Below are 127,132 nucleotides of genomic sequence, written 5' to 3'. Positions count from 1 at the left end.
TAAGCACCGTCGTGGGCACAGAGCAGTTGCCTTCTCTGGAGCTTGATAGAGTGAGTGCAGGAACGAACGGGCAAGCTCTAGAGGTCCCAGGTATTCCCTCCAGGAAATCTTTCCCTTCCCTTCTTTTCCAACCAGTTGGTTAATACATTCATTCATCTTCTGATCTAATAGATGTGTAGGGAGTGCCTGCTGTGTGCTAGGCTCAAGGGACACAATGAAGGAAGCAGATACCTGCCCTCCAGGAAATCCCTTGGCTGCCTTGGGACTCTGTAAGCACAGGGGCTATGCCGTTCCCATGTCAGCTCTGCCACTTATAGCTGTGGGCCTCAGGCAAGCCACTGCATCTCTGGAAGCCTCGGTTTCCTCTTTTGCAAAATGGTTGAGGATCCAGTGAGATAAAATATGTAAGCTGTTCCAACTGTACCTGCCACACCGCAGGTGCTTAGGAGGTGTTAGCTGTCAATGTTCGCTTATGTTCTTTCTCATTCTCCTCCATGTGATGGAAAGATTCAAGAGGCGATTGTTAGAATTCCCCTGGACTTCTAGTCAAAGATATGGATCTAACTTCCTATCGTTATTAACGAATCAAGAACCTACCTACAGGAAGCCAATTAATGGCCATCTTCATGAGACAGGCACTGTGACTTCATGGTCTCTGTATCCCCACTGACATGCAGTGTCACCGTGCCTGACACACCATATGTACTCAGGAAAGAAATTAGAAGGTGAGGTTTCATGCAAGACATGGCTGAGGGGAGAGAGTGTAGCAGACTAAGAGCTCCACCAGGGAGCAGAGTGAAGACAAACAAGGAGACAAGATAAACCCTTTTGAGTCTGGGCCTGGAAATGTATATGTTTCTGTTTATAGGTCAAAATCAAAGATAGGAGGAGGCTTGGCTTTTCTGTAGTTCTCTCCCTAGCTTTACAGCCGATGTGGTGGAGCTGCGGTTATTCTCATCACCAGGGACTGAGGTTCGTGGACTTGTTTCACCAAATGGCCCCGCAGTGTGGCTTCTGGAGAGGGGGGCCTTGTGGACTGCGGTGGGGTCACTAACAGTACAGGCTCTGATCACATGATCAGAGTGCACATGCCCAACAACAGGACATCACGTAACAGACGTCATAGGATGTCCTGAGATCCTAGCATCACTCCTGTGATCCTGTCAAAGACGCAGGAATCATGAAGATATCTAAGACAAATCCAAATAAAGAGATACTCTAACAAACTGGCCTGTGATCTTCAAAGGCGCCCAAGTCATGAAAATCAAAGACAGACCCTGGAAGTGCTCCAGACGGAAGGAGTCTAAGGACACATGACAGCTAAATGCAACACATGATTCTGAACTAGACCTTTTTGCTATAAAGGAAGTTATGGGGATGACTGGCAAAATTTAAATGTGGTCTGAGGTTTCCATGGTAGTGATGTGTCGATGTTAATCTTCTGATTCTGCTGGGTGTCCTGTGGTTACATTGGAAAATATTTTCGTTTGCTGGAAATATTTGCCGGGGGTGGGGTGGGGTGGGTGATAGGGCATCAAGTAGGCAGCTTAGTCTCAAATTATTAAGGGGAAAAAGAAGATTCTCTTTGTACTTAGAATTTTTTTTAAAGATTTTATTTATTTGAGATGGGAGGGAGCACAAGCCAGGGGAGGGGCAGAGGAAGGAGGAGAAGCAAGAAGCAGACTCCCTCCTGAGCGCAGAGCCTGATGTAGGACTCAATCTCAGGACCCTGTGATCATGACTTGAGCCAAAGCAGAGGGTTAACAACTGAACCACCCAGCCGCCCCTAGAATTATTTTTTTTTAAATGAAGTTATTGGAGTAAAACCTCAGGGATCCAAGTCATTTTGCTCCTTCCGTGATGTAGGTAGCTTCACCTCACTGCACCTCAGTTTCTCCACCTGCAAAATGGGGATTATGACAGTAGTTCTCTAAAAGGGAGAGGGGGTGGCTGAGGAATGGATCTACAGATGCCGGCCATAGGGCCATAGTACGACTAGTAAGAGCTTAGTAAATGATTATGGCTGTTTACATTTGAAAGACCCAACCTCACACCTCTGCATGGGAGAGCTCTCAGCCTCAAACATCAGTGGTTTCTCAGGTCTCTGGGTTCAAAGGCTCGGTCTCCTTCTTTGAGCAAGGGGAGAGGCAACCAGAGAGGTAGATGCCTGATTTCATATCTGTACATCACGATCTTCGGCCATTGCCTCCCAAAAACACCTTGCTTTGGGACTGGGGGACACCCAGGCCCGTGTCTAGATTCCCAATGAGGTGCTCAGGCATGTAACACTCCCAGAAGGGTTGCCAGGCAACAAGGCTCCTCAGCAGGAGCCTGATAGGGCCCTGGACACTTGTCACACGAAACAGTGGAGGGGGCCGTGCCACAAGGGGCATGCACAGGCTACCCAGCGGGTTGAAGGTCAGAGCCAGGCCTGAAACCCAGGAGCTCAGATGTCCAGATAGGTGCTCCCTTTGCTGCCCCATGCCTGGGGCACCCACACCATTTCTGCCAACTTACCCGAGCTACTACATAGAGGGTGAGGCCTGTCTGTTCGAGGTTGCAGGCACCAACCCCGTGCACACATCAGCTCTTGGATTCTGCAAACTTCTCCAGGAGTTTATGTTTCCCAAGTCCATGGCCCTCATCACCCCCTTCCACAGCCTATATGCCCTAACGTCCTGTTTCCATACTGCCTTCCAAAGATTGATTGGGCGGGGGGGTGGGGGGGTGGAATCCTTCCTTAGTTACAACTTTAAATAGGTTGGTACCATAGAAACAATCCACCAGTAGCATTTCAGGGCTGATATATTTAAAGTCTCGCACAAGTACCTTTTCTAGGACAGTGACATTATACAGTTGCACATGGGTTATTCTTAGTTCAGATTTTGTCACAAAAATATAGAGTGTGTCCTGAACTGGGGAGGACTGGCAATCCAGATGAGCTGAGATTAGCAAATCTGGTTTCCCTTGAAATGTTTCGTACAGATGGTTGATACCTTACTTATCTCTCAAGATTTGTGAAGACTATTCCGGCACCCAAGGATCCACAGGCCTGGGAGTCATCTGCAGGGTGAGCACACTCATGAGCGCATGGGGGAGGGGAGGAACCTCAGCCTTCATCACTCATTCATTCACTGGTTCCTTCGCTCATTCACAAATATTTCCTTTGCTCCTCTGCATGACCTATCGCAATGTACTATAGTACCTCCAGACTTTGCGGCTTAGGGCAACAGTGAGTGTGATCTCATATGGTCTCTGTGGGCAGGAATTCAAGAGTGGCTTAGCTGCCTGACTCAGGTGCTGCTACAAAACTTGGGATCTCTCTGGGGGTTGTGGTCGAGAGGTCAGCTAGGACTGCGGTTCCCTGTAGGCTCCACCAAAGCTGGCTGATCCACCTCCGAGGCGATTCGCTCAGACAGTGGGGCAGGCTTGTGCTGGCTGTTGGCAGGAGACCTCCGGAACGTGCCATGTGAACCTCTACTTCTGGCTGCCAAGTGTCCTCATGACATATGACTGGAGTTGCCTGAGCATGAGTGACTAAGGGAGAAGCAAGGCAGGGGCACCTGGGTGTCTCAGCCAGTTAAGCATCCGACTCTTGGCTTCAGCTCAGGTCATGATCCCAGGGTCGTGGGATCGAGCTCCGTTTCAGGCTCCTCGCTGTTGGGGGGGTGGCTGTCAGCTTAAGATTCTTTCTCTCCCTCTCCCTCTGCCTCTGCCCGTAGCCTGCTCATGCGCACACACACATTTCTCTCTCTCAAAAAAAAAGAGGAACAAGGTTGAAGCCACAACAAAGGAAGTCACACACTGCTGTGTCCTTAGTATCCTCTCAGTTACATGGCCAGCCCTATTGAGGCCTGTCAGACTTAGCAAGCAAAAAATACAGGATTCCCAGTTAAACTGGAGTTTCACATAACACCAAATAAGTTTTTAGTGTATGTTCCATGAAATATTGTAAAAGACTGAAAAATTACTGTTTTATCTGAAACTCAGATTTAACCATGAAACCTGTATTAACCCAGAACCCTATCCCTGTTCAGTGGAAAAGGACAGCATACAAAAGGGGCTTGAGTCCCTGGAGGTGAGGATTATTGGGGGGCGCTTGGCCACTGGCTCTCCCAGCCTATGACGGGCTAGGCCTGGCCGGGGCGGGGTGCGGGGTGGTAAATGGGGGGCCATGGGGAATAATGGTTCTTGCATTCATATAGTGTATGGACCAGTAAGACCGAATTGAATCCAGTAAGACCAACCTGAATCAAATCACCAGGTACATCAGTGCAAGACCTTGACCATGAGTAAGGGCTTCAAAGGGAAGTTACCAGAGCTTGGGATGGGGATGTTCTTCCCCTCAGACACACCATTTATGTATCTTAGATTAAGCTTTTGCATGTGACTTTGTGTGTGCACATGCAGGGGTGGGGAGCATTTGGAAGGGTCTGCCACTGAAAGGGGACAGAACTCTGAGAACACACATACAGTCACGCCTATGCACAAAATGGTGAAAATGCAACCAGGCCTGTGGTCTGTGGGCTAGTTAAGAGCGCTGCATTATGGTCAGTTTCCTGGTTCTTATAGGACACAACAGTTGGTCCAAGATGTCAGAGCTGGGGGAAGCTGTGTGAAGGATCCACGGGATCCTGGGTTGTACCTTTGCAACCTCATAGGAATCTATCATTATTTTGAAACAAGAAGGCAATACAACAGCCCATTAAAAATACCAACTGTTACCATGGAAACAAGGTCAGATCAGAATAATCCACACTTGTGAATGGGTTTAAGCTGGTGGAGGGCACTTGGTCAGGAGCACTTGGTCAGGAATTAAGAGTGCCCCAGTGGGTGGAGGAATGGGATTCTTTGTTCATTGTCCTCAAAAGTGTTCCCTGAGAAGAGAGAATGAGGACGGGGGTTAAGAGATGTGTTCTTGGTTCTCAGCCCAGATGTGGGGCTTCGGGAGGCCTGGAATAGCTCCCTCCATGGGAAGAACTGTCCCTGCTCCCAAGGCAAAGTGTGGGCAACCAAAAACGCCTGGGTTTCTGGACAACTGAGCCTTTTGGGGATCTAGAATCACGGTGCTTTCAACAGTAAAGGAAAGAGAGGTCTTTAGTCTGTACCTACTGAAGAAAGGGAACATTTGGCTAACGTCGCATTTCCCAGAGAGAAATCTCATAATCTGAGGAATTCCGACATTATTCGACAACCTCACAGGATGCGAGAAACTGGCTTGGATGATGGCCGTGGCCAGCTATGCTGTCCCAAGACGGCCACAACGACCTCCCTCACCCACCTGGACTTCTGCGTTGTGACTTTGCCGCTCCACCTCCAAGAGGGGGAACTTCTCTATTCTCTTGAACGTGGTGGGCAGGTGCCCTAGGCCTAGGACAAAATCAGTGGCAGTGACTCTGGGCCAGGCACATCCCTCAATGGACTGGCTCTTCTGTTGCTTCCAGCCTCCGGCAACACCTGCTCTGGGAGAAGCCAGCCACCACTGAAGAAGTCTGGCTGGCCTCCAACCACCATGCCGTCAGGAAGCCCCAGCTTACCACGTGGACAAGGCCATGCAACAGAGAAATGCAGGAAAGTCTCGTGATGCTCCAACCACCCAGGCCCAGGCAGTAACCACACAGCCAGGAAGTTGGCCTGACTCCAAAATCTATGCTCCAAACCACTAGGAAACTGAAAAGCCTGGCTTTTTTTTTGCCTTTGCCTTCTCAAAGCCTTGAAGCAAGGGACTGTGGATAAAACACTCTAACCCTTAAAGACATAAAACTGCTCTGGGCCCTGCTGGTCCCTCAGCATTTGCAGACCACAGAGCAAACTTAGCAGGCTGGTACCATTCACATCCTGCATGTGCCAAAGCAAACAATGACCCTCTACCAGTTCTTGGGAGAGGATCTCTAAGCCCTTGGGATATCCTGTCTAAAAAGTTTGCATACCAGGGACCCTGGGCCACACCAGGCCTGATGCTCCATGCTAACAATGTGATTTATAGTGGGGCCCGGGATCAGGCCAGATCACTTGACCTCTGCAGGGCCGGAGACAGAGTAATTGAGATCAGTCATACAGGTGCCCCGTGCCTACAACTGATGTCCAATAAATCGCCACACAGCAAGGCTCAGGCAAGCTTTGCTGATGGAATGCTTGTTGCCTGTCGTGACCAGTAGAATTAAGAGTGCCTGTAAGCCTCCACTGGGTGAGGATCCCTGAAGTTTATGCCTAATCTCCCTGTACCAGCCCTGTGCACCTTTTTCTTTTGCAGACTTCAATCTGCATCTTTTCATGGTAATGAACTTGACTGTGAGTCCAGTAGTTTGTCTGGGAGTTCCTCTAGCAAGCAGCCTCAGGGGACCTGACACAGGAACTCAGGGTGCCCTGATGAGCACCCGAGATGGGAACCTTGTTCGTCTGTCATCAATCCACCCAACAAAAATCCAATATGGAGAAAAAATAAATCCGTTCATTCCATAAAGTCAAGCATAGACAAATGAATCTCTGTTCACTTTATTCAAATAATTTTTTTTCTCGGAATCTGAGTAAAACTGAGGAAGAATCAAAGAAAACCTCATATATTAAATTCTTAAATAGATTCTTTGAATTGAAAAGTGAGGGTCAAATAGGAGAGGCACAGGTGTGGGCCTTGTCCCTGCAAACAAAGCCACCAAGGCGGTCCTGCAAATGAAGAAAAATGGCAAATCCATTTCTTTAAAAAAAAGTTCTTGAGGGAAAAGATTAAAAAATACCTAGGTTTCAAAAGCCAGACTACCGCCCAACCTTCCGCTCTCTGCCCCTGAGTGGGTGGGGGGGCTTCCAAAGCTAGAGAGTCTCCAGGGAAGTTTTCAGTGAGGCAGCTTTTGCAAACATACGCAAATACATTCCTCAGTAGCGGTCCTGTTTGGGCGATTAATAGCAAGCAATATGCTTGGATTAGAGGTCCGATTTCCACTCGAATGCCAAGTGTCTGCTCCTCTCAGCAACAATCTGCAGAGATCTGAACAGGGAGACAACTGTGTTAGGCCCAAAGTCAGACAGACGTTTCCTATTATGTGTGACTAGGAACATATGGCCTTTGTGCATATTCACAGAATGGGGTTTTCGGGGCACCCCAGATGGCCAGAGAGAGTTTAAATTTAAAAGCATTCTTGGGGTTCTCACCTGCATCCCAACCTGTATCCATCCCAGCCTGTATCCACCTGACCTCAAACACAGACTCTTTCTACTTATGAAGGGAAAGTGGCGATGATTACATCATAAACACCAGTGGGTTTTTGGAGGGGAGCGAAGGATGGGCATTTGTTTCAGGCCAGCTGACTACCAGGGACAAGCTGAAGTGCCCTGTGTATGGTATCTCATTTAAGGAGTACAGTGGGAAATATATCAGGCTTTTGTCAGCAGGCAGGTTCAAAATTCTGCTAAAGAATCTGCGGAATGAGAACGAGGGGAGATGTCAGGGAGGCTCATGGAGATAGGAGGCTTTCCATAGGAGGCTTCTTGCCTCGGGGATGGGGCAGAACCCTGGGATCTCAGCACCACCCAAGACGGGATCCCCGAAGAAGCAAGGGCCTGAGGCTGGTGCAAAGTGGATTAAAAAAAAAAAGGGAAGGAAGGAAGGCAGGCAGGAAGGAAGGAGGGGGAGGGAGGAAGGAAACTAGAAAATATGCCGATTATTTAAAAATGAGATTGGGAGACTAAAAATAGAGCCCAGGCTGGAAGCTTCTTCATAGTCTAGAGCAAAAGGGAGAACACCCATGCGAGTTGCTCGTAACCTCTCTGTGGGGTCACGGACACAGAGGAAGTTCACTTCCTGGGGCCTTAACTCCATGCCCACATGCACAGTGCAGGCGCATGGCCTCCTGGATTCCCGGGCGCCCACCTGGTCCAGCTCACTTCCTCTCTCGGCTGCCTGTGCAGCCCCCGACCCCATTCCCCTTCTCTGGTGTCACAAACGGAGGCTGGGAGAAGGTCAATTTGAAGTAGGTTCCTAAATCTTTGACTTCCCAAGGTCAGAACGTGTCCTCCTACCACTGCACAAGTTAACGAGTGGATAGACATGCCTTCAAATTGTTCCTCAAAAGCCAACTCTGGAAAAAGATGCCCGGGGAAGGAGGAAATGCTGCCATGTGCTGGCTGTGTGGTCTTGGGCAAGACCGGCCCCCCTCTGGGTTCTAGCTTCCTTCTGTGTCAGCAGCCATCCCAGGGATCCTCCTTGGGGTTAAAGGAGTAACCCAGGAGCACCACTTGGTCCAAAGGCCTGGGGGTTATTCTTAGACCAGACCTGCCTGGAGCTTTTCTTAGGACATTAATTGCTTTGAGCCAACTCGATTCTGTTTATAGAAGCAGGATAAACAGACAACATTCTGTGCCAAAATGTCTAGAACTCCCCCTCCCCATCACATGGGTCCCTGGTGCCCCCTCCCCAAAGTACAAACCTTTTTCTGGTTGGTTCTGCAATGATCCCTGCCCCCACCTGATCCAGAGCTAGGAGACTAAGCTGTGATTCTATAAATAGCTCCCCAGCTTGTTGCCATGGAAACCCCCCTTGGGGCTAGGTCAGCCCACCTTGGTGTCCGGATACTCCTCCCCAGGGAGGCTCTGGAAGGGCAAGCTTTTCAGCAGAGTCCCTCCTGGGCTTAGAAGGCATTGGCAGGGAGGTGGGGGGACAGAAGGGAAGTCTGCAGGCCTACCTGGAAATCATGAGCTTCCTAAGTGGGAGGAGGTGGTGTTCTGGTTCACCTGGAGGAAGACAACACACAGAGGAAGGGGTCACAGCCAGGTTGGGGGGCCAGGATCTCACTGCCCTGAGGCTGAGCCTCAACATCACGGGGGCAGGCACGTACTTGCTCATAGGGTATTTACTGCACACCTACTACCGGCCAGGTGCTGGGGGTGCTGTGAACATGACCAACTTGGTCCTACTCTGCAGCTTCTATGCCAGCGGGAAGGGCCTTTACAAACACATATGCAGATGATGTCCCCTCTACCTCCAGGCAACATAATGGGCTGATAGGAGTGACTTCGGGGTCCAGGAAAGGCCACTATTAGGGGATGATATTTAAGCTGTAGCATAATGAAAAATAAAACATATGCTCTTTGTCCCGCAGTTCCTGGCACACAGCTCCTAAAACCCTAGAAACTCCGGAGTGATAACAAGCAGCTTTTGTATGTTAATGAGATGACAGGTGTCTGGCTTCAGGATGGGCGCTGGTGGCTTAGAAAGACCAAAGCATGACTCTGGGAGGGGACAGGAGCTAGAAAGCAGGTTAATACCAATGATTTAATCAACCATACCTACTTCACGAATGCTCCATAGAAACCCCTACATAATAGCTTCAGAAAACTTCCAGACTGGTGAGCACACAGGAAGTTCCGGAGGGTGGTATGCCCGAAGAGGGCCTGGGAGCTCCACACCCCTTATACCCTGTACCTTGCCCTGTATACCTCTTCACGGCTGCTCCAGGGTCATACCCTTTATAATAAACCACTGATCTAGCAAGTAGTATTTTCCTGAGTCCTGTGAGTTGTTCTAGCAAATTCTCGACGTGGGAGGGAGTCATAGGAACCCCCAAATGTTAGTTGGCTGGGCAGAAGTGTGGGTAACCTGGGATCCCCACAGTGGCTGCCATCCAAGGTGCCGGCATTCTTCTGGAACCGAGCCCTTAACCTGTGGGGTCTGACATGACCTCTGGGGGTCACTGTGCAAACAAATCCAGGTGGTGTCCGGAGAATCAGAACTCAGTTGCTGGGGTCAGGAAACACCCCATAATCCTAGATCTAAAAGATGCAAATGAGAAGCACACAAAGGTCTGGCCAGAAAAACATTCCCAGCAAAGGGAACAGCAAAGATCTGGAATGGGGCGCAGAGGGAGGAGGGTGTGTTTGGTGCCTCAAATGAGGATTCTGTTTCAGCATTCACTGCAATTCTAACGTGTAAGCTGCTCTGTTTGGCTTGCTTACTTTCTTCCATCTCTTGGGTTTCAGGATGATTATTCCAGATGGCTAAAGAGGGGCCCGTGGAATGCACGTGCCGTCATGCATGGAACTGTTGCCTTAAGACTGTTTTCTAATTTTTTGCACTACCATGAAGGAAGCCAGGTGCCCCGTGGAGGACAGAGAGGGAGATGAAGGTAGAAAGCAGGGGCCTGATGCAGCTGGCAGGGCAGCTCTCTGGAGCGTGGCAGTGTTCGAGATGACAGTGCATATGCCTGCCATTCCTCCACATTCATTTGTCCCCAACAGAGCAAGAAACAGTCCCAGGCCAGCCAGAGATCTTGAGTACGCCACATACCGCGAGAGAACGTAAACGGCTCTGACTCTTCTTTACGACAATTTACCCTTCTGGGTCAAGAGTCTTAAAAAGACTTAAAATGCCCTTCCACCCACCAATGCCGGTCCATAATGATGTCTTCTAGTGGAACGGGTCGGCAAAGCCCTCTACCCCATCCCATAGAAGAGAGGCAAAATCAAGATGAAGTACATGTGCCATCATTCAGGACACTGTAGAAACTGGACACGATCTTAGCGCAACAGTAGCTCGTAATGCCTTCTACAGAACACTATGTCACCATCCCAAATGGCAACTGCGAAACCTGAAAGATGGGAAAACATGAGGAACACAAACCCAAGCAGCTCATTTGATAGAACTGCAAGGAATGTCAAGTGTCTATTCAGGTAGGCAAAAAAGGATACTCTGCAAAAATGAAAAGGCATTTCGGGTGGCAACTACTTCTCCCCACCCCCACTTCTGTGTGTGGTTCCTGTTACATCATCTTTTTGGTTAAAGCAGGCAATAAATTAGTGCTGACTAATCCTGGCAACATTTTTTTTCACAGCGGCAAGAAGATATGTTGGGTCTCAGACTCCCAAAAGGGGAGCATGAAGCCATCCCCAAAGAACTAGGATGGGCCCAAAAAGCCAAGGACCCCAGATAACGAGCACTCTAATTATTAAACTGGAGACTGGCACCCTTTCTCTCCCAATTTAAAAAGAAAACAATACACACAAACTAAGACCCCTCATTTAAAGGGGGACTATCATGTCAGTGAAGGGAGCAGTCCTTCTTGACATGATCCCCAGACTGCACACCACGGACATACCAAGGATGTGTGGGAGGCACAGCCAGGGAGGTGGGTGCAGGGATGCAGGGGTATTTCTATGTCTACACTTGTGGGAATACCTACACCACGTGACTCTTATGGTTCTCGATTTTTGGTTGACTGATGAAAATTCTGGGCTGGGTCATGTTTGGGGACTGCCACTTTATATAAAACTGAATTTCAGGCTAGAGACAGAGAGCTTGACAGAAAGCCCCCACCAGTCCCTCCAACTGCTCTCAAGCCAGGAGACAAGGTGATGGAAGGGCCACAAGTAGAAGGGCTGCGATTTGGCTCCAGCTGGATCAGACAGTTGGGAGGGCCTGTGGCCCGACCTACCCTCCCCCCAATCCAACTTTCTAACAAGAAAATGATCAGCCAGATTAGAAAGCAAAGTGTCCAAGCTAGTGCAAGCGAGTGCAACAGTCCAATGAACAGATTTCAGAATTCCCCTTGGGGTTTCTAACCTGAAAATATCCTTTCAGATTGGCTGGTGTTTTATAGTCTCCTTTCAAGACCTAGGAAAGAAAAACGAAGTATTTCTATCATGGAAATGATTAAAAAAAATTTTTTTTAAATAAAATTCACCCTGTCACCTCCACCTTCTCATCCACCCATTTACCACCCACAAATCTATCCATCTACCCACTCACCCATCCCACCTATACATTCATCCTTCCTCCTATCCCACCCACCTCTCCACCCATCCAGCCACCCTCCTGTCCATATACCTATCCACCCACCCATCCACCCACCCATCCACTCTCCTGTCCATCCACCCATCTACCCATTCATCACCTATTCACCCATCCATCCGTGCCTACACACACCCACCCACCCATCCACCCAACCAACAAACATTTACTGACCTCCTCTTATTTCAGGCATTATCCTAAACTCTGGAGGTACAATATTAAGCAAACAATTAAAATTCCTTTTCTCCTAGAGCCTCCATTCTAGAGAGGAAGCCAGAGGATCCACAAGTAATAAGCACAAACAAAACTATATCAAACCATGGGAAGTACCAGGAAAAAAATAAAGGGATGTGTTCAGGAGTGACCAAGGGGCTTATTTTGAGCAGGTGGTCCCAAAGGACCTCTCAGAACAAGTGATCTTTGAGCCAAGCCCTCCAGTGTCAACACTGGAAAACCAGACAAGCCGAGCTCTGAAGGAAAAGCATGCCAGGAAGAGGTCACAGCTAAGGCAAAGAAAATCCTAGACTTTTCCACCATATCTCCATATATAAGCACCACACAGACCAGCACTGTCCAATAGAACGTAATGCGAACGAACTATGTCATTTTAAATGGTCTAGTAGCCACATTTAAAAAAAAAAAAAAAAAGAAAAAACAAAAACGGACCCCCCAAAAGTGAATCAAGTGAAATAATTCCAGTTCTATCTTGTATCTGACCTGAGATATCTAAAATATTCATACTTCAACGTATAATTAATGTAAAAATTATTCAGGAGAAACTTGACATGCTGTCTTTGCTACCAGGAGCTCAAAATCCACTGCGCAGTTTACACTTAACAATGCCTCTCAACGTGGACCAGATATCAGCCGTCACATCCTGTGGCCACAGGAGGTTATTGACTGGTAGCTGCAATGTGCAGTGTAAGTGCAGACAAATTCATTAGTACCGGGGTCCTCCCAGTGTCCGTGTGTCCCGGATGGCCAGATCTATTACAGGATCACCCGGTGTCTACATCGAAGCACGTATGCACGCATGCGCAAAAACACGCACGTGGGTGCACATGCGCAGAAACACACGCACACATGCGCAGAAACACACATGCATGCGCAGAAACACACACGCATATGCATGTGCTGTTTTCAATGCAGGAACTTATTTTTGCAGTAATAGCAAAACTACCATAAAAACAAACAAGTGTCGGGCAGCCGCCTGTGAAGAAACCAGGGACATTTCCCCTTTGAAACAAATTAAAAACAGACTCAGAGAGTAGATCTTGCTCATCAAAATGTTTAAATTTCTATACAATACACAAAGTCAGGCCTTACCGTGGGAGCTTCTGACCCACATCCTGGGACAAGCCAGGGGCTTCCCATCTTTTTATTTATTTACTTTTTTTTAAATGTTTATTTATTTATTTTTTTTTAGAGTGAAAGTGTGTGAGAGCGAGCAGGGGAGGGGGAAAAGCAGAGAGAGAACCTTTAAGGGGACATCCTGCTGAGCAGAGAGCCCAACATGGGCCATGAGATCATGACCTGGGCCAAAATCAAGAGTCAGTGGCTAAACCTACTGAAGCACTCAGGCACCCTGGACCTCTCTGCCTTTTAAGAGACTTCAGAGCAGTTGCTGCTGGGCCCCTAACTAAGAACACAGGGTACAGAGATTCCGTCACTGCGGTCCTCACCCTGGCCCAGCCACTGCAGGTGTGAAGAGCCTGCGGGATGGAGTTCAAGATCACGCCCGGCTGCTGTTTCTTCTTTTTAACCCAGTTAAATGATTTTTTTAAAATTATATAAAGATATATGCAATAAATACAAAAATATTATATGAAATACATCATGTGTACAGAAAAGTGTATGAAATACATTTAAGTAAAGCCTAAAGAATACTCTTAAAAAATAAACACAACAAATAATAAAGATTTAAAACAACTGAATAATAAAACATTGACCACATCCAGGTTGTGAATATTAACACTGTCAACACGGCCTGCACATCTACACTGCATCTCTGAGTATTTCCACAAACACATGTTTGCAAAATCTACAGACGTCAAGGGGGAGAGAAGCGCCCAGACCCACTTCAATCACAAGGGCAGAGCCCCCAAAGCTCCAAGTTAAGAGAGCCCACCTCTGTGGGAGAGGCGTTAAAGCCTTGTTAGCACCAATCAGAGTCTTTCTCCTTGAGTCACTGAAGAATCAAAGGGGAAGTGACAACAATTATGACTTTGTTCCTTGGCTTGTCAACATAAGAATTGTTTACTTTTTTGGACACCTGGGTGGCTCAGTCAGTTAAGCATCTGCCTTCAGCTCAGGTCAGCATCTTTGTGTCTTGGGACCAATCCCTGTGTCAGGCCCCCTCTTAGTGCTGTCTCTCTCTTTTTCTTGCTCTCTTTCTCTCAAATAAATAAATAAAATCTTTAAAAAAAGAAAGAAAGAAAGAAAGAAAGGTTTACTTTCTAAAATCAGCAGTGTGTTTGGAAATGCTGAGTGTAGCCAGAATTAAGACTCTGGATCTTAATGGTGTGAGGGTTAGCAGGGCCTCAGGCCTGGGCCCCATGCTCAAATACTTTCACTAACTCAGTGCCTCTAAGGAAGTCACAACACCGCACCCAAAGGAGACTCGAAGCTGCATGACAGCAACATGTAAATAAGACCATGAACTTGCTAAATGTTCATTTATGCAGGACTAGCTGACTTTTAATGCTTTAAAAACATCTCATCTCAGTCGTTTTCCTTGACCACCTCAACTAAGGAGAGCTTAAAAAGTACTTGAAACTGCCCTGAGCTCACATTTGTCTGAGAAATCAACATTAAAATTTATGGGGGCAATAAAGGGACCAATAGTTAATTCATACTCTGTCTCAACAAAGACCTGATGAGCTTTACAGACACACAGCTAGGGACATAGTGGGAAAAGGGTGAAAAATCACAGAGAAATCAGATGAAATCAGTACACAAATGGACCCACTGTTAGATGCTCTAGTGTGAGACTGGCTACCAACTGGTTTTGAGCTTCCTTGTGGCCCAAGCAAAAATGGAAATACAATACAGTTCCCCATGTCCCACCCCCACTGCAGGCCAAGAGTGCAGTATGCACGCACTCACCCGGTGTGTGTTGTTGACAACGATGGGGTCAGGGTTGCCGTAGTTGGGTGGGTTTGCATAGGGGTCATAGCCAAGCCGAGCCAGCATGGGGGCGATCTGGGCCATGTCCCTTACCACGTCCCCAGGGATGTGGCCGGTCCACTTGGAGAGGGCTTCCAGGTTCACAGGCTTGATGACCTGGTCTGTGGATCGTTCAATCCTGGGGAGAAAGAACAGGCTGGGCGGGGCACAGGGAGACCCTGATGGCACCTTCGGCAGCCAGACAGGCTGGGGGTACTGGGCCCCGGGGCAGCTGTGCCCCCCTCGATGTGAGGCTGTGGGCAAGTCACTTGGCCTCCTCATACCTCCTCTGTACATTGGGAATAAAAGCACGCAGCAAGAAGCCGGAAGACAGTATCAGGCGATGTGCACTTAAAATTCTGTTTCCTGGACTTCATGACTTTTTAAAAATAACATTTTATTTTTGTGGCTAAGAAGGATATTTTGTTCTTGAGAAAGAATTATAAAACATGAATGGTAAGGCTAAGAGTGGCCACGACTCCCAGCATCAGCTCCCTATAGGGACCTCGTCTTACCATTTGGGCAGCCCACCCTCTCAATCCGTTTTCTGTGCTTTATACAGGAGAGTGGCTAAGGACAGACTCTGGGGCCAGACTGCCTGGGTTCAAATGCCAGCTGGACCGACACTGGCTGTGTAGTCTTGGAAAGCTACTTTACCTCTCTGAACCTCCTCTATTAGTCCTTGCTTACAAATGGGAATAATGGCAGAACCCACCTCACTGAGCTGTTCTGGGGAGTAAAGGAGTTCTTCTCAGAGGAGTATGTGGCATATTGTGAGGTCTCAGGAGGTGTTAGCTTTCTCTCTCTCTCTCTCACACACACACACACACACACACATACGGAAATCCTATAGTTCGGTTTACAGGTTTTAAAGCAGAAATCATATGCTGTGCTTTTTGGTTTATGACTCTCACCAATGCCTTGTTCTTTTCTCCAGCTATGTAGTGTCCCTGAATAGCTTATTTTCCCCATGCCCCTAAAGATGGCAACTTTGGTTCCTTTCACCCTCAGCTGCAACAGTGGAACCGCCAACCTGTTGAATGTGCTTCTCCACTCTCCCCTAGGACGAGCTCAACCAGCCATCTGAATCATGAGGATCCTACCGACTACAGGTCAAGGGCCTTGTACGTTGGAGGGAGGGGAACTCCCAGGATCCAGGGTCTGTTTCTAGATGCTTCCTTCAGATAACTTGGGAAGAGCGGGGGGAAAAGAGGCCAGGACCAGGAGGGAGGAGAGCAGGGAGGATGAAGGGTGGGGATGGGTGGGAAGAGTAATAGGTTTGCAGTCTGCAGACTCGGATGGAAATCTCAACTCGGTTCAGTTTGTCAAAGGCCTCAGATATACGCATGGCCTTTCCAGGGCCCCAGATCTCCAGGACTGTGTGAGGCAGAAATAACACAGACACATACATCCCAGAACACAAATGGGAGCAATACTTGATAGGAGTAAAGAAAGCTGGAAAGGACCCATGTGTCCACGAACAGGAGATGTTGACTAAAACACTGTGCTCCGCCAAGTGGAATATTACACAGCTGTCCAAAATGATGTCACGGTAGCAGGTCGGGGGCCATGGGCAAGTGGTCCCAAACACAAAGTGAAAAATGGTTATAGGGAGACATGCTGGGGTTCACTAGGACTCGTGTTCTCAACAGCCCCCGACAAAGGACCAACACATACCACATCAATGTGTGCATGGTGGGACTGTAGACTGTTTTTCCTTTCCCAGGGAAATCATCCCTATTTCCTACAACAAAGATATCTTCCTTCGGTCCTCTGATTCTTTTTGTCATGATAATTTACAAAATCCCAGCTCTAGCATCTCGGGGATGCCTGGGCCTGATCGTGATGGAGACAGAAAGACGGCGCACTCTGATCCTGCATTGCCCACACGCTCTGGGTCTCAGGAGAAGGACGGCTCACCAAAGGAAGAAGGCAGAGAGCAAGAGACAGAGGAGGGAAAGAGGAGAAGTGCCGGAAGCAGACAGCTTGAGAGCACAGGCTCTGGAATCCCCAACAGACCTCAGTTCAAATCCTGGCACCACACTTTGCCAGCCATGTGGCCTTAGGTAACTTCTCTCTGAGACTCAGTTTCTTCACCTGTAAAATGGGGATAGGAGTTCTTATGTCCTCAGGCTGCCTTGGTGATTAAAGAAAATATGTGTTGGGGGCTTAACTGAATGCTTACCACACCTTGGCACTCCCTCCACGGTAACAAGGATGAGAACGATGTATGTGCCAATAAAAGTCATGTCAGTGCTAACGTGATAACAACTACTATGATAGGAATAATAGCACCTAACATGTATTAACCTATTTGATGCTCACAGGTAGCTAGAAGGTTGATAGACTATACTATATACATACTATATATATATATATACTATACCATATATATATATACATATATATATACACGTACATATACACGTTACAGATAAGAAAATGGGGCACAACAGAGAGGCTGAGACACTTGCTCAAGGTCACAGGGCAGGGAACCCAGACAACCCGATTTTGGATTAGTGTTTTTAAGTTAACCTTTGCCCACGATGGCTCACTACAAAGCACATTCAAAGCCTGCTGATTCTCAGAAAAGGGAAGAGCAGATGGTCCCACTTTTGTGTATATTTAGCTGAGGCTCAGAGAGGCACAGTGGCTTGGTCAGGGCCACAGAACTACGAGGAGGGAGGTACAATTCAAGGCTCTGCTCTTAACCACTCCCTTCCCAGACCTCTTCCATGCCCAGAGAGGAGGCTGAGGCTCAGAGAGGCACAGCGACTTGCCCAAGGCCCCACAGCTCAGAGAGACAGCGCTATTCTTCCCAACTGCTGTCTCTGACTTGGGGCCAGGGGGCTAGGTGGAGGGCGAGGGCTCCACTCACTTGGACAGGGACACACCCCCGGGCTTGCCAATGAGGTCCTCATGGTGCAGGACAGCGTCGCTCCAGGCGATGCCCAGGAAGTCCAGGATGATCTTGAGGGAGCGCCTGGGGTGCAACACCAGCTGCTCGTAGTACACGGGCAGGCACTTGTCCTTGCCCACCTCCATGCACTGGGCGTACATCACCTCAATGGCCTTGTTCCACTTAGTGAGGCAGTCACGGTAGCTGCTGAGGTCGAAGCCGGCAATGGTGACCTTGCGGGTAATCATGGAGTGCACGGACGCCCGACCATCCCGCACCATCAGCAGGAACTTGGAGTTGGGGAACAGGCGAGACAGGTACACAGAGGATTTGAGCGTGAAGGGGTCCTTGTTGCACAGCACGCGCGCCGGCTCACCGTGCTTGGCAATCACCTCCAGGATGAAGGCCTGCATGGCGGCGTCTAGCACCTCGTCCGTCACGCCTGCCTCGTCTAGCCGCAGCTTCTCGCGGCCGGACTTGGACCAGGCCTGGCGCATGGCGAGCACACGCGGGATGATACGTGTCTCCTCACCGCAGCGCACCTCGGGGTGGGCGTCCAGCATGGCGCGCATCAGCGTCGTACCGCTGCGGGGCACACCCCCCACGAAGATGAGCGGCATGGCCTTGCCATAGCGGTACTCCACGTGGTCGGCGCCTACCATCACCAGGTCCTCCTGCTCCGGCCGCATGGCGCGCCGGGGGCCTCGTGGACCCCCCAGCACCGCGCGGCACTCCAGCACCTGCTGCCCCACCTGGACTGCCAGCACTAGGGCCAGGGCGCAGCCAGCCGCCAGCAGCGCCCTCCGTACCGACAGGCGCATGCTGGGCCTGGGGTGGCAGGCCTGCTTCAGCGACTGGTCAGCGGGGGGCCGGCGGCGCTCGCATCTGGGGGGAGAGAAAGAGGGACACCTGTGAGCCGCCGGCCCTAACCAACCTATCTCGATTGGCAGGCTTCCCCGGACAGGTGGAGGGGAGTAAGTACTCTCAGATCGACTCTCAGAATGTTTGCATAGTTAACAGTGCTCTGGGACGTCCCAATTCAGCCGCATATCCACTCGGCAAGGGCACGGTTTTTGTGTGTTCTGTTCCTGGCTGTCTCTCCAGAGTCTGGCACCTCGCAGGGGCTCAGGAAGGATTTGGGGGATGTGCCTTGGTTGAAGGAGCAGGGCGAAGCCAGAAGCCCTAGGACATGAGGACCTTAGAAAGAGGAGGAAAGGGGCTCCTGGGAGGCTCAGTCAGTTAGGCATCTGCCTTTGGCTCAGGTCATGATCCCAGGGTCCCGCGATCAAGTACCACATCAGGCTCCTTGCTCAGTGGGGAGCCTGCTTCTCCCTCTCCCTCTTGCTCCCTCTGCTTGTGTTCTCTCTGTCAAATAAATAAAATCAAGAAAAGAACGAAAGAAGGAGGGAGGGAAGGAGGAAGGAGGGAGGGAGGGAGGAAGGAAAGAAAGGGAAAGGAAAGAAAAAAAGGAAGGAAAGAAAGAAAAGAAGGAAAGGGAAAGAGGAAAGAAAAGAAAGAGGAGGAAAGGGGTGCCTAACTGGGGAGCACTTGAGCTGGGGTCCAAGATGCTAGCCCAGGCCGGCCTGCTCCAAGGGACCATAGTGCTATCCAGGAGACGGCTTGGAATATCCTGTCCTATTCTGGGCCTCTTCTGGAATCACTACCCATTCACTCAGAGTAAAATAGTAAATGGGTAATTCATTCGATAAATGGGTACTAAGTATAAAAAGGTGCCAGGCACCGCTTCAGTGCTGGGGACAGGAAAGTGGATAAGACAGCAGGCCATCTGAACTCCAGCAGCTCACCTCCTAGTGGGGGAAGCAGCAGGACATAAGCTAGAGCCACAGGGTAAAAACCAGGCTTATACGGTGAGAGGGATCAAGTAGGGCAAGGAGAAGGGAGGTCAAGGAAGGCCTCCCGGAGGAGGTGGCATTCAAGCTGAGTTCTGGGTGAGAAGGAGTGGGCCATGTGAAGATGCATGGGAGGAGTGCTCCGGCAAAGGGAACAGAGAATACAAAGAGCCTCAGATGGAAGAGGGTGTGGGGTGTTCAAGAACCTCAGGAGGCAGATGGGAGGGAGAGGGAAAAACTGAGGGGGAGGGCACAGAAGCCACACAGGTTCTCAGGGGACAGGGGAAGGAGCTGCACTGAACTCTCAGGGAAGACCCTGAGGAGAGGGCCTGCAGGGGTGAGAGTGGAGGGAGGGAGGTCAGGGACCGGGCTCCTGCTGGGATCCTGGTCCTGGGGAGACTCAGGGATGCAGGGAGGGGGTGACGGATTCTACCTGAGTAGGTGAGGGAAGGCTTCCTGCAGGGGGAGGGCTGGTTTTCAAAGAGCCAGGTGGGGAAGAGAGAGGGGCTTGTTCCTGGCAAAGGGAACAGCCAATGCAAAGGCGGGGGCTGGGAGGGGGTGGGAAGGTGGGGGCAGGGCTGGGGAGCTGCACACAGCCTGGTGAGTGGGTCTGTGGGAAGGGAGCCCAAGCTGGTGTTTCTCAAAGGACACGAGGTTCAGCCGAAACCACTGAAGGACCCGTTATGCAGCTGGACTGGTCCACACCCAAGGGTCTGGGCTGCCCAGGGCCCCCCGGGCCGCAGCAAGTGGGAAATCAACATCTGACGCACAATCTCAGGCCTGGGGTCCGAACAGCTGAGAGGCCTCAGCATTTCCTGGCCATGTGGCTTTGGGAGAGTCACTTCCCCCACGTAACCCACAGCTTCCTGGCTGCAAAGAGGGGTGGGGTGCACTGACCTCAAATCCTGCTGGGAGGGTTCTAGAAGCAACTGACACAGCACAGATTCATCTCAGTCTGGGCTCCCTGGCTTCGGGGAGCATTGAGAAATGGCTGGGGACCCTCTCCCCAGAAAACTGTATCTGTCCTAAGCTGCCAACAATGGTAGGGGTTCCCTGGTGCCCTGAAGTCAGGGTCTGGGATGAGGAAATCTGACTCCAGAGCTATTTTCAGGGCAAAGGCAGGCTGGACAAGACATAAAGCTTCTTGGAAACCCCTCCAAGGACCTATCAACTTTTTCACGTGCTCATGAGACTCGAGACTAGAATTCTGTTTATTTCATGTCGGTGCTTCTGGGGGACAATCACATTTTAGTTTGAATTAGAGCCACCACCCTTTCCACCTGGCACTTGGTGGGGAGCAAGAGAATGGAGCTTTGGGGGAATAGAAGCGATGGGAGGGGCGGTACAGAGACAGGAAGAAAAGGGGTAATTTGGGAAGACTGTTTCCAGAAAGGATAGGTAGTGTGCATGGTCGTGTATGTGTGTGTGTGTGTGTGTGTGTACTCTCTAGCTTATGTTTGGGGTTGGAAGTGGTTTGGATCCCAAACATCAGGGAGAAAGGCCTGGAAGAAAGGACAGGCAAGAAAAGGAAAATGTTACTGACACACCAAATTTGCTTAATGCTGATCATTCATTTGGTTACAGCACTTTATTCCCTTTTTTTTGGGGGGGGGGGGTAGGCTCCACACCCAGTGTGTGGAGCCCAAGGCGGGGCTTGAACTCCGGACCCTGAGATCAAGATCTGAGTTGAGATCAAGACTCAGTGGCTAAACCCACTGAGCCATCCAGGCACCCAAGATTATTAACACTTTAAAACGAGGCGCCCGATTTTTGTGTTTTTACATTTATGAAGCACTTGCTCAACTAAAACTTTTATTATCATGCCTCATGTAAAGGGACCGTCTCTACCACCCATGGGGGTAGGGAAGCCCCACCCTCAGCAGCTCAGAAAGAAGCCACTGGCTCAGGGTCACATGGCTGGAGTGGCAGGCCTGGAGCCACCAGGCTGAGGCTGAGCTGTTCGCCCGTCCTCAGACAGGACACACCCACAGGCCCGTCTTTGCCACCAGAAGAAAACAGCTCAAAGCAGACAGGTCAGCCCTGAGCAGAAAACAGCAAAGAACTGGGGGATCCCTTGAGAAGAAAAAGTAGGGTGACCTTGTAGAGAGATATAGCCAGTGACCCACAGAGCCAAAGGCAGCTTCCTGGCCATCCACAGCCAGGACCCCAACTCTGGAGAGGCCAGACCGGTCCCCACTGGACGCTGTCCAGTGAGGTGTCCCAGCGTCCTGGCAGTGAGCATGGTGGGTGAGAGCCACAGCCGTGGCATCTGACGGCCCTGGGTTCAAATCCTCCCTCTGCCACTTGCCAGCTGGTAACTTACACAAGGGGCTTCACCCCTCTGAGCCTCTGTTCCCCCCTCAAAAAAGCAGGGGGAGCATAATAACCCTCTCTCAGAGAGCTATTATGAGGTTTAGGGAAATCTGGGGCTCAGCCAGCATACCAAGGCCCTGGGCAGATGGGACACAGAGGGTTTGGATTCTGGCCATGCCTGGAATCTGCTCCACAGTCCCCTGTGGGACTCAGCCTTCTTCTACCACCAGGTCTCTCTCTAAGAGACCAAGAGCTGCCGAGGCCTGCCCCCTGCATGCTGTCGGGACCCAGCTTGTTCCAGCACTGTATTTCTACCAGAGAGGACGATGCCAGCTGGGGGAATGTGGCTGCCCAGGAACAGAGCCCGGGGAATTGGAGCAGCTCTTTCTAGGGCAGTGTCTGGAGGTACCCAGAATCTGCGGGAGCCTTCTGGATGCACTTACCTTCCCTGGGCACTCTCATCGCTGGGTCCCAGCCCTTGTGGCCGCTCCGCAAGACTGTCCACTGGCTGACCCCTGCAGAGGTGAAAGAGAGGCTGCATTACGGGTGGGTATTGGGGAGGGGCTGGGTCCCATCAGAGGGGCAGAGGAGGGGGTCAGGATCCCCAGTGGGTATCTGGCGATGATTCTGGAGGGAAGTTTTCTGGGGGATGAGCTGGAGTGCCAGGGGAGGCCATCTGAGCCCAAGATCAGCTGGGGTCTGAACTTGCCTGGTCCTACAGGGAATGAAATGGCATGTTGCTTAGGCAGAGAGGTGTAAGCTGAGAATGTGAGCTAAGGCACTGCCACCTTAGGGAGCCCCTGGGCCTCTGCCAGCCAGGGTTCTTCCTTCCTCTCAGCCCAAGGACTTCAGGAAAAGGGAATGTAAGGATAAGCAACCACTACCACCACTATACCACTAACCACCATCTGGAGCTGCTGGGTATGGTTGAACAGGTTGTACACTGCCCAATTCCAAAAGGGTACCACAAACCTAGCCTAGGATAAATATGGCGCCCTGGCAGTGGGACATTCTCCTGTGGCTGCCACCCAGTAGTGACCAAATGCCTACTATGTGAGTGCCTTGTATCATTTAGTCCCCCTACGAGGAGAGAATGAGGATCCCAGTTTTAAAGAAGAGAAAAAGAGGAAGAGCAACTGACCCAGGGACTGCTGGAACCAGGAGATGCCCAGCTATATCTGTGAGACTCAGATGCCCAGCTCTTTTTTCATTTTTTAAAAGAGTTTAATTGTTTATTTGAGAGAGAGAGAGAGAGAGAGAGAGCATGAGCAAGGAGAGGGGCAAAGAAGAAGGAGAAGCATGCTCCCCTACTGAGCAGGGAGCCAGACACGGGGCTCCATCTAGGACCCCGGGATCATTAACTGAGCTGAAGGCAGGCGCTAAATTGACTAAGCCACCGAGGTGCCTCCAGGCATCCAGCTCTTAACCATTGCACTAAAGGAACCAGGCCACGAGTACAATGGGTTCTGGCAGGAAGCTAGGGTGAAGGTGGAACCAAGTGGGCTCCTGGTGTACATCCCACTGCTGTGTCCTTACCCTTCACAGTGGGGAGGAGTTCTAGCCTGGTTCTCCCCTTCCCCCACATTACAGATGGGATGACTGAGGCCCACAAGGGAAATCACATCACAGCCTCACACGTGGAGTCTGGGGCTTTTGGTCCCTTCGCAGGACATGGGGGTTTCAGAACACAGCTCTGCAGCTGGACGACTCCCTGAATACATAAATCATCGGTCCTCTGGGCCTCAGTTTTCCCGTCTCATAAAATGTGTTGTTTGTTGAAAGCTCTCAACGACCCTTTCATAGTGAGTACCCAGAATCTCCAAAGTATTTGTGTGGTGCTGGTTATCTGCCAGGTGTAAGGCCCTTGCTGCACTTCTGTCCTCGCTCCCTCTTCACTCACTCCTCGCATCGGTCCTTTGGGCCTGTCCTCGAAAAAGCGGGCTGCTGAGTTCTCACAAATGGAGAAGGGGGATGTCCATGTGTAACCACAACGACCAGCACCCCCTGAGCTCCTGGGGCCCAGGTGGCCCACAGCCGAAGCCTGCCTCTTGGAACAAATAAAAACAATTAGGGCCAGGGCACTTGAAGCTCTTCCAGCTAAGAGCGAGATGGCTGGGGCCCAGATGCCCCCGGCTGGTCCTTGAAATGCCACAGTACTCTGTGCGGTGCTTGTGCTCTGGGAAGCCTGCCAGCCACAGGCTGGGTGGTGGGGAGGGCGGGGTGCTGCCACAGCCTCCCAACCACTGGTCAGGCATTTACATTTAAATTCAGCTCCTTGAGTGCCCCCACATTTCAAGAGCCTGGTAGCCCTGTGGGGGCCCGGGCAGGCACCCTGCTGGATAGGGCAGGTCTGGGGCGAGGTGAGCAAACAGTGGCCCTAGTGCCAAATCCAACCTTCACCCTAAGAATGGCTTTTAGCTCAGGTCATGATCACAGAGTCCTGGGATCAAGCCCTGCATCAGGCTCCCTGTTCAGTCAGGGGGGTGGGGGTGTGTGTCTTCTTCTCCCTCTCCCTCTGCTCCTCCCCTCCCTGCTCCCTGCTTGCTTTTTCTCTCTCTTTCTCTCAAATAAATAAATAAATAAAATTTTAAAAAGTCTTACTTTTTTCTAAGGGGAGGAGGAGGGGGAGGATGGGAAGAGGAGGGGACCCGGGAAAAGAAGAGAAGCAGCAACAAAAACCATACCCACTCTGCAAAACCTGAACTACTTAGAATCTGGACATTTTTAGAACAGGTCTGGGGCTCCCGCTCTAGAACATTCCCATCAAGGACAGGAAGTTCTACCAGAGGGCACTGACTTGGAAGACAAATGAGATGCATGGAACCCTCCCTGGTTCTCCAGTTTACAAGTGACGCAGGCCCTCGTGGGGACAGGATACATATAATTATGCCCAAGAGCAAAACTGCCACATCAGCCGAACCAAAGAGCAAACACAAACCACAAAAAGAAAGAAAGACAAGAAGGAAATACCAACAATTCGAAACACCACCAGGAGTGGTGTTTGGCGATAACATGTTTCTCCTCAAGACATACTTTCAGAGTGTTGGCATCTTGTCTTTCTCTAGAATAAAGTAATAGAACTAGTACATTTAGAAATCTATGCCACACAAGGTTGGGGGGAGGGGGCGGGCAGGCTGCTTGGGCTGGCTCTGATCCAGGTTCCACCAGCTACTGGCTGTGTGACCTTAGGCAAGTCACGAAGCCTCTCTGAACCTCAGTTTCTGCATCTGTAAAATGGGGAGAAGAGCAATACCTGAGAGGGCATTTGCAGTGTGGTCAGTGCCAAAGAGGAACTCGCCTTCTAGAGGTGCTGGGAGGTGGAACTAAGTTAGAACATGTTAGACCAGCGCTCCACAAACAGCAAGTGCTGTTTCCCCTTTGCCCTTTCCCTTTCTTGTTTCATGCTGGCCAGAACCTCTTAAGGTGAGGCCCTTTATGGCCATGTGATGGGTGAGGAGACTGAAAGGTGGAGAGCTGAAGTGGTTTGCAGAAGCCACACATCCAGCAGAGAGAAGAGTCAGTTTCCAAAGCTGGCTGTGTCCCCAAGATGCTGTCCTGGGCGTCACGTCACGTGACTCATAAAATGGGGGCAAGCAGGGGAGGCCAGCAGGGACTCTGCTCTCTCTCTCTCTCTCTCTGCACTGGCTCATGACCACTGGAAGGGAAGAACGGGGAGAGGGCTGTTCACGACCCCCTTAGGCCCACGTTCATTCATTCCACGGACGTTTATACCTACTGTGTGAGAGGCACTGACCGGGACGCTAGGACACATCGAGGGTAGCAGACAGAGGGCCCAGCCCTCGTGGAGCTAACACCCTGCTGGGGTAGCAAAAAAACTAGCGTGAGGGATAATGAGGCCTGTGACAAATGCTCAGAAGGAAATGCCCACAGTGGGGCAGGGAGACGGGCCATAACGTGTCACAGAAGGAGGTGACATTAATACTGAGACCACGCCAATCCAATCCCAGGTTCAGGCTCCTGTGAATTTTCAAACTCAGCATGGTTCCTTCAGGCTGAGAGGTGTATCCCCCCCCCCCTTCCCTCCACCCCACACTGGGGAGGGGAGCTGGACCATAGGATGCCAGGGAAGCAGGCAGGTGGCTGCACTTACAGAGTGGCCTTGGAGCATGGCCCAGGGCCCCTGTGGGCAGGCTCAGCCATCAGCCCTGCAAACTCTGTGGGCATCAGCTCCCAAACATTCCATTGCCGTGGCTACGCCCCCACCCCCACAGATGTCAACACCCCGACCCCCTGGGGAGACAGGAGACCAGTGCTCTCTGGGGCCAGGCCCCTGGGGATCAGAGACCTGTGCCCCACTCTGGAGGGACACCAGCCAGAAAAAGAGGTCAAAGGTTAATTCTGGAGCATAAAAGCATTCTCAGTGCTTAAAAAGGGAAGAAGAGAAGGTGGGCTGGCTCTCTACATTCAAGTATGAGCTCTTACTTACTGAGCACTTACTTATTTTTTTAAAGATTTTAGTATTTGAGAGAGAGAAAGAGAATGCAGGCACACAAGCAGGGCATAGGGGCAGGCAGAGGGAGAGGGAGATGGCAGGGAGCCCAAAGTGGGGCTTGATCCCAGGACTCTAGAACTTTTGACTCTAGAACTTTTTTGATCTTTACACTTTTTACCGAAAATGACCTAAACAGAGTCCCCCACATGCAGTCCAGTATCCCCCTAAGAGGCCCAGTTCGGCCCCCTATTAGGCACAAGTTGGGAATGGGAGTGATGAGGCCCAGGGCTCACATCCAGGCTCCCCCACTCAGAGGAGGCTGAGGTCACTGTGGTGTCACTCATGTGACTCTGGACTGGCTCTCTGAGCCCCAGTGTTCCCACCGGACAAATGGGAATAACAACGGGAGGAACTGTGGCCGGAAGACAGGAGTGGCCTGAGGAGGCTGGATCAGCAAGTCTCCTCTGTAAAGGGCCAGCGAGCCAAGGATCTTGGCCACGTGGGTCACACGGTCTGTGAGGCCACCTCTCCATTCACAAAAGCCGCTGTACACGAAAGGAAGGAGGGTGGCCGAGTTCCAATTTACAAAATCGAGCAGCGAGCTCGGTTTGTCCCGCAGGCCTCCGTTGGCCGACCCCCTGGTCTGGTGTGCTGCAATCAGGGCAGCACACGCCCCCACCTGGTGTCGGGGGCTCAGGCTCAGGCAACCCCAGGAAATGCAGATGCAATTGGCCCCAGTGGGAGTTGCTGTGTATTTCGGTTCTGGGCTCCATCCCAGAAGGGCCAGCGGGAGACCTCAGGTGGCCAGCCTCCAGTGGGTGAGAGAAAAATGTACAACTCGGGAAAACAAATAGTTCATTTAAAAAAAGAGAAAAAAGCAGTAGCAGCACAAGCACGCACACAGAATCATCTGGCATCTGGTTCTGTTGCCAAGTAAAGCCTCAGGGAGAGAAATTCCCGTGTGCCCAGTGCTGCTCTGGGCATTCTGTTTCTCACCACCGCCCTGGGGGCAGATACTATGATTAGCCTCTGACAGAGAAGGTAAGGCTCAGAGAGGCAAGGTGTCGAGCTCAAGGTCACACAGATGGTTAACAGCCTGAGCTGGGACCCAGGTCTGACAGAGGCCAGAACCCAAGCTCTTCTTAATCACTTCCCTGAAAGCCTACCCCACCCAGTGCACAGATGGGGAAGCCATTTGTCACGTGGCCGCTCAAGGTAGCCACCAGCTCAGCCCCCACCCTGTGCACCACAACCCCCCCACTCCCAGCATGGCCCATTCAAGGCTTCCTGCTTGGGAACATGGGGGCCCCTGCTTGGTAAACAATGCAACAGGACACACACACACACGTACACATACATGCATGTACATGCACCCATTCAAACCCACAGGGGACCCTGTCTCCATTCCTCTGCCAAGAAGCTGCCAGGGGTGGGAAATGAGCACTGTAGTAGGAGTCCTGGTTCTGCAGATGACCAGTAATGCGGTCCCCGTCAGGGTAAAGGGTGGGGGGACGTATTCCCTAACTTCTCCGTGCCTGCTTCCTCATCTGTGAAATGGGGATACTAACGGAGCTATGAGGGTTAAACAAATAACCTGCCAGTGCTCACAAAAGGCTCTGTGATTGTACCACTGTGAGTCCTCCCCTTTCCTTTGGTTCTCAAACCCCCATGCTGCAGACCCCTGGGTCCCACACCCAAACATTTGATTTGGAAATCAGGTGATGAAGCCCAGGGATCTGCCTTTCACCTCCCACCCCATCGCTAGAGGAAATGCTGCTTAGGGCACTAGAGCTGGTGGTCGAGTTGCCCACTGCCCAGCCAGGTCCCCACACAATGGTGCAGGGCAGCATCAGGGCACAGACCCATGTCTAGCTGGTCTTTGACACCTTTGTGCCACCGAGCCCTTTAACTGTCTGGTGACACTGATGGGCCCCTTCTGCAAAGAGTGCTGTATTTTTTTTCTTTTCTTTTTTTTTTGAGAGCGAGCGAGTATGCATAAGCAGCTGGGGGAGGGGGGAGTAGGGGAGAGAATCTCAAGCAGACTCCATGCCCAGCGTGGAGTATGACACGGGGTTTGATCCCACGACCTGATATCATAACCTGAGCCAAAATCGGGAGTTGGCCACTTAATGGACGGAGCCATCCAGGCACCCCTAGAGTGTTTTGAAGTAGAATAAAATACAGAGGATCAAAAGAACACCAATTATAGTGGAATCTGGCTAAGGACAGCATTACCAAAAAAATGCTCTGATAAAGTAACCTACATACACATTTAATAAAACAATAAACACAATCTAGGGGCAGGCCCCACAGCAAATGTAAGGTGCATGCTATGATAAGAAGAGAAATCTGTAGCCACTGGCAAGCAATGTAAAGATATATGTGGTTTCTGGGGCACCTGGGTAGCTCAGTCACTAAGTGTCTGCCTTGGGCTCAGGTCAGGATCCTGCTCTGCAGGAAGCCTGCCTCTCCCTCTCCCACTCCCCCTGCTTGTGCTCCCTCTCTCACTGTGTCTCTCTCTGTCAAATAAATAAATAAAACCTTAAAAAAAAAAAAAGATATACATGGTTTCTGTTGGTCACCAAGGCCCTGCTGTCTGGATCTGTGACCTACACAGACCAGGAAGAATTGTTAAATCGGAGTCAGGGAAATCTTCCTCCAAACTCCCAGGCCCCTCAGAGGCCATCCAAAGACTAAGCCTCCAGGAGCCAGAGAACCTGTACTCCTGCCTGGGGAGGGGCAGGGTCTCCAGTTCCCGCACATTGCCTCACGACACTGACCAACATAAGAGCAAGAGGGGAAAGCCTGAGGGCAGAACCTAGAGCATGGCTTGGGTCTTTTGGTTTCACATAAAAAATAAAAGGAGGAGACAATATGACTAGTAGGAAGAAACATGACCTCCACCCATGCTGGCAACACACGCCAGCACGTGACCTTGGCTATGAACTCAAGTTCAAAGCAAGTGGAGGACACCAGGGACTGGAGTTGGGGCAACCTTGGCCCCAGACACTGAACACAACCCTGCAGGGAAGGAGAACGAGTTGTGTGTCTCAGTCGTCAGCGGGGCACAGAGCCCCAGGCGGCCACTCAGCCAGCCTCTGTGCCTCAGCTTCCTCATCTGTAAAATGGGTCCAACCATCCTTAGGAGCAAGGCTGCTGTGAGGATTCAAAGAGATGGCGACTTCACCGAAGAGCGAGCAGAGGGCAGGCCCGTCTTTCTCCAAACCACACATCCCGCATGTAAAGTTGAGACACACAGGCTGTGGCCTTTGTGGTCCACCAACCCGGAAGGCAGAGCAGAGAGTAACATTCCGTGACCCAGGACTAGGGGAAGGGGCTTTTAATCTTACATGCTCTGCTCAGGCACCGTGCCACCAGGACATGCTTCTTCCCTCTCCGGGACTCAGTTTCCCTGCCACTGACTTCCAGTGGGTGGCCGAACCCTGAGGTCCCTTTCCCTGCCCCATCCCCAGCTTCAATGGCTAGAACCTTCTTTGAGGCAACCCCTCACAGGGTGCCCCACGGAAGATTTCACTTGACAAGGAACTCAGGGTTAGCATTTTATTTTTTTTAACACTTTATTTGAGATAGGACGAGAGTGAGAGAGCATAAGCACGGGTAGCAGCAGGCAGAGAGAGAAGCAGACTCCCTACCGAGCAGGGAGCCCGATGTGGGGCGTGTTCCCAGGACCCTGGGATCATGAGCTGAGCTGAAGGCAGACGCTTAACTGAGCCACCTAGGTGCCCAGGGTTAAAGAGGACAAGAGAGGTGGTTTCCTTATCTGTAGAATAAGAACAGGCAGTGCCCACCTCCTTCGGCAGCGTAGAGGGAATAAGATAATACCTCCAAAGTGTTATCCACGCCCTGACTCATGCTGAGCCCCCAGTACAGTACACGTGGCCCAGGATACCCCCACGCTCCCGGCTGTCAATGACATGAGCCCTGAAGGCAACCTGGGACGAGGCTTTTCACCTCTCTGAAACTTAAGATGGAAACGGCATTTCAGGCTCATGCGAGGGCCCCCCTGCTTAGGGTGACCAAAGCAGACGGCCAGGTACCGGGTATCCTGATAACTCTTTGAGGACTAGAAGCCATGGATGCTCCAGCCACCTACACACTCAAGTTTTGGAAAATCTGTCCGGTCCAGCCTGTCTGGATTACACCCCACAGAGCTCTGGCAAATTCCCATGACAGCCGAGTGGCTCTCCACACCAGGCAGAGGCACTGTTCCAAGCAGAATACTCCCCAGGGCTGCAGATGGGGCCATGTACACTACCGTGGCTTCTCCTAATTGGTCTTCCTTCCTTCTGTCCTTGGCCAGCACCCAGCTCATGTGTCCGCCTCAAAGAGAACACGGGAGATAAGGCGAGGGGCGGGGTGGCCCAACAGTGGTTAAGGGCAGAGGTGGACGGCCCAGGGGGACCCAGTCCAAGTTTGATTCTGCCAAGGAATAGGCCATGAGACCTGGGGCCAGTTCACAGCAATGGCCTGTGTCATCTGTAGAATGAGCTGAGTAGCCTATCTCGGAGGGTTGCTGGGATGACTGTTGAGGCAATGCTCAGGGCAGGACCCGGCAGGAGGAGGATTCCAGTAAACGCCAGCTATTAAATTATCATCACCTGTAATTAGATATTCTCATTAACCTTTCCATGGTATACACAACAGACCTGGATGCAACCCTATAAAAATTCACTATGCTGTTGCTGCCCGAGTGGCTCAGCTGGCTGAGGGTTTGACCTGATTTCTGCTCAGGTTGTGGTTTTAGGGTTGTGGGATCAAGTCCCGCACTGGGCTCCAAGCTCAGCACAGAGTCTGCTTCTCTCTCGCCCTCTGCCCCTCCCCCCCTTCTCAATCTCTCTCTCTCAAATAAATAAAATCTTAAAAGAAAATTCATTACCCTTCAAGACATCCAAGGTAAGTTAGGTGACAGAAAGGCTGACTGATCCCATGCTGGTAAATATTTATGTTGGAAAAATACTCTAGAAAGATACACCCTAAAATGTTAACTGGAACTTCATGTATTTCTCCTTTTCTTCCCCCTAATTTTCTAGCTCTCCTACAAGGGATATGTTTCAATGGTGTGATACAGGAGAAAAGAGGGGAAAAATGAAATCGGGGTGATTTCTAGGCTTGCTTGCTGCATAACTTGGACACCTTCAGCCCTGGAATACAGAGCCAGTTTTTAAGAAAGCCCAGGGGAAGCCCAGAGAGCACAGTCTGGTCAAGGTCATGGAGCAGGCCAGGCCTGGGCCCAGCTCTCTAGACACCCAGCCTCCTCTCTGAGGGCATCGTTCTGGCTCATTCTCCTAACAAGACTAGGGTAGGTTGGCCTCCTGATTAAAAGTCTGGCTCTAGAGTCAGTCTGAGGATCCCAGCAGAGCCAGAAGCTACGTGACCTTGGGCAAGACACTCTACTGTGGACATGAGTCTCCTCATATGTAAGATGAGAATCAGACTTGCAGCAGCGCCAGATAGTTTCTGTCTGGATTAAATAAAATAATACATGGAAAGCACTTTGTACCTTTCCTGAAAACAGTTGGTGCTCTGGGTCCTATTATTATAGTTATCACTATAATTAGTATTTGCAATTTAGTGATGTCATGGAAAATCCTTTGAAGGGCATGGAATTATAACCCAGCAGGAACAGGAAAGAAATTCAGACTTGGGTACTTGGGAGCCATGGCAGGTATTTGAGCGAGAGAGGTGCAATGTGACTCTGAAGCTGCACAAGGCTGGAAGCCAGTGGCCATCTCCAGGAGCCTTCTTGGCCAGGGTCCTCTGTCACAGGCTCCACATCCTAGGCTGTCCCGCTGGTGCTGTGGGGCAAAAACAGCACAAGCCACGCCCCCATCACTTCCAGTTCTGCCAGCTTCCTGGGCGCCAGCTGGGCTGGTGAACATCAATCGAGCCCCAAGCTGGGGGACGTGAAGCAACCCAGATGGCCTCAGTCCACAGGTGGGATGACCAGGAGGTCCGAACACCTGGCAGGGTCCCCGGGGCGACAGGGAAGAAACAGCACCTACTTCAGGGCCACGAAGACTGGTGCCCTTCTACTTTCCCGTGTGACCTTGGGACAGTCCCCCCTCTCTCAGAGATAATTTGCCCACATGCAAATGGGGTCTTAATGTTTCCATGTGCTTAAGGGCTGCCTGTGGTAGGGAACGTGTGCAACAAAATACAACAATAAAGCAACAGTGGTTTCCTTCGGCTGCACTCCCACGGCCTGCCAGGCACCGTGCTGGGTGCTGCAGGCACATACTTTAACCAAACCCTCACAATCTAGAAGAAGTCCTGTACCCTTCCTAGTTCTAAAATTTACTTAAGTAGTCAAGTCACAGGTATCATCTCCATATTAAAAAACAAAAACAAAAACAGAGAACGCTTAAGTCTCTTTGGAGCCAAGTCTCCAACCACTACTGACGGGTTTGGGGAGGCTGACCGCCCTTCTTTCCAGGGGGTCCCAGTGGAACCCGCATCTGAATGGACACCACACAGGGCCTCTCTCCCACCCTCCCAAACACCCATCCTCCCCTCCTTCCATCCACACGTGGTCATATCCCACCACAGACCGATTTTCCTTGAGGGAAAATTGTCCCAATTGGCAATGTCTGGAGACAGTTTTCGTTGTCACAAGTAATAAGGCTCGTCTCACAAGCAGAGGTGAGGGATGCCGCCAAGCATCCTACGGTGTCCAGGTCAGCCCCCCCACCCCACAGACAATCATCGGACCCCCAAATGTCAGCGTGGCCAAGAAGGGCTCATCTCACGAGCCGAGGTGAGGGATGCCGCCAAGCATCCTACGATGTCCAGTCAGCCCCCCCACCCCCATAAACAATCATTGGACCCCCAAATGTCAGCGTGGCCAACACAAGCTTCTGAAACTTGCTGGGTCACAGAGGTATTTCCACGCCAGCACACTGGTTCGACCATCCAGGAAACACTGCTTGAGCACCTGCTGTGTGCCCCATAGCCCAGCCAGACAGTCTAGCATGGGTCACTTTGGCTAATGACACAGGGAAAGCCCCTGCACTCAGAGTGGGCTCATCCTCACACAAGACCCATATGAATCGGACTGGATCGTCCTCCCTCCTTTTAATTGCTCCAGAGCATCCCCTTCCTCCCCCAGCAGGGATGGCCCATCATGCAGGCTCAAACCCTCCCTGCCGGACATTTAGGCTTTCTTCTTTGCTGCAACCTGCCCTACCACACAGGAAAAGGCCTCCTTGAGCCCACCTTGAGAGGCCCCCTAGGGCTTCCTGGAAACCTGCCAGTCCCTCCTGGAGGTTCCACATCAAATTGCATTTCAACAGGCCGCAGGGATTCCCATGCACCTTAGAACTTGAGCAGCACAGATCTAGGGAGCTATGTATAAAGGGGGTCAGCTGCCTGGCCAGGCATCCTCAGATCACAGCAGAAACTGCCAGAGTGCCCCCAAAAGACCCTCTGGCCAGTGGTCTTTAAGGTCCACCACCCCCGCCCACTGTCTGTACCAACTTCATTTGCCAGACGCTGCTGTTTTGATGAGGCAGATGGATCTTCCCCTTTTCAGCTATGAGGCTGATCAACGTGTCCAGACAACCAGAACCCAGGTCCGGTGACCTGTAAGGCCTCTCCCAGCTCTGCCTTTTTAGAATCTGGCCACGTCCCGGGCATGTTCCCTGCCAGCTTCCTGCCCGCCCACTCTGGCTGTCGGCACATGGCTCAAAGTGGGAAGGCGGAAAGGTTACAGCTCACCTAGCAAGGGAGGGAAAGTTCCTGAGGGAGGGAACAGGCTCCGTGGGCTGGGTATCCGTGAGTGCCCCTGGGGAGGCCGCCCTGTGCCCACTCATGTCCAGACACCTGGGACAGAGGACCAGGCTGGGAGATAGGGCAAACCTGCCCTCATGGAGCACAGGAGGTCATGTTGGGGTACTGGGGTGAGAACAGGGCCCAGGTGGGGAAGGGATGGTTGGGCCCCAGCTTTGACTGACTAGGCACACATCTCAGCCCCATGTTCCTCCCCCGAAAGTGGGCTCATACCACTCACTGCAGAGCTACTGGGAAGAATGGAAGGTAGGGATCGGCCAACAAATAGTAGTGCTATCTGAAGGCCTGTCTCCCATCTCGAGCAGGCACTGTGCTGCTTCCCTCAACTACTCCCTCCTCGCAGCTGCCAGCTGCAGTCAACACTGCCATTCGCCCCACCAGACAGATGAAGACCTGGAGCCCAGCTCCTGTCCCTTGATCCAACACTGAGACATGGTCCTGGGAGTGGTGGCCTGGCCCTGAGAAGGTCTGCATTCCCCATCTGAATCCTGCCCCTGCTGAGCTATGTGGACTTAGGCAAGCCCCTTCACCTCTCTGAGCCTCAGTTTCCGAAGCAGTGCAGCCAGAACATAATCCAGAGATGGGAGATACCCAGTGAACAGGAGGGTGTCATGCCCCCCCCCCCCAGAGCTCCACATGGTCACCCCTCAAAAGACCCAACCCTGAAAGACCAATCATCCACGGGCATCATAGATCTCTCCTATGCCCTAGGTGCGACAAGGGTGAGGCCAGAGAGGGCAGAGCAGAGCGGGCAGCCCCCAGAGAGGGAGAGCCACTTGCTCAAGGTCACACAGCAGGCTAAACAGTGGAGCGCAGGGCAGGGAAGCAGGAAGTGGCGTATCAAACCTGAGAGGGGTGTGGGCTTCAGTCAGGGTGGCAGAGGAGGACCAGGTTGGGGCTGGCAGGTGTCTGGAGTGGAGACCAGCAGAAGGCTGACTTGTGGTGGCCAACATTACTCCTGCAGTCTCTCAGCTATGAGGCCTCTTTGAAGAACCAGTCAGTCCTGGATGTGCCTGCCCCTCCCCGAAGGCTCCTCTCCTCTGGGCCCAGCCTGGTCACCTGCCTGTGCACTATCTGTCTGGGGCATCAGGGCTCCTTTCTGTGGCCACAGGCCAAGACTTTCAGGCTATGCAGTCTCCCCATAGATGGACACATCCCATCTTCTGGAATCTTCTCTCACCATGGTGGCCAGAGGGTATAACTACCATGGAAAGCTGACCACGTCACTTCTCTTCCTAAACCTTTCCATGAGCCCTCAAACTCAGCCTGATATTCCAGCCCTTTCCCAGGGTCCATAACAGTGATGTCCAGATGACATCCAGGGTAAGCCACACGTGGAATTCAATTTTCCAGAAGCCACATTCAAGGGGAAAAAAAAAAAACACATGAAAAAGAAAATGGTGAAATGAAATCTGATTCTAGATTTCGTTTCACCCAACCTACCCAAAATATTACCATTAACCAATGTGAAAATTTAAATAAAGTCAACATCAACTATAAGTATCGTTTAAAATCAATATAAAAATTAAGATTATTGAGACATGCCCCCCTTAGTACTAGGACTCTGAAATCCGGGGTATACATTCCACTTTTCAGTAGGCATATCCGATCTGTATTTAGAGTTCATAAAATTTACAGTTGAAAAAGTACATTTGCATCCCGAAATAGTTCCACACATGCTTAAAAGTTTCCCAAGAACGGAATGAAGTGTCTGTTTTGAGATCTAAATTTAAGTTCAATTGAAATAAAAAATTCAGTTCCTTGGCTATGTTGGCCACACTCTAAGGGTTCAGCAACCGCATGTGGCTTACAGCTCCAGGGGGAGGGCGGGGAGGGGGGAGGACAGACAGGACACACAGACCGATTAAGTCCTTGACTGCCATCCACAGTCCCCACAGTCTGCTCCCGTCCCATTTCTAAGCCTGCCCTCGGGAGTGAAACCCCCAAGCACGCGAGCTCCCATCCGTACATCTCCATGATTCACCAGTGCCCTTCCTCAGCACCTCCAGCTTCCTGCTAGTTCCTACCCAACCCTTCAAAATTCAGCTTCAGGTTCCCCCTCCTGCGATGGCATCTCTGACATCCTCTGGCTGGGGTGACATTCCCAGTCCTTCTGCTCATCGCCACCACTGTCCTTACTGTAACGCCGCAGGGTATTACAACTGTCTGGTTTAAGGCTTCCCAACCTCAGGGCCACAGACATTCGGGCAGCATCCCTCGCCTCTACTCATTAGATAACAGTAGTGCCCCCCTCCCCTGCCAAGAAGCAACAACCAAAAATATCTCCAGGCATCACCAGTGATCCCAGGGGGCACAATCATGCCTGGTTGAGAACTAGGGCCTGGCACACAGAAGACACTCAAGCATGTGCCTGATCACAAGATGTGTACTTAACAATGCTCAACCCCCTGACGCCTGCCTCCTCCAGGAAGCCTTCCATGATGCTCTAGCCCAGTCAGTGCTTCCCCGGGGACTCCCGCAGCCCCCGGGCACTTGCCCCTGGAGCAACATCCTCCAAGGGTAGGCACTGGGTCTTGTTCAGTGCTGTACTTTCAATGAATAACCTGTAGAATGGCATAAGGTAGGTGCTTAATAGATATTTATAGAACTGACCTGAGAAACACAAATGACTTGGGTTGAAAAAGCCCCCATAGGGTGAGTTTTACCTATTTTAGTTCAGGGTTCTTTCATCCCAGCAAAGGTGCCAATAACAGCCAGAGCTCCATTTATGAAGCAAGCTCTGAGCTAAATATAAACACTCTGCAGGGTTTAGTGAGGGAAACTAAGGCTTACACAGGTGAAGGGCTTACGTTGCCTTCAAATCAATGATTTGGAGGCTTGAAAAACCCAGTTCTTCCTCTTACTGACTGCAAGAATTTACAAATGGAAGAAGATATCTGCAATATACAAATAACATGAGGTATTTGTAACCAGAATATATAAAGAGCTCTTTGAAATCTATAAGAATAGGCGACTCAAGAGAAAAATGAGCAAATTTGAAGAGAGACACTTCATACAAAAGATCATCTGAATGTCAATAAGCATATGAAAGAGCACTTACTGTAATGAGTGAGTGCTACTCATTAGATAACAGCAGCACCCACCCCCCAACCCAGTAGCACCTACCAAAAATATCTCCAGGCATCGCCAGTGATCCCAGGGGGCGCAATCACGTCTGGTTGAGAACCAGGGCTTGGCACACAGAAAGCACTCAGGCATGTGCTATGACTGAGCAATTCTACTGCTAAGTACACATCCATCAGAAATGCACCGAACTGGGGCACCTGGGTGGCTCTGTTGGTTAAGCATTCAACTCTTGATCTCAGCTCAGATAATGATCACCAGGGAAATAAATGCAAATTAAAAGTCTACTATAAGACCACCATACATGCGAATAGCTTGGAAAAATATAAAAGATAACACGAGGTGTTACCAAGGACATGATGCAACCACAACCTTCATGCTCAGGGGACAGGGGAACCTGGCAATTTCCTTTGGGAAAATGGCATAACAGAGCCAAAAGCAGAATGTGCACCTTTTCTATGACTGAGCAATTCTACTGTTAAGTACACATCCATCAGAACTAGGGCACCTGGGTGGCTCCGTCGGTTAAGCATCCGACTCTTGATCTCAGCTCAGATCATGATCTCACAGCTGTGAGATCCAGCCCTCCATCAGGCTCAGAGCTCATCACTGCTTACAATTCTCCCTCTCTCTCCCACTGCCCCTCCTGTTGTGTGCTCTTTCTCTCTCTCAAATAAACAAATAAATCTTAAAAAAAAAAAAAAAAAAGAAATGCATCTAACTGTTCACCAAAGAATACCTACCGAAGAGGCCCAGCCCCCAACTAGAAACTAGCCAAATGCCCATTAACAAGAGAATAAATATGTAAACACTAATAAGTTTTATATACGGAACAGCCAGGCAAAAGAACAAGCCAGAACTTCACAGAAGGATCTGGATGAATCTCACAAATTTATGCTGAGCCAAAAAAAATACAAAAGAGAGCATCTGCGTTTTTATGTACATAAGGTACTTTATATGTCTATAAAGTACAAAGACAGGCAAAATTAACTTCTAATAGAGATGTAAAGATCATGGCTACCCTCTGGGGAGGCCTTACTGGAGCGGGTACCAGGCATCTTTTTGGAGCCGGTACAAGGCATGTGCCTTTTTTCTTGATCTGGTACCTTCATGCCTTTTGAAAATTCATCGAGCTGTCCTCTTAGGAGTTATGCACCTTTCTGCACATATGACAGACTTCAACAAAAATAGTCTTCCAGAGCCACACTTGGTCCAACGCTGAGGAATAGTGGTGCCGGCTGGGGCCTCCCACGCACGTACCTTCCCATCAGCTACAGAGGAACACACAAGCCTCCATTCATTCCCTTCATCAACACCGGCCAGCAGGCGCTCTCCCAGGCCCAGGCTTGGTGCCGGGCGCTGGCAACAGAAAGGTCAACAGAGCGCAGGCCTCCAGTCGCGCCACCCAGAGCTCAGTTCCTGGCACACACCTCTGCCCCCAAAGGACTCGCAGTAAAGGAGTAGCCAGGCTGGGCTGGTTTTCATGAGAGGCCAAGGAGGTGATGTCTGCTTGTCTTCCTCTCTCTCTGTGTCCCCCACTGGAGAATGGTTTCAGGCTTTTTCCTTCCTGACACGGGACCAAAACTGATGATGCTGGCACAGGTAGCAGGAGCTTCCTACTGGATTAACACCTCCAGCCCAAAACTCCCTCTGCAACATCAGACTTCGGCAGGCAACAACCATCTCGTCACCTCCAACTGGGCGCTGAGCTGGCAGCTCAAACTTAGTGTATCCAAAGCTCATCTCCTGGCCACCCCCCCCCCCAACCAAATGCATTCTACCCCTACTTGGTGGCAGTATACTCTGCTCAGGCCAGAAGGCTTGAAGGCAGCCAGACTATCCCTTCTCTTTCCCTCCCCAAACCAAACCAGCAGCAAATCCTGCCAACTTCACCTTCAAGGTGCAGCCATGCAACCATTTCTTGGCTCTGTCACCAAAGGCACAGGTAACAAAAGAAAAAAGAAACAGACAAACGAATGTCATGAAAATGAAAATATTTTGTGCCTCAAAAGGCACTATCCACACAGTAAAAAGACAATCGATAAAAACAGGAGAAAATATTTGCAAAGCCCGTATCTTACGAGGGATTAATTAATAACCAGAATATATAAGGAACTTCTAAAACTTAATAACAAACCCCAAACCACCTGATGCAAAAATGGGCAAAGGACTTTAAAGGACGTTCCTCCAAAGAGGATCTACAAATGGCTGACAAGCACATGGAAAGATGGCTCAGTATCACTGACCATCAGGGAAATGCAAATCAAAAGTGCAAAGAGAAGGCATCTTACAGGAACAGTGTGAATATCTCCCCCTCCCACCTAGTCCCCCAGCCTCCACTCTGCAACTCTCCAACAGTACACAGGCTCCCCACTATCCTTAAGATACATTTTTTTTTTTTTTTTTTTAGGAGAGGGAGAGAAAGAAGGTAGGGAGGGGCGAAGGGAGAGGGGGAGAGAGAGAATCTTAAGCAGGCTCCATGCCCAGCACAGAGCCAGAGGCAAGACTAGATCTCACAACCCTGAGATCATGACCAGAACCAATTGGTAAGAGTCCCAAAGAGTGGGACTCTTACCAATTGAGCCACCCAGGCACTTCAGAATGTGTTTCTCCACATGGGCTTGTGGGGGGTCTTGTGATCACCCTCCTGTGCTCCAGACAAATGGAACATCTATCAACCCAATGGATGCCACACACCCCTGATTTTCCTAACCATTTTCTCTGTCTACCTCAGACTCTAGGCGTGGACATGTGCCCTAGGCCTGGAAAATTGCCATTTTCTGTTCCCAGGCCACAGTGTTAGCTTAGGGGGATACATAACTCATTCTAGGTCAATGAAGTCAGCTAGAGACTTCTGCAGGAACTTCTGGGGAGGCTAAGCAGGTAGGGTGTGGGGTTGAAGGTACAGGGACATCTCCAGTTACCACCTGTGGAGCCTAAGAAGCCAATCTAAGATGAAACCAAAAGATGGAGCTGTGGCTCCCTGATATTAGTTGAGCTCCTGGATCCAGCCATGCCTGAAGCCATCCCTACCCCTCAACTTTTTAGTTATGAGCCAATAAATGTATTACTTTGCTTAATTCCATGAGAGCTGGGTTTCTTTGTCAATCAAGAGTCCTATCTAACATGGACCTATATACCCTCTCCCCTACTTTATCTTGGCTTGTTATCACCTCAGCTCAAGCACTACCTTGTCCAGGAAAACTTCCATGAACACCCAGATTAGATTAAACACCTCTTATGTCTCACATCCCCCTCTACCTACCCTTCATCATTCTCCGTAGGAACTGCTATTTGCCCCTTCGTCTCCCACACTTGACTCACCTGACTGTGGAGAGCTTATGGGCTGAGGGAATCTGCCTTCCTTTTACAATTTCTCTCTTTTGTATTCCCACCCTTAACACAGAGCCTGGCATACCCCCAAGCATTCAAATTTTATTCTTCCAGCTCACTTTATTCATTGGTAAGTGTCCTCAGGTATCAGGGAGTGGTAAAAGAATGGGTTTTGCAGGAAGATGGACCTGAGTCTGAATTTTTCCCTATTAGCTTTGGTAATAGCTTAGGTAAGTCGCTTAGCTTCTCTAAGCCTCATTTTCTTATCCGTAAAAGGCAAACAGCAACTAAGTACACATAAAGGCCTCAATACCATAAAGGAGCAGAGTAAATGCTCAATGAATGACGGTGCCTGCCTCCACTTTTCCCTCCAGGGTAGAAATCCTCCCTCTCCCTTTTATTTCTGCCCCGCCACTAGTATGAATATCTGTCAAACTGCCTGCCAAGCATACATTCTCTCATCTTCTGGGATCAGTCCTTGTGACCAGGATGGGGCTGATCCTATGCACAGAACCAGTGACGGAGGGCTGGTTAATACGAGGGTACAGACGTTCATGCACAGGCACAAGACCCCAGGTGGGTGAAGAGGAGTCAATCCGAGGATTTGCAAGAATTACTAGAGAAATGGCTCTTTTGCAGCCAAGAGGATGTATGCCCAGAGGTGTTACTGGGGAGAGCATGCCTGAGAATGAAGCCACAAATGAAGAAAGCCCATCTGAGACATATCCTGATACGCTGGAGTACCTGGATCCAGCTATACCTGAAGGCGGTATGATTCCAGACTTTCCATTTACCTGACCCCCAAAATACAGATAGACAGTAGGCTCTTTGACCTCTGCCTACTTACCACTCCATAGTCTTCTTCTGGGCCCCAGGATGCTTTTTCCTTTCCGAATGTTTCAGTAAGACTAAATAAAACTGATCTCCAAAGCCTTACACGATGATGGTTGAACCCAGCTAAGCACTCGCACTCCTGCCCCAAAGGCATGGAAATGAGTTTTCTACGTGGGAAGCCAACTCTTACAAAAAGGTCAGGTTGTTCCCATGTATTTTTTTGGCTTACAAAAGAGCCAGGTTGTTCCATATATTCTGCTCACAAAGTGTTTGGCTAATTTCCCCCTTCCCCTGCTCCCAGTTGCAGCTTAGGGCAGGGCTTTTTTGATTGCATTACCTTCCACTTCTTTGTTGCGGTGGTTTTGCAATGGCCAATGGCCAAACAGTGAAAAGGCCTGACCAGGAACAAAGCGAGCAATAACCATTTGTGGGAGGTAATGTCCCCAGATAAGAAGGCCTACACCTTTTTTTATGGTTCATCCAAGGAGGGGGAGGGGGTCAGGCACACAATTAGCACACTTTGTTCTGGGGCTGTACCAACCTGGGCTCTAGTTTACTGACACTTCAACCTGCCCCTGTCTCCGTCTCAGACAAACCCACTTTGTTCTGGGGCTGTACCAACCTGGGCTCTAGTTTACTGACACTTCAACCTGCCCCTGTCTCCGTCTCAGACAAACCCAGCCCCGGACCAGAAGAGGTTCCTCCCTCACCTACTCACCAAGCAGGGAGAGGAGCCACGGTTTCAAACTCAAGAGCTATTCAAGAACACTTAACATATCACAACCCATGAGGAAGAAGGGGCGGCTCATCAGCGTTCACTGTCTTCTGGGGGAGAGTTGGAGGGGGGACTCCAGATTCAGAGTGAGGGAGTGAACAGTCTTTCCCTACAGAAAAATGGTTTGGGTCCCAAGGACGCCGGGGACCTTGCTGGAGAGTACTTCTATCTGCAGACTTGCCTGGACATCAGTAGGAAGAGGGTCAGCTCAGGAGACAGTGCCTGAACTTCTCTGAGCCTGTTTCCTCATCTGTGAAATAGGTGAACAACATAATCCCTATTGCTGTGAATTACCGAGCATCTCTATGCCTCCAGCCCCAGAAAACCTTATTATCTATCATCTTCCCGATAACCCAACAGATGGTCACGACTGTGATCTCCGTTTTACGGTGAGGAAGATGGGGCCCAGAGAGGGGAAGTGACTGGCCCAAGGTCTCACAGCTTGGGCACCAGCCAGCTGGCATTCTGACTCCCATGTGTCTGACTCAGAAGGCCCCATTTTCCCACTGTATCAGGGCTCCTCCCGATGCCTGCCTCGCGTCCCTGTGAGTTTTCAGGGATACCACACGCAAAAAGGTAAACATGCGCCTGTTTGCCCAGGATCCGGGAAGTCTTAGGGATTCAGGGATCTGGGAACTGCGTGCCTGGAGGCAGGTGCAGCTGGAGTCCTCACTTTCATCTGGGCTCTCTGTCCCCAGTGCGAGGTGGAGAAGGTCCCTAAAGATCACAGCTTGTCAAAGTGTCTGTAAGTGAGTAATCACCTTTCAGTGAAGCAGCACACACCTGGGCATCTGTGCCCTCCAGAACCTGGGCTTCCACCCACATGTCTGGCTGTGCTCATCACTTCCAGCCCCATTAGGAATCTGCCACACACTGGCAGCCCCAAGAAGTCAGATCTGGAGAAGTTTGTGGATCAGCCCAGGAAAGGGACACTCTAGTAACTGGATAACGGGCAGAATGAAAGGAAAGAGCCAGATCAGGGGAATAAGTAAGTCATGTGACCAAGGAGGTCAGAGGAAGGGGCTGTGGATTCTGGCTGAGGCAGGATGGGAAGCAGAGGGGTGGGGGGTGGTGGCCAGTCAGGAATCTGAGAAGGACGCCCAGCACGGAACATGAGCAGAGGATGGGCAAGGGTGAGGGAGGAGCTTGAGCACAAAGGCCCAGAGGCATCCGAGCGCACTGGGAATCAAGAGTGGCAAAGGAGGGCGCCTGGGTGGCTCAGTGGGTTAAGCCGCTGCCTTCGGCTCAGGTCATGATCTCAGCGTCCTGGGATCGAGTCCCACATCGGGCTCTCTGCTCGGCAGGGAGCCTGCTTCCCTTCCTCTCTCTCTACCTGCCTCTCTGTCTACTTGTGATTTCTCTCTGTCAAATAAATAAATAAAATCTTTAAAAAAAAAAAAAAAGAGTGGCAAAGGATTCACTATGAGCACAACAGTGTCAAGGTTGCGGTGGGGTTATAAAAATAACCATAGCAAGAACAGTAATAACAGCAAAGGTGCAGGTACTGCTAACTTCCTGCCCAGACACCGTTCCAGGTGGGACGGGGGGTGGGAGGGGTGGTTAGGAGCACAATTTGCACGTGTACTAGTGTACTAGTCCAATCGATCCTCACAACTGATCTGTCAGAATGGTGCAGCTATTATCCCATTTCATAGACGAGGAAACTGAGGCACAGAGCAGTTCAAGTCCTGGCCTGAGAGCTCAAAGGTGGCGTGTGGGTGAGCAGGGTTTTGCTCCTACACTGTCTGGTTTTTAGAGTATGCTTAACCTCTACCACAGTGGTTCCCAAAGTGGGTTCCCAGACCAGCACTGGCAGCTCCCCTTCCAGACCTGCTGAATAAGCAGTGGCAGGGCGGGGGGTGTAGATTCTGGGTATGGGGTACAGCACTGCTTTTTACCTGTTCAAGAGGGGAGGGAGGCAGGAGAGGAGGGTGGCGGCCAGATCTTGGGGCCTCAAGAGCCATGAGAAGGGACTCCCCCAACTCCTTTGTAGGCAATACGATGCTAGTGAAGGCTTTTGAGGGTGGGAGCCATCTCTTCTCCTTTTGGGGTTTCCCAGCTAAGGCACAGAAGACCTTGTGATATAATAGTATCCTCGTGACCCAAGATAGAACAGGCAACATCTAACCAGAACACTGAGGCTCCTAAGGCCAAGGCAGCCACTGCCCTTGCCTGAGAGCAAGTGATCTCTGACCCCACTGATCTGATCCCCTATGCTAGTCTGACCAGACTCCCACAGCAGGCGGGTTATAAGGAGCCAGCCTCAAAGCCTAGTGCCCCACCTAGGAGTGGGTGTTCACAGGACACCCACAGAGGGCCACCAGAGTACCTACCAGCTAAAGGCTCTCCCGCACGGCATCCACCTTGGGGAACCCAGGCCTGCTCTGTAACTCCAAATCCATTTTCATGACCCAAGCAAATCACCTCCCCTCGCTGAGCCTCTGTCTCTGAGGCCTCTGTGAAAGGAAGAGGCTGGACTTATTTTCTACTATTGCTAGGATCCCCCAAATTTGCCAACAAATGTGCACTGCTGACGTACTGTGTGCCCCAGTAGAGCCGGGAACATAGCATGGGGCCTGCCCCCCTGAGCAGGGCCAGGGCCAGGGCCCAGGGCCACTGAGACAGAAAGAAAGGTGAAGGCATGACCCACCCTGGCCATGCACCTGCTGTGTGTGGACTCAGGGGGAGTCAGTCCCCAGAGGCAGGGTGGGTGATCAACATCTCCACCTCAGGTGACAGATCCCTGCTGAGCCCCCAAACCAAGTTAAACCCAAAGCTGCACTCAGCCCCCTCACTGCCAACCCAGGCTTTCCTGTTCCACTGCCTCCCCCACAGCTCCGGGTCCTGCCCTCTGGGGGCCCCCACCCCTGTACTAAGGGCCCTAGGGGCGGGGCTGTTGTAGGGAGGCTGCCTCCAGACTTCTCTGGGCCTCCACCTCCCTGCCCAGCATCTGCACACCACCTACTCCCACACTACCCAAGGCCAGGTGATCACGGAGTCCTCGCGATCTGTGTAGGTTCGGTTCTGAAGGTTCTGGGGGCAGGATGTCACTCACAGCCAAAGGAAGTGGGACAGAGAGTTTCTAATGAGATAAAGGAAGAGCGGGGGTGGGGGAGTGGGGAGGTGGGAGGGTGGAGGAGAAGTAGTGCCAGTTGGGGAGGGAGAAGACAAACAGATGGAGAGTGCCAGGCAGAGATAGAGAGAGACAGTGATGGAGGAGACAGAGTTGGAGAGACCTGAGCAGAGGGAGATAGAGATGGGAAGGAGCCCGGGAAAGACAAAAATAGAGACCCAACCAGACGCAGGGAGCAGGAATGAGATGGGGGAGCAGCAACAGCCTGGAACCGGAACCGCAGCCCGTGTCCTTCCCCACCCCGAAGTCAAGGCTCCTGGGGCTTGAGGGAGGAACAGAACCTTAAGAGGAAGGTCACTTGCCAGCCTGGCCCCTGTGAGCCCCACCCCCTGTCACAGGGCTGCCCAGATTCCCACCTGCTGAGGGCCACCTTCCCCATTACTCTCACCTGTTTTGTACTTTTGTTCAGTGGCTTCAATATTACTAGAACATTTTCAAAGGAAACTAGAACCCACTGGCTTAAATGAAAAACATGCCCTAATTAAAAAGAAACTGCAAAAATAAATGCAAAGGAAGTGATCTTTCAGCCTCCTAGCTGGGGGCAGCCACCCAGGGAGCCCAGGGGGAGGTGGGGATGGGGGGAGGAGGAACCTAGCACGGGTGTGCTCCGCCTTAAACAGCAGGAGCTCGAGAGAAGTGCTGGGTTAGCACCCAGCGGTGACTCTCTGGGAGTCAACAGAGGCTAAAGGGAGACCTGGAGAGGAAAACTCTCATTCTCCAGGGGAAACCCAGGTCCTCCAGGGTGGCACTGTGCTGTGACTCAACTCCTGCTGACCCACTCCACCCCCATGGGCACATCAAGCTTCCAGAAGTCTAAGCCATGAATTCTAGCAGAACTGCCAGGCCACGGGGTCACACAGTTCCCAACTTTTGCACCAGCGGTTCCCTCCCCCTGGAACACCTTTCCTGCCCTCTCTACCCAGATAACTCCTACTGGCACAATGTGTACTCCCCTCCGCCCACCTCCAGGAAGCCTTCCCCGACTGTCTCACATCCTTGTACCAGTATCCCCCAAAGCACTTAGCACCTGTACGACCTCTCTGGCCTGCTGTCTTCTCCACAGAAATGCACAGGGTCAGACATTCCTCACATCCTCGCAGGACCCGGCATAGCCCCCTTTGTTGACTAAATGCAAGAACAGACTAAAAAAAGAAGCGAAGGCCCCCGATGCCCATGGAACAGTCGAAATCAAAACAAAACCTTCTCTGAGCTGTGTGGGAAAGTTTCAGGCAGAAGCCCCAAGAGCCAAGTATCCAGCACGCGTTCAAATATTACTATTTTACTATCACCTTACAAAATATTATAACCTAAAGGGACCCAAGAGATAATCAGATCAGGGGTTGGCAGACTTTCTGTAAAGGCCCCAGCAATAAATATTATCAATTTTGTTGGACCTCACAGTCTCTGGCAGAACCATGAAACTCTGCCCTGTAGTGCAGAAGCAGCCCCAGACAGAATGGAAATAAATGAGTGTGGTTGTATTCCAACAAAACTTTATTCACAAAAACAAGCCGTGGGTCAGACTCAGCCCTGGGCGCTGTAGTTTGTCAACTTTCCAGGCAGGCACCTAGGTGAGAGGTGTGGTTGACTTTTTTCTTGTCTGATGCTTCCACTGGAGAGTAAACTCCAGGAAAAATGGGACCTGCACCCCAGCATCTAGTCGAGAAACGTCTACACATTCCTGTTCTACAAGTAGTTCAGTGACCCAGGGCCATTGCCAGGTGCTAGGTCCGCAGATGCCCATGGAGGGCAGTCCTCAGTGATTTCTGTGCAGTGACAGGATGGATGGGTGACTCCTTCGGGCGGCCTCTAGAGCTGGGGCAGATCTGAGTTAAAATTTCTACTGCTGTCACATCAGGCCTGTGTGACCTCAGGGCAAGTGACTCAATGGTCTCTGAGCCTCAGTTTCCAGGAAATGGAGTGGTCAGTCACAAATGGCCCCCTGATCCCTTGCAAGGACAGAGAAAGTATGGGATGGTATTCCTGGAGCCATGCAGCTAGTGTAGATACACTGGGACACAGACACACACTCACCACGGCACAGGGACCTCTGCAGGCCCCAAGTATCTCACTGTGGGTTATGTGGAGACATGAATCAGGTAAAGTGGGGCCCTGGGGCCCAGAGACAGGGGCTTCCCACCCAGGGAACATGGAATGGGGACAAGCTCCCAATTTGTCAAAAGCCTCGAGGCTTCTAGGGGCAGACTAGGTATCAGGAGGCCTCAGACAACCTCCAATGTCCTAGAAAAGCAGAGCTGGAAGGACTCTTGACAAGGGTGGAAACCAGGGGTTAACAATCTTTGTTTTTAAAGCAATGAACTATGTGTTCATGTGACACCCACCCATGGGCAGGCCCATGGTGTTCTCAGAGCCCTGAAAACCTGTACTGGACCAGAGGGCCCTTAGGGCCAGACTGGTCATGCATGCAATGGTGGGGAATGGTGTGGTGGGGATCACAATGATCAGGAGAGCCCAGGACATTTAAGGGGGAGCTTCAGGCCACTCCAGTTTGGCCCAGGCTCCTGAGTTCCCAAAAGAAGTGGGAAATTGGATGATTCTCTAAAAATAATTGAATGGGAGCTAAATAGGAACCGCCTTGTGGGTAAAAGGCATCAGCTGGCAGCTTGTTACAGTCCAACCTGCCCATTTCATAGGTGGGGAAACTGAGTCTCAGAGAGAGAAAGCACCTCACCAATGTCACACAGGAAGCCCAGCTGGGACTCAGCCACCAACCAGCCCATAGCCAGCCCCAACTGCTCAGAAGAATTGGGGGGAATAGGAGGGAGTGGAGGGATCAGGGTTGGGGGGTAGGAATCTGGACTTCACAAGCCAGAACCCTGCTTGTTCTGTCATCCAGGATGGAGTGTAGACAAATGGGCAGGGAAAGGGATAAACGTGCATTAATAATACATAACAATTTGTAACAGTATATGACAATACAGTTAATAATAATCGACACCTTCTAAGTATTTTCTATGTGTTGGGCATTAAGACAGGGTATCCAGGGGGAGTAAGATGGTAATTAGGAGTGTAGGCTCTGGATTCAAATCCTGTCTCTCCCACTTCCTAGCAAGATGCCCTGTGTAAGTGACTTCGTCTCTTGATGTCTCAGCTTGTCCTATTCCTATGGGCACTGGGAGGATCAAATGAGTTCATGTACACAGAGCGCCAAGAACACTGACTTGCGTATGGTGAGCTCCAGGAGTATCAGCTGTAATTATGGCCTTCTAACAGATGGGGAAGCTGAGGCTCCCCAAGGGACATGCGTCACTCAAGGCTCCAGCAGCCTACCTGACCCTGAGCTGTCGTCACATTCTGCCTTGCAACAAGGTAAGCACTTGAGCCCTGTCCGCTCTCGTCCAATCCAGGAGGCTGGTCGTATCTGCACCTCTGTTCTATAGATGGGAAAACTGATGCAGCAGGAAGGCAGCCAGGGAACAAAATGCACACTGGTTGAGCGGAACAACTGGATTCTGATGGAGACGCAAGCCCTTGAGCGTGCACGCTGCCACCAGCCCTGCTTTCTGGCCACAGCAGCCCGGTCAAAAGTCTGGTGGATGCACGAATGCACTTGGCAGACAGACTGGCTGCCCTGTGCTTGCCTCCCACCATCTGCGCACACGGGATGACATGAAGCTCCTCCCCAGGGCAGGTGGGCACTGCCCTCGGCCACCCTTCCCTGCCATTTCTGGGGCTCGGCTCACCTCACAGGCTGTTCTCAATGAATTGCTCCCATGAATCCTCCTCATGCCACAACTCAGGGTGGAAGAGACCAGAGAAGGGCCGTGGGAGGGCGCAGGCATCTCAGAACCTTCTCCAGAGTGGCCCCAGACAAGATGAATGCATAGCTGCGGAGCACAGAGAAGGGGCCTTGCAGATGGCAGGAACAGGTGGCTGGGGGTAGGGGGCGGTGGGCAGGGGGCGGGGGGAGCTGCTGTTACCCAGACAAGTTTCTGCAGGGCCACAGGGCCATGCCCGGGCTCTCAAATTGCTACCATCAGCCACTGCTGACCCACCTCTCTTACTACGAATCCGTTCACAAAGCCACATCGATAACACGGTTAGACAGCCTTACCAATCCCAAGGTGGCACTAGATCCAAGTTCTGACTCAGTCTACACCCATTTCCCCAGCAGGATACACTGAGGCCCAGAGACTCTTGCCTAGTCTCCTGAACCCTTATTCCATTTCGCCAGGCTACCCAGGAATGCTTGGTTTTACAAGGACAAGGAAGGGAAAGTATGCACAAATGAATAAAGGCAGGAGGGGCTGGCGACAGGTGTCAGAGGCCCATCTCAATGACCATCCCAAACAGCAGCTGTCCAGGTAGGATGAGGCTGCTCGACAGGAACCCAGAATGCACAGAGGGATGCAGAGTTCAGTTCCAGAACCAACACACGAGAGGCTTAAGAACATAAAGAGGGGGGCACCTGGGTGGCTCAGTGGGTTAAAGCCTCTGCCTTCGGCTCAGGTCATGATCCCAGGGTTCTGGTATCGAGTCCCGCATCGGGCTCTCTGCTCAGCGGGGAGCCTGCTTCCTCCTCTCTCTCTGCCTGCCTCTCTGCCTACTTGTGATCTCTCTGTCAAATAAATAAATAAAATCTTTAAAAAAAAAGAACATAAAGAGGAATGGGTGACCTTCAAGAAACTTGGTTCTTCAGTGAAAATGCCGTGCTCTGACCTGGGCTCTCCCCCAGGCAACTTCACTCTCACAGAAGGCAAAGAGCATGACATAAGAGGTGGAGTCCTAGGCATGGGGGCGATACCAAGAGAAGGAAGGGGATGTCTGCGTGTCATTCCAAGGGGCACCAATGGACCTGTGTAACTCAGGACTGCAGGTCTCAGGTCTGAGGGCAGACGCAGCAGGGAGGTGGCATCTGTTGAAACAAGCAATGAGTCCCTGAGGCTGCTCAGATGGCCCACCCCACATGGCCACCAGGGGAGGTCACCTTCAGAATGAGCAAAGGTGGCCAGACTGGGGCCCCGGGCAGGACCAGACTCCCTTTTTGCCGCTGAGGGTCTGGCCTCTGCAGCTGGCCTTGGGTGGGAAGGTCTGGGCAGTTCCCACTCTCTTCCCTCCTCCTATGCACAGGCTCCTAACAGGCTCCACCAGGTCCTGGGGCAGGCACTGCAAGTCCCTCGGCACCTCAGTGCCCCCCACCCATCTGCACAGAGCCCAGGAGAATGCCCTCAGCAAGTTTGTCCCTGGTAGTCCCAGAGATGCTCCCACTGACCCGCAGGACACTCCTTATTCTGCTAATGAGGCATTTAACTCGATGCGTATTGGAAAATAATTTATAACGAGCACATCAAAGCCAGTAATTTCAAAGACTATAACTGCTTTGCAGACTACATTTATTTAAGATGATCGGTACCCTCCTCCGCCACTGGTGAGATTATAAAATGGGGTAGCTGCTCTGGGAACCTGGCACTTCTTCAAAAGGTTAAACACAGAATTACCATCCGATCCAGCAATTCCACTCTCAGGGATATACTAGGGAGAACTGAAGACACAGGGGCGCACACAGACTGGTACAAGGATGTTCACAGCGGCAATGTTCGTAACACCCGAAAGACAGAAATAACCCAAATGTCCACCAGCTGAGAACTGCATACCCATGCAATGGAGCATTAATCAACCATTAAAAGGTAAGGAAGCACAACTAATGAAACAAATAGAACACTGTATGTTAACTAAACTGGAATTAAAATTAAGAAAAAAGGAGCACCTGGGTGGCTCAGTGGGTTAAAGCCTCTGCCTTCAGCTCCAGTCATGACCCCAGGGTCCTGGGATCGAGCCCCACATCAGGCTCTCTGCTCGGCAGGGAGCCTGCTTCCTCCTCTTTCTCTGCCTGCCTCTCCACCTACTTGTGATCTCTGTCTGTCAAAACAAATTTAAAAAAAATTAAAATTAAGAAAAAAAAACTTAAAAAATAAAAGGTAATGAAATACTAAGGGGGCCTTGTGTAGCTCAGTCAGTTCGGTGTCTGGCTCTTGGTTTCAGCTCAGGTCAAGATCTCTGGGTCGTGAGATCAAGCCCTCATCTGGCTCCACGTTCAGCAGGGAGTCTGCTTCTCCTCCCCCTGGCCCTGCCCCGACTCATGTTCTCTCTCTCTACTCAAATAAATAAATAAATAAATAATTTTTTTTTTTTTGAGTTAAAAAAAAAAGGAAGAACTGCTACACACAGCCACATGGATGGACCTCAGAATCCTCCTAAGTGAAAGCCACCAGTCACCAAAGGCCACATTGTGCATGACTCTGTTTACAAGAAACGTCCAGCACAGGCAAATTCATAGAGGCAGAAAATACATTAGTGGTTGCCAGGGGCTGGGAAAAGAGGGATTGAGGAGTGATTGTGGATGGGTCCAGGGTTTCTTTTTGGGTGATGAAAATGTTCTAGAATTAGGTAGCAGTGGTGGTTACACAACTCTGTGAATATCCAAAACAAACAAACAAACAAACAAACAAGCAAACAAAAAAAAAACCTACTGAATTGAATGCTTTAGAAGGGTGAATTGTAGGATATATGAATTCTGTCTGTAAAGCTGCTATGAAGAGATTTCATGAGGTTTTAAAAAATAAGGCGATACAGACACATTCACTGAGTACATAATAGAACAATAGGGATTCAGTACAGTAAATGGGTTCATGAATGACTCAAACCCAATTCCACAGTCATGGAAACTGAGGCTGGATGAGGAGGAATGACTCCCACAGACTACATCACTACTAAACCAGAGTGAGTCACCCCGAGATTTGCCAAACTCCAGAAGCCTGGCCTAACCATCAGGCCACCCAGCTGAATGAAAAGAAAAGACATGGGGTATGGAGAGAGACATCTGCAGTCCAGGATGGGAGGTTGATGAGTGAGGGAAAGGGCCAATCACCTCTGTGGGTTTCAAAACAGGAAGTATCCGACAATGCCCTACAGAGTGCCAGAGAAGGCTTCCCCGCACTGCCTGAGTCTTCTGAAGGATGAGTAGGAGTTTGCCAGCTCCCCTCCCCAACAACCATACATGACACATGAGGTCAGGAGGTCTGAAGGTGGGTTTCATCTCTGCCACATCCTACTAGGGCTGTGGGCACATGACCTTTCTGAGCCTCAGTTTCCCTATCTATAAAAGGGGAAGAAGACAAATGATAGGCACAGTGCCTTATAACCACTGCACTCCATTGGATGGTTCCCACCCTTCCTCCCGAGGGGACGGGCATTTGAGTGGGAAAGTCAGACCTGACCTCTGCCCCACATAATAACGAGTCTGCCAAGTCCAGCAAAGCAAGCCTGGGTGATCAAGACCCCCTTCCCTCGCTGCCACTCCCAGCCTCAGCTTTATCAAGCACCTCCCTGCAGCCCACACTAAGACGGGGAGTTTGCCGGGCCTGGGTTTTCTGGCGGAATTTCGCCTCTTCCTACCCAGCGACCCCAAGTTCACCAGGGCTCCCCCTACCCCACGCTCTTGGCGGCCCCCTCCCTAGCCAGAGATTCCGCCCCCCAATGCCTCCACTCTGGACACGCCTCGCAACTGCACGGCGTTGCAAGTTAACTTCCACGCGCCCCCCGCGCGTCCCGGAGCCCTCCCGGGGGTCCCCGCACGCCGCGGAGGGACCGGGGACGCCGACGGCGGTGACACGCCGCCGCCCCCCCACTCCCGACACACACGGGCGCTGAGCGCCGCCCGGGCGCGGGGCCCGAGGCGAGAAGACCGGTCAGGGGGCCGGGACTCTGCCGCACCCCGTGGACAGCGCTCGGGGCGCCCGGCGCCTGCGGATCCTCGAACCGGCCGCGCGCGCGCCACCTCCCGCCCAGCTTCCAGCTCCGGAGCCCCAGCAGCCGCGTCGGGCCCGGGAAGAAGCCGCTCGGGCTGAGGGTTCCCCAGCCCCCGAGGCCAACCTGCAGACGCCCCCCTGCCGACGGCCGCGGCCTGGGCCCCACGCGCCATCCCACAGCCACCTACCGTGCAGAGGCGCTAACAGGCGACCCTGCGCGCGGGGCTACTCCGGGCTGGCCAGCCGCCCCGGTAGGGGAGGGGGAGTCGCCCGCGCGCGGGGGCGGGGCCGCGGCGCCGTGACGTCTATAGGGGGCGTGTCCGGAGCGCGGTCCCGCCCACGGCCCCGCCCCGCCCCCGCGGGCAGCCTCCGGACAGCGCGGAGGGGCGGGACGGCCCAGGAGCTGACCCCGCCCCGGAAGTCCTGTTTTGCGGGTTTATTTACCCCCAGGACGGGCGGCTCACTCCTCTTCCTGTAGGGACAGGTCTGTTTCAGAGAAGTTCTCTTCTGTGTGTAAGCAGCGAAGTGGAAGTTCGTCAAGAAGTGGTGTAAGAGGGGCACCTGGGTGGCTCAGTGGGTTAAGCCTCTGCCTTCGGCTCAGATCATGATCCCAGGGTCCTGGGATCGAGCCCCACATCAGGCTTTCTGCTCTGCAGGTAGCCTGCTTCCTCCTCTCTCTCTGCCTGCCTCTCTGCCTGCTTGTGATCTCTGTCAGATAAATAAAGAAAAAATCTTTAAAAAAAAGAAAAAGAAGTGGTGTAAGAGACTAGACCCTGGACAGAACAGTGCTACTGTGTGTGTAACACAGGAAAAAAGAGAGAGGGGCTATCATACAGATTCATAGACATCGTGGGTTCTGAAGAAGGGGCTGATTTTGCCCTGCTCCTCCAGCCCCACCCCAAGGACAATATCTGAAGACATTTTTGGTTGTCACAGCTGGGGTGCAGGAGTGTACTATTGGTGTCTAGTGGCTAAAGACCTGAGATGCTGCTAAACATCGTGCAGTAACACAGGGCAGCCCCTTCCCCACCCACCCACCCCCCGGGGCTGAAATGTCAGTTGTACTGAGGGTGAGAAACCCAGACATACATGAGTAAAATAAAACTACAGGTTTGGGGGCACCTGGGTGGCTCAGTGGGTTAAGCCTCTGCCTTCCGCTCGGGTCACGATCCTGGGGTCATGGAATCGAGCCCCACATCGGGTTCTCTGCTCGGTGGTGAGCCTGCTTCCTCCTCTCTCTCTCTGCCTGCCTCTCTGCCTACTTGTGGTCTCTCTCTCTGTCAAATAAATAAATAAAATCTATTTTTTAAAAAAACAACTACAGGCTTGTAGGTCTCAAGATATTTAACCTCTCTGTACCTCTCTTTCTTCATCGTACAATGAGTATATAATAGATCTATATGTGCGTTACATGCATATGCATTGAAGGAAGGGGAAGGAAGCGATGCAGGTTTACCTTTCATTGTGAAAAGTTTTTTGTGTGTGTGTTTTTAAATAAATCTGTAACAGTTACAACCATAACAGCAAACACAGACACAAAATGAGACGCATTTATCTAAACATTTCATCTATATTTACATATTTAAACTATAAAGAGCCTGTGTGATAGGTATATTATCATCCCCATCTCACAGATAAGAAAACCAAGGCATACGGATATTAAGTAATTTGCCCCTGGCTAGCCATGCATTCACTCATAGCTCTTCATTAATTCATTCATGGGTCCAGTGAATAGTGCCTCCCATGTAGAAAGTGTTGGGACTGACAATATGAAATCCCCTGTCCCCATGAAACTGGCTGTTACTGAAAAACAAAAACAAAAACAAAAACACACATCATATAGTGTTTGTTGTGCATATAGTAGAGGCTTTGTATGACTAACTGCATAGTAACTCTGCTGGGTTAGAATAACATTCTAGCTAGCATTTCCTGAGCACCTTGTGTCAGGCACTGGGATTTTGCAGGTGACAGGAAGACAAAGGCCCCTGCGTCAAAGGAAGAAACCAGACCCTTCAACAAGCATTCACGATAAAGTGGGCACCTCTAATTGGAGAAGAGGAAATGGGCAGATTTAACGTGAGCCAGGGAGGAAGGGCCAGGAGTGTTCACACTAAGTCCTGAAGCCTCAAAGAGTGTGCCAGTCACAGAGACCAGCAGGTACAAAGGCCCAGCAGGAAGCACCTTTCAAATGCAGACTTGTGAGAAGTACAGTGGACAGGATGTGGGGAGAGGGGGACATAGGAAGTCAGAGGGGTCTGCAGGGGCTGGATGCAGCAGGTGACTGTGGGAAGGAGTTAGGACTTTGTCTTGTAGCAATGGAGAAACAAGGAAGGTATTCCGTTATGGTTAGTTTTGCTTTCCACACAGATCCATAGAGCAGGAGAGCAGGGAAGCTGCTCTGGAGGTTCTTGAAGTACTCCAGAGGAGGTGGCCAACCCAGGGTGGGGCCAGAGGCATGGAGGGAGTGTTCAGGATCCAGAAACATCTGGAAGACAGAGTTAGCAGATCTTGGTTTGGGAGCTAAGGAAAGGGACCGGATGATCAGGTTTCCAGGTTGGACCTTCTCCTATCAGCCCTCTGACTCAACAAGTCTCAAGCTAGCTGTCCCCTCCTTGAGGAAGCCTACGTGCCCCCCAGGAGGTCCCGAGGTGGCCACTGGCCCATACCACCCAGGAATCTGATGTGACTTTGAAAGGAAATGAGGGATCTCATCCTGTCTGCTCCTCCAGTCTGTGAACAGCCAGGTGGGGGCCTTCTCTGTCTTCTCCCCCAACATTTTCCCCCAGCACTCAGGAGGCCATCAGCCAGTATTTGTCAGAAGCAGGAAGAATAAATGTAGCATAAATGTGATTCCAAAACTCCAGCTCTGACGTTGAGGAAGATGATGCTAATGATGATTCAGGGACTTGCTGTGCTTTAAGGTCCTTAATATGTGTTATATTCAAGTTGATCCTTTATTCCTCCCAACAACCTGCTTACTCCCATTCTACAGATGAGGAAACAGAGGCTTCATAGGTTATTTGTCTTGATCACAGGCAACAGCTTGTAAATGTCAGAGCTGAGTTGCCAACTCAGGACAGTGGTGGGAGGAAATGGCCCTGCAGGGGACAGGAAGAAGCTAAAATAGAGAGGCAGGTTGTTTTCTCCAGCTGGAAGGACCTGCACCCCTCCTGGGTGGGTACCCAAGTTTCAGAAAGCACTCTGATATTACATAGCTGATCCAGATGCCTGGCTGTCATGACAACGAGGCTCTAAAGAGATGCTCACCTCTCTAGAAGTTCTTCGGGATACCCTGGCACAACATCCCTTTGCCAAAACTCGATTGCTATGCGTCCCTCAGCGTCTGGCTCTGGTCACCTCTTCTGGATGGCCCTTCGACCCTCACAACTCCCTACCCCAACACACACACACTGCTGACTTGGAATCCGTACCCTGTTGCCCGGAACATGGTGATTTGCCTTCTGTTGCGGTGGACGGGAGAGAACATTCCATAACCAAGGTGCTTTGTCTCCCCAAAGGCTCATGACTCTGAGATTCTTGAGCTGCGATCTGATGTTGGAATGTGATGCCATCCCAGCTGGCATGGCATTTGGAAGCCAGCCTTTAGGGCAAAGCTCCTGCGGGGTCAAAACTAGCAAAGAGAAGCCCCCCAGAAATCTGTGGGCACTGTAGCCATAGGGCCAAGTCTGGCTCCAGGGGTTACCTCCAGCACGGTGCCCATCAGCATGACTGAGAAAGTAAAAAACTCAGAGTTTCAGTCTCAAGATGAAACGTGTGACTTATCTTTAAGCTCTGAAACTCTATTCCTGGTGGTGAGACGCTCACATCTTGTTGGAAGTAGGACCCATGGCAGAAGAAACAGGTCCATAATTCTTATGTCCTTCTCCCTCCTGGCCTTTTTCCATGTTCCGGTCTTGGACTTGCTTGTACTTTGTATTTGCTCTTGTTTTTGATACATGATGTGTTTATTCATAAATTTGTTAATAAAAGTTAGACAGGGGCACCTGGTGACTCAGCGTCTGCCTTTGGCTCAGGTCACAATCCTGGAGTCCTGGGATCGAGTCTTGCACTGGGTTCCCTGTTCAGCGGGGAGTCTGCTTCTCTCTCTCTCTGCTCCCCTCCTTCTCACCCCTTCTCCCCACCCCCCCACTCTCTCTCTCTCTCAAATAAATAAATAAAATCTTTTTTAAAAAGCTAAATAAAAGGGGTGCCTGGGTGGCTCAGTTGGTTAGGTGACTGGCTTCAGCTCAGGTCATGATCCTGGAGTCCCGGGATCTAGTCCTGCATCAGGCTCCCAGCTCCATGGAGAGTCTGCTTCTCCCTCTGACCTTCTCCCTTCTCGTGCTCTCTTTCTCACTCTCTATCTCTCAAATAAATAAATAAAATCTTTTTTAAAAAGCTAAATAAATGTATAGATATGACAACAAATCAAATATAAAATAATTACTTTGTTATTTCTGTCCTAGCTCTTGCTGGTTGGTCTTGCCAAGTGCTTGTCTCATGTTTTAGCACTGCTGACACTCACCTTGTTTGTAAGAAACACCCGTAAGAAAATGAGGGCTTTGACACCTTTCTTTGAGTTAGAGCAATCTGGAAAATCTAGATTCATAATCTGTATTCATAATACACGTAAGTTTTACCACTCACCGATCCAGGGGATTTCTGTTCTGTTCGCCTTTTATGGGAATTACAAGATGGATATCCAGAAGAAAACAAAACACCTGCTATGTCCAAAAGAGTTCTTCCAAGAAGTATGAAATACAAATTCTAAGTGATCAGAAAGCAGTGGTGTTATATTTGAATAGAGAGTGTTTCTCTTTCCCTTTCTCTTTCTCATCAAATCAGGTATCTTGTGGTCCATGAGGCCTTGGAATTGGTTTCATGTGCACCATGTGACTGGAAGGCTTGACTCCACCTTAGCAGAATTTTAAAGCTGTACCAATAGACCTTGGGAATTGAGGATGGGAATCTATGTAGCTTGACTTGGGAGTCAGAGAATCAGGGAAGCTTAGAGATGAATTGCAGAATCTTATAGCATCATGGAATTTGGGAACCATGGAATCCCATGGTTAGACAGAATCTTGGGGCTGGTTGGACATTGGAGCTGCCTTTGTAAAGAACGGAACAAGTCTCAGGGAACAGAAGCCATTTGCCCAACACTTTGTAGCTTCTAACAGTAAGTCAGAGCAAACCCCCGTAGCTTCAGTTTCCTGCCTGGGGATCCCGTCTTCTAGTCCAAGACAGGAGAACCTGTCTTCTAATGTAAGACACTGATCTTATTGGAGGGTGGAGGTGGAGAGAAGGAGGGTGGGAGGGAGAGGAAGCCTGCATGCCCCAGAGTTCAAGACCTTCTGAGTCAGGTGGTGCCTCAACTTTGAAGCTCAGCAAAACCACAGAGTGGGGTGTCATGAGGCCCCACCTTTCTTTCCAGCTTCATCTCCCCCACTTCTGCCCACACAACCACCAAGCTAGTGCTCTCCATTTCAGTAAGCCTGGCCTGGCCTCACCACACACTCTCTCAACCTCTGTGCCTTTCCCATGGCACTCCAGGCCAGCCAGGTACAGCTGTGTAAGTTGGGCACGGCACAAGGGTATTGCATTCACACAGCAGACATATAAATTCTGGCAGATGGCAGTCAAGTGTCTTGAGGAAGAGGCATCTTTTTATCTTTTGTACACAGGTGCCATGTGGGGTAGTAAGTTCCCTGCTGTTTGTTCTGCCTGGAATGTTATCTTTCCTCTTCTCTACCAAGCGAGTTCCTGTCCCATCCCTCAAGGCCCCCTCAAATATACCCTCCTCCATGACAACACCTTCCCTAGCCTTCCTGTGTGGATTAAAGTTTAATAACATCAATCAATAATAAGTGTTGATACAGGAGTCAATATAGCCTGGTACAGATTTCCAGAGAGCAGGCCATGTTCCACTTACAGTGAGACAGATGATTCTCAGTGGAACTTGGACCCAGGATTAAATAACACAGCATCAGATACAAGAAAATAATGCTCTTTTTAATCTTTTTTTATTATATCAGGGTAAAAACTCTGTTTGGAGCAAGCATGTCTTTCATATCTCTCTCCAACACTTGCTAATCACCATTTTATCAAAGAGCACGTGGGGAACAGGCTTAGAGCCTTCCGCAGGTGGTGGTGTCTGTTCGATACTTGGCCTTCTTAAAATTGTATTTACACAGTTGCTTTCTATCTGTGGAGTAGGATGCTGATTTTCCACTTCCTGTAGTGTTACAAAGCTTTATTTACAAATCAATGCCTCTAAGCACAAAACAGGAGGTCTATTAAAAAAAATATATATATACACACACACACATATATATATATATATATATAGAGAGAGAGAGAGAGAGAGAGAGAGAAAAGAGAGAGCAAGAGAGAGAGAGAGAGAGAGTAAATAATACACCAGGTGTTAAGCTGAGGAGGCAAAAAATCATGAGTGTGCGTGAAAGAGTAGAGTTTGAAACCACAGATTTGTTTAAGAGCGTGGGCTCAGCAGCCAGCCTGCCTAGGTTCAAATTTCAACTGGCTGTGTGACCTTGACCAAGTCACTTTCCCTCTCTGAGCCTCAATTTCTTCACCTGTTATATGGGAATGATTATAATACCCGCCACCTAGAGTAGTCCAAAAGGTACACTAAAAGAATGTGTGTAAAGAACTTTGCAGTACTTGCTGTTTTTATTACTAGCATACGTAATTATTAACACTGAGGATGGGGCGCCTGGGTAGCTCAGTCGTTTAAGCAGCTGCCCTCGGCTCAGGTCATGATCTCAGGGTCCTGGGATCGTTCCCTGTGTTGGGCTCCCCATTCAGTGGGAAGCCAGCTTGGAATTCTCTCCCTCTCCTTCTGCCCCTTCCCCTGCATACATGTTCTTACACGCTCTCTCTCTAAACTAAATGGATCAATCTTAAAAGAAAAAGAAAAAAAAAAAAAAAAAAGAACGAGGAAGTCACAAGTCGGCAATGATGGGGGGGGGGGCCCAAAACTCACATCTATGCACAGATCCAAGAGACATTTTGGCTTTAGGAACTTTTATTTGCACGGGAAAGATGGGGAAACTGAGTCTGAGGGAGGGGCAGAGGGCAAGGGAGAAGAGGAAGGTATGGATTTACTTGGGGGGCTCGGCGGCCAGGACCGGGAAGCAGCCCTCACGGTGCCACTGCCTGTCACGCAGGCGCCTCACAGCCTGCATCTGCGGCTGGAAGGCCCCCCACTCGTTCCAGTGCCGGAAGTCGCCGGGCTCCAGGAGGTACTGGTACCCACGGTAGCCGGGATATTGATAGCCGACCCAGCTGGGAGAGAAGCAAGAAGGACAGGGTGGAGACGGCCAGACTACCTGCCAGGGACCCGGACCCCAGCGCGGACGGGTCAGTTTTCCACCAGCAATCCTCTTTCCATCCTTTCTGGGCTCGGGTCACGGGAAGAGGGCGCAGCTCCTCTGTCCTGGCTTTGTCCCTTCCTGGGGCTTCCTACAGACCTCTCTAAAAGACGTTGGTTTCCCCTTCTAGAAAGTGGGAGTGGTCACTAGGGCTAGTTTATTACGGGGCAGAAACGAGAAAATGTACCAGAAGCACTTACAAATTATACGGGGTCTGTGCGTGTGTGCGCAAAGGGTAGGGAGATCAAGGTGCATCTCACTGGTGGGGACCCGGGGTTTACAGAACAGGATGGGAGGGATGAGGATAGGCTTTGGGGATCACTTAGCCATAAGGCAGAGGAGGACCAGGAGCCTCCTTCCAAATAATGGTTTCCTTTGTATGTAAGTGAATTTATAAGTAGTGGTCAGGAACGCACATTCTGGTATCAGCCATACCTCGGTTCAGATCCTAGCTCTGCCTCTTGCTAGCTGTGAGAATCAAAGTGGAGGGCTTATCAGAACTCCAGCTTGCTGTCTGTGAAATGATGCTAATACACCTGTAGCATCGGTTTGTTACAAAGTTTCCCTGCTATTCACTGAGAATGAATTCACATAGTGCTTGGGGGGTAGTTATCATGAATGATTCATTTCTGACTTCTGCCATTGTCTGTGCTGGGAGAGTCTGTCCAGGCCTTTCCCACACACCGCCTCCCCGTCTTTCAAAGTGGGCTTTAAGTTCTAGCCCCCTCAGATAAACCTCTGACCTGCCCTCCACTCCAGCCTGCATATCCAGATCCCAGAAACCTCCCGTCCTCCTCTGACCTGCTGTGTGGACCATCTCTGACCCAGTGTTGCCAGACATAATCTCATGGGGATATGTGGGCCTCCCTGCTGAGCTGAGTGAGCTGCCTGAAGGCAGGAATTGAGCCTTGTTCATTCCTGCCTCCCCCAGTGTCCTGGTACATTGCTGGGCTTACAGGCCATGCTTAGCAAATTTCATGCGGGCTTCAGGGAAGAAGAAAGGCCAAGCAAAAAGCCAGTGCCTGATGCTGTTACAGGAACTCAAGAGTTTGGGTGAGAGACAGAAGCCCTATATTTGACTGCAGGAGACCAGGAGTGTCTGGCACGGTTTATCAGAGGTACAGGACCTCCTCGGGGCATCCAGTCCTCCTCTGTGTTCTCAAAGAAATGAGGTCTCGGGGCTCTGTTTTGAAAGCTTCAAATCTGAAGAGTTTGGACAAAAGACGCTTTTCGATCAGGGAGTCTGATGTGCCCATTGAGCAGATGGGAAATATGAGGCACAGAGACGGGCACAGGGCTCACCCAGGTCTCACAGCACCTCGGTGATTGGTCAGTGCCCCTGCATTCACAATCTCGTCTCTCAGAAATCACTCTGCTCGGGGTGCCTGAATGGCTCAGTGAGTTAAAGCCTTCGGCTCAGGTCATGATCTCAGGGTCCTGGGATCAAGCCCCACATCAGGCTCTCTGTTCCAAAGAGAACCTGCTTCCTCCTCTCTCTCTGCCTGCCTCTCTGCCTACTTGTGATCTCTGTCAAATAAATAAATAAAATATTAAAAAAAAAAAGAAAGAAAGAAAAGAAAAGAAAGAAAAAAAGAAAGAAATCACTCTGCTCATTTCCCCAGAGGCTCTGGATTTCCCTGAGTATGGTCTTTCCTAAACACATATAGACTCATGGACCTGTATCCAGTCTGCCTGTATCACTTTTTTCTCCAACCCCAAACTGGGTCTAGAAGTGTTTATTCTCTCCACCTTCCGTCTTTTTAGAACCAGTTGCCAGGTTTTTTGTTTTTTTTTTTTTCCATTGGCATGTAATTCGTCAAAGTACAAATCCACTCTCCAGAGGAAGAAAGTTCTGTGGGTGGAATCCCAGGCACCAGCCCTGGGAGAATTTGGGAGTAGCCATGTGGCCTTTTCCTATGCACCCGATGTTATATCCTATAAGGAGAACAGCCTTTGAGTCTGTCTGGGCTTGCCGCAGAAGCCAAGGGCCTGGCTGGAGGGGTGCTTACGTTCCACTGGAGACCTTCACGCTGCCCACCCGGTCACAGAAGCCGTAGACCCAGAGACTGGGCACGTCATCCTCCTGGATCTCCATGGTGTTGCCCTTGAAGTTGGCACCTTCAAACAGGCAGATCTTGTGCTCCTGGGAATCCTAGAGAAGAAGAGACTCGGTCAAGCATATGAAGTATGAATGGGGCAAAGAGAAGTAACTTTGAAGGGCCTCGTGGATGTGGAGAGAGAGAGAGCTGAGTCCGCTTGGGTCACCGTGGGACTTGCCCAGGATTGCCACTGTGCAGCCTGGAAGGGCCCTTCTCATCTGGGGAAAGGGGATAGCAGCCTTGATTCTATGGCATTGTCATGAGGATTAAAATCAAAGTAATCCATACATCACCCTTAGCACAATGCCTGGCATACGCCAGGTGCTACCAAACCATTTATGCATTATTGGTATCACTATGGCCAGAGAGGCAGAGACTCAGAGAGGTCAGGATTTTTGATCGATGTCACATAGCCAGTGAGAGGCAGAACCTTTCAGGGAAGCATTTCATTCCTCCCCTCCCTTCTTGCATCCTTCTCCCTTGCGGTCCCTGGGCCACAGTCACAGGTCTTTTCCGGTTCCTCTACACCTTGTTCATCCATGCTTCAGGGACAACGGAACTCACTTTGCAGTGGGGACGCCTTCTAGGCTTCCTGTGGCTGACTCCATTCTCATTCTCCAGGAGCTGGCTTCCCTGAGCACCCCTGGACTGCTTCCACCCCCACCTCCCACCCCCATCTCTCCTTTCCTGCTTTCCCAGCACTTGACATGGCCCCTGTGCAGCATGGGCCACGAACTTTGTGCTTATAGATTGATTTCTGTGATTAAGTTTTCAGCAGCTGACTCCCGGGAGAGCGGGTACTTTGCCTGTCCCATGGAGAGTCATGCACCCAGAGCGTGCAATGGAGCCTCGCAGGAAGAGCTCAACCCACAGTGGTTTGAATGCAAGACTATAAATGGAAGATGGTCAGAGGAGACATCTGTCTAATTTCCCAGGAGCCAGTGCTGGGAAGGAAGGAGTCAGGAAACCCAGCAGGGAGGGAGCTGGAGCTGCCCAGGGAAGAGATAGATAACGGTGGCCTACAGCAGGGCAGTGGCTGGGATGGAGAGGAGAGGCCTGCTCTCAGGCCTGGCTACGCAGAGACTACCTGCTGGACATGAAAAAGATACCAGTGCCTGGGACCCAGCCCCAGACATTCCGACTTAATTGGTCTGGGGTGGGGCCCAGGCGCTGGATTTGTTTTTTCCTAGTAACATATTTTAGGTAAGCGAATATATGTCCAACCGATTATAATTTCAATATGCAACCAATATAGCAACATTAACCAGCTAGTTATATTCTTATTTATTTTTCATTGTGTATTCAAACCCTGGCACATCTAAGTGCACTTCTCTATTCAGACTAGTTATGGTTTAAGCTCTCAACAGTCCCATATGGCTACTGCCTACAGTATTGGACAGTAAAGCTCTGGAGGCTTCTGAAAATGCCCTGACTGGCCTGTCCTCCAAACAAGCTTTGTTGACAGATATTGCCTTTAAACCATTGACTAAGAGATAAAATCTATGAATTCTTTTCTTTTCCTTTTTTTTTTTTTTTTTTTTTTGAGAGAGAGAGAGCATGCACAAGCATCAAGCATGGGGAGGTGGGGGAGGGATCAGAGGGAGAGAGAGAGTCTTAAGCAAACTCCACACCCAGCATGGGAGCCAGATGTGGGGCCAGATGTCACGACTCTGAGATTACGACCTGAGCTGAAATCAACAGTCGGATCTTAACTGACTGAGCTACCCAGTCACCCCAAGATGAATCCATAAATGCTTACAAAGGGTTCATCATAGCCTGATAACTGAGTCCCAAATTCTGAGAAATACATCGGGAATGCTGTGGTTGAACAATCCATTAAGAGAAGTTTGGTAAAGCCAAAACAGCTGGCATCATGGACAGTCATGAATGTTCTTTGTGGAAATTCCTATCATGGGGGCACTTGGGTGGCTCAGTCAGTTAAGCGTCTGCCTTCAGTTTGGGTCGTGATCCCAGAGTCCTGGGATGGTGCCCCGAATCTGGCTTCCTCCTTGGTGGGGAGTCTCCCTCTTCCTCAGTTGCTCCTCCTGGCTTGTTTCTCTCTCTCTCTCTCTCTTTCTCTCTCTCTTTCAAAATGAATAAATAAAATATTTTTTTAAAAAAAGGAAATTCCCGTCATGGAGGCAAAAGTTGGTTATCACTGGAAATCAACCCTAGTGAATGAAGACATAGGGGGCTCATGAGTCGTGATCAGCACAATTCTGAAAAAAAAAAAAACTGAATTTCTTAGGGATAACACCACTGAGCCACTGATCTTGGCTTTGAGTCTTCTTTAAATTATACCATTTAATTCAGTTACATATTATAAAGGAACTCACTCAGTATATTGTCTTAACATCATGAAGTTTAAGGCGCCTTTCTACAATATCTGTCTTCTCAGCACCCACACAAGCTTGAACCTGCATGTTTGATGTGTTGGATAAGCACTGGGATTTTCAAAACCTCTTAGGAGGGTCTAATGTGCAGTCAGGAATTAGAAACATTCCACAAACAGAAGCAAGGGAGACACTGAAGTTTCTAGCTCTGACTGCTGGGGTATGGACCCTCAAAAACAGCAGGGAATGGGGAAAAAAGCAGGGTTCATTTTTCTCATTTGTCCAGGGCTCCTAGCAGGGGCTGGATTCCAGGGCCATCTTAGGAATCAATGAACAGGGCACCTGGGTGGCTCAGTGGGTTAAGCCTCTGCCTTCAGCTCAGGTCGTGATCCCAGGGTCCTGGGATGGAGCCCCGCTTCAGGCTCTCTGCTCGGCAGGTAGCCTGCTTCCCCCTCTCTCTCTGCCTACTTGTGATCTATCTTTCTGTCAAGTAAATAAATAAAATCTTCAAAAAAAAAAAGGATTGATGAGCACCAGAGCCCAGCGCCCTTGGCCGTCACGCCACCCTGCCTGCCATTCCTCCTCCTTTCTCCTGCTTGTCCCACATTCTCTCACCTGCCATCACACCTGACACCTGCTCCTGCCCTCCCCATTGATCCCCAGGACCGGCTCAGAGCCACTCACCATCTTGATAGGCCGGAAGGACATGAGCCTGTCACTGCGGTAGCTGCTTGACCACGTGTCCCAGCGCGGATACTCGCCCTTCTCCAGGACAAACATCTCTCCCCGGAAGCTGGACTGCTCAAAGGCGACCCAGCTGGATGTAAGAGGGATGGATAGAATGATAGGGGGGCCGGGAGGAGCAAAGGCAAGAAGGAGAGAAACCATCAGCGGAAGCCTTCCCCACACCCTTGCAAGGCAGCCCCAAGACCAGTGGGTTTGACCATAGGCTAGGTTACTTACTGGCTGTGTGACTATGGGCAAAGGATTCTGCCTCTCTGAGCCTTGGTTTCTTCAACTAACATGCCTATTTTTTTGGAATTGGTCGAAGATTAAATGAGATAGTGTGTGTCATTATGTAAGCAAAATGTTTCCCCAGTTGTGAGATTCTCATCATTTAAGTACTCCAAGAACCGGGAGTAATAAAATAGACATAAGAAGACAATTTTATTTTAAACCTGATTACAGCTAGGAGGAAAGTCTCTGTTGGATGCTGATGGACCTTTGACACTCGCTAGCCTCTCTTTCTGTAACAAGGCAAGAACAGCTGCCTGCCCAGAGCCTTAAGCAGACAACGGTATAATAGCCTGGTTTTATGTTTGTTGCATTCATTTTTTATGGATACCTGTTACTTATTGCAAGGGATGCTGACTTTCTATTTGTGCAAGTGATGTAAAGGTTCTTTAAAAAATGTATTTATTTGTGTTCAAAGGGTCACTTAAAATGAAATACATTAAATAAATAACAGTCCTGGAAATTCAAGGGTATGGGGAAAGTCGATACAGGTGCCTGAATCCTATGTTTGATAAGGACTGGCTTGGAATACGGAACCCACGTGGTTAATTGCTATGGGGGCAGTTAGAGGGAACTGGTAGTAACAGCCAACTCTCAGATAACTCTGTGAATTAAATGTGACTGCGTTTGAAGCTGTTCAGTCTTCTAAGAGAACTGATTACAAGTTTGAAGTCAAATGGGGCTTTCCTGGCTTTCCCAGTGCAGCCTCATTAAGGATGGGAAGTGAACTTGTGTTAAAGGGACCCCCTGGTCCTGGGGAAGTTGATGAGAAGTTTGAGGTAAGCTTTGCTTTACATGCATTCAGGAGTTCTCAGGGAACAAGAGAAACACTGACATTAGTATTGTCTCCTTGAGAGCTTCCTCAACCCAGAAGTAGGTTGGGGATGAGCTGCCACCATGGTCTGAAACATAGTGAGTCCCAGGAGCATCAGGCCTTTGTCTGAGGAGTGAGCCAACCCGCCCTGGAGCGACAGACTTGAAGATGGAGTTGTGCTCCTAGAATAGAGGGGAATCTGCCTCAGCCCCGCTTGATCTGGAGTAGACAAGAAAAGGAGGGAAGGAAGGAAGGAAGGAAGGAAGGAAGGAAGGAAGGAAGGAAGGAAGGAAGGAAGGAAAGAAGAAAGGAGGGAAGGAAGGAAGGGGTAATGGTTGAGTGGATGGGTAGATGAATGGATAGGTAGAGGGTTGGGTGGGTAGGTAGATAGATGCGTAAAAGGACAGATGGCTGGGTGGATGGATGGATGGATGGATAGAGGGAAGGAGGGAAAGTAGGAAGCCGATGGATGAATAAATGAAAAATGAATGGTTGGAAGGATGGATGGACAGATGGATGGAAAAATGAATGGTAAGTAGATGGAGGATGGATGGATGGATGGATGGATGGATGGAGTGAGTAATGGTTGAGTGGTTGGGTAGGTGAATGGATGGAGAGGTGGGTGGATAGGTAGATATATAGATGCATAATAGGATAGATGGCTGGGTGGATGGATGGATGGATGGCTAGAAGGAAGGAGGGAGAGCAGTAAGCAGTTGGATAAATAAATGGAAAATGAATGGATGGATGGATGCATAAACAGATGGATAAATGAATGGTAAGTAGATGGATGATGGATGGATGGGTGGGTGGATGGGAAGGAAGTCTTGGAAAATGGTGCCAGTCAGGAGATAAGAGCATGGACTCTGGAAACAGACAGACCTAAGTTCTAATTCCAGCTTATCATTTATTTGCTGCATGACTTTGGGCAAGCCACTCAAACTCAGTAAGTCTCAGGAGATGGGAGGAAAGATGACATGTACCTTGTCAGGAGGTTATGAAGGTCTAAAAAGGGATGCACATAGCAAGTCCAGTGCAGAGAAAGCCCAATGAATACTATCTTTGATGGTTAAAAAGGGAGGACAGCTGCTGGAGGTCCGAATTTATGGAAGGACAGATACTGATCTTGCCACCCTGCCCACCTCTCCCCAAATTCAGCCCTGTCATAACTCCGGGAGTCATAACACCCAGTGAGAACCTGTTATAAGAATGGGGAACTGTAAATATTTCTTTCAACATCTTTTCTCCTCTCCTATAGCTCCCTGGAGCCTTCTGAGCAAGGAGAGAAGTAGGGCAGGGATATTAAATTACGGATATGGAAACCAAGCCTCAGAGGGGTAAAGTCACCAGCAAAGGTCCTGGGATGCTGTCAGGGGTCAGGGTGAAGGCTCCTAAGTTTCACGCCCTGCCCCTTTCCCCACTTCTGGGTTGAGGGCACCCCTCCCCCTCCCTTCCCCGGCCCACCTCACCCTCTCCATCCTTTTTCTACTACAGTCTCTCCCACAGCCCTGAGGGGCCTGACACAGACCCAAGGCTGTGTGACACTGACCACAGCCCCTGTTCTCTTTCCTACGACGCAGCCCCAGAACACACACTGAAAACCAGCTGCTTCTTTGCTGGAGGAGAAATACTCTGGGTTTGAGTCACTGTCACCAAAAAAAGCCCAAAAACCCAAATTGGCCACATCCGCAGCTTCTGTTCCCAGCTGGGCTTTGGGGCTGGGGGTGGGGCTCAGACTGTGTTGACCAAACTGGGTTGGGGGTGGGCGCAGGAGGCAAAAGGGCGTCCCTCCCCACCACCTACCCATGGACCAGGGTGACTTGGTTGAACTCACAGGACAGTGGAGAGGGTAAACAGTTGTCCCTGTCACCCGCTATGTTGGGACACTCACAAAGGGCCAGGCCCATGCTGCCTTATCTCCTCCAGGCCTTGGCACAATCCAGGGGAGGTTAGTGGGGACCATTAGTCTCCCCATTTCAGAGATGAGGAAACTGAGGCTCAGAGACTGTACAAGGTGACTGAGGGAGTTAAGACTAGAACTCAGGCCTGACTGACTTCAAAGCCCATCTCTGCGCTTTGTACTGCAGGCCCACGTTGCTGGGCATATAGGAGGGGCATAGCCTTTGGGGGTTTGAGGCTGGTGAGACAAGAGGCTAAAGGGCCATGTGGGTCTTGTTCTGTGCACTGACATCAGCCCACAGGGGTTGGAGCTGGTATAGCCACTTTGTCCAAGGGACAAGTGCTCCTGCTTTACATGGGGGTCCCTAAGGCCCAGAGAAGCCCAGAGAGGCAGGGGCAGGCAGTGGAGTAGCACTGTGGATGACAGGATTGACCTGAGTTGATTCCAGGCTCTGCCACTTACCACTGCATCTAAGCCTCTGTTTCCCCAACTGTCAAATGGGCATAAGAATAGTCCCTGCCTTACACAGCGATCATCTAGGTAAGGCCCTTGGTCAGTGTCTGGCACCTCGTGGGTGTTCAACAGATGCTTATTATTTCTTGTAGGGCTGCTTGATGCCCAGGAGAGGGGTCAGCTTATGGGTCCTTGGCTGTCTGGTCTCCTGCTGCCCTCAGCGCCTCAGGTTTCCTATAGAGAGATAGCATTTCTCCCCCAGAATCATGACTCCCTGAGTGTAACCTGATGCTGACCAAATTCCCTCTCTGAACCTCAGTTTCTCTATCTGTAAAATGGGAAGGGGAATAATACCTCTTCCTGGGTTTGAAGTGAGGACTGAAAATGATAGATGTGCTTCGGCTAGCACAGTGGTGGGGCAAGTGGTGCCCAGTGCATGGCCACTGCTGTGTTTCCTTATTATTATTTTACCCTGGCACTGGGAACGTCCTCCCCCCTCCCCACACTCACGGTCCCGATGTGACAATGAGGCTGCGCACTCGGTCAAAGCCACGGTCTCCCAGGTTCAAGCACTCCCCAGAGAATTCCACACGACGGCCCTGGAAGTTCTCCTGCTCAAAGACCACCAGCTGCAGGAGAGAGAATATCCCCATCCCCAGGGGAAAGGAGTGTAGAGTGGGGGGGGGGGTACACTTCCCATCTGGAGAGGCTCCAGGCCAAGACTTTGTTAAGTACCTACATAAATAAAAGCAGATCATACAAGAGTGGGCCATGAGCGAAATTCTGGGAAACAGTCCTGTCCTTCCTTCCTTCCACTTCTGAGCTTAGGGTCTGCACCATCATTAAGGACTGATGGTCCGTCCTTCCTTCCTTCGTTGGTTCCTTCCTTCCTCTGCTGTTCCTTCTTCCTGGAGTGCCCTCTCCACCATACATCCCCACCCTGGAGTTCATGTTCCCTGTCCTGCTCCAGGCTCAGATGTCACCTCCTCCAGGAAGTCTTCCCTGATGCTCTTGCCCCATGTGGGCTTGGTTGAGTGCTCTTGCATGGTGCTTAGCCTGCTATTATTAGCACAAGTAATAGTCACTGCTGCTTTGCTTCCGGGTCTCTCTCTATGCACCCCCTCTCCCCCTTTATTCAACCTCCAAAGACCAAGGGCTCCTCCAGGGCAGGGTGTGGGGTTGATCTAATTCTGCACTTTCAGCCTTGGCCTCAGTATCTGCCATAGAGCTGAGGCTCAGAAAACACTCGCCAGTCTACCTGCCTCAACCTGGGGGCCTCTGCATTGAACCTGGGCTAATCGCTGCTTCACTGAGCCTCCACTGTATTGGGTTTTCACATCTGCTTGTTGTCCCAAGTTGGGAAAACCTTGCCACTCACATCAACTGAGGCAAGTGCCTTTCTTCTCCAGACCTCAGTTTCCCCAGCTCTACCAGGAGGAATTCCACATACTCTTGACCTAGCACTTTGCTCCTACACTTGTCCTTCCAAGAGGACTTCTGGTGATGTAGATAAGGACATCCTGGCCACAGCATGCTCCACAGCAGAGCTAGAACCCACCCGATGGTCCCATTCTGAAGTATCAGACAGTTGCCAACACGACTGACAGAATTAGCAATCTCATAGTAGGTGAAAAGGAAAGATTAAAACCCAGAATGATTGCATATGGCGTATTTCAAGAAGTTTAAAAACATGTAAAACGCCAATAAAGGTATTTCTTTCAAAGGAATACTGTGTAAAAATGCACGCAGGTGGATGGCGGGGAGAGGTGACAGTGGCAGTTGCCTTGAGTAGGGGAGAGGAGTGGTGGGCTCATGGGGGAGACTTCAGGGTTAGAGGGTGTTTACCGGGTTCTGGCTTTTAATGGGGGTGGGAGTGAGTTTGCAGGCAACTGTTATATATTAGTCAAGGTTAAATACAAATGAGTGATTAATGAAGTAATGAAACGACAAAAGCCAGTCAGGTGTGGACCCCGTGGGAACTTGTCCCTAACCCAGCGTTGTGATATGACCCCAGCTCTGAAACCAGACCAACCTCAACCCCAGGGACTGGGGAAGTTCTTTCAGTCCTCTCTGCTTTGAAGAATTTTCAGGAAGGTCTGAGGCCACCTGCTGCTCCTAGAGTACCTCTGGGGAGGGCTGGTGGTTTCTCACTTTTGAGAAACTCTGAGCACAGGCTGGTGCAGGCTGGCTGGGTAGCCAAGTGGAAAGGGAGGAGGGAAAGGGGAGGGGAAGAGCAGGGAAGGGGAGAGGGGAGCAGAGGGGAGGACGTGCAGGGGTGGAGCCCATCCCCTATACCTCAGGGTGTGTACCTTGTAGCTGCCAAGAGGGAGGTCCCCAGCTTTGGTCGTTGGCACGGAGGCTGGGGCCAGGGCGGGGCCAGGGCCAGGGGCAGGTCCCGTGGCCGGGGTGCCCTTCCCCTTCCCATCAGGCCCTGGGTTCACGGCAGCCGTAGCGGAGGCCTTCACAGCCTGAGACATGGTCCCCACCTGCAAACCCCTATAAAGAAAACTTTGGCCTAGGTCACTCAGGGATGGCACCCTCAAGCTGTCCCCCACTCTCACATCCCACCACTAGGTGTTTGCAGCCTCCTTTGAACTCATTTTCTCTCTTCTCTTTCTAAAATTGTGATCTAGGGACCATGCATCCTTGAAATGCCTTCCTGCCGGTCCTTCCACCAGCCACACCTTCCCTTCCATCCCTGTTCCCCGCTATGTTCTTCCTTTGCGTCCCTTAGCTGTGCACACCACTTACCGTCGTTTCTCTGTTGGTGTGATACCAATCAGCCCCACCAGGTTAACAACATGATCGCTCTGGGAGTTTTTAGGGTACACCAGGCTTGTTAACGCCTATGAGTGAAGGCTGATGTCACTCAGTGAGTGCCATGGCGTCCCCTCTGAGCTCAGAGAGGGGAAGTGACCCACCCAAGTGCACACCGCTGCTGAGTGAAGATTTGGGTTTCGACCCAAGCAGATGGACCCAGCAACCTGGTTATTAATCACTCTGATGTTTCCTTATTCAGATGAATCCACCCCTCAGTCCCCAGCACTTGGCCCAGCAGCATCTCCTGTAGGAGATTCTCCAATGACACCTGTTCAGGGGATGAATGCATGCTGGATCCTGACTCTGTTCCCTCTGGCGTAGTCCAGGAATGGGTGTGTGGATGCAGACACAGGCCTGGGACTGGGGCATGAAGGGGGAGCCAAAAGGAAGGATTCAGTGTGTGTTGGGGGTTTTCTGAAATGGGGACCACGACTGCATGGGCGCTGGCTGGAGAGGGCTCTGGTCAATGCGTTTAGTTCCTCACTGTTTTGGGGGCGTGGACGCTACTAAGTGAAGAACATCTTGTCCTGGGCCCCCCTTTCATTTTGGAGACAATTTCCGGGGATTTGAGGATTCCCGGGCAGCACAGATGGAAACCCTCTGGTCCAGCTGACCCCTGAACACTTTCTGTAAGAAGAATCTCGTCCTCCCCCACCTCCCCTGAGGACTGTAGTTTCTTCGCTGTGCTCTGCCCACCCTGGGCAAGTCAGACATCTGTACCACATCTGTGACTTGCAAGCTCTTGCTTACCCCCCCAACAACCCCTATGTCCTTCTGTGAATCAACATTCCCTTGAATTGGCAGTTGGCTTCCTTCCTTCCTGGGGATGTTGATGTTCTCTCTCTCTCTCCCTCTCTCTCCTCACTCCCTCTCTTCCTCTCTGCTTACTTTTATCCCCCCCCCCTGCCTTTCTCTCTCTTCTGTTATGGTTCTCTCCTGCTCCCCCTCTCTCTGCCTCCCCTCTCCGCTTTTGTCCCCTCCCCTGGGGCTCTCAGCAGCTGATGGGTCCCCTTCTTACCTGGGGACCTGCTACTTCCTGCTGAAGGACAGGCAGGTGGTCAGGCGGGCGGGCTGGTGCATTGGGTGACTGGGGACCGACCCCCCATTTTATAGTCTGGCAGACACCAGGGCCCATGGTCTGTGGCACAAAGCAGGAGCTGGCTCAGCACATTCGGGGCAGGGAGAGGCCCCTGGGGCCCTGACCTTGCCTGGGTTACTGTGGAGGGCAGCACTTTCCATTGTGAGCCCAGCTCGCACAGCAGAAACCCTGGCCAGCTGCCACTCCACCTTGCCCTGGGCCTGGCCCCTAGCCAGAGGCCTGTCTCTAATACCCCAGCTGTGCTGGGCCCGTGGGGTCCCAATACTGGGGAGCTCCAGGGGGTGGGATATTTGGGAGATAAGGAGCACAGCAGATCGGAAGATGCTTTGTAAGGGCAGACGTGAGTGTGATGTTAACAGCCCCACCTGCTGAGTGTTCGTGTTTGCAGCTGCAGACACGCTCTACCCACTACATAGTCTTGGTCAAGCCCCAGGGTGACCCACCTTATTTGGTACTTTTAGTGCCCATTTCACAGATGGGCCAAGTGAGCTTTCTGACAGAGAGATCAGAGCCAGGAACTGCCCCCACAGGCTGGCCTGGGGAGCCTGTCTGCTTCATTCTCATGCTATCTGACCTTGGCTCTGGCCTGACTTTCTGCCCCAGGTATAGAAGTCAGGATAGAGGCGTGGGGTGGGGGGGCTGTGTTCAGGTGAGTTGATTGTTCAAAGCCCGAGTCCTGTTCCTCTACCCATATTAGGCCCAGATCCTTCCCCTGCTCTTCCCTGACCTGCGTGTAGAAACTCCCCTCCACGCCCTGACCCCAGGGACAGAGCTGGTGGTTGGGAACATGCCTGGCCATCTCAGAACTTCCTTGGGGAAGCTCCGAATCCCATTTCTTGTGCTCTGCTGGACCCTAGCACCGAGCATGGGGCCTGGCACAGAAGGCACCCTCAACCAATTTGGGCAGACTAAGCGGTTCTGCCAGTGGAAACTGGGGTCCAGGGGGAGCAAGGGGAACCAAGATGGGGGGAGAGAAATAGGGTGACTGGCTGGGAGAAATGGAGAGCCACAGAGAAATAGAGAGGATGATGGAACTCGAGCAGGAGGAGAGACATGCAGTGTAGGGGAGGAGACAGAGGAGATGGAGAGACAGAGGGAGCAATAAAAACTCAACAATGGAACGGACACCAGGAGTCTTCTCATCCAATTCTTGCCTTTCACAAATGGAGAAACTGAGGCCCTGTTGGAATAGGTGACTTCTCCAAGGTCCCATAGTAGAGCTGGGGGAACTGTTGGGCCAGATCTGCCTGCAGTCTGGTGTCCCTGCCCCCAAGTGGTGGTGGCAGCATAGGTTCCTGCCTCTTCCGTGGGGGTCCCAAGACCTAGCCCCCTACAGAGCCCAGCTCTGCCTTGAGATCACCAGGGCCTGGGCCCAGCTCTGCCGTGTGCTCCTGCACCCCCACCCAGCACACCCTCACTTCCCAGCCTCCCCCTTAGCCTTTCATCCTAGGCCAAGGCCCGGGAGGGGGGCAGGAACCACAGGATGGGGCAGCCACTGGAACAGGGTCCAACATGCCTGTGGCTGGGGGGCGGGCACCCACAGGTCTGGGCTTTAAGGCCAGGCTGTCTGGAGCAGTTCCATGTCCCCCGTGGCCATGGGCTGCCTGCCAAAGTGTGGGGGCAGAGGTAGTGGCTGACCACCCCCAGGCTGGGTGACTACACCCTGAGCATTTTACTGACTTGGGTCCTGTCATCCTCACTACGAGGGGACATCTCTGGGATGAATCTCATTTGCAGATGAGGAAACCAAGGCAAGTCCTTTCCTCTGCTCTCAGCTTTGTTAGCTCCTCCATGAAACAGAATCGGGAGTCACATTCTAAGTTCTGAAACTTAGCTCTTGAAAATGATGCACTCCTGCTTTTATGGGAAGACTTGTTTACTGGTATTTTTTTCAGCTACAATTGTAGCTGAAATTGACACATAACACTGTATAAGTATAAGATATACAATGCATTGATACATGCATGAATTATAAAATGATTACCACCATTGTATTAGCTACATCCTCCCTCCTACCACAGTCACTGTATCTCCTTTGTGGTTGAGAACACTGAAGATCTCCTAACAACATTCAAGTACACGATGCCGTATTATTAGGGATAATCACCATGTTGTACACTATTATATCCCCAAACTTCCTAATTTTCTAACTGGGAGCTTGTCCCCTCTGAGCAACATCTCCCCATTTCCCCCACGCCCAACCCCTGAAACATCATTTTACGCCCAGTTTCTGAGTTTGTCTTTTGTAGATTTCATATAGAAGTGATATGAGACAGTATTTGTCTTTCTCTGTCTGACATAGTTAACTTAGCATAACGCCCCTGAGGTCCATCTCTTTTAATGCAAATGGAAGAATTTTCTTCTTTCTCGTGGCTAAGTAATATACATATGTAGGTATGTATACATGTCTGTATCACATCTTCTTTATCCCTTCGTCCATAGATGAACATTTAGGTCCTTCCCATATCTTGGCTATTGTGAATAACACTGCAATTAACATGAAGGCACAGATATCTTAATAGTAATCATTTTTATTATTAGCAACCATGATGACAATGAGAGGGCACATAATGCTTTCTGTGTTTCAGGAGCGGTTCCGAACAGAAAGTGCTTTTCGTGTGTAATTCACATTTATCCTCACAATACCCCAATCTCTTAGGCTAAGCCCAATTTATTTATTTTCTTTATAGCCATTTTGTACACGAGGAGACTGAAGTTCAGAGAGATTAAGTCACACGTTTGAAGTTCCCAGTCAGCAAAGTGGGATGCAGACCCAGGCTGCCTGGCCCCTAGCCTTTTACCTTCAGGGTAGCCTTTCATCAGAGTCATGATTTGACAAGGCTGCGTGTCACCAGCCCAGGAGGGAGCTAATATTGCCATCTTACAGGCCAGGAGCTGAGATTAGACATCCTCCAGGTCGCCCAGATATTAGGAGGCAGGGCTGGACTCTACCCACAAGAGTGGTCTTGTTTCCAGCCACACTCTTTCCTCTTGGGTCAACCCCAAGGGTAGGAGTGTAGGGAGGGTGTATTCAAAGTGAGTTTTACAAACCCGGGATACCTGACAGGTGTACTACTGTTTACACAACACGTTCACACCCACCCACTCCTTATTCTGCCTACAGAACCATCTGGAGTCCTTTTTGAATTTTATGGGTCCTGGAGACCCTGGCTAAGCCTACCTTTCTTGCCAGGCCCCCTCCTGCAGGGTCCCTGAACTCCAGCCAACTGGGCTACCAGCTCTTTCTCATACATACACCCCATGTTCCCACCTCCACACTTTTGCTTAGAAAAAACACTCCTTACATCTCACTTTGTACACATCCTCCTTACCCTTTGGAGACAGTCTAGGTTAAATGCCACTTCCAGGGGCACCTGGTGGTTCGGTCAGTTAGGCATCTGACTCTTAATTTCAGCTCGGGTCATGATCACAGGGCCGTGGGATGGAGCCCCGCGTCAGGCTCTGTGCTCGGTGCAGAGTCTGCTTGTCCCTGTCCTATTGCTCCTTCTCCCATCCCCACTCATGTTCACTTGCCCCCTCTCTCTCTCTGTCAAATAAATAGATAAAATCTTTAAAAAATAAATGCCACCTCCAACACGAAGCCAACCCTGATTGCCCCTAGTGGAAGAGGATGGCGTGTGGCATTTGTGAATGCATTCTCTGTGCCAGGCATGTTACATAACCTAACAACAACCCCATGATGTGGTTTATTCTTGTCCTATTTTGTAGGCAGAAATCGAGGAGCAATGACCTGCCCCATGTCATGCAGCTAGGAAGGGCGAAGTTTTTGGATTCCTTATCCAGGCCTCATTCTCCTGCTCTGATCAGGAGTCCCATGAAGCTAATTAAGGTAGAACTTCCCCTTCTCTTCTTCATAGCTGATCCCTGAGGGAGGCCACCTGACCCTTTCCCTTCCAGCTGAAGCCAACGCTGCTGACACCTCTCCTTTGGGACTTCAGCCAGGACTGGCTTTTGTTTCGACTGCTCGCATGCTGAGTCGGAGCTTTGTCTCCCAGGGGCCCTCTTCCCTCCCTGCCTATAAGAGCCTGACCTCGGCTGGTCCCACCATGTTCTGGCATATTCTCTGGGTCCGTCTTGGTAAGTCCCAGGCTTGGAGAAGGGGTGGGATTTGCGCTCCGAGTGAGCACCATGGGAGGTGGGGAGACCAGGTCTCCAGTCCTAGGGATAACACTGCCATCCTAAATGTCATCCTCACCCTAACCAAGGTCAGGTCCCCACCGTCAGGACCAATACCTGTCACCCTCATTTAAAAACAAAATTATTCCTATAGTCCTTTGCCTCGATTGTCATCATTAGAGTCACTTCCTTGCATCAGGTGCTGCCTTGGGGAGGTTCTCTTAAACTTAGCACCCTGACACTGGCTAGGATGATCCATCCCACTGGCAGCCACAGACGTTTTCCCACAGTGAGTGGATAAATTAATACACAGTGGGGATCAGAGGCAAGGGGACCCCAAGTGGGTAAGTTTTGATATGGTGTATAGGAAGCAAGAAGGTAGATGACATTCATCACAGATGGAAAGTCACAGATTGAGAAGGAGAGGAATGGGGCAAACCTAGTGCAGTCCTACCTGGATCCCATCTGGATCCCGATCTTGCCCAAACTAGACTTTATCATCCAGAAGGACAGCAGACGGTCAGGGTGGCTGGTTATCATGTTCTTCTCTCATGTAGGAAGCTGGCGACATGACCCTCCAGTGCACCAAGTCAGCAGGACACTGGAAGGTAGGAAGAGGCACGAGTGGGTGGTGTCTGAGGAATGAAGGGGGTGCAGAGGTCAAACCCAGGTCCAGGGGACCCTCTCAATCTCCTCTGTTGAATCCCCACCTTACTCTGGGGAACATGTTATGAGGCTCCATTTTTGCAGAGGATGCCGTCGAGGCTCAAAGAGGGGAAGGGACTTGCCCAAAGTTATACACAGGGTCTTGAGTTGAACTAGGGTCTTCTGGTCCCCAGACTGAACCAGCAACACTCCGGCAGAGAGGGCAAATTGGTGACTGCACACAGTCTTTGGGCAGGGTTTCTTTGGTCCCCTCTGCGTCAAAAAAAATTTTTTTTGGAATTCATCATTAGCCTTCAAAAAACTGGAGGGTCCACAGAAAAGTCCAGATAGAGTGATTGTCTTGAGAATTTGGAAAATCTGGCTGGCATTCCCAGGGGGCAAAAACAGATGGCACTGAACAGAGATCACCCATTTATGGAATCTGGGCCTTCCAGTCTGCGGCCCTTCTCCATCCTTACCTACCCGGCCCCTGGAGGTATCTGAGTTTGCTGTCCTTTCTTGCCCTGACCCACCATTAGTCCTGCAGTGAGTTCCTAAACCCTCATCACCCACAGGACTCTGATGCTAGTCTCCTGCTTTTCTCTCTGTCACAGATTGTGGTGTGGGATGAGGAGGGCTTCCAGGGCCGGAGGCATGAGTTTACGGCGGAGTGCCCCAGTGTGCTGGAGCTTGGCTTTGAGACTGTGCGATCTTTGAAAGTGCTGAGTGGCGCGTGAGTGTGGGGGGATCTGAGTTGGGGTGGAGGCGGACAAGATGAGGTCTAGAAAGGGGTGTACTTGGCCCTACCTTCCCAGGCTCTAACTGTACTAGTGTGCCTTCCTTGGGTCCAAAGTGTTGGGCAGTGTGCAGGACAGTAGTGTAAGGTTAAGCAGGTTGTGCACTGCGCAAATGTAGGTATCATCATTCACAGAGATCCTGTGCATTGGATGAAGGAGTCTTGTAGGATCACACTTTTAGAATCAAGTGTTGGGTCTGAAATGTTCCCCTTAAGCATAAAAAGAAAGAAAAAAATCACTTGCCAAAAATAGAAGGTAACTATTAAAATATATATAGTAAAAAATAATGCTATTATTCTTTAGTTGAACATTGTTGCTGGAGGCTCTGAGCATAGGATACATTGTGTTAAAAGCAAAAGAGAGAGATTAATGAAATGTGGAAGTATTAATGACACACTAATATCACACTGAGGCTTCTATCCATATCAGCACCTTTTTTTGTAGAACTTTCTGTAAAGGTTAAACTGTTCCATGTCTGCATTATCTGATTTTGAACACTGGCCACATATGACCATTGATGACTTGAAATGTAGCCGGTGCATCTAAAGAACTGAATTTTTAATTTAATTTAATTTAGTTTAATTAAATTTTATAGAAGTTTTAAATTTAATTAGCTGTATGTGGCCAGTGGCTACCATACTAGTTAGAAGTTTCTAGAAGTTTGGGAGGTAGATTGGAAGGAGAACAATGTTCTCTCTATGTGATTTGGAGTCACTTTATATTATGCTTGTGAGTGCCACTAAGGTCCTCTTGGGTGGTATTTATGCACCTCACATCTGGGAGAAAAAACCCTTCACTTCCGCTTTTGCAGGTGGGGAATTAGGGATTAGATGGGAGCAGTGACTTGTTTAGGGATATGTCCAGCAAACTGACAGATTCTGCCTGGAAGGAGAAAATAAGCTCAGGTTTATTACTTACATAAGACAGTTTGTTATTTAAGTAGCCAGCAAATGCGAGGTCATCATAGTGGCAGCCTCCTGTGTCCCTTGTCCCACAGGATGACACCAAAAGGGGCCAGATGACCGCAAGAGTGGTGGGCACCCTGCTGTTGAGGACCTGCTCCATGCTTCAGCTGTGGCTCGAAGCTCTACCCTCCAGGGTAGGGGTACCGGGGTACAGGCTCCTCCCTCCTCTCTCAGTGTGACAACTAAAAATGTCTCTAGACATTGGTTAAATACCTCCCAAATGGTAACTCTCAAATGATAACCATTGATCTGGAACTCAGGATGAGGGGGTCTCTTACCTCTTGTACTCTCTACCCTCTATCCACAGGTGGGTAGGCTTTGAGCATGCTGGCTTCCAAGGGCAGCAGTACGTGCTGGAGCGGGGCGAGTACCCATGCTGGGATGCCTGGAGTGGCAACACCGCTTACCCCACAGATAGGCTCACCTCCTTCCGACCAGTGGCCTGTGCCGTGAGTCCTGCCACCACATCGTCCCAGTGGGGTTTGGGAACTGACTAAACCAGAGTTCAAATTCTCATGTTACTTCTTCAATCTCTGTGACTTGGCATCCCTCCCTCCCCTCTCTGAGCATTGGTCTCTTCTTGAAATGGGGCCACATCATGGGGAAGAGGAATGGGTGGCATCTGGACCAGATCACCACACACATTGTGACCTTCACGACTTTGGTTATGATATGAGCCCCTGCATGTTTCACATCCCTCTCTTCATGACTCGGAGATACCAGGAGAAGCTGAGTGCCAGGGTTGGCAGGACAAGATGGGGAGGAAGGTTCTATTTTTCTTCCTGATTCCTTATCAGTGTTCCTGATTTTATACTCTAGCTACTGTTTATGGAGTATGCATGGAGGTGGACATTACTAGCTCTGTCTTACAGATGAAAGAGCTGAGGCTAAAAAGATGTATTTATTTTTCTTCAAAAGCAACTTTCATCAATTTAAAAATCATATAAGGCACATAGATTTTACACCCAAAGTTCAGAATAAAACCTAATATGACAGAGTAAGAAAAGTCACTTATACCTACATGACTGAACAGAAGCGCAGTATTTTTTTTTAAAGATTTTATTTATTTATTTGACAGAGATCATATGTAGGCAGAGAGGCAGGCAGAGAGAGAGAGGGGAAGGGAAGCAGGCTCCCTGCTGAGCAGAGAGCGAGATGCGATGCGGGGCTAGATCCCAGGATCCTGGGATCAGGACCTGAGCTGAAGGCAGAGGCTTTAACCCACTGAGCCACCCAGGTGCCCCCAGAAGCGCAATCTTAAAAATGCTGGAGACTTCCTTTGGTCTTGTTTTTATTCACAGATTCTGCCTACACCAACTGGTATTCACATCTGTGTCTGTATCTATCCACCTATATGCCTATTCCTATGTATTTGGGCACATTTGCAACTTTGTTACAAAAATGGAATTGAAAGAAACGCAGGCTTAGAAATCAGCTTTTCTCACAGGGCAAATTGATCACAATCATCCTCCCGGGTGATTAAATCTCATTGACAGCATCATTGTTCATAGCTCCCCAGTATTTCAAATTGTGAGCAAGTTCATTTGCTCCTGTATTCCACAATGGCCCAGGCATTGTGCTGATACAGGGACCCACGGTGGACCGTGACTGTGACCATGCTATCCCTGATTTCATGCAGTTTACAGCTTCTGATTTCACTCTGTCCTCCAAATGATCTTGACAAGTGGAGGCGGTTAGTTTCATTTTATGGGTATGGAAACAGCTGAGAAACACTATGTGACATGTCCCAGCTGGTATGTGTGGAGTCAGAATTTGAACCCAGATCACAATAATCCTCTTCTTAGCTCAGTTAACCACCTGATCCCCCAGTTGGGGACTTTCAGGCTTCCTCTTTTCCCCCCTCCTCTCTTCCTCTCTTCCTCCCTTATCTTTTCAGTTGTTATCTTCAAGGCTGGGCTGAACATATCCGTGGCTTATTTGTTCCATAGTTATTTTCTTCGTGTACATTTCTGGAAGGGCAAATGGTGCACACCTTTTGTAAGGTTTTGTTGCCTTATTACCCTTCCAAAATGTAAGGAAGGCTGATTTGGGGGGACAAGGGAAGGGGTGTCTGGAGAGGCACGTGGGTTCTCAGCTGGGTGCCTGGAGGTCTGACCGTTTCCTCTGCTTACAGAACCACCGTGACTCGAGGCTGACCATCTTTGAGCAAGAGAACTTTCTGGGCAGGAAAGGCGAGCTGAGTGATGACTACCCCTCCCTCCAGGCCATGGGCTGGGATGGCAATGAAGTGGGGTCTTTCCACGTGCACTCAGGGGCGTAAGTGAATCCAAGGCTCTGCCTGACAGGGAAGGAGAGGCTGTGAAAACTGTGTGCTGGGGATTTGGGGGCTCTGATACCCACATTCCAGAGGAGGACACTGAGGCACAGAGAGGTCTCAGGCAGAATTTGGGGGACCACAAATAGCAGACTCCCATATCAAACTGACACTATGCCCAGAGAATATTTATTGATCCTTGTCACCTGCTTCAGGAACAGCTGGATCCAGGTGCTACAGGTAGGGTTCTTTCTTTCTCCCCCTCTTGCTCTGTCTGCCTCATCGTCATTATATTTGTAGGCACTCTCTTCCCAAGCAAAGGCAACGGCGCAGCTTCATCTTTACTCCAGCCAACCCCAGGGCAAGAGAATGCCTGTCTCACTGATTCCTGCAAAGGTTCTAGGAAAGGTTCTCATTGGCTCAACTTGGGTCATGCGCTCAACCCTGAACCAATTGGCTAGGACTGGTCATGTGCTCGTTGCAGAGTGAGCATATTCCCACATTACCTGAGAGGTGGAGGGTTGGAGAAATAGGTGTGGCTCAGGCAGTCTGCTCCAAGACCACCAGGAGGGAGGTGATTAAATCCAGCTTCAAGCCTAGACGGGACTGACTCTTCCCACCCTGTCCCCCAGTGGCTGGCGGTTGAGTGTGAGATGTGAGGGCTTTCCTTAGGGAGGCCACTGCAACCGGCCTCTAGGTGCCCTTTGGCCCCTGGCAGGAGTGAAGGTGAGAGGTGGCTTTTTGTTTTATGGGCGGTGGTGGTTTTTTGGCTTGTTTTTAAATATTTTATTTACTTATTTGAGAGGGAGAGACCGAGAGAATGACAGAGATAGTGAGAAGGCAAGAGTGGAGAGGAGAGGGAGACGCAGACTCCCGGCAGAGCAGGGAGCCCAACACGGGTCTCCATCCTGGGACACTGGGATCGCGCAACCTGAGCTGAAGGCAGATGCTTCACCCACTGAGCCACTCATGTGCTCCCCTTTGTTTTTTAACCATCAGAGAATCTTGTTCCACAGTAGGACTTCTTGTGATTTATTTTATTATTATTATTATTATTTTTTAACCTCTTGTGATTCTTGAGTCCACTTTCCTCTTACAGGAGGGGAAATGGAAGCTCATAAAGTGAGACACCAATTCTTGTCCAGTCTTGAACAATGTACGGGTCAACGAAGGGAAAGAACAACAGCCTTTTCCTTGGAAGGGCTTCTGGCTAAGGGAGGAGGGGAACGAATAATTCTTCACTTCCTCCCTCCCTCCTTTCCTTCTTTTAGTATGTATTAGCCTCCGTGGCCAGGGGCATTGCACTGTGCACCAGAGAGCCCAACGAACCAGACACATATGCACCCCTACACCCAGGAGCTCCCCCAGCTGTCACAGGAGGCTGACATTTTATAAACAATCTGATAATTGTCTAATTATATGAGAGCTACAGAGGACCAGTAGGAGTGTGGCCTGATTTGGAGAACCAGTCCTCAGAACAAGAAGATAAATACAGCTTGGTCAGGGGCTGGGCAAAACATGGCTAAAACGGTGTTCTTGGCAGAGGGAACATCATGATCACAGGCCAGGTCGTGGGGGGGTGTAGGGGAGAGCAGGGCACATTCTGGGCAGTGAAGGAAGGCTGGGATGGCTGGAATGTGTCTACAGCACCGGTCCCTTCGTCCCTGTGTGCTCACCTTGTGGGTGCTTCTCGAGGGTAATGGTCTGCTCTTCCCTTCCCCAGCTGGGTTTGCTCCCAGTTTCCCGGCTACCGAGGCTTTCAGTATGTGCTGGAGTGCGATCACCACTCAGGCGACTACAAGCACTTCCGAGAGTGGGGCTCTCACGCGCAGACTTTCCAGGTGCAGAGTGTCCGCAGGATCCAGCAGTGAGCAGGGGAACCGGCGTGGTGCCTAGGAGCCAAGGGGGAGCCTGTCTGGAAGGAGGAGCTGCAGAGGGTCTTCCGTGCCCACTCCTCTGCCTCCTCCCGGTGGCCCCCGTGAGCCAGTTCATACACAGTCAGCACGAAAGTAATAAAAGAGGTCTAGTGCTAGCTTGTGCATTTTGATTTCATCAAGTCTCTCAAGGAACTGATTTTTCCGCTTTGTCGATTTGCTCCATCGTTTCTCTGTGTCCTACTTTGCTCTGTCTTACTTGTGACCATTTCCTTGCTTCTGTTTACTTTGGTTTATTTTATTCTTAGTTTTTCTCGCTTGTAGGGGTACACCCTTCGGTCATTGATTGTGGTACTGCTTTTCTCTCCCAGTAGAGTCCTCTAGAGCTCTTAATTTCCCTATGAGCACAACTGCAGTGGCTTCCCCCAAATTTGAATCATTCAGTCCGATAGTTCCTGGTTTCCCTTGCGAGTTCTTCGTAGGCCCATGGGTTCTTTCATGATATGTTATTTTGGGGGATTTTCACGATATTGTATTGTTACGGATTTGTTCTGAAGTCCGATTTCCAACACTCGTGCTTACTTTGGCAGCACATGGATGAAAATTGGAACAATATAAGATTTCAACACTCTAAAATAAGCCCAGACTTAAATTTTACAGCCCACCACATGGTCTACGTTTGTTGTGCACTTGAAAACTGCTTAAATTTGGCAGTTGTCCCATGGAGGTTCTGTCCATATCAATTAGGTCGAGTTGAGGTTGGTTAGTGTTTTTGGCAAGTGTGCGTTAGATTTTTCTACATTTTTGTTGATTTTTTTTAAACTCAGATTTTTATCTGTTACTGAGAGAGGGTTGTTAGTATCTCCTACTATAATCTGGATTTATCTGGTTTTTTTCCCTTTAGTTTTATGCATTTTTGCTTCCTGATTTTTTTCTTTGTTCCAGAATTTTTTTTTTTTAAGATTTTTTATTTATTTATTTGACAGACAGAGATCACAAGCAGGCAGAAAGGCAGGCAGAGAGAGGGAGAGGAGGAAGCAGGCTCCCTGCAAAGCAGAGAGACTGATGTCGATCCCAGGACCCAGAGATCATGACCTAAGCCGAAGACAGCGGCTCAACCCACTGAGCCACCCAGGCGCCCCTTGTTCCAGAATTTTGATACTGTTATTAGGTGCACTTACATATGCATACATATACCTATATTTTTAAAAGATTTTATTATTTATGTGTGAGAGAAAGCATGTGAGAGCGTGAGCGAGCGAGCATGGGGGAGGGGGCAGAGGGAGAAGCAGACTCCCAGATGAGCAAGGAGCCAGATGTGGGGGCTTGATCTCTTGACCCTGAGATCTTGACCTGAGCCCATGGCAGAGGCTTAACTGACTGAGCCTCCCAAGTGCCCTAGTCTTTTTTTTTTTAAAGCATATGCAGAGGGAACCAGTTCTCTCCCCTGGCAAAATTTCTCATGTTCCTTTTGTTTTTACCCACAGTTCGCTCTCACACACTACCCTGGAGTCTCTCAATTGACGTAGTCTACCATCTAAAGGAGCCCCAGAGGAAGTCTTTAAAACTGAGACATAAACTCCCATTCCACTCGCAGGCAGCTTGAGCTGGAGATGGGTTTTACCTCGGGCTCTCTCCCCACCCCTGGTTCTTTATTATGTAGATTGCCTTAACTTCATCAGCCTTCCGGCTCTTTTTCCAGGCAGTCTTCCTCTGCCATCAGTAAATGGGACAGAGACCGGACAGGGTGGGGTCGAGCAGGGCTGCTGGAAAAGATAACAATATCAGGCTCAGGAAGGGGGAGGGATGTGTTTGGGAGCATTTGCTCTGGAGTTATTCTTAACCCCTCTTGGGTTACCGTCCCATCCATTCAGACTATCGTTTGCCGGGGACCCTCTGTGCACCAGGCCCTGGGAAGTGGTACACAAGGGACTCAAAGTCCCTTTTCTCACCAGGCTGGATGGGGAAGTAGGCTGAGTCTCCAGTGGGTCACAGTATCCCGAGATACCAGGGGAGGCATGCTGGCTGTCAGGCTGGGAGAGGGGCAGATGACAGGAGAGGGGTGGGGGAGGGGCAGATGACAGGAGAGGGGTGGGGGAGGGGCAGCCTCTCCTTGGTGCTTACCTCTACAACCACGTTTTCTCTGAACTTGACCCCTGAATGTCCAGGGATGTCCAGACACATGGATGTCTAATGCACATCTAAACCAAACCCATAAACACAGAAACTTCAACTCTCCAGCTCTTCAGGCCAAAAACGAGGAAGAATTCGTAACATTTCTCTTTATCTCTCACCCGGTAGTAATCCAGCAGCAAAGCCCCCCCGCTTTGATGGAATCCAATTACTTACTATTATCCATCCCCTTTGCTCCTACCTTTGCCCACAAGCATCCTGTTCTTTGCCCCTGCAGCCGGAGTGGTTGGTCCTGTTGAAAACAGAAGGCGGATCTTGACACACACTCACACACACACACACACACACCCCCGCCCCCGCTTGAAACCCTAGGATGCTTTCCCCATCCCACTCCCAAGGCGACAAAAATAAAACCTAAAACAAAAAACAAAAAAAAACCCAAAACCAATTCAAACCACAGCAACACTTTTGTAGTTTTCTCCAAGGCTGACCATGACTTGCCTCTCCTGTGGCCTCTCTGACCTCAGGTTCCCCTTGTGAGTCTTCTCTGAACATTCCAAGGGCATTTGCCTGCTCTTTGCCCAAACAAAACACCACGGACTGGGGCACTTAAGAAACAGATAGGGATGTCTTACAGTCCTGGAGGCTCAAGTCCAAGGTCAAGGGGCCATCAGAATTGGTTTCTGGTGAGGCCTCCCTAATTGGCTTGAGGATGGCAGCCTCTACCCTGTCCTCATGTGACCGTCCCTCTGTGCACATGTGCACCCCTGGTGGCCCTTCCTTTTCCGGTAAGGACCCAGTCCAACTGGGTTAGTGCCACACCACGACAGCCTAACTTAATCACCTCTGTCAAGAGCTTTTCCCCCAGTTGGGTTACTTCTGAGGTACTGGGAGTTGGGACTTCAACACATGAATTTTGGGGGGAGGTATGTTTGTCCACAATACCAGGTTTATTCCCCCCATGCTGAGGTTTTTTGGTTCTTACTGTTCCCTGTTCCCTTAGATAGTTTCCACTAACAGCCCCTCACCTGGAGTCAAAGGTTCAGACTTGGAAGGAAACTTCTAGATCAAATCTAGTGTTTCACAACCTTTTCTTAATTATTGTCCTCCCCACTCTAGAAGTCTTTTTACACACTCTTTTCCTCATGGTCAGCCCCCCGCCATGAAATTTTAATACAATTTTATATATTACGATTTAATACAAAATTATATTACAAACAATATTACAATTTAATACAAAATTATATTACAATTTTAATATAATGTGTATCTGTGTATGGCCTCTCTTCTCTGTGTATCTGTGCTTTAGACATAAAAAGAATTAAGGTTTATTTTTTTCCTCCCTGAGAGCCAATTTTCACCTCCTGGGGGCGCTGTTGCCCCCAGTAAGAGTGTATAATGGAGTCTCACCCTTTCTCCAGGTTTGCTGGGAAAAGGAAACCCCACGATGGATAAGGACTTGCCTAAGGACATACAGTATATAAGGCAAAGCCTGGATTATGAACACAGACTTGCTGATATTCTCCGACTAAACTCCATTCATTCATTCATTCATTCACTCAACAAACATGTACCAAATGTCTACAATATACTGCTCAGTTATAGGTTCTGAGGATCTAACAGGGAATGAAACAAACAAAAATCCCTTCCTTCGAGGAATTTTTTTTTTAAAAGATTTTATTTATTTATTTGACAGAGAGAGATCACAAGTAGGTAGAGAGGCAGGCAGAGAGAGAGAGAGAGGGAAGCAGGCTCCCTGTTGAGCAGAGAGCCCAATGCGGGACTCGATCCCAGGACCCTGAGATCATGACCTGAGCTGAAGGCAGAGGCTTTAACCCACTGAGCCACCCAGGCACCCCCCTTCGAGGAATTTTAATTCAGTTGGGGGACACAAATTTTACCCCCATAACTCCATGGTTCTTCAGTTAAGATTTATCAAAGACCATTTTGCAGGTATTGTTACATTGTTCCTTGAAAAAAAAACTATGTCCAAAAATCTTGGGCATTGTTGGTGTCTAGTCTGCAGGCCTTCTTGAAACCAGCCATAGTTTATTGTGTTTCCTGTGACTCCCTGGATGGGTGGATGCAGTGTTCAGAGTTTCCCAAACTAATTTGACCACACAACTATTACTATTATTCTTTATTCTTTTTTTTTTCTTGGTGAACTCATCTTGCATGATGAGTGAGCTGAGGAGCACAGGTGAGACATGCTAAAGTTAGCCATGATAGCCAATCAGAGCCTAGTATGAATTAGTTCACGTATGTCTGGGTCCTGCTGTTCACCAGGGCTTTAAGAAATGGACTGTGGGGGCGCCTGGGTGGCTCGGTGGGTTAAGCCGCTGCCTTCGGCTCGGGTCATGATCTCAGGGTCTTGGGATCGAGCCCCGTATTGGGCTCTCTGCTCAGCAGGGAGCCTGCTTCCTCCTCTCTCTCTGCCTGCCTCTCTGCCTGCTTGTCATCTCTCTCTGTCAAATCAATAAATAAAAAAATCTTTAAAAAAAAAAAAAGAAAAAAAGAAATGGACTGTGGAAGAAGTGAGCGCTGCTGTGGGTGTATGGTATAGGGGTGCTGTCTGGGAAGTGGTCTCAGTCTTAGGGAATGGGCATTAGGAAGATAAAGGAGTGGAAATTCTACAGAGAGGATGGTGAAGTTGGTCTCTGTGGATTCTGACATTTTGCTAAGGCCTTGGATGGGGGCTGGGCCTGCAACCATCTTCCATCCAGATGTGTCCTCACCTGGAACACTGAGAACCTGGAAGGCACTGGATGTGGTGGTTGGTGAGGGGGATTGTAACCCTACAGCTGCCGGCAGCTGTCTGACCCTGACCTCTCTGGGCAGGCACTGTACTCTGGGGAAGCAGTCATCACAGCCCCGGGTTTGCAATCTGGGCTTACCAGGTTGTGATCTCAGTTTCCTCCTTTGCTAACTGGGGACACACAAGACCTACCTCTTCCCTTTTGAAAAGTGAAATGGCATATCACACTTGCCTATCCCCAGAACACATGCCACGTAAGCTATCAGTAACGGTGGAAATCATTGGCATTATTCTATCTCTCTGTCCTTTGGCTTTGATATCCCCAGTCTCAACCTCCAGTCCCTTCATCTTGGGCATGCCTTCCTCAAGATTAATGATAATATTGATGGCACATCTGATGTTGGTTCCTTTCTCATATCACATGATATGACATGTGATATTTAAATGACAGTTAACTCCTTGACGTCATTATTATTCCTTTAAAACTCATCAGAATCTTGAGAGTCCTAGGCTCAGAGAGGTCAAGCAACTTGCCCAAAACCATCCAGCCTGTAAGAGGGTTGAGCTCACTGTGGACTGTGTAAGGTTTGGGGGAAGCTGAAAGAGTTAATGGGCACAGTAAGTTATCTAAACAGTAAGTTGCTAAGCTCCTGTCCTCTCTTAATCGAGTTGAGAAAGTCACCCCTCACACTTTAGTATGAATAACTGGGAGAGCTTCTAACCTCTCATAGAAAAGTCTTGCATTGCTGGGGGACAGAGCAGGCAATAGTTGCTGAATGAATGAATGAACGAATGGGGGAGGCTCATTAGAATTTGATGGCAGCCCTGTTCAGAACCAGAGTCAAAGCCAAGAGTGAGGCTGGTAACCATAAAAAATGGTACCCCAGATGTGCGATGGCAGCTGGAGTGACAGGCAATAATGAAACAATTTGTCAAGGATACTCGTAGGAGGGGAGGAAAGAGAACATGAAATTATTTTTCCTATCTTGCCAGGAGACCAATTCTCCTAGGTTTTAAAGGCAAGGGAACTTGAATTATTGATGCGATTTGGCCAGAAGCGCTAGTAGGCAGGAGCACCCATCATCCAGAACACTGCACCCAGCCAGCAGGACTGACCCCAGTGTCCGGAACTGCGGACCCCAAACCCACATCCTCTAGGCCCAGAGAGGGGAGGGGACTGGTCCAGGACCACACAGCAAACACGATCCATGTTACTGCTCCTGGCAGTGGGCATGGCACAGAGGGTGACAATGCATTTGGAGTTGTAAACACTTGGGGCTGAGTCCTGGATCCCAAGTGGATCAGCCAAGGTGAACTTTGGTGTGTGGGGGGCTGCTCTTGGCAGGGTAGGCTCTATTTATTTATTTATTTTTAAAGATTTCATTTATTCATTTGAGATAGAGCGAGGGTGAGAGAGAGAGGGAGAGATAGGGGGAGCATCAAGCAGAGGGAGAAGCAGGCTTCCACCGAGCGGAGAGCCCAACCCGAGGCTCGATCCCAGGACTCTGAGGCCATGACCCTTGCTGAAGGCAGCGGCTCACCTGACTGAGCCACCCAGGCACCCCAGGAGGCTCTTTCCATCCTCCACTCATGCCCTTTCTGTCCCCATGGCCCCGTCTGTCCAGTTCCTTCTCTTATCCACATGATCCTTTCTCTACCATCACACTGAGTCACTCCCCCAGGAGTGAAGACGCTGTGACCACACATTGGTAGAAACTGTCGACCAGAGAGGAAAGGGACAACCTAGAACGGAAGAGGGTGACAAGGTGAAGACCTCACTCATGTTGGGTGTGTTTACCAGAGGAGGGCACGGAGGAGGGAAGAAGGGAGAGGAGTAGGGGGAGAGGGACGTGCTTTTCCCTGCACACCTATTCATCTCCAACAAGGACCAGGGCAGTGCCATGACAGGGGCCTTTGTGGAAGGAGGAAGAAAAGCATCTCCTGAGCTTGCTGGACACGGAGCCAGGCCTGCACACATCCATTAGGGCAGAGCTCCAGCGGCTGGGGCAGGCCCACACCACCTCCACACCCCACACCCCCAAACCTCCCACCCCCTGCACCACCCACCCACCCCTCCCTGCCCACTCCCCACCCCATCCCCCACCCGGCCCCCCGGGTGGAGTCCTGCACCTGCCAACTTGCCTGCTGGGTAGGGGCTGTGCACCAGCCTGTTCCTACTTCCTGAGGCCTCTGTTTACAGGGACCTTAATTACAGGATTAATGGAGGGGAAATATCACGAGGTGGGGGGCCCTTCCTTTCCTTGGGAGGCCCTTCCTTTCCCTGTTGCGAGCTCCTGAATCTTTGACAACAGAGCTAGAGGAGGCAGGCCCACGGGTTGTGACAGCTTCCTCCCAGAGATGGCAATCTGCCCTTTGTACGCTCTGGGGACCTTCAGCAGCTTCTGGGAGGAGTGCTGAGTTTAAAGAATCCTTCTTTAGGGGCGCCTGGGTGGCTCAGTGGGTTAAGCCTCTGCCTTCAGCTCAGGTCATGATCCCGGGATCCTGGGATCGAGCCCCACATCAGGCTCTCTGCTCCACAGGGAGCCTGCTTCCTCCTCTCTCTCTGCCAGCCTCTGCCTACTTGCAATCTCTGTCAAATAAGTAAATAAAATCTTAAAAAAAGGAAAAAAAAGAATCCTTCTTTCGGAACTGAATGGGTTTGGCCCACAGGGATCCCACAGGCCAGAACACAGCCCTGGCCTGGCCAGTAATGGTCACCATGCACCATGAATGGGCCAGGGACAGGCACGTGACCCAATGAGAGCCAATGAGAACCAGCTCTGAAACGTTGGTGGAAACTGTCTGGAAAGAGAAGCTCCCTTGGTGCTGGTCTTGTTAAGTTCTGGGATGGAGACTTAGAACTTGCCACCAAAGCCAGACTAAGGACAAAAGCAGTGTAGGGGGAAAGCAGGTCTGAGAAATGGTGGGGACGAGTCTAACTGTCCTATTACACAGATGTCCCCTCTGCTTTTTATCACAGGTACTAAATACCATTCTCCCCCTGCCTCTTCTTTTTCTTTTTGGCTTAAGTCATTTTAGGATGGGTTTCTGTCATTTACACTTGGAAAGGTCCTGAGCTCTTTTACTTCTCCAAACCCGTCTGAGGAAACAAAGAGGACCTCACCACATTCCCTGCTTGTCTCCAGCTGGGGGCTTTGGTGGGTTTTCTCTCTGGGAAGGTGGTTCCTTTTTTTCCTCCCCTGTTTTGGTTCACAAGTTCAGGGCCCCTCAACCCTCTGGCCTCTGGTAGGCTTTAGTGGCCGCCATCTTTCTTGATCCCGGGCTCAGGCTCCTCTCCCTTTAGCATGATTCACCCCCTTGCGCAGATGAGAAGACAGAGGCGGGAAACGCAAGTTGATGACCCCAAACTAGTGTGGAGAATCGCAGAGCTGGGATTCCATCCCGGGACTCCATGTCAAGGGCCCTTCCTCTGTCCCCTTGCGGAGAAGAAGTAGCAGCCTGGTTCTGCCTTGCAAGACACTGATTTCTTCGTTGAGATTCAACCAAAAGCTCAGGCCCACCGGCTGCGGTCTCAGGCCCCTCCCACCCGCCAGGTTACTGGGGAGCACATCCCAGTCTCCCATCCAGAGAACTCTCTTCCTGAGACCTGCGCCGCACTGCCACCTGGTGGTAGAATGTGAGAAGCACCCCTCCCCCACCGCCCCTGTCTGTCTGAAGACCCTTGCTCTGCGTCGGCGCAGTAGAATAGAGACCGGGACGCAAGGGGCACTTTCTGGGAAATTAAGGATCTGATATTAGATTAGCCGTCCTGATATCCCTTTTCTGTTCGCAGTATCAGCCACGGTCATGTCTCTATTCTTCTAGTTTGTTTTCACTTTGTAGACCTGGGACATTCACAAAATTAATTGCATTCTCTTTCTACCTAGGCTACCGGGGAGCTCGGAACCGAGGGACAGTCTGCTGGATTATTAGCAACTAGATAGAACCGTGTGACAGGCATTTGGAAGAGAAACTTAATCCCAGATTCCATATTCCTTTCTCTGGGACTCATTTTTCTATCTTATTTTATGTTTAGGTTCCTGGCTATGCTGAGCTGTACAAACTACCTTAACGTCCTCTTTTTTGCGGGGCGCGGGGGAGCGGGGGAGGGGGAGAGGGCACAAAACAAAGTTATACATTCAGAAAGAGCTTGCTTACTTTTTGTAAACCTGTTTTCTTCCCTGTAAAGTAGACACAGGTGTCCCTACCTTGGTGGTTTTTGTGTGGATTTGAGGAGACACTCAGCCAATATAAGTGCCTACCTTATTCCCACCTCTCCATCCCCCAGGGCTCTTTGCTTCTTGCCTACGGCAGGCCAGGATGCATAAGGGATCCCAAGGACAGATCACTTTGTCCCCAGTCTTTTTCTGTGCTCTGCAGGCCACCTGGGCTCCCTGGCTAGAGCCTGGTGCCCAAGGGTCCAGCCCCTGTCTGCCTTCTGGAGGACTTTTGGCCTCCAGAATCTCTCAGCTCCTGTCTGCAGGCACCTCGGCATTCCCAGCTGATCTGCAGAAAGCCTAGATGCATCTCATAAATAAAGAATGTGCTGTTATGCAGACTGGCTGGCATGGCCATGCGGGGGTGGGAAAGTCTGGAATAGACGGGAGCCACAGGAGGTAGGGAGGATCATATGGGGACTGCTGGCCAGCGTGGAGGACCATGAGAGGCTGTAATGGGACCAGGGTTGGGAAGGAGGCTTTATGAGGCCAGGATCTGGATCTAGATTGTTGGGATTGCCTTTTGTTTCAGAGACCCTCTAGCTGTATTTCTTCAGCCTCAGTTTTCCTTGTCTGTAAAATGGCAATGATATCCATAGGTGGCGCCATTGGGCTAGTAGGACTATTTTTATTTTATTGTTAATTTTTAAAAAAGATTCTATTTATTTATATAAGAGAGGGAATGGGGCGAGGAGCAGAGGTAGAAGGAGAGAGAGAATCCTCAAGCAGACTCCCCACTGAGTGAGGAGCCTGATGTGAGGCTCCATCCCAGGACCCCCAGATCACAGCTGGAGCCAAAACCAAGAGTTGGACTTAGCCACCCAGGTGCCCCATAACCTTTGTTTTTATAGCATTAAGGCCAGAATGGGCAACACAGGAAAGGCGCAGAAAGTGTTATTATTTGCTCTGACCTTCCTTAGTGTCTTCCCCAAGACTCTTGTGTGGCTTCTGCTATGGGAAGCAGGGTGGGGTCAGGAGTGCACTGGTGTCTGGGGAGAGGACCAAAAGCTACAGAAACGGTGAGGAAACAGGTAGAAGTGCTCAAGGTGACAGGTGCAGGTGTTTGGATCAAGAAGTAAAGACACCATCATTGCTCGCAAAAGGTGGACGAGTCTCTGAAAGGGGGGGGGTGCATTTCTGCAAGCATTTCAGGATGCAAGCTCGCTTGAGAAGGAGAGGGTGACCTCTGGAAGGCAGAAGGAGCTGGGGAGTGTGGGGACAGAGCGATTACACCATTAGCTTGTCCCCACTGGAATAGAGCCCTTGGGTAAGTCACTGTTCTTGCCTGGGTCTCTTCCTGTCTGTGAAATGGTTAGTCAGAACTGCAGGGTTTGAAGGTTTAAGGTTTAGTTTATTTCAGCATACATACACTGAGGTTCCCCCTGGGTCAGACCCTATGCCAGGCCCCTGGTGATGCCATGGTGAGCACACAGAGCCATTTTCTCCCATGAGGAATCTCCCAGATTGGTTGTGGAACATGTATGTTTACAACAGACAAAGGAATCTATGAAATCCCAAATTGAAATTAGTGTCGAAGGAGAGTGGTAGGTGTCAGTCAGAGAGTGTGTAACTAATGGGCCAGACTTTCACCAGGAGGTCAGAGAAGGTTTCCTGGAGACGATGAGGCCAGGCAGGGCTGGGCTAGGCTGGGACATGTGAGGCTGGAGCAGGAGCTTGGTGCAGGATGAACTCGGAATGTCAGCAGGGGCCAGCCCAGGCAGGACGTTGCCGGTAAAGGCAGAGATTTTGCTTTGCCTCCTGAGTCCTGTGGGGTGCCAACAGCTGTGGATGGGGGAATGATGAGGCCAGGTTTGCGGTTCAAGGTCGGAGATGTCTGCTGTGGAGGCTGGACATCCCAGGAGGGGATGATGGAGGCAGAGATGGCTGTGGCATTAGGTAGAGGAGAATGACTTGGTGGAATGTTCAAGAGGATACACCAATGAGGCTGGGGGTGCCTCCGATCTGGGGGTGAGGGCTCCGGCTTCCCTCACGTGTCGGGGTCCTTGTAAAGTCTTCCGCGGGGCTTGCCTGGCTCTGTCCATGAAGGGAAAAAGCTGAGGTGGGATGGCGGGGAGGGCAGGGAGGATGGGGGAGGTGGCTGGATGAGGTCTGTGCCTTTCTCTGGCAAGAGCCGTGAGCGGCTGGCGGGTTACAGCACCTGCTGGGGCGGCTGGGAGGGCTGGGGAGCAGGTGCAGGGCGTCTGGAGAGGGTCTGTTTACAGACGGATGACGGGAGGGATGACAGCAGCACACACTCTGCCCCCCTTCTCTGTTGTCTGGACACAAAAGCCAAGACAAAGAAGCAAGGGGTGGGGTGATATGCAGGACCAGGACTCAGCGCACACAGGCGTGCCCACAGGGCACACACATGCTGGAGACAAAGGAGAGGCCCCCCAGGCAGAGGCCCAGGCAGAGACAGAGGCAGGCACACACAGAACAAGGGATATCTAAGGGAGACCTTGGGCAGGGCTTCCTTGTTTCCGAGCATTGCTCTTGGCACTGTGTATGAAGACGTTGGGGGAGAACAGTGGGCCCCCAAACCTTGCCAGTCCCATCAGACTCTTCCTGAAAGGAAACAGCTGGTGGACTCCACAAAGTCTAGGATACATTCAGGTCCTGGGGATGATAAAGCAAGCACGAATGTACAGTGGGCTCGAAGCTAGCCTGTGTTGGATCCATTCAACAGCGTGTTCACACACAGGAAGAAAGCCAAAGACATCTGTGGACAGGACTTGTTAGTTATCTTCTTGGCAGACAGTGCTGGGGTCTGTGGAGTCCTGAAGACCCCCTTCTAATGACCTCCCAGGAGTCAGAAGCTCTTTGGAGAGTCTCTAGTGGCCCTCCCAACAGAGAGAGAAAGAGAGAGCCAGAAATTCCTGAGCCCGTGAGGGGGCTGTGTGTTTTCTACACTCAGGTCACTGAGTTCACGGTTTTCTCCTGAAAACCCTCCAAAAGAGGTGATGTTTATACAGAATTTACTGAGGTCCAGAAAGGTAGAGTTCCTTACCCAAAGTCACATGGTGAATGAGAGGCGGAAGTGAGATTCCAACTCAGGCCTGGCCATGGATCGGTGTCCACATCTTGGCTGACAGGAAGGCAGAGAAGGCGAACAAGTCAAAGAGTCAGTTGGCAGGGGGTCTGGCAGTCCCTGGGGGGCTCTTCCCTGCTTCTGCAGACTGCTAGGGAAAGACAGATGCCTGGTGGTGTTGTTTGGACACCTGGATCCAGCTGTGCCTGAACCCAGTATAGCTGTGGACTCGATTCTGCTACCTGAAACTGAAAAGATCCTGAAAACACAATAGCGATTGATAGAGTTATTCCTGTGATGTTCTTATTCTTGTGATTTCCAGTTCTCAGGACCTGGTACAGTGTCTGGCACTTGCTCTGCTTTTTCTTGATCTCAAAGACTACTTGGGTCACTCATATTTACTTCCATTAGCTCCTTGATCTGACTGCTACTTGCAAAGTGGCTTGTCTCTACCCTGGACTAGGCCAGGTTGGCCCATAGCGGGTGGAAGCTTCTCAGACTGGGGAGGTCTGTTGGGCCCAACGTGGGCTCTTCTGGGTGGGATTGTGCAGTGGGTGGGTGATGGGGGAATGAATGATCCCCTATGGTGGATGTCCCCTTGACATCTCCCATGCCCAGGCATACTGGTGGCTTTATACTGCAGGCTCCTGTGACTCTCTGGTGATTTCTCTGGCCAAGGGCACATGGTTGGTCAGCTTCAAGGGCAGCTGGGAGGTGGCAAGGGGTTGATGCACAAGGAGAATCCTTTATCCATGACAGGTAAGAGTTGGTGGTTAGCTACCCCGGCATCCTTGACCTCAAGTGAGATGGCTCAGGTGTGTCCCGCTCAGTCTCTCAGAGGACCTCAGCAGGATGGCGTCCTAGTTGCCCACAACAGCTAGTTTATTGTTATGGCCTGACTTGTGCCCTCTTCCCCAACCAAATTCATATATTGAAGCCCTAATCCCCAAGGTGACCGTATTTGTAGATGGGGTTTTATGGGGATTGCTAAGATTAAATGTGGTCATAAGAGTGTGGTCTTAATCCAGTAGGACTGAAGTCCTTATAAGATGAGCAAGAGACAGGGTTCATGTGCACAGAGGAAAGACCATGTGAGAATGCAACAGGAAGACAGCCATGGAGAGAGGCCAAAGAAAGAGGCCTCAGGAGAAAGCAACATTGACTGAACCTTGACCTTGGACTTCCAGCCTCCAGAACAGTGAGAGGATGTTTGTAAGCATCCTAATCTATGGTATTTCATTAGAGCAGCCACAACAGACTAAGACATTCCTTAATGTCCCTATTTCGCTTTCCTCAATTCACTGTCCCTAAATAATGCTTCCTTGGACCCTCTCCCAAATAAGCTACTTGCACTTGAATCCCTATCTAAGGGTCTGGGATAGTCCAGATAGTCCAGACCCAGGCTAATACACCTGTCCACACCTTATCCAGTGGGGACACATTAAGGCAGCCCCTGGGGGGCAACACAGAGGTAAGACCCTGTAAACACTAAACTGTAGTCTTCCATGGTAATGATCCTGAGCCAGCAATGTCCCTTGGGGACTGAGCCAGACATTAACCACTGCTGGCCATGCCAGGGAGGGTGAAAGGACCCCACAGCGACCCCAGCAAGGTGATGGGATTCAGCTAGATGTGGGGAAGGCACAACCTTCCCAAGGGCAAGTTGGGGTGAATGTGAATGCAGGTGGATTTTTAGATTCCACTTGCGGGTTTTTGAATCAGACAGCGCTGGGTACGCATCTCAGCTTTGCCACTTTCTAGCTGGTTGAGCTTGGCTAAGTCACTTCCCTTCTCTGAGCCTCACCTCCCTTATCAGATGAATCAACATCTCCCCCAGAGGGTGTTAGGCGGGAATGTGGTGAAGCACTTGGAACAGTGTCAAGAAAGTGGGTAAGGGGTCCACCTTATTCCTCTGAAGGTGATTCCAGGGGGCAGGAGAATGTGGTGGCTGTGGGGAATTGTTGAAAGGCACATTCTGTCTGGGACATACCAAATGGAGCTCTCCACTGCTATACCATGTCTCCTACTGAATTCAGGGAGCACCCCCCACTCCTGGTGAGGATGGCTGCTTTGATGAGTCAAAATGGAATTTTCTGTTGGGATGGGATGGGAGCTGCTTCCTCAGGGGACAGCTGTTGGAGAGGAGCTCCCTGGATGCCATGATGCAGGCACACAGTCTTGGTCAATAACATGGCTTGAGGGCAGACTGAATCTTTTCCCGCAGCCCTTCCTCTGGAGGTGTGGCAGATGTGGTCAGGCAGTGAGGTGACACCAGTGCTGTTACTGGTGGTCGTGGGGTCTGTATGACTAGTTTAGGTAACATGGTAAAGAAGCCCACCTGTCACTAACTCTAGAACCCCCTGACCACAGGCATTGGGACAGTATAAGAAAGAATGAGGTCCAGAGAGGTCTGGTTCCCCCCAAATTGGAAAGAGAGACTCCAACAAAGCCCTGTACACTCATGTTCACAGCAGCATGATTCACAGCCACCAAAAGATGGAAACGATGCAAATCCAGATGAACTGGTAAGCAAACTGCTATATTCCTATGATGGAATAGTATTCAGTTATGAAGAGGAATGGAATACTGGCACGCACCACAGTGTGGATAAACCACAAAAACATCATGCTGAATGGGATAATCTGGAACCCAAAGGCAGATATTGTACAACTCCACTTATAGAAAATAACCAGAATAGGTAAATCCATAAAGACAGAAAGCAGATTCGTGGCTGCCAGTAGCTGCGGGAGGGGAAGACAGGGAGTAACGGCTTAATGCTGGGGGGTATTTTAGGGTGATGAATATGTTTTCGAACTAGCCAGATGTAGTGGGTGCCCACTGTGAATGTTGTAAACTTCTGTGAGGGAAACAATCAGTACAACTAAAAAGTAACTTACTGAATGGGAGAAGATACTTACAAATGATGTATCCAGTAAAGGGTTAGTCTCCAAACTACATAAAGAATGACACCCCCAAAACAAATAATCCGATTAAAATGGGCAGAAGGCATGAACAGACATTTCTCCAAAGAAGACATCCAGATGGCCAACAGACACACGAAAATGTGCCCACCATCTCTCATGATCAGGGAAGTGCAAATCAAAACTATAATGAGATACCATCCCACACGAGTCAGAATGGCTAAAACCAGAAACACTGGATAAAATAGATGTTGGTGAGGGTGTGGAAGAAAAGGAACCCTGGTGCACTGTTGGTGGGAATGCAAACTGGCACAGCCACTGCGGAGAACAATATGGACATTGCTCAAAAAATTAAAACTAGAACTACCTTACGATCCAGAAATCGCACTACTGGGTATTTACCCCCCAAATACAAAACTCCAATTCAAAAGGATACATGCACTGCTCTGTTACTACCAGTATTATTTACAATAGCCCAAATATGGAAAAAGCCCATGTCCATCAGCTAATGAATGGATAAAAAAGAAGTGGTATATCTATCCACAATGGAATATTACTCAGCCACCAAAAAGAATGAGGGCTTGCCATTTGCAACAACAGGGATAAAGCTAGAGTGTATAACGCTAAGTGAAATAAGTCAGAAAAAGACAAATACCATATGCTCTCACTCATACATGATATTTAAGAAACAAAACAAGCAAGGGGGAATGAGAGAGAGAGAGAGAATCCAAGAAACAGACTCTTGGCTATGGGAGACAAACTGCTGGTTATGGGGGGGGGTGCAGGGATGGGGGAAACGGGATGGGAATTAAAGCATGCACTTATCATGTTGAAAAAAGATAAATTGAAAAAATATTTACAAGAAAATGAAGTTGTTAATTTGATATTATGTGAAGTTCTACTAAAAAATCCAACAGGCATGGTGGGGTTCATGAGTGCTCAGCAGGATGCAGCTTACCGATGACAGAGTTGCAGCTGTGGAACCCTGCATCTGGGGTTCCACAGAAATCCCTGGTTTCTCCAGGGGCTGCTTTAGGGATAAAGAGAAGCCTGTGCCCCCCACGCCCCGCCCCACCTTCTGGACATGTGACCCGTGTCAGAATTCCCCTGGAACTCTTGAGCTGAGTGGCAGGCAGTGTTAGGAGCCAAAAACTATCCGTTTGCACATCCTGGTGGGAAGATGGGAGCTGCCTGGTCCAGTTTAAAAGAGCAAAGTTTATTCTCACGTGGATCTTCTGAGATGATGGCACCTCCTCCCGTTGCCGTGGCAGCCAGCGCTCCATCCTAAGAGGCTCAGGCCATTTTCAAGAGAGGCAGAAGAGAGAACGTTAACACTTCTCTTTGGGGTTCCATCTGGTGTTCCTATCTGCCTGTGGGCTCTTGGGGCCCGAGTTAGCTCTGTAAATGTCACCTGGAAGACGAGTTCCTGGCAAGATGGGGTGAGGATGACATTTACCATCCTGAGGTGTGCTCTGCAGTGTCCAGGGCCTCCGCACAGGATAAGGGGAGAGTCAGAGCTACACTGATGGGGAGACAAGAAGGGTGCTCCATCTAGCTATCAAACTAGACATGAATCCCAAAGGAGGCGGCACTAAATGCCTCAAGGCTGCGGGATGAAGAAGGCACAGTGGGTTTCTAACCCTCCCCAGGAAAATGGAGGGAATTTGCTCACCACAAAAGCGCTCAACAGGTGGACAAAAAGAGGGCATGGAACCAACTGAACCCCTAGGAGAGCTAGCTTGGGCTCTCCATGATCAACAAATGTGCTGTTATAGGAGTGGGGCAGAGGTCAGCCAGCTGGGTTCAGACTAGTTTTGGTTTCTGCTGGATATGGGGTCTGGCCCCTCCTTGTGTTCCTCAGTTTATGGCTCATCCTGAGTTCACCTGAGTCAGACATGATCCCTTCATAGTGAGACCCCCGCTAGCCTCTCACGATCACTTCTTTGGCCTACCCCCCTCACCCCCGCCATTTTTGTCAATGTTGTCCTTGAAAGGATATCCCTAGAGCAAAAGATACTTGGAAATAGGACTGTGGGCTCTTTATAGTTCATCTTTAAGAAGCCCTAGGGAAAAGGAGAAGTGTTTGAAAATCTGGGAGCAGACAAGGACCTTGATTTTTTTTTAATCCAAAAGGATATTGGAAACGATAGGCTGATACTCAGGAGAATTTGAAGACAGATTATAGAACAGGTGGCTTGGGAATGCTTTAGAAAACGTCTTCCTTTTTGTTTGTGGTGTGAGTGACCCAGGGGAAGGTGGTAGAGTGGGAATATTTTGGCTATGTCCTCTGGGCCATGCTGTGACCACATCCCATCTTGCCCTTTCTCTCAGTTTCATGTGAGTCCTCCTTCCTGGGGAGGATTGCTAGCTTTGCTAGGGCGGGGCAGTATCTCGGACCTCCCCTGGGATCTTTAGAGCTCCTGCAATGTCCTTGGGCTGGGCACATTGGTGGAGTGCTGTGGGTTTGTTGAATGGGATTTGGATTTCTTGAAGACCAAATCGGGGGCCTGGGGGAGGGTGGCGTCCCAGGGGGAGATGGACAATATGGAAGACAGCCAGTAAACCTAGAATGGGAAATGGTCAGTTCAAATCCTGCCAAGGGTCCCCTACTGTGAGCAGCTCTCAACTTCTCGGAGTCTCAGTGTCTTTATCTGAGAAATGAAGATGACAAATGCTATGCACAGAACTGTAAGCATTAAACGGATGTCCTAGTAAAGTTTGTGTTTTGTTAAGCGCCACGCCCTGTGCTAAGCTCCCCTCCCCCATGCATTTCCACATTTAATCCACATAACCCGATGAGGTGGATTCCATCATTACCTCTACTTTATGGGCTAGGAAACCAAGTTTCAGGAACGCTGTGTCCAAGGTCATCTGCCAGAGGATGTGCAGGAAGCTGAAATGGAAACCCATGGCAGGCTGGTTATAGAGGCCACTGGGACCGTCTAGCACAGTGGTGCCCAAGCTTGAATGTGCATCAGAATCCCCTGGAGGGCTTCTTAAAACACAGAGCTCTGGGCCCCAACGCAGAGTTTTCCACTCAGTAGCCCTGGGATGAGCCCTGAGAATTCACATTTCTCCTAAGTTCCCAAGTGATATTGACGCCCCTGATCTAGGACGGCTTTCTCGTATCCCTACTCTATGGAACAGTAGGTACTAAGCAGAGGGCCCTTCAAAAAATTAAAGACCAAACTTATAAAAAGTGGTTGGGCCAAGTGGTGTTGTGGCACTTCAAGCGGGTATGAAGCTTCAGGCAGTGGTTCAAATCTTCACTCCACCATAAGCTTGTGCCCATTTAGCAGGAATCATTGAGTAGCATACTCGGAGGCCACGCGGGTGAAGCACTTGGTGCTCCGGGACCAGTGTCCTCCCATTACGCGGGGCTCTTGGCTTGGGCTCCCGGGACCGCGGTCGCGCGCACCTCTCCATCAGCGCGCCCTGGGCCGAGTCCGGCCCGGCAAGCGTTGCTATGGCAGCGCCGCGGGCGGGGATGCTGGAGGCCCCGCTCGCCCCTTTGTGCCGCGGGGACGGAGGCGGGCTCCCCCCGCTCGCGGGCCAGGACCCCGGCGGAGGGCTGGGGGAGCGTGAGAGGGGAGGCCGCGGGGTTGCAGGGGCTGGCGGCGGCGCGAGAGGGGCCGAGGCTCGGGCCGGGGGTGGGGCTCCTCCGCCCGCCAGTAGCTCCCGCATTAAAATTTCATGGGCGCTGCAGCAGCTTACAAAGACGACGCCGGCTGCGCTCGGGGGACCGGAGGGAGGGAGGCTGCGGACGAGTGCGGGGAGGAGTTTGCGATGGGAGGCGCTTGCAGGGGCTCCCCCAGTTCTGAGCCGTGAGCCCGGGCACAAAGAGCCCTCTGCACTCGCGCTGCAGGACCGCGGACCCGAGGTAAGCCGCCGCCCCGTGCTCACAGCGTTTCCTCCCTAAGCGTCCTGGTCCCCGCGCCGCGAACAGCCTCGTTCCCCGATGTCGGGGTCCAGGGTGGGTCCCAGGCAGTGTTCAGGGAATGGAAAAGGCTGACCGGAGTGCCCCCCATTTGCTGGATGGAGAGCTTCTGCCGCCAGTGCTTGTCCGGTGCGGCCAAGACCCGGGCCTGGGTGGGGCTTGGGGGCGGGAGGGGAGACTGCGCTGGGAGTCCAGTGCTAGTGGGGGTCTTCAGTCATGATCCGAGGGCGAACAAAGACCCTCCCCACTCCACCCTGCTAACCAGACAGGAGGGGACCCCGGACCTTTTCGGCCCACCGGGTTGGCAGCTCAGTGGCCAAGCCTGGGACAGAGCCCGCATGGCCTCGGAACTGGGGGTGGGAGCGGGGTGCTTGAGCCCCTCTTCCCTCACACGGAGCCCACCGCCCAGTGCCTGCTCAGGCCCCATCAGTGGGACTCAGATTCTAGTTGTGCGGCGTGCTGGGTGGGTCCAAGGGGATGGGGAAGACAGAAAAACCACCTTTCTTGAGAAGAATAATGGCAATGATAATGATAAGAATAATACATCAGTTTATAGAGTGCCTACTTTATGCCAGCAACATGTCTAGTGCTTTGCACGCATTACCACAACAGTCCCAGGAGGAGGTAAGAACCCCATTTTAAAGATGAGGACATTGAGATCCAGAGAGGATTAGGTATACGTCCAAGGTCACACAGCCCATGATTTTGTATCCAGATAGGTAGGAGTCTAAAGCCCAGTTTATACCCCCGAACAACGTCTGGGGAGCCCTCAGAACCCACCAGCTCCCTTGCCACCTCCTTCTCCCTCCTCTAGGAGGAGGACACTCGAGACAGAGGCTGGAAATTGAAGAGGGAGATGCCAGATCTCCTGTCCCCCTCAGCGGAGGGTCCTGGGCTAGAGAAACTGCTTCTTGGACTCTGCAGAGGGAGGCCTGGGGGGCTTGGATTTCCTACCCTCATCCCAGGCCCAAGACCAGCGGCTGCCGCGCGCGCGGGGATTGCTGGCGCGCACACCCCACTGCAGTGCCGCCGCGGGGAAAACGCCCCCACCTGCTGCTGGGGGAAGGGGGTAGGGCGGGAGGCAGTAGTGCGGGGAGACGGGTGGGGAGAGAAAGGCGACAAAACGTGCGGCAAGAGGCTTTTTCTCGATGCCAAGCCCAGACTGAGCGCCAACCCCGAGCAGAACGCTGGTTCTGGGCACAGTGCTTCACTTTCCAAAGCGCATTCCCCTCTGGGAGCACCTGGGAGCTCTGCGATGCCTGGGTTTGGTGGGGGTTGGTCGGGAGGGGGGAGGCGGGGATGAGTAATTCCACTTGACAGACAGGGAAACCTGAGGACAGCGGTTCTCAGACTTTAGGGGCGTTGTTTCAAATATGCAGATGTCCGTGCCACGTGGCCGGGGGATGAGTCAGCAGGACTTGGGTGGGGCTGGGCATCTGGATGTTTACTCAGACCCCTCCTCCCCCTCATCAAGCAGGTGGTGAGACCCTTTGTGGAGTGAACAGTACCCAACCTCTCCCCCCAACCGCGGCGCCTTACCGTGTCGCAGTCCGAGCAGAATGGTTTCCTCTGGATACTTTGCCAGTGCCTCGCTTTGGGCACTGGGTCCCGCACTGACTCATTAATTTCACGTTGAGAGAATTTTCGGGGTAACATCTCCTATGCCCCTCCCACACCAGGCACTTGATTATTTGATGACCCTTGCCATTGAGAAAGGTTCTGAAATCTACCCTGCATCCTTCTGGCTGCATTTTTTGAGGTCCTTCTCCCCATTCCTCCTGGAGAAGAGAGCTGGTTCTCAGAGCCCCCAAAAGGAACCGTAATGCTTTACTGGAGCTTTAGGAGGCCCACTCTGTATGCCTGGGTTAAAAATGAGAATTTTGTCATTTTGGGTGATTTTAGAAACAAATTTCATACGTTTAATAAAATGGATGATGACTGTAAAAGGTTGGAAAAGACCAGTGTATTCTACGCATTCGCTTTTGTTGGACCTGCCAGTTGTTTTTTTTCTTTCTTTTATTTTTTTTTAAATCTTCATTTTTAAGGTTCCTTCTCTGGATCTGATCACATGCTTCCACCGTGTCACCTGCTTTTTAGGTCCACTTCAGTAAGGAAGTAACTTCCCTCCTGTGAGCCTCAGTCCCCTCATCTATAGAGCGGGAATCATAATCCCTGCCTTAATCGTAGTGCCTGCCTTAAAAGGCTGTCTTGAAGCTATAAAGCAGTATATATAGAGTGCCTGTAGCCAGTAGGTGCCTAACAGAGATATTATTGCTTAGAATGCCCACTGTGTACTGCCTGAGTTCACTTGCATGGCTCCTGAGTCTTGTATTGATCCCCAGTTATTTGCTTTTATTTGTATTGGGGCTGTCGGTTGCCCAGGTTCCCCTCCTGGGCGACCCTTGGGCTGTTTGAGCCGGGTGGGGGAGGGCAGGGGGTGTTTCTGGGGCCTTGGGTCCATTGTGCAAGCTCAATGGGCCGGTGAATAACTTATAGGCTAGTCCTTTGTTTGGAGGGGATCCTTCTTCTAGTGTCCTGAGGCCTGGCTCATCTGTCAGAGGGAACTCCGTAGAATACCAAGGGATACACAGGGGCAGAGGCAAAAGCCAGCTGAGAGTGACATATGCGTCTGTGTCCCTCTCCAGGCTGATCAGATTAGATGAGGCAGGTGTCATTCCCCAACCCCCGCCCCTGCCTTGTGGTCCAGGTGGGCCCCTATGAAAGCTGGAAGAGTCATGGAAGGGAGGGACAGACTGAACCACTGTGTCCTCAAGGGGACAGAGCAGATAATGAATGGAAACCAATATCTCTACAATTTCATGACCTTTTACCAGGCTTCTTGCTGGGCGCTGCCTCACAGAGACCTTTCTGAGTATTCCAGCTGAGAAACGAGGCTCAGAGAGGTGGTGTGATTAGCTCAGGATCACACCGCCCACTGAAAGGAGAGTCAGGACTTGACACTGGGGGTCAAGTCCTGACTCTGAAACACGTGTTTGTAACTACTATGGTCCCTTCTCTTTTCCTAAATGCCAGCTTAATCAGTTGCCTTGAGACCATGTAAACAGCTTATCAAGGGACCCGGTGTGGTTTAGCAATTGCGGACCGTTTCCCCCACAGTAGTATTAATGCTGCCGATCACGGTGCTTGAGGCGTGCACATACCTTCCCCAGGTGTCTTCTCCCATCTCACCACCACCCTGTATTTGAGCACAAGTCTTCTACCCCTTTGGGGTTCCACAAGCCTGTTTAGAATCCAGTTGCCTCACACTCTGGCTGGGTGATGTCGGAGAGAGATACTTCGGATGTGTTTCTTCATCTGTAAGCCAGGGACAAGAAAACCCAGTTTATTCTTTTGTGAGGTAGGCTAACGTGCCCCCAGTTAGCCTCTGTCCTCAATATGTATTGCTTTCCCTTCTTTGTCTTCCTTTAGCTCCCTTTCCTCCTTCCCACAGCTCAGGGGCTCCCTTGTGTGAGGTCGACTTGAACTTCCAAGCTCCTCTTTTGTGTATGCTGCATTTGAGTTTGTTCAGAAACGGGGCTTTCCACTGCTCTGCAGATGGGTCTGTTTCCTGCGCACTGTTCCTGTGCCACTCCTTATTCCCAGGAGGTGCCCGTTACTTCTCGGCACTCACTCATCCGAGGCAATTTAGGCCAACATCTCCCGTATGCCAGCTCTCCGAGCAGCAATTTTATTCCAGAGTCAGGGAAAAAAAAAAAAAAGCAAAAACCCAAGAACCCAGAGGGACCCTAAAATGCAACCAAATGCATATTTCCCTGGCAGCTGTTCCTCCCTTACCAGGAACGGCACAGAGTTTGGAGGGAACAGGAATATTCCACGATGGTGTAAAGAACCGCGCGTGCAGTGGTAGTACTAACAGTGTAAGAAAATAATAGCATGTGAGCTCATAGGTAGAATTTATCATCCCATGGGACCCTCACGTCAGCTCTGCAACTTGGGCGCCATTATTGTCCCATTTCACGGGTAAGAAGTCAGGCCCAGAGCCAGAGTGCACTTGCTCAGTGTGGCACAGCAGGACGGAGACTGTGCCGTCAAGCCCGTGCCCTGTCCAGTGTGATAAGATGCTTAGGCTGGCCATGGCTCCTCCCAGATATCTCCCAGTTTCCTGTTTTCTTTTTCTTATACATTTTATTTATTTATTTATTTTTACTTAATTAGAGAGAGAAAGAGAGAGTGAGGGCGAGGAGGGGCAGAGGGAGAGGAAGAAGGAGAGAAGCAGACTTCCCGCTGAGCACAGAGCGTGACTCAGGGCTTGATCCCAGGACCCTGAGATCATGACTTGAGCCTAAAGCAAGAGTTTGCTGCTTCCCCCACTGAGCGTCCCAGGCGCCGCTCTGATGCTCTCCAGTGTACCTGTGGGTACATATTAGTCCCCTGCTCTTCTTTATTTCACTTCAGTGACGGCTGGACCCATCACCCTGCCCACCCATGGGGTTGCAGACATGTCGACGTGACCACAACGACCATAACAGCATCGAAGGACAGCCAGGATGACCCTTCTGTGCACCCCTGGGGTAACAGACTCCAGCTTCAAGCCATGAAATCCATTTGGGTAGAAACCCTCTGAATCTTAGAGGTAGGAGGGACCTCTAGAATCTTCTGGAGTCCAACCCCTCAAGCAAGGCTTCCTTGCTGGGGCCCCTGACCTTGGCTTGCAGTGGAGGAGTGGGAGAGTAGTGGGAGCTGAGACGCCAAGGCCCTGGGGCCCCATGGAGGTCTCTGACCTTTGATTTGTCATTACATCAAAGGAGTTTTGAAAAATAGCATTAACAATTTAGATATAATAACACACAACTAATTCCAAGTATACATTTCAATCACTGTGCTTGCCAGATGTGGACACCTGCATAACCATTGTCACAATCCACATCTAGAACACCTTCAGCACCCCAGATGTTCCCTTGTGTCCCTTCGCTGTCAATCCCTTACCTGCCCCGGCCCCAGCCCCAGGGAACCACTGATTGGCTTTCTAAGCCTAGAAACTCGACTTGTGTTTTCTAAAGTTCCATTAACATGGAATCTTTTGCATTTGGCTTCTTTTGATGAGGATAATGTTTTGAGGTTCCTTCTTGTTATGGCATGGATCAGTAGTTCAATCCTTTCTTGAGTCTTATTTTATGGAAGCTTGGTGTAAATCTATAACTTCGTCTCATGTGCACAGTTCGATGATTTTTTTGCAAATGTACTAAGTTGTGCACCCACTGCCATAAATCCATTTTAGGATATTTCTACTGCCCTGGTAAGGTCCCCCTGGACCCACTCATGGCTAATCTCCACCACCTGCTCTTGATTGCAGACGACCCCTAATCTTCTTTCTGTCTCTGTAGGTTTGCCTTTTCTGGACATGTCACATACGTACATGGAGTCAAACAGCACGCGGCCTCTTGTGCCTGGCTTCTTTTCTCTCCATATTCTCTCTTCGAGGTTCATCCAAGTCATAGCATGTAACAATCATTTATTCCTCTTTACTGAGGCATAGCTTTCGTTATACAAACATACGAATGTTCTTCCATCTACAAGGACAGGATTTTGACTTGATCTATTTTACTGAGGTAAAGGCACCTGCATTCCAGGAGGCATATCCTGTTTCTGGGACATCGGCGTTACACGGAGATTTCCTCGACAGGTGAAAACAATTTTGGGAGCTCTTACCGTGTGCCAAGTCAGTGGCTACACCTTGGAGCATAATGAACATTGAGTCGCACATCAGGTACGTGGGGCTGGGGAGCCAGTCTTACCTGTTTGTCTGCACCTAACACACATGTCTCCCTTTCTACCCTCCTAGACAGCTACCTGCTTGACTCAGGGGTTGATGTTTCCCTTGAAACCTTCATTGCCTTATGGATATCGGGGTCTGCGGAACCAGGGGAAGGGCCATTGTGAACAGCCTAGGGTCTGTTAACGGAGTGCAGCGAGGTCCTGGGACAGAGGAGAGAGAAGGGATTTCTGAATTCTTCCCGAACATTCCTGGCCACACCCGGGAAGCAGCCTTGCAGATAAGTATTCCAGTTTACCCACCCACAGCCTACCCGCCTGCCCTCTCTCAGTCTGTGCAGGAAAGTACAGAACCTCAGAATCCCCGTGTAGGAGGGGAAATGGGTGATCAGCTTTTCTAGCCCTCTAGGTCACAAACAGAGACCTTGTCCCCATTTTATGGGGCCCCAGAGAGGGTGACTGCCACACCCCTCTTTTGGCACAGAGCCTAGAATTTTGTCAACTCCACCATCAGGAACTTCTGTAGACTGGAGTTTAATGACCTCATATTGAGATCCCGTAGATCTGGGATCAGAAGAAGTGAGTCAGATGGGGGTTGGGGACTCCTGGTGGCTCTTCTCAGTGCTGGCCCTTTGTCATCATCATATTTGTAAAACTTGGCCCAGGGCTCCTTTACCCAGCAGTGGAGTGGGGACATGGGCATGGTGACTCTAGGGCCACATTCTTTCCTCCAGATCTGGACCCTTGCCCTGAGTCCCAGGTGCCTGAAGCAAGCTCTGGCCACACGTTAAAAGGCACCCCCGACTCTCCTGGCCCAGCTCTGCCAGCCACTGAAGAGAGCTTAGATGTCACCAGAAGCAAAACTGAGATATGATTCTGGGTCAGGACTAGGAGGCATTTGATGGGGGCAAAAACGTATCTGAGGCTGATCTGTAGGGCCCCCCTCTTTCCTCTCCACTGCTTCACACTGTGGGTTAGTACTGTGTACTCTGGATGAATGTAGGGCTGGAAGAATCCCAGGGCGCAAAGAGAGAGAGAGAGAAAGAGAAAGAGGGACGGACTTCCCGGGGCTACACAGAATGGCAAAGCCGGATCAGGAGTCTGGATTCCTGACTCCATTCACTGCTTCTGCTCAGCTGAATTTGTCTTACTTTGTCCTGAGGCCACTTCTGCAGTTTTTGGGGAACAGGGAGGTGGGTGAGGGAGCCCCTCCTTATCCCGAGGACATTCTGGGGTGGGAGGAAGGGAGGTAAAGGGGAGTGTGTCTGGGCCCCTCCTCTCTGGCCCAGGGTGCTCTTCTTGCTAGCAGAGACTTCTGGCCAGGCCCGGGCCGGGGGACGGGGCCTGGGTGCAGTTTTCTCCTGCGGTGTGGTTGGCTCTTTTGTCTTCCAGGAAGGGATCTACACAGGAAAGGAGCTGGGCCTGGGCTGCCCACGTGCTGGCTGGGTGCTTCCAGGTAAACCTGGGTAAGCATGGGAGAAGGAAGTTGCATTGAGCTTAGTTTTATGGGGGATGATCATTCTATTGCCAGAAAGGCCCGAGGTGAGAGGGGTGGAAGGGAGGAGCCAGGTGGCTGGAAGGCTTGCTCCACATGGTCTTGTGGGGGTGTGCGGGACAGAATCAAGACCACCGTGAGTGGGTTATGACAGACGTTTCAGTACATTCCTTCATTCAGCACAAACAAGGACCAAGCACCTTCTCCCAGCGAGATTCCGGGCATCCAGAGGTTCACTCCAGAGACACGGTTCCACCCTCTCAGATCTTCACACCAGAATGTGCTTTATCACAGTCTCAGCGAAGGAGTGAGCTCCCCATCCTGGGAAGAGAGTGTGTGTGTGTGTGTGTGTGCGCGCGCGTGTGCGTGTGCGTGTGTACTGGGGGTGGGTGGTGCAGAAATCCCCTTCATGGGAATGTTGTAAAGGGAATCCGAACCCCCTGGGGACTCTGAAGGCTCTTTTGCCCACCTGGACCCTGCCCCTTTTCTGGCCATGATGCCCTTGGCCTTGCTTCTGGCTCCCCTGATTGGTTTTCTGTTCCCTGAGCTAGCCCTGCCAGGGTTAGAAACTCCATTCCCGAGTTTCTTCTAAAAGTCATTAGTGTCTAAAGCCCTGACCCCCACCCTTTCTACCCTTTCTAGGGAGACTGAGGGTCTCTGAAGGTGTCCCCCCTCAGATGAGGGGTTAGGTTGGGGGGTGTGGAGTGCTGCGGGATGGAGGATGTGCCCTCAACCTAACTTGCTGCATTTCCCCCAGGTGGCTCTTCCTGGCTGCGTCTCCAGGACTCCTGGTGTGGTCTCTCTGGAGCCCGCGTGACTCTGGACTCCGGCCACAGTGATACAGGGAGCAGCCTTTGGTGGTTTTCTGGAACTCTGGACAATTCTCGAGAGACCTCATCTTTCCCAGCTGCTCAGACGGCGCCTCAGACAAAAGGATCAAGGGCCCTTCTGGTTGGCGCTTGGCTGAGGACAGGCCCTGGCTCTGGAGGGAGGGCTGTGAGGGAGGCTGGCCACCCCCTGCCCCTCCGTGTCCACCTGGACCCTGCCTATCAGACCTTACCGTGTGTGCCTGGACACCACTTTTTGGCCCTGTGCCGACCTGATGGCTCTCTGCAGTCCTGCTCCTGGGCCAAGGCCCCGCGGACCCTTACCAGGCTGGGGCAGGACCACAGGGATGGGAGTCAGGGTGGAGCTGCCTAGTGGAAAGGAGGCCAGGCACAGCTTCATGGGCTCCATCGCCTGGAGTCTGTCTTTCGCCGTTTGCCTTGAGCGATTCTCATTTTTGTGGGTGCTTTTTGGATGAGGTTTTTCTCTGTTGCTCTCTGCCTGATGGTCACAGGAAGAGGGCAGTCAGGGTCTGGGCGGAGTCTGGGTCTTTCCCCAGTGTGGTTGAGTTTTGGGGGACAGATGGAGGGGCAGAAGCTGTGCTATCCTGAAAGGGGAGGGTTTGTAAGAGGTGAGGAGGCCCGGGTAGGGGGAGCTTGCTAGAGGGAGACAGAAACTGGGCCCTTTTCGCACCATCCAAAGGGAACAGGCTGGATCCAGCCTTGTCCCCAGGCTCGAGGGGTCAGGTGACCCCAGCCAGATCTCTGATCTCTGTTCCTTATTGCACAGATCCTTGATTCTGTCCTTGGGGGGACCAGGCAGGGCAGGCCCCAGGCACATGAAGCCCTCCCCTGTCACACGGCTGCACGTTCACTTTCCTGTGCACGTCTCCATTCTCCGCTCTCCACTCTCCAGCCTGTCTGGGGGGCGGGGAGCGGGGGTCTAGTGCTAGCCCAGAAGCAGTCTGTGGGTTTCCATAGGCAGGTCGAAAAGCCGGGTGTTCTTTTCCTAAGTGGAGAGGGAGCCTGAATTAGCTCGAGCTACACTAAAAGCAGACCACACCCCGGGAGGGAGGCTGAAACAGTGGAAATGTGTTTTCTCATAGTTCTGGTAGCTGGAAGCCCAAGATCCAGGTGGGAGTGATGGTTTCTCCCAAGGCCTTTTCCATCAGCCTGTAGAGAGCCACCTTCTCGATGTGTCCTCACTGGGCCTTTTCTCTGTGTGCACTTAGTGGGGGAGGGAGGAAGAGGAACCGATCTGGTGTGTCTTCCTGTTTTTTTAAGGAATGCCAGCCCTGTTGGAGGAGGGTCCCACTCTTAGGGCCTCTTTGAGCCTTAATCTCCTCTGTAAAGTTCCCATCGCCAAATACCGTGGCTTTGGGGGTGACAGCTGCAACCTATGGATTTGCAGGGGCGGGATCCAGTCACACAGATGCTCACTGCAAAGGTGGAAAGAAGGAGCCATTTTCCCCTCAGGAGCCCCACAGCCATGGGGAGAGGGAGGGAGAGCAGAGGTAGGGGACATAGGGACCGAGAGTAGGCGACATTGTGCTAGGATGGTCCCAGTGCTTTAGGGATACATGGAGCTGGCTGGACCAGGGCAGTGAGGAGGAGTCCCAGGGGAAGGCTGTCCTGGGAGGAGCCTGAGCTTTGGAGCCTCAGGGTGTGTCCCCCGCTACACAATCTTGAGCAAGTCACCTCACCTCTGTGAGTCCAATGCCCATTCTGTAACAGGAGCCATCTGCTCTGCTGGAGGGGAGGGCAGTGCAGGAGGAGTCCGTAAAGGCTCATGCCTGCCCAGTGCAGGGCTCCTAGCAGGTTGCTCCGTCAACACTCCCATCCCTTTGGGGGTTTAGATTCAGGGCTTATCTATTTTCGGTGCTCCAGAACTGCCAGCTCGGCATCTTCTAAGCCAGAGGCACTTCCACTGCCTGTGTTTCTTAATATCTACTTTGAATCAGCTTGGGGAGGTAGCTGCACTTTATGGCCTCCTGAGTAGCTCCAAATGCCTCCTGGGGTACCCTCTCATCAGGAGTGAGAGCCTACCATGGGCCCTTTTTTTTCTGTGCTGGTCGCTTACAGGGGGATATAAGTGAAGCTCTAGGCATGATTGAAACCTACAGGATGGCACAGCCAAGCAATTGGAACTGGAGGACTGGAGAAGGGGGCAGAGAACAGTCCACTCAGTCATAGGTTCTGAGTGCTTGGGGGTGGGGGACAGGAGTAAGGTCCCAGAATCACCTGGACAGTCTTCCCAGCAAGGTTTTGAAGGATCAGAAAGATGTGGCTTAGCTGACAGCTTCCAGGTCCCTGGAAGAGATTCGCAAGTAAGTCCTAGGAGATACCATTGCTTTTACCACAAAAAAAAAAAAAAAAAAAAAGTTCAAATTCAACCAGTTTCTAAAAATGCAGACTTATCAGAGCCTTTAAAGTGCCGATGGGAATTGTGAGTACTCAAGGACAGGCAGGATTCAGTGTTCTCCTGTTATATGGCAATAGAGCCTTTTTCTTATGGTGCATAATTTAGAACTGAGGGGGCCATCTGGTGGGGCTTCTATGGAAAAACCACAGCCGGGATAGGAGATGACACAGCTTGACACACTCAGGGGCTTTATAGCAGTGGCTGGAAAGGCAGTAGACGAGGAGGTGCCAGGGGAGTTGGAACTCAGTTCCAGGAGTCAAGTGAGCTCTGTGCAGTTTTGGTATAGGCTGAAGAGGAAGAGAGCCGGCCAGTGGTCAGAGTAGCTGGAAGCCTGGCACTTGGTGGTGGAGGTGTCCACTGGACATGGTACCTCTGGGCTTGATGCCACTGGGGCATCAACTCTTTTGTGAAAGATGCTGGTGTGTGTGCCCGCGTGCCTGAGTGTGACAGGATCCAGCCTTCTGGGAAGGGGCTGACCAGAACCAGGCAGGGGTTTTCGGCCAGGACCAGCGGGGTCTCTTTTCGGGGGGAGGGCCCTTGACGCCCACAGCTGAGAAATTGGGAAGCAAAAACGCTCTGGGGTGGGGGCCACAGGAGAGGCTTCGTTCTGGGGGGCTGAGGAGCGTGGAGGCGGACCCCCTGCCCTGGTCAGGACCCTCTCCCTGGCTGGTGGGAACGAGAGGCCCCCGGAGCCACAGCTGAGGGGCCGGGGCCGTGATGCATGGTGTGATTAACCTACTAACCCAGGGCTCGGCCAGGCCGCTGCAGCGTGTGACAAGGTGCCTGGCCTTCTGCCAACTGACTAACCCACTAACCAGGCCCCAGCATGCCCTACTAACCCCCTGCAGCCGACCCTACTAACCTTGCAGCTCATGGGCCTTCCAAGGGGCTGGGACGTGGGGGCAGACGACGCTCCAGAAGGCCCTGCTCGTGGCCTGGGATCTCTGTGCAGACCCACATTCCAGGACAGGGCGCGCGAGCAGGACTCGCCAACTTTGCCACTTCCTGCTGGGTGATTTGGAGCAAGTCACCTAACCTCTCTGAACCTGGTTTCCTCAGCAGCAGAGGGGGGGCTATGATCTTCACCTCACAGGCTGCGGTGAGGATTCTTGTGAATATAAAGTTCTTGACATGTGGCAGATACTTAAAAAAAAAAAAAAAGAGTGAGGGTTGGGGGTGGGAAGCCCAGGAAACCTGATTAATCACGTCCTCTGCCTTGGCCCTGGTCCCTCTGGGTGTTCTGCACACAGAACCTTCTGCCTGGGGCCAGACACTCTGCTTTGAACCCTGTCTCTTTCCCACATTCTTCCTTGTTCCAAGCTTTCTTTTCTGTAGGCAGCTCTTTTGTTCGATTACTAACTTGTCTAACGGGGGGGGGGTCCCCTCAACCGTCCCCTGCCCATCCCTTAACCAACTAATGGACCTGTGTGTGTTCTTCCTTTTCTCCTAGTGACTCCTGTGTGTGTCTGCTGAGGTGCTCCCGTCCGCTGGTGCTGTGCTCTGACTTACTAACCCAGCCCCTACTAACCTCGTTTTCTCTTCTTACTAACCCTAGCCCTGCCGAGCTCTGGGCACCCCCTCCTTTTGGCAAGCAGCGATCCTGGGGCCGATCCTGCACACCGATGCCCCACTTTGCTGCCTCAATTGGCTGTGAGTTCAGAGTCCACTGGGCCAGGTCTAAGGCAAGGGATGGCCGTGTTTACCACACCAGTGGCCCACAGGAGGTGGCTGTCATGCGGACGTAGGAGGTCGGCCTCCGAGCGTGAACATCTCTCCTTTGTGCGGAAGTCTGGTGGCCACTGGGAAGGGGCGGAACCAGGGAAACCTCTGGGATTTCCCTGGGTGGGGAGGCCTGTGGGTCTGCAGCATGGAACACTGGGCTCTTCCCAGCCAAGGGGCAGAGAGAAGGGGCCTGCGGCCAGTGTGTCCTCCTTTGGAGGGAAACAAGGGTGGAATTGACTCCATCGGAAAGTGACAAGAAGAAGCATGGTCCTACACAGGAAGTCAATGGGATCGTGTGCCGCACCCGGAAGTCAGCGAAAGGGAGCGTGGCCCACACCAGAAGTCAGTAAGAGGGGTCCCTGCATAGGAAGTCATTGAAAGGGGTCTTTACCACACTGGGGATCACTGAGTGGAGCATTTAGTACAGGAAGTTGGCCAGAGGGGCATTTCTTAACCGGAAGTCAGAAGTCAGTAAGAGGGGTTTCTCACCTTATCACTAGGCATGACAAGGACAGGCCGAAAGATCAGTGAGAAGGGCCCTTCTTGCAACAGTAGTTGGCTAGAGGGGCCCTTCCCCTCCTTGAAGCCAGTAGAGAGGCATTCCCCACACCGGAAGTAGATATGGGCCATTTTTCACACCGGAAGTCGTCGAGAAATGCTGTCCACGTCAAGAAGCTTGGGAAGGCAAGGAAGAAAACAGAACTACCCTGTGTTCAGGGGTTCGCACAGGAAGAAAGTAGGAAGCAAGACGTGAACCCCAGGGCCTCCCAGTGTCCTGCAGTCCCTCAGGCCAGCCAGAAATTAATCCCCGGCTCCCAGTCCTGTTCCCACCCATGGCCCTGCCCCAGCTTGCCTTCCCCAGAGCCCGCCAGCCGCTACACCAGGGCCACACCTGGGGGTGATTTTATGCCTCACCTCCAGTAGGCACCTCGGTCTGTCTCTGTGGGCTAATCTCTGGCTCCTTTGCACTAACTCTTGCTCTCACCCAGCTAATCCCTGCCTCGCCCTGGCTGCCCCTCCGGGGGCTGCCCACTAACAGCCAACCCTACCCATCTGGGGGGCGCCAGGCTCCCGGCCTGGCTCTGACCGGCTCTTAATTAACTTCTCCTTCACCTTGACTAACTCCTGCCCTCCTGGTCTGTTCCTTTCAGCGATAACTAACGGCTTGTGGATTTCTTTCTGACTAACAACAGGTCTAACACTACTTGTTACTATTACTGTTAACAGCTTGGATGTCGGCATGGCTGGGATGGGGCTAACGCAGGTTTGGAACATGACTAACCCCGGCAGAGGTGTAGTTTCGTAGAGTTGGACTTGGCTTCTGCTCTGGTCAGAGCTATCTGTAAAGAGCTGTCAGTAAAGATCGGGGGATTCCAAAGGAGGTGCTAGGGCTGGAGTGTGGCCCAGGCATGGCAAAATGGTACCCATTGAGGGTGGGATCAGAAAGCATGGTCAGCCGTGAAGGGTTATAGTCGCTGGAATCCCATCAACCTCCTAACAGTCTGCATTTGGGTTTTTTAAAATAATATAGCTGCTGTAGGCCAAATGGGTGGATGCAACTCTTGTGGGCTTCAACACGACAGAGGACGTGCCATTATGCATGGAATCATTGGTCACCAGGCCAAGACCTAGACTCCTTGATTTGGGGACTTGAGAGTTTTGGAAGTTCCAAGAATGAAGCTTAGGATCTGAATATTCAGAAGGGTTTAGATTCCATCGTCCATTCACACCTTAGTATAAATTAGCTCAACTTCCTCTTTAGTCTTCTCTGCAGTGTAGCTGCACTGAGATGTGAGTTTGATGCAAGGGAGTTTGGTTTGCTTCAGGGTGGGGGGAGGATCCTTTGGCAGCAGAGGAGGAGAGCCACGGGGTCAGGGGATCTTGGGCAGGGGGTGAAAGGTAACATCAGGCTGAAATGGGGATGGGAAGAGGGGCCATTTTGCTGGCCCAGTCTGGTAGTTTGGTTCTGTGGGAAAGGGTAGTTCACGGCAGGGCTTGGAGGACTGGATCTGTTTAGGGCCAGGGTCAGAGGCTGGCCTGGAGACTTAGAGGCAGGTTGCTTGGGTCATTGAGCGCTTTGACAGCCATGGACTTGGAACAAATCTAATGCACCTGGCAGTGGGGCCTTAAGGGAGGCCTGAACTGCAAAGGGAACAAGAGAGGAGAATGCATTAGGAAGAGCTTGTGGAGGCAGCCTGGGTCATCACAGGGACAGACAGGATGGATGGGGTGGAAGTGGGGGAAGCACCTCTCTGATGCCTTCTAGTGGCCTCCCTGCCCATTTCTCTGGAAGCAGGAAGCTTGAGCCCTTGGCTTTCCTGGAAATTCTCTTTATTCACCTGCAAAGATCTTGATGTTGCTGAGGACCTAAGGTGAGCCCAGCACTGGGTGCTGGAATCCACCTACAGGCCCTTCCATCTGGTGCTTGTATAGCTCAGTGGGGGAGTTAGAGAACTTAACATGTAATGCAGTGAGATGGATGCTGTGTAGGGCTGGGCAGGGCTGTGGAAGCACCCAGAAGGCGGACAAGGTTGCTGTGCACCTAGTTCATGTCAGGCGTGGTGCTTGGTGTTGTGAACAAGTGCTGATTAAGTCCTCTGCTCTCCAGGACAGTTCATGCTGGTGCATCGGGTGGGCGCGGGGTAGAATGGAGTGTAGGCAGTCAGGGCAGGCTTTCTGAATGGGAGACATCTAAGCTGAGCCCTGGTTAGGTGCAGTGGGGCTGAGTTCCAGGTAGTGGGAATGGAAGACACAAAGTTCTGGGCATTGGAGAGGGTTGAAGAGATTCAGGAAGGTTCATGGGGAATGTAGCAGGAGACAGATGGGACATGGACAAGCACCAGGCCCTGTTGCCTGGGAGTTTTGGATTTGTGTTAAGGGCAACGGGGAGCTATGGATGTGACCTGAGGAGGGGTGAGTTGGATCTTCAGGCTAACAATTTGGCTATTTCAGCCCAGGTGGAATTCTGAGGCGCTTACAATGTGTTCTGGTCAATTTTAGATAAGTGATAAGAACCTGAGCTAAGGGACCCTTAGATCTGTCGTGAGATAAATAGAATCCTGAACCCGTTGGTCCAGCTGCAGTTAGTGCTGCAGTGACCAGAAAGCCAGGAAGGGGCTTGGCTGGGGTGACAGGGACAACTGAGAGGACGAGCAGCCCTGAAAGGGGGTCACCCCAGCCCTGGGGGTATGCGGCTCCCGGAGAAGTTCTGAGGAGATGTCCTCATGGACTGCAAGTCTCCAGGAGAACCTCACCTGCCCTGTGTGTCTGCCAGAGGGACACGCATGTGTAGAGTAAGCTTCCAAGAGGCAGAGCCTGGTCCCAGGGAAGGAGACATGTGTCATGAGGGGGAACAACTCTTCTGGAGGTGGAAGGAGAGGGACTAGGCCCCCTTTGAGACAGATGGTGGTGATGGTGAGAGTCCAGGATTCTGTATGTGAGTGTTCATGTGAGTGTGTGTCCATGTGTGCACGCATGTGTGTTTTCTTGACTTAATACCCAAGGAAGCTGATCCCAAGTAGGCACAGTCTGTTTACCCCTCCCTGACCCAAGCCTTTGATGTTCACGCTGGGTTCAAGTCCACTGAACATCAAGCTCGTAAGGAGGAGGACTGTATGAGCTGGGGAGTTGGTGGCATACTGTGTTCAGGAGATGTCTGGGGTGGGGGACTGGTCCCATCCCAACAAAGCATCCTGAAGTTCCTTCTTGAGAGTCTGTCCAGGGACCCACTGTTTTACTTTAACCAGAGGAGACACTTTCTGTGTGGGGATAGATACTCTGCTACAAATTAAAGACCAGATTCTTATATGGATCCAGCAGTGGAGTGTGAACTTGGCTGTTTTTACTGATGAATGTAGCTTTCGTGTAAATACCATTTTGATATTAAAATCTGACTTCACACCTGAAGGATGGCTGTTGCTTAAGAGGTAGGAGGGATGCCTACGTAGTTCAGGGGAGGGTGGGGAGCCAGGAACATTTTCGAGGAGACAAAGTGAGTTCTTAGCCTTTTCTTGAGATTCTGACCTTTGAAGTCAACATGATGGGGCCATTCCTCTTTATTTTCCATTGTGGGAAAATACACACAAGATAAAATTTATCATCATAACCATTTTGAGTGTTACAATTCAGTGACATTAAATACTTTCACAACGTTGTACAAACCATCACCACTAATGTTATTTTAAAGAATAGCCTTAATTTTTGCCTTGGACAATGCTTCAGAGAAAATCCGGGTTCTTGTTACCTGGGAGCTTATGGTTCATTGGGAAGGCAAATAATTCCTTGGAGACAGAGAAAAAGGAGAAAGAGTTCAGGGTATGGGTAAAGGACTGGCAAATTCATGGCACAAATGTCAATGACCTCCATTGCAGCTACTGTGGCAGACATTGCTAGTCAATCACCTATCTCTCTTTGGGAACCTGGACGCATCTTCAGGATCTGTCTCAAAACAGTCTTCTAGGTAGCTGGGACCATTCTTTCAGGGTAGCTTTAAAAACTTGGAGTCAGTCCTAGGATTGAGATTCCTGATGAATCCCAGCTTTGTCCTTTCCCATTGTGAGACCTTGGGCATGACTCGCCTTTTTTGAAGAATGGGGACAGCACTCTCACCTGAGAAGACGTCCCAAGGGAGTGTTCTCGCAGAGTTGAGATGGACCCTAATCCCTCACAATTGTTGCCCTGAACTCTCATTCTAAGTTAGCACCCAGGGGCGCCTGGGTGGCTCAGTGGGTTAAGCCTCTGCCTTTGGCTCAGGTCATGATCTCAGGGTCCTGGGATCGAGCCCCTCGTCAGGCTCTCTGCTCAGTGGGGAGCCCGCTCCTTACCCCCCTGCCTGCCTCCCTGCCTACTTGTGATTTCTGTTTGCCAAATAAATAAATAAATAAATACCCCACGTTAGCCCCTGATGGTGGGACAGACCCCAAGAGAGCCATCACAGAAGAGGTCAGGGGATGTGAGGTGAAAGAGGGCAATCGGGGGAGGTTTCCTGGAAGAGGTGACACACAAGGGAAACCTTGAAAGATGGGAAAAATCAATCAGTTGGGATAAAATAGCCCTGGCAATGCAGAATATTCCAGAATGGCTCCTCCAAGATTCATCAGACTAGTTCTGGCAGAGATGGGGGTATGGGCGTTGGGCAAGGTAGAGTGGGCACTCCAAAAGAAGTTACGGCCTGAGCCACAAGGTGGAGGTGGAGGCAGAAATAGGGGACAGTGGCCAGGACAGCACTCTGGAACTGAACCTGCACACACACACATACACAGACCACCTCCCAGCCCCACGTATAATTCTCAACTCCTCCTGCCTCTTCTATGATCCAGAAGGACACTGGCCCTGTGCCTACAGTCCTGGCTTCCAGTTTTAATTCCATGGCTGTCCCGTCTGGGTGATCTTCAGGAGTTGCTCTCTTTCCCTGGGCTTCAGTGTCTTCTATAGAAGGAACGAGTCCACCGAGGGGACCTGAAAGGCTCTCCTGTCCTTAAAGGATTAACTGGAAGAAAACTTACTCCTAGACTTCCTAGAGGCTTCCAGACACTCTCTGGTGTCTTTCCAATGCCTCTTTCCTTTCTCCTTCCCCCCACTCTTCACCCAGCATTCACTGAGTCCTTCCTATCCACTGGGCACTTTCCTAGACTCCGGGAAGCCAGGCCACCAGCTTTCTGTCCCTCTATCCCACCTTCCTCATTCTCCCAAGGATTTCTGCTCTGGCTGTTCTCTTTGCCTGGGATATATGTCCCTTAAGAAAGAAAAGCAAGAATTAAACAGGTCTTGTGATTCCAAAGCTATGGTCAGGAGATCTGGGGACCCAGTGAGACATTAATTTCTTTTTCGTCTCCTTCTGTCATGAGTGTATGATGAAGTTTTCCAGAGGCTACATGACATGTGACATTACAACAGAGTGCATGCAGAAGCAGATAACAAAATCCAACAGAGATTTACCCCCCAACCCCCCAAAAGTAAAATAGTTTCTCACTGAATTTATTTCTCACTTTTCATATTGTTAACGTCTCGTGGCTCTTGGGTCTCAGGTCTCAGCAGAATGTCACCTCCTTAGAGATGTCTCTCCCCTGACTTCTCCATCTATAGTAACTCTATCAGTTCTCAAACATTCTGGTTTTGGGACCCTTTTATACTCTTACCATATAGGAAATTGCCCAGCTGGGATGGGCACTGACTATTTGAAAAGCTCAACTAGCTCCCTGTTTCATTCATTCCGAAAAATGTTCTTGACACCTGACTCAGTGCTAAGCATGATGCTGGGTACTCAGGGTATAACCACGACGCAGGCAGGCATCATCCCTATGGTGATGTCCTGGACGTGAGCCCATAGATATGAAATCACAAACTGTGCCCAGGTCTACGGGGACAGGGAACACCTCACAGGAGGAACAGGAGAGAAGAACTGGTGTAATGAAAGTCTACCATGTTAGAAACAAAAAGGGAGGTGTTTTAAAAAGAATTGTTTAGGGGCACCTGGCTGACTTAATCAGTTGAGTGTGCAACTTTTGATCTTGGGGTTACAAGTTTGAGCCCCAAGTTGGATGTAGAGATTACTTAAACATAAAAATCTTAAAAAAAAAAAAGTCTTGTTTATCCATTCACTGAAAAAAATAACAGTAAGCTCATAGCTTGCTAATGTAAATAACGCATTCTTTTTTTAAACTAGGCTCCATGCCCAATGTCAACCAGCATGGCAGGGCTTGAACTTACCACCCTGAGATCAAGACCTGAGCTGAGATCAAGAGTCAGTTGCTTAACGGACTGAGCCACCCTTATGTGTTAGGTGCCCCTAACACATTTCTTATAAGAATAACTTTATTTTCAAAACAAAATAAATTCAGTGAGAAACATTATTTTTTAAAAAATTTAAAAAAGAATTTGTTTATTTATTTGATACAGAAAGAGAGAATGATAGAGAGAACACAAGCAGCGGGAGTGGGAGAGGAAGAAGCAGGCTTCCTGCTGAGCAGGGAGCCCGATGAGGGCTCAATCCCAGGACTCTGGGATCATGACTTGAGCTGAAGGCAGATGCTTAACGTCTGAGCCACCCAGGTGCCCCTAACACATTCCTTATAAAAATAACTATTTTCAAAACAAAATAAATTCAGTGAGAAACTATTTTACTTTTGGGGGGTTGGGGGTAAATCTCTGTTGGATTTTGTTATCTGCTTCTGCATGCACTCTGTTGTAATGTCACATGTCATGTAGCCTCTGGAAAACTTCATCATACACTCATGACAAAAGGAGACGAAAAAGAAATTAATGTCTCACTGGGTCCCCAGATCTCCTGACCATAGCTTTGGAATCACAAGACCTGTTTAATTCTTGCTTTTCTTTCTTAAAATGCGTGCCCATCTGAAATGACCTTGCTTATTTGTCTGATTCCTTGTTTATTGTCTATCTCTGGTCTTGTTTTTCTGCCTGTTTTTGGAAGGCTGCTGGGGTTGTGGAGGGAGGGAGGATCTCGGATGGAGCCCTTTGCAGGTGCTTCAAACGGCCCACCCAGAGCTGCAGTTCTTCAGTATGACCAGCAGATGGTGGTGTTGCACCAAGACCAAACCTGGTTATTCTCAGTGCATTGGGGATGATTTGTTGCGGGGTAGGGGGAGCGGGTGTTTATTCTTTGAATCCCAGAATTTCAGGTAGGGGAAGAGAAAAGACTGGAGAGAATACAGCTGAGGGCAGCAGTTTGGAATTTCTGTTCTGTTGAGGGCCTCTGTTCATTCTCTGAAAAACAGGCAAACTCTGACTCTGGCTTCATTTCCCCATGTTTCTTTTGACAAAGGTCACTTTATTGTGATCGCGCTGGTAGCTCAGTGTCTTCTAACGCTCTCCTCCTGAGGTCTAGAATATTCCAAGGGCTAGTGGCGGGCTCTACCTATAAGAAGACTATGGTTCCACATTCTACCTCTAAAACCCTTGCTTAGCCCACCTGGGTTGACGAGATGGTGGGGACTATTTTCTGAGTGCTTCCTGTAGGCAGAGTCTGTGCTAAATGGTTCATCCTTGTTGATCACGGAATGCTCACGACATTTGAGAGGTTGGTTTCACTATCCCCGTTTTTGTAGGAGGACACTGGAGCTCAGAGAGGTGAAGAGCGAGACATGCTCAGAGACAGAGCTGGAGGAGGGGGTAGCCTGTGGCAAGTGTAACCAAACTGCTGACTCCATCCTCTCAATGAGGTAGGCCCATCCATCCCTCTACACCGGTTTCTCTCTCTCATTACTCCTTCTTGTGAGGTGTTCAGTCCTCGGACAGCTGAGGACAGCTCGTGATTTTATATCTACGGGCTCACTTATGGCTTCTTCTGGTCTGTGAGCTCCGCAGGGGTGGGGAGGATGCCTGCCTGCTTCGTGGCTGTACCCCAGGCACCTAGCTTCGTGCTTGGCCCAGAGTCGGGGGTCAAAGCTCAACCCAGAGGCAGCTGAGCCCTGCGAGTGGGCGGCTGACTCTGGAGCAGCCAGACCCACCCTTCACTGGCCATGTGACTTAGGGCTTTCCCCCCGGGCCTCAGTTTCTTCATCTGTAAAATGGAGATAACTCCGTCTCCCTCTCAGAGAGGTTGTCATGATTCAGTAAGAGGGTGGATACAAAAATGTCAGCATGGGATGGGCCTCCTCCCTCCCCTGCGGGTTGTCCTGTCCCCGGCAGGAAGACAGAGCTGCCTGAGGATCAAGTGGGGCAACCGTTGGACCAAGTTACCGAGAAAGCTGGCAGGCAGCCCAGCAGGGTCTTGGACCTCCCTGTGTCCCCAGCTCCCAAGCAGGTGCATGTGGGCACCCCAGGAGCTCAGGCAGGGCAGCCAGCTCCCTGTGGGCATTTCTTACCAGGCCCATGGCAGCTCAACCGATTCTCCAAGCAAAGTGCCCCCAACAAGGCCAAAGTCACATGGCGGGAGGGGGTGCCAGATCCCCTCTGGGGAGCTGGTGTGGTTCAGCTGAAACACAATTGGCTTCCCAGTCCCAGCACCAGGGTCTTCTCCTGTGGGAAGGAAGCCTCCTCCCAGAGAAAAGCTGTGGAATGTGAGGAATGTGCTGGAACCTCTAGCAGGGCCCAGGATGGAGGAGGCCTTGGAAGCCTAGGGCGGTAGGGGCATTTTCCCAGCCATCTCAGGGCCACTGGGGAGCTCATACCAGACATCACCTTTTGGCACTGGGGTCAGGCCTCAGCCTCCTCAAAGCTTTCCCAGGTTCTCAGGCTGGGAGTGCTGGAGCCCCTCCTGGGGTCGGCGTGGCCTCTGACATCAGCCCATCAGCAGCACCAGCACCCTGGGGTCTGGGCTGGGCCCTGTGCAGGGCATGGTGTGGAGGGAAAAACCCGGCTGAGCTCGGCTCTGGGTCACCTGGAGGTGGGAAGGATCCAGTTTCAAATCCTGACTCAAATGCCGTGTCACCTTGGACAAGTCAGTTCCCCTGTCCAAGCCTCTGTGTCCTCGTTTGTAAAACAGTGGGACCTCCTTCTTGGGAGATTGGCGAGGGAACTCCATGCACATGACATTCCCGGTGCAGAATAAGTGTACAGGAGGTATTAGTGATTACTGTCGCTGTCTTAGGGTGTGTATTACAGAAATGGCTGCCACCAGATCTCCCACGCTCACTGTTGGGAGCCAGCTGCTCTGCTAGCCAGAGCCTGGGGACAGTCCGGGGCCATCCACAGCCCTGGACACCCGGAGCCCATCAAGCTACCCTTTGGAGGTGGATCCTTTAGCTCTGGCTGGGCTGTCCCAAATGAGGCTGCACAGAGCAGAGACAAACTGTCCCTGCCAAGTCCGGCCCAAATTGCAGGTTCAGGAGCAAAATGGTCCTGGTTTCAAGCCACTAGGTCTTGGAGAGTTTCCTTAGGCAGTAATAGGCAACCAATACAGTTCCTTTATGAAAGCTCTCTGCTTCTCTTCTTTGCTCAGCTGAACTCAGGGGGTCCCTCCACCCCCATCCCCCGCCCCCCAAGCCTGGTCCCTGGCCAGCAGCTCCTGTCTCAGTGATGCTGCGTGATTGCCCACTGGAAAAATCTGGGAGGCATCCTTCCCTCTTCCCTCACCTTCTGCTATGAGCTTGGCCCAACTTCTGTCATTGACCCTGTAAATATCTGTTGATTCTGCCCACTTGTCTCCCTTTGTCTGTCTGCCAAGACACCTTTACTTCTGTCTGGGATGGCGACGACAGTCTCCTTGCGGGCCTCCCAGTTCCTCCTGCAGAACGGGAATCTGCATATGTAAATGATGCACGGAGCAGGAAAAACATAGGCGTGAGATTGCCTATACGCGTGCTGGGTCTCTGCGGGTCACCTTCATCGCTCTCTTCCTGGCCTGTCCTCTTTGCTTCCCAAAGCCCAGGGGAGGAAGAGAACCCCTGGCCACCACATCCCATCTGGGCTGAACATCCCACTAGCAGGGCGGGGGATAGACATTAAACACAGAGATGAGCATGTTAGCATGTTAGTGCATTGCTATGACAGAAGTCAAGGAAGGCAGTCGGCCAGCAGCCTGGGCGTAGACAAGGTCAGGGCGTGGGATTTGAGCTTCTGGGAAAGAGTCAGCTACATGATATTAAGGGAAAGGGAGTATCAGGCAGGAGGACCAGCAAGGGCAAAATCCCTGAGTTGGGAAGGAGCTGGTATATTGGGGGGACAGAGACAAGGCAGGGACCCGAGAGGCTGGGGAGACGTTAGGATGGAGGGGCAAGAGGGAGAGTCCAGCAGAAGGCTGTGGCAGGGGTGTCCAGGCGAGAATCCGCATGGGCATAGCTGGATGGAGACCCCTCTTTCCTCTGCTCTGGCTGCCTATGCCCGTGACTTTTAGTGGTCTCTGACCAGATTCCTTGAAAAGGCGCTCCCTCCCCATCTCTGAGGCAAGGATCTCTCCTAATAGACTCCCTTTCTTCTGGAAACCCAGCTTAGCTGCCCAGGCGAGGACTTCCCAGCACGGTCTAAAAAGCTGTGATTGAGCCATTTGTCACTGTCACACCCTTTGATCCTGGCCACGTCCCTGCCCTTACCACATCCTGTCTGTCCTCTTTGGAGGGACTGCTTCCTTGACAAGGTGGCTGAAAAAAACACAGCCCGTGTACACAGGACTTGTATTCTTGTCTGGAATGACGGGCTGTCTGACCTCTGGAAGGTCACTTCACCCCACTGAGCCTCAGTTTCCCCTCTATGCCAGCATCACAGTGTTGGCAGATTGGTTCAACAAGAGGGTGGTCGGTAGAGGGTCCGTGCTTTGTGAGATGCCGTTTAGAGTCGGGGAAGCAATTCATGTGATATATGCATTGGTTTTCCCAACTGGGTTGTTAGTCTCTTGAAGGGCAAAGACAATGCCCAGTGTCTCCTTGGGGGGTGGGGGGGCATGCTGTATATACCACTGGTGCCCATTACAAGGGACCCTTTAGAGACAAAGTGTTCTTCAGGCTCACCTGGAAAACCCCTACTCCATGCCAGCACCACCTGCCCCGAGATGACATCCAGCAGACCTGGCTTTCCGTGGGTCTTACTGGTCCTGGGAGCAGCTCTCAGCCAAGCCAGTCAGGGCTCTGGCTTTTGTTTCCTTGTGTGGATCTTTCTATCCAGTCAGGCTAGTGTGTCTCCAAAGGAGGTCCCCAGACTTCATCTGAATTCCCGAGGACAGCGTGGTCTTTACAAATGCAGACCCCTCTGACTCAGAATCTCAGAGGGCAGACCCAAGAGTCTGACTTTTTCACAAACTGCCAGCCAAGTGATTGTTCTGTTCACAGATGTTCTGAACCACTCACTGCATCACAGGTTGAGCTGCTGGGCAGGGGGAGCTGTATCTCATAGACCCCCCAGGGCCCCAGGTTCCCCACAGCCAACTCCTGCCCAGGAACTGTGTTTTGAGTGAAGGAATGATGTGTTAGCAGGGATGTATGTGTTTGAGTGTGTGTGTGTGTGTGGGGGGTGGTGGGGTGACTATTCCTCCCCTGCCTTACCAATAGTCCCCAAGATGGGCACGAAATCTCACCACATTTTCTGCCACGGGGAAACTTCACCACTAAGAATTCCCCCTACCCCGGCTGTATAATCTGTTCATTAATACACAGTATTGTAAAAGTGATCTATAATTAGATGCTAACCGAGTTTGCCGGAAAATTGGGTGGGCGAGGTCAGCAAGGTAAACCGGGAGCCAGCTGATTGT

At 50.8% G+C, this 127,132-nt stretch overlaps 3 protein-coding genes and 2 long non-coding RNA genes across 21 annotated transcripts; 2 read left to right on the top strand and 3 right to left on the bottom strand.

The window, feature by feature from the left end:
* Nucleotides 1-6,479: 6,479 nt before the first annotated feature.
* On the bottom strand, nucleotides 6,480-57,958 carry TPST2 (tyrosylprotein sulfotransferase 2). Of its 10 annotated transcripts, none has more exons than XM_082699036.1 (8): nucleotides 53,379-53,468; nucleotides 49,126-49,269; nucleotides 22,447-22,518; nucleotides 17,820-18,725; nucleotides 14,882-15,098; nucleotides 11,549-11,599; nucleotides 8,676-8,724; nucleotides 6,480-6,982 (listed from the first exon to the last, which is right to left on the bottom strand). In XM_082699036.1, exons 4-7 carry the CDS (start codon nucleotides 18,659-18,661, stop codon nucleotides 8,683-8,685), a joined length of 1,152 nt encoding a protein of 383 aa, XP_082555162.1. In that variant the 5' UTR covers nucleotides 18,662-18,725; nucleotides 22,447-22,518; nucleotides 49,126-49,269; nucleotides 53,379-53,468; the 3' UTR covers nucleotides 6,480-6,982; nucleotides 8,676-8,682. The 10 variants fall into 10 exon arrangements, with proteins under 10 accessions (XP_082555162.1, XP_082555166.1, XP_082555163.1 ...); XM_082699040.1 differs by having other exon boundaries at nucleotides 14,882-15,080; nucleotides 53,379-53,467; XM_082699037.1 differs by lacking the exon at nucleotides 49,126-49,269 and adding an exon at nucleotides 51,150-51,301 and having other exon boundaries at nucleotides 53,379-53,457.
* Nucleotides 57,959-60,216: 2,258 nt separating this feature from the next.
* CRYBB1 (crystallin beta B1) lies at nucleotides 60,217-73,150 on the bottom strand. 2 transcript variants are annotated; one of them, XM_082699043.1, is made up of 6 exons: nucleotides 73,030-73,150; nucleotides 71,501-71,699; nucleotides 69,702-69,820; nucleotides 65,695-65,827; nucleotides 62,588-62,730; nucleotides 60,217-60,492 (listed from the first exon to the last, which is right to left on the bottom strand). In XM_082699043.1, the coding sequence occupies exons 2-6, from the start codon at nucleotides 71,666-71,668 to the stop codon at nucleotides 60,309-60,311; spliced, it is 747 nt and encodes a 248-aa protein (XP_082555169.1). In that variant the 5' UTR covers nucleotides 71,669-71,699; nucleotides 73,030-73,150; the 3' UTR covers nucleotides 60,217-60,308. The 2 variants fall into 2 exon arrangements, with proteins under 2 accessions (XP_082555169.1, XP_082555168.1); XM_082699042.1 differs by having other exon boundaries at nucleotides 71,501-71,687; nucleotides 73,030-73,134.
* A 3,995-nt stretch (nucleotides 73,151-77,145) lies between these two features.
* Nucleotides 77,146-83,926, top strand: CRYBA4 (crystallin beta A4). The gene is made up of 6 exons (XM_082698658.1): nucleotides 77,146-77,208; nucleotides 77,805-77,855; nucleotides 78,507-78,625; nucleotides 79,962-80,103; nucleotides 81,789-81,931; nucleotides 83,653-83,926. The coding sequence occupies exons 2-6, from the start codon at nucleotides 77,817-77,819 to the stop codon at nucleotides 83,798-83,800; spliced, it is 591 nt and encodes a 196-aa protein (XP_082554784.1). The 5' UTR covers nucleotides 77,146-77,208; nucleotides 77,805-77,816; the 3' UTR covers nucleotides 83,801-83,926.
* A 10,356-nt stretch (nucleotides 83,927-94,282) lies between these two features.
* Nucleotides 94,283-102,284, bottom strand: LOC309847671. The gene is made up of 4 exons (XR_014302552.1): nucleotides 102,048-102,284; nucleotides 101,675-101,750; nucleotides 95,916-96,087; nucleotides 94,283-94,942 (listed from the first exon to the last, which is right to left on the bottom strand). It is a non-coding gene; the product is annotated as an uncharacterized lncRNA (long non-coding RNA).
* Nucleotides 102,285-102,394: 110 nt separating this feature from the next.
* LOC309848034 lies at nucleotides 102,395-111,177 on the top strand. Of its 7 annotated transcripts, none has more exons than XR_014302799.1 (7): nucleotides 102,396-102,737; nucleotides 107,211-107,388; nucleotides 108,140-108,236; nucleotides 108,386-108,522; nucleotides 108,598-109,993; nucleotides 110,203-110,329; nucleotides 110,780-111,177. It is a non-coding gene; the product is annotated as an uncharacterized lncRNA (long non-coding RNA). The 7 variants fall into 7 exon arrangements; XR_014302800.1 differs by having other exon boundaries at nucleotides 108,371-108,522; XR_014302801.1 differs by having other exon boundaries at nucleotides 108,365-108,522.
* Nucleotides 111,178-127,132: the final 15,955 nt, after the last annotated feature.

Source organism: Mustela nivalis, assembly GCF_964662115.1.
Source record: "Mustela nivalis genome assembly, chromosome: 14".
Classification (NCBI taxonomy): Eukaryota; Metazoa; Chordata; class Mammalia; order Carnivora; family Mustelidae; genus Mustela; species Mustela nivalis.
Note: the sequence above shows the minus strand (reverse complement) of the source record. Positions and strands in the feature narration are given on the sequence as shown.

What these genes read in the sequence shown, in the direction of transcription:
- TPST2 (XM_082699038.1), bottom strand. Translation starts at nt 18,661, where the DNA reads ATGCGCCTGTCGGTACGGAGGGCGCTGCTGGCGGCTGGCTGCGCCCTG. An exon ending in GGGGGTGTGTCCCTGTCCAA is followed by an intron (nt 15,099 to 17,819) that starts GTGAGTGGAGCC and finishes TGCCCCGCCCAG; the next exon opens with CCTGTTCTTTCTCCCCAGGA. An exon ending in TTGTCAACAACACACACCGG is followed by an intron (nt 11,600 to 14,881) that starts GTGAGTGCGTGC and finishes TTTCTTTCCTAG; the next exon opens with GTCTTGAAAGGAGACTATAA.
- CRYBB1 (XM_082699043.1), bottom strand. Translation starts at nt 71,668, where the DNA reads ATGTCTCAGGCTGTGAAGGCCTCCGCTACGGCTGCCGTGAACCCAGGG. An exon ending in CCTTCCGGCCTATCAAGATG is followed by an intron (nt 62,731 to 65,694) that starts GTGAGTGGCTCT and finishes CTTCTTCTCTAG; the next exon opens with GATTCCCAGGAGCACAAGAT. An exon ending in GTGAAGGTCTCCAGTGGAAC is followed by an intron (nt 60,493 to 62,587) that starts GTAAGCACCCCT and finishes CTTCTCTCCCAG; the next exon opens with CTGGGTCGGCTATCAATATC.
- CRYBA4 (XM_082698658.1), top strand. Translation starts at nt 77,817, where the DNA reads ATGACCCTCCAGTGCACCAAGTCAGCAGGACACTGGAAG. An exon ending in TTGAAAGTGCTGAGTGGCGC is followed by an intron (nt 78,626 to 79,961) that starts GTGAGTGTGGGG and finishes CTCTATCCACAG; the next exon opens with GTGGGTAGGCTTTGAGCATG. An exon ending in TCCGACCAGTGGCCTGTGCC is followed by an intron (nt 80,104 to 81,788) that starts GTGAGTCCTGCC and finishes CTCTGCTTACAG; the next exon opens with AACCACCGTGACTCGAGGCT.